Source organism: Heteronotia binoei, chromosome 9 (genome assembly GCF_032191835.1).
Source record: "Heteronotia binoei isolate CCM8104 ecotype False Entrance Well chromosome 9, APGP_CSIRO_Hbin_v1, whole genome shotgun sequence".
NCBI classification, from domain to species: Eukaryota; Metazoa; Chordata; class Lepidosauria; order Squamata; family Gekkonidae; genus Heteronotia; species Heteronotia binoei.
The window spans coordinates 5,273,315-5,417,493 of NC_083231.1; the positions used below are offsets into that span (position 1 = coordinate 5,273,315).

Sequence of the window (144,179 nt, forward strand, 5' to 3'; positions counted from 1 at the left end):
CCATTCATAGATTCATCCTCCCTGAATCTAATCCCCTTTTCAGGCTATCGATGCCTGTGGCCATCACTCCACATTTTAATCACAGAAGTATTTCCTTCTGTGATCCTTTTAAACAATTTTAAATAGGTCCTTATTTTTAAATTTTATAAAATCAGAATGGATTTTATTAATACTTTATACAATTCCTTGAAACGGGTGAAGCGACCTGTAGGAACCTCTAGCATTGCTTTCCTGTCCATTTCACTACAATGTTTCTGATTAGGAGCCTGTATCCATCAATTAAAATCCCTCCTTGTATCTTCTGTATGAGAGGCAGAAGCAGAGGCAAAAGCAAGGGGAGAAGCAGGCGCCAGAGATGACAGAAATAATATGTGAGTGAGAGATTACTTTGACACCTGCTGGCCAAATTGGGGTATAGCACAGTGAAATCTGCAGCCCAGCTAATGACTGTTCCAGGTTCTTGTGTACAGCCAGAAGCACGAAATAAATACTCTCTCTCCTCTTCTGGAAGCTGACGAATATACCCTGTGGAGTTGTGGGTTACACACATTAGCATGGAACTTGGGGAATTAGGAATTCTGGCTCAGGCATTATGCATTGGCAGGAGCAGAGCTTCACTAACTTACTGGTAACCAAAATTTTGAATGTTTCTTGTAAATAATTTTGTTAGAGTTAAGCGGAGAAAGGAGAGAGGAATGAAATGAAAATACCCATTTACAGGGAGGGGTGTGTGTCTGCTGCAGTGCATAAAGACTGTGGTAGTGTCAAATGTGCTCTGCATTTTTTTATGGGTTGTAACTGCTTTTTTCAGTTGTATAGATTGTGATCAATCTTATTCCTTGGATATGATGGCCAAGTGGTTCCTGTTTTACCCAACATGGTTACTGCAATGCACTTCCCATAGAATTGCCCATGGATGAGAAGATGTGAGCAGGTCAGAATGCAAGATCAGCTTTCTGTTGGGGTCAGCCACATGGAGTGTGTAACTTTTGCATTGGAACAGCTTCTCTGCCAGTTGGCAGTTTTTAGGTTTAGTCATACACAAATGGCAAACAGCTCATAGAATTTTCCCTTTGAAATCCATACCTCCAAGTGTAACAAAGACTTACCCGGCAGCTTGGACACTGGTTTCTCTGAAGATACAATGGAAACAATCTCTGGAGTACCACTTTTTCCATTTCTAATATAAGCAACTTTGATCTGGAGCCCATTGCAATAATGGAAATGCTGCAGGATAAAATTCTCCCCTTACTTGTTCCACTCGGATTTCACTGTTCATGCAGATGCTTACAAGGAACTCAAAAATGCTTCTGCAAGGCCACAGAATGTGTCTGGGCCCAAGACTATAATAAACCCATGAAACTCCTATGGAATTTCTATGCAGATGAAAAGGGAAATGGGTCATGTCTATGTCATGCCCTCCGTGGCCAACCCAAGAGCATTTAATTGAAGGAGGCTTCTACCATTCCTGGAATGGATGAAATAATGGGTGTGAACTAAGTGTACATGGCCTTGACCAGTCGTGAAGAACACCTAGTGATTATTTATTTGTTACGTGTAGTTCAGCTTTCTCAATGGGACTAAAGATGGCTTACACAGAACAAGCCAATATAATCAACAGGATGGGACATTCAGTGAACAATGAAAAAGGATTAGGATTGTAGATGTCTGGAACCAACCAGAAATCGAAAGGCAGGAAGGCAGGAAGTTCTGAAGTAAAGCATAAGTATTCAAATAACACATTCAATGATAGGAAAACTACACAGTGGGATTCTACTTGTGTGTGTGTGTGTTATGACCCATCAAGTTGCTTCCAACTTATGGTGACTCTATGAATCTTCCAAAACATCATATCATTAACAGCCTTGCTCAGGTCTTGCAAACTGGGGCCCTTGGCTTGCCTGATTTAGTCAATCCATGTCACGTTGGGTCTTCTTTTCCATTCCCTCCAACTTTTCCTAACATTATTGCCCTTTTCTTCTCATAACATGACTAATGTCTCATCAGATTGCTGGGAAGGGCTGGTACTTGGATGGGAGACCACCAGGGATGACTCTGCAGAGGAAGGCAATGACAAAACACCTCTGCTTCTGACTTGCCATGAAAGCCCCTTTCTGAGGTTGCCATAAATTGGTTATAACTTGATGGCACATATGTACATTTCTCACTGAGGGCTTCTCTGAATTTCCATTTTCCTGAGTTTTGCTGTTGCTTCTGGGTTTATTTTTTGGGTTTTTTCCCCTTGTCTGTGTGTCTTGTGCTCCCTCTAGTGGTTGATTCAATATTATATCACTTTATGTCCAGCATAAAACCCTGCAGTTTAAATCTGCAGGGAGATATCATGGAATCATAGAGCTGGAAGGGAAATTCACAAATATCTTCCTCCCCACACACACCCATTGGCCCCTGCTTCATGCCAAGAAGATGACAAAAACCCTCCAGGATGCAAACTGGCCTGGAGAAAAATTGTTCCCTGACCCCGAAGCGATGATTAGCATTTTCTTCGGCAAGTAAGAAAGGGAGACAAGAACTAAGCACTGATGCAGCCCTTCCTGCCCTCCTTCTCATGCTCTGCCTAAGTTCACAGAAATGGCATTGCTGTCAGCATTATCACTAGTCTTTTCAGAGATATTGGATGTCAACTTTTTTTAAAATAAGTTTTCACATGCTTTAAAAAAACCATCATTCATCTAGCCTCTGATAAAAACCTCCAAGGAAGTAAAGCCCACCACCTCCCAAAGAAGCCTGTTCCACTGAGGAACCGCCCTAATGGTCAGGACGTTCTTCCTAATGTGGAGCCAGAAACTCTTTTGATTCAATTTCAACCTGTTGATTCTGGGCCAACAGAAAACAATTCTGCACCATCCTCTATATGAAAACTCTTAAAGTACTTGAAAATCGTGATCATATTACCTCTGAATCATCTCCTCTCCTGGCTAAACATACCCAGTTCCTTTAACCTTTCCTCATAGGACTTGGTCTCCAGAACCCTCACCATCTTTATTGCTCCCCTCTGGACCCATTCCTTTTTAAATTGTGATGCCCAAAACTGAACACGATACTCTAGGTCAAGGGTGGCCAAACTGTGGCTCGGGAGCCACATGTGGCTCTTTCACACAAACTGTGTCACTCTCAAAGCCCCCACGACATCATTGGCTGGCTTGGAAAAGGCATTTCTCTCTTTAAATCACTTCTCCAAATCAAGCCAGCTGGTGGCATTTAAAGATAAGATTGTTTTCTTTCCACCTTTTTCTCCCCATCTCTATTCCTTCCTTCCTTCCTTCCTTCCTTCCTGTCTTGTGGCTCTCAAAATCTGACGTTCAAGTCTAGTGGCTCTCAAACATCCAACGTTTATTCTATGTGGCTCTTAAGTTAAGGACGTTTGGCCACCCCTGCTCCAGGTGAGACCTAACTAGAGCAGAGCAAAGCAAGATCATCACTTCACTATACTTCTGTTGATACAGCCCAAAATCAAATTTGCCTTTTTTAGCTACCACATCACACTGCTGACTCATGTTCAGTGTATGGTTCACTAAGATGCCTAGATCCTTTTTGCACATACTATTGTCAAGACAAATCTCCCCCATCCTATAATGATGCATTAGATTTTTCCTACCTAAATGCAGAACTTTACATTTATCCCAATTAAAATTCATTTTATTTGTTTCAGCCCAGTTTTTCAGCCTGTCAAGATCTTGCATCCTGCTTTGTCTTCTGCATTTGCTACCCCTCCCAATTTAATAACATCTGCAAATTTAGTAAGTATTCTCTCTATTCCTTCATCCAAATAATTGATAAAGATGTTGAACAAAACAGGCCTCAGGACAGGTCATTGTCCAAGAGGATGAGGAACCCTTCACAAGCACTCTTTGGACTAGGAATGCAAAAGTCAATGACAATGGGAACAGCCAACTGCCCAGGCTGGCAAAGTGTGAGCCGTGCAGGATGTGGGGTTACAAAGATGGAAAGCAATGCAGTATCCATTCCCCACTCTCAGATAAAGGTAGCATTCCATCCCACTACAGATCAATTCCACGGCAATAATGTATTTCTGAACTTTAGGGTGGGGAAGTCTGGTGCAGCGGTTCACAACCTTTTTGGTGCAGTGACACACAAGTACAAATTTACTTAGGATGCTGACCCCTCAAGGGACAGCCTAAGGCTTTGGGGTACCCAAGGCAAACATAACCCATCTAGTCCAGCACCGCATTTCCCGCAGAGGCCAACCAGATGTTGTTGAGAAACCCACAACACACAAGATCACACAAAGGGTGCAGCTGCCCCCAAGCAAGTGGCACTCCATTTCCCCCTTCTTCCAAGCTATTACCATCAAGTTGCTGAATGTCCGTCATTACAGAGGAGGTGGGAGGTGAGAATGTGAGATGTTGACAAGGAGGATGAGGTGAGAAAGAACGATGCCAAGCTCAATAGTGGCTGGCCCATGACCCACTTCCAGGAGCTTCGAGATCCCCTTTTGAGTCCTGACCCACTGGTTGGGAAACACTGCTCTAGCAGGACAAATGCTCCACTGCTGGAGGTGGAGCAGTGCCACGGGGTGGTTTCCCATTACCCTCTTGGTGGTGAATAGATGTTGCATTGCTAGCTAAGAGTTTCAAAACCTCTTCTGCTTTCTACTGGAAGTGTTGGAAGTAGCTTTTGCTGCCATTCCCCAGCACGTGTGCAGCCAAGCTGGGGGGCAGGGCCTTTGGCTTAGATTTGTGTTCAGCATCCAGCTGATATAAGTACTCTAGAAAATAATAATAAGCCACAACGATAGGAAACCCTTTGGAATCTCAGAAGTTGATAGAAAGTCAGTAACTTTTGAAACTAATTACTGCTGCACTTTAACTCAGGATAATTTCTGCAGGATATTATCTAAAAGCTGAGAAACAGACCCTCCTTACAGGGGATCATAAACTCGCCCTTTCACTGAAAGCTGACGAAAGTGATGTTTCTAATTGTTATAATGGCACATTTATTAATGACTCGTCTGGTTAGTATTCCTGACTTTGGACAGCTTTAATCAGGGCAATTATCTCTTTGACAGCCTAGACAGGCAGTTAGACAAGGAGAGGCCCTTGAACAAGATTTAACTCCTATGAGCCAATTAATCTTTCTATAAATTTGTGTGTTCTAACAGATGGACCATACTCGAAGCATGCTTTTGACTAAACCATAAATCCTCTTGTGACTCTTTTTTCTTTTCTTTCCTGGCAGTAGCCAGAGACATTCATACCTTTTTTTTTTTTTGCAAGTCAACCAGAATGATTATAAAAACTCTTAAGCTGTGATTTTAAAAACAGGGCAATTTGATGCAGAGTTAGTCTAGGCTGTGCCCATTGAGTTCACTGTAAGTGATCCATGGTTTTTAGAATCTTAACCACGCACATTGCTTATCTGTGGTTAAAAAGGGAATAGATATGTCTTTTTGGTTATCTTGGGATATAATAACACATAAAAGCAGTATTTGTTCTCACTAAAACTGGTGTGGCTTTACCCATGTAGCACTTAGGGTTTTCTCTAACTGAATGAAAATTGATTGATTTCTCTAACTGAATGGAAATTGATTGATTTCTCTAAGTGAATGGAAATTGATTGATTGAATACTGACAATGGTTTCCAAGTTGTAATATAAAAGCTATGTATGTGTGTAGTTACTTGGTAGCTGATGGTTTAAGGTAGTATGATGTTGTAGAACATTCACAAAGATTCCAATAACTCAAGGAACACAGCTGTCAACAGCAGTGTGTCTGTACTTCCACTTCTGTGAAAAGAGCTTTTTGTCAGTTTGGCTGTGGTTAAAATTTCAAGAAGGTCCTATGGAAAGAGAAGCTAAGAAAAGGCCAAAGGGTGGAAACCTACCTGGGATGATATCCCAGAACATAAAGATCCCAGAGGACAGAGCCCAGTGTCTGGAGACAGATGCTTCTAAATGGGTTCTCCCTCCCGCCTAAAGGCGGAACCTCTTCTGAAACACCTCCTGACCCCAGAGGAGTGGAAGAAAGTCAGGACTTTGCTTTGGAGAGCAAGTATTTGGGAGAAGGAGCAAGTGGGCTATATAACACCCACAGAGGCCACACTGGTAGGGTTGCCGGCCCCCAGGTGGCTAAGCCAAGAGTATCACAGTAAGAAGCAAATCCAACACACCCCAAAAAACTGTGGAATGATAAAGAAACAATATTCCAACAACAGTGATACGATATCAATTACACCATTTATAAATAGAAATACTTGTAGTCAATCATCAGTTAACAACGGATCGCGTCACATAGTGCTACACACGGAGAAGGTGTAATCAGAAACAGTAACACATGCTAGCATTGCTGTTGAGGCTGCTGTGCTGCCCACTGTTGAAGAAACCATTGTTTTGAATTTGCAAAGGTTTCAACCTTGTGACTTGAAGCACTTGAGACTGTAAGGAATTGCGATGCACAGAATCATTGGAGCACTAGCACTTTAATTTCCCCGCAGGAGCAGGTGAATCGTCTTTACAGTATCTAAAGTCAGAAACGGACATGCTTATTTGAAACTCTGAACTTCTTAGTATTCTTTACTGTGATTTCCTGTTATTATAGATTGACTACAAGTATTTCTATTTACAAATGGTGCAATTGATATAGTATCACTGTTGTTGGAATATTGTTTTGTTATCATTCCACAGTTTTTTTTTGGGGGGGGGGGGGTTAGATTAACCCCCAGGTGGTGTCTGGAGATACCAGGCAACAGAAATCAGTTCGCATGGAGAAAATGGCAGCTTTAGAAAATGAACTCTCCGGTATTACACCCCATTGAAGTCTCTCCCCTCCCCAAACCCTGCCCTCCCCAAATCTCCAGGTATCTCCCAAGCCAGAGCTGGCAACCCTAGACACTAGGGACCACTTAATTAGAATGAGGCTAGGCAGAGGCATTTAAGAACATAAGAGAAGCCATGTTGGATTAGACCAATGGCTCATCCAGTCCAATACTCTGTTGGCCAAAACTCAGGTGCCATCAGGAGGTCCACAAGCAGTGCCAAAACTTCAGAAGTCCTCCCACTGTTGCCTCCCAAACACCAAGAATACAGAACATCGCTGCCCCGGACGGAGTGCTCCAGCTATGATATGTGGCTAACAGCCACTGATGGAGCTCTGCTCCACATGTTTATCCATTTCCCTCTTGAAGTTGTCTATGCTTGTAGCCACCAAACTTGGGTTTCTTTCAATGTTAATTAAAGCTGCTTTGAACAGTCCACAGTTCTGAGTGTTCAATTGGGTAGTTCTATTGTTGCTCCCATGTTCAGAGATCAGTCAGTAGATAAAGGAATGTCACATTGCTTAAGTTCACTCTATGACTATGTATGGTTCCCAACCTCCAGGTGAGGGCTGGCATTCTCTCTGAATTATGACTAATCTCCAGGTATCAGTTCCCCCGGAGATAATGGCAACTTCTGGGGGTGGATTCTATTGGCACCCAGTGTGAGATGGGCAGACATGGATATGAGGGGCACCATTGCCATGATGATGTGGTCACTTCTGGGGTGGAAACCAAAAGTGACATCACGCTGCTCTAAGAAAAACTCTGTGGTGATTCCTAGAGCAGTGTGACATCATTTTGGGGGTTTCTCTGTAACTGACCTCATGCCATGGCACCTACAGTGATTTTTTCATTAATATTTCTCCCACCAGCTGACAGAATGGTGATGGGAAGTGGGGGGTCACCAGCAGCAGGCCTGGCAGTCTTGGCTCTACAGTGTCCCTGCTGAGTTCCCTCTCCAATGCTGCTCTGCCCCCCAACCTCTGCCCCCCAATCCTGTGACTTTCAGAGTGCAAGTGAGTATGACATAAGTCACTGAATATTTTCAGAGTTATTGTCAGGAGAAGTGGATTTGCTGGGAACAGCGGCCCTGCCACAATAAAACTATCCTACTTCCCAGGCTCTTTTCCTTTTTGCAAAAGTAGGCTGGAAAAAGAAACTATGTTGAACATATGAACATATGAAGCTGCCTTATACTGAATCAGACCTTTGGTCCATCAAAGTCAGTATTGTCTTCTCAGATTGGCAGCGGCTCTCCAGGGTCTTAAGCTGAGGTTCTTCACACCTATTTGCCTGGACTTTTTTTTGGAGATGCCAGAGATTGAACCTGGGACCGTCTGCTTCCCAAGCAGATGCTCTGCCACTGAGCCACCATCCCTCCCTTATGTTGATAATCTGATCAGTATGCAAAGCTCAGTCAGAATTAAGCAGCACTTAAAACCCAGAATTTTTTAGTCACAGCTTTTCATTAAAAAGAGCAAGAGAGCAAAAGCCCTTGCAAATGTCTGCCAAAAATAACTGAAGGTATTAGAAATCCACAATAGACTTCAGTCTCTCTCTTTAGCTACCTTGACCTCACTTGATTTCCCCCTCTCTCCTGAAAATACTGTCTACTTCTTGCCACCAGCTTTTAGCACTTTCATTTCACCTTCTATAATAATGTCCAACACTTCTGCATCTTTCTTTTCTGGAGCAAGTTTGCTGTTGGGGGAGAAACTGCCTGAAAGCTGACCAGTGAAGCGGCATCAGGAAAGTTGGGGGAATCTGTGACCTGGTCCAAATGCCCTTTTCTCCTCAGGAAAGGAGGGAGTGGCTTTATGACAGCAGCAGCCATCGTTCCAATCCCTGTCTTCATCTCAGACCAATTTGTATTTCTAGCAATCATCATAATTTTCAGAAGAATGGGGGAACTGGCTGTCATTCATACAAGGCCCACATATGGGCACAATGAAATGATTTTATTAGCTGGAAAAAAAGGAAGAAACACCAATTTGGCAACCCAGGTTGAAACTATATGGATTTTGGCAGAATTGCCTGGGAGCCCAGGTCTAACCCAAATTTCTATCAAGTTATCAGGTGACAGGGCAGTTTCTTGAAGAGAAGCACATGTATGTTTTTGAGCCCAACCAGGTAATGCTTTTTTCAACTTTTTTTTTTAAAGCAGTATTGTTTCTTGATCCCATTTTATTATCTTTAAAGGGATGCTGGATCACAACTCAAATAGGAAAAAAAAGAGTAATTGAATGAGATATTTAAAGTAGTATTCTTGGAATCCACATCCATGCTGGACTCAGTTTCTGCGATCCACAAGAGTAAACCTTTTCTTACCAAAGTTTTTAGTGTTGTAAGCTGCTCTGAGCCCGCCTGCAGGACAGGGTGGGGTATAAATTGAAAATTAAATCAAATTAAATTAAAGTTGGTGGAAGCTCCAGTTGCACCCCCCACACACACACACACTTGGACAAAGATGGGAGGACTAATTTTGCACTACAGCTTTAATCCTGGTTTAACTCTGTCCCCAAACTGACATTCTACACTAGAATCAGAGAAACCAACTTTATGATTCTATGATTTTAGTGTAATGTCAGCTTGGGGACAAAGTTAAACCAGGATTAAAAGTCTAGTGCGAAACTGGTCGAGGTCAGGGGTGCCTGAATTTACCCAGATGCCACATGAAACTTTGCTTGCAGTGACTTAGGGTTTAGTGGCTTAGTATGAAAGGCTCACTTTGCATCACTGAAAGCTGCATTAGCTTAAAGACACTTGGCTAGTCTTCTCTTTGGTTCTGTGATGGAAGCAGTCATTGCGCAATAGGAAGCTGACCTAAGCAGCCAGGCATTCTATTGCTCCCTTACTTTGAGACACAGGGGTCATTTCCACACAGGTGATCTGCCCTGGGTTTAATGCTGTTGGGAAGTGTTCCCTGTCCCCCCCCCCCCCCCCCCAATCTCCATAGCATCATGGGTCTTCCCTGGCTTTTCTCTAGTCCTTCTCAAACCTGCTGTACTGTGATGTTTTTGGAACAGATAGTAGTAAAGCTGAGATGGCTGCCACATGGCTGGGACAATTTTCCAGCCAATATAGCAGGCAGTTTCCCCGCCCCTGTGCCCACAGAAGCCATTTCCTCTCACCACCACCTGAAAGGCTTTAAAAAAAAAAAGATTAATTCCCTATTGTTATATCATTATAACAATAAGGGGGTTCTGCAAATTCAGATTTTATTTTTTATGTAGCAATGTTCCCTCTAATTCCCACCCCCTACTGAGCTGAGCAGTTCACCTCCTGAGAAGAGAACTGCTGTAATAATCTTAAAATGGGCAATGGGCAGTGCAGGACTCTGCATGGCGCCAGACTGCTGCTGAGCAGGGCCTCCTGTGTTAATGAGCAGCTGCTCATGCAAACAGCTTAGAGGGAACACTGTTTACCTTCTTTCATTGCAGAGAAACAAGGGAAAGGGCATATTTCTGCAGCGGAATAGGCTAGAAACTTCATGTGTTAAGTGCTGTCAAGTCATTTCCAAATTATGAATTAATGTCCTCCAAAATGTTCTATCAATCAAGTTTATTATGGTCCAGCAAGGTTGAAAACAGATTTTAAAAGATAGTTTTTAAAACTGATACATAAAAAGTAGAAACACAAATAAAAAGAAGGTATTTGAAGCTCTGATTCATTTTTCAGCATTTAGCATTTCCTTAGAAAGTTTTGTATAAGATACAAATTTCTGACTATCTAGTCTATCTTCTTCTAAGAAGAATTTCAGGGTTAAAGTCAATATAATACTGTAGTGGCTTAAATCTGGAGAGTAATGGGATAAGTATTTGGAGTCTTTCTTCTTGATAATATTCACAGTGTAAGAGCATATGTGTAATAGACGCAACCACATTACTCGAACAAGAACAACAGCACCACTGTTGAGAAAATCTACCATGCAGAACAGTGGAGGGAAATGCATTGAACCGTGCTCTTGAAAAAGCCCATCTGTATCTCTCATAAGTAATATCTGAAAGGTATAAGGGTGCTCCTTTTTTTAAATCTCCTATAACTTAAAGGAAGTATTGCCTCATCATTTTGGTACTCTATATCAGTTAATCTTTGGGTGATTAGAGCTTTTGCTTTATTCAGCCCCATATCAAACAGGGCTTCCAGTTCCAAGCCAATCAGTTTAATTTTATCAACTATCTTTGAAGACCATATAGGATAAGGGTTGGGGGCTAACAACAAGAGAATTAGACCCTTTGGTTCAGAATGTATTCTTAACCAGTAATGTATTGCAATGTTCCCAAATTTTTAATTCAGCTTTGGACAGACCAGCTTCTGTCTAAGGATAACATTAGAAGTATATTTGGGTGCAGTAAAAGAGATCTGAGAAACTTGGACTGAACCAGTTCAAGGTTCTTGACATTAGAAGTCAGTTCCATTTGAGATCCATATAAGCGTAGAGTTAAAGATTTTGTTTGGGAGAATTCCAGTGCTGCAGTTATAAAACCTGCACCTTCTTTTCTGAAAAACCTAAAGATGGCATTAGCACGCTTTTCTGCATCATTTGCTGGTGAAATTGCATTAGCTTTGAAGTTAGCATTGTGTGTAAAACTGATTTCTAAATATTGAAAGTCCTTAACTTGGTCTACGATCTTCTCATTCATTTTCAAATTAGTTTTCTTGAAATGTCTACTTAAGTGTATAATTTTAGATTTCAAATAATTTATAATTAGAAGTTCAACATCACATTGGTCACTAAATTTTTTAATAGTGCACTTTAGGCCAATTTTAGTTTGTGATGTACATCAATTTTAGTTTGTAGTTTGGTGTTTAGGCCTATTTTAGTTTGTGATGTTCATCAAAATTGGAACCTTTTTTCCTGCAAGAGTGGGAGCACAAACATCTGTCATATGTAGGCATGGGATCAGTGTGTTTATATAGATGTTAAATTTAAAAAGTGCTAATAGACAACCTTGTCTGACACGCTTTTGCACAAAGTATTAAGAACTTTGCCAATGTTGTCTGCATCACTGATAAGCCTGGTAACCTATGCTTCTGTGTAGTTATGTTTTTGTACTGTTACGTCTTTACACTATTATGTCTTTGGAACGATATTATAAATACTCTCTATATACCCTGGCTACAGAAGGGCCTCTCTGTAAGCCAAGATATTCCTCAGCACAGCTGTGAAGTCATCTGTTATTTGTCCAGCCAGAGACACTAACTTTCGCTTTTGTAGAAAATGAGCTAGAACTGGAGGAAGGGAGGAGTACTTGGCTGGGAATACCTTTTACCTGCTGGCCTTAAAGTCAGTTTGCTGAATCAAAGTTAGCATTTCCTTGCTGATTTCAAGTGTCTTTTCCCGATTGTCTGAATGAATCAGGATGTCATCCACATAACTGAGGACATGGTCAGGTGCAGATGGTGATAGCATTTGCACAACGTGAGCATGACAAATGCTCGGGCTAGAGTGAAAACCCTGTGGTGTCCTTTTGAAGGCATACTGGCAACCTCTGAACGTGAAGGCAAACTTATACCAGCATGAATCATGGAGCTTGATAGAATAGAATGCATTGGCCAAATCAATCACGCTATAGTATTTAGCACTTGCTGCAATGGATGTTGGAATTTCATTGTATTTTGCAACCACAGGGGCTACAACTACAGTTACCAAGTTCAGCACTCTGAAGACTACCATCATATGTCATGTGACTCCATCTGTTTTTAGGACAGGCCACAGAGGCATGTTGCAGATGGACTTCATCGGTGTTATGATGTCCCACTTGAGAAGTCCCTCAATTGTTTTGCCTATTCCTGCCTCCGCTACTGCCAGATACTTTTTTTTAAGAGGGGATCTCATCTGTCTATGAGTTTCAAGAATGCCTCTTGCCATGAATTTCGTCTCAGGACTGTTATGTGATGATGTAACCTCACTGGGTCCAGCTTGGCTTATTATTATTGTATTTCTGCATGCTTGGTCAGTCATGTCTGCACCTGACAAAGTAACCACTTCTGCGCTGAGAAAGAGAACACAATGGTACTAAGGTCATTCTGTGTTATCTGACTCTCAGAGAATGTACTTTCATTTCTTTCTCATTGATGCTACTAGGAATGCTTATAAGGAGGATGGAGGGGTGCTGCAGTTGGTAGATTTTGGTGCTTAGCATTTTGAATGTATAATGGATGGACCCAAGCCTATATCCAGGGGAGCTGAGGCCTTGAGCTTCAGTTTCAGCAAAGGGAATTTTGCTCACTGTACCTGTCTATTATCATGTAATAAACTTACTATGAAAAATCCTGAGAAGTGTCTATTGGTGAGGACTGTGCAGAACTTGACAAATAGTACACAAAAAAATTTGACCTATCCACACTCTGCCTTGTCTTTTACCCAGACATCGGGAAACTCTGTGACTCATGGATTGGGTTCAACCGGTTTCAGAGGTAAAGGTATCTTAAGGATTACACAGCAATGGATTGCATTGATCTCCTTTGACCCTCCTTTGATTTGCCACAGAAGCCCATTAGCAAGGTCTATGATGGTACTGTGTTCTTGAAGGAATGGTGTTCCTAAAAGTCTCTGGTCTTCCTTCTGTTCCCCCCACCCCAGCTTGTACATGTGGACAAAGGGAACCCAATAGATATTGTTCATCTTTACTTCCAGAAAGCTTTTGATAAAGTTCCTCATCAAAGGCTCCTAAGTAAGCTCAATAGCCATGGGGTAAAAGGACCTCTTGTGGATCAAAAACTGGCTAATTAACAGGAAGCAGAGAGTGAGTATAAATGGGTGATTTTCGCAGTGGAAGATGGTAAGCAGTGAGGTGCCACAGGGCTCAGTACTGAGTCCCATGCTCTTTAACTTGTTCATTAATGATTTGGAGCTGGGAGTAAGCAGTGAAGTGGCTAAGTTTGCGAATGACACTAAATTGTTCAGGGTGGTGAGAACCAGAGAGGATAGTGAGGCACTCCAAAGGGTTAGGGTTGAGGCTGGGTGACTGGGTGTCAACATGGCAAATGAGGTTCAATGTGGCCAAGCGCAAGGTAATGCACTTTGGGGCCAAAAATCCTAACTATAAATACAAGTTGATGGGGTGTGAACTGGAGGAGACTGACAAGAGAGAGATCTTGAGGTCGTGGTAGATAACTCACTGAAAATGTCAAGACAGTGTGCGATTGCAATAAAAAAGGCCAACGCCATGCTGGGAATTATTAGGAAGGGAATTGAAAACATATCAGCCAGTATCATAATGCCCCTGTATAAATTGATGGTGCGGTCTCATTTGGAATACTGTGCACAATTCTGGTCACTGCACCTCAAAAAGGATATTATAGCATTGGAAAAAGTCCAGAAAAGGGCAACTAGAATGATTAAAGGGTTGGAACACTTTCCCTATGAAGAAAGGTTAAAACGCTTGGGGATCTTTAGCTTGGAGAAATGTCGACTGCGGGGTGACATGATAGAGGTTTACAAGATTATGCATGGGATGGAGAAAGGAGAGAAAGAAGTACTTTTCTCCCTTTCTCACAATACAAGAACTCGTGGGCATTCAATGAAATTGCTGAGCAGTCAGGTTAAAATGGATAAAAGGAAGTACTTCTTCACCCAAAGGGTGATTAACATGTTTCCTTGTTTAGAGGTCCAGGGGTGTCAGCAATGGCTTTGGAATCATGTGGTTTCCACAGTCCATGATTCCTTGAGTCATCAAGTGTGTTGACCAGTTTTGCATAAAATGGACTCATGGGCGCAGTCTGAGTTTCCCATTCTGGGCTTATGGGAGTTTGGGATTTTACTTCTTCTGGTACTGTTTCCTCCTCCAAAGCTTGGGGATTGGTGAGAGATTATTGGGATGCACCAAGGCGATAAGCGCCTCGCACATGCCTAGTTTCTGTCTCAACTCATTGATTTCCTTGTGGCAAGCATCATGGTTGGTATCCTGTTGCACAGTTTTATGCTTTTCAACTAAGAAAGTGGCCACTGTCTTGGTGTCAGCCAATTGAGACTTCAAGGCTGCAATTTGGTGCTTGGAGGCTTTGGCTTGCTTTAGAGATTCCTCCAGTTTTTGCTGATGAGCTAAGGCAGTGGCTGCTGTGGTTTGCTCGTCCACTAGATAGTTTATTCCTTCTGTCCTCAACCTTTCCACTTCCTTTTTCATAATATCTATCTTGGCTGTTGCCTCTTCATATTTTTCCAACATGTCAGATGCAAATGGAGAGGAGGCGGCTGAGAGGTGATATGATCACCGTCTTCAAGTACTTGAAGGGCTGCCACATAGAGGATGGTGCAGAATTGTTTTCTGTGGCCCCAGAAGGTAGGACCAGAACCAATGGGTTGAAATGAAATCAAAGGAGTTTTCAGCTCATCATTAGGAAGAACTTCCTGACTGTTAGAGCAATTCCTCGGTGGAACAGGTCCAGATCGCAAGTTGTGGATCGTGCAGTGCCAAGTATTCTGTCGACTTCCTCCAAGCTGAGCGGGACGAAGCAATCCAGAGTTAAATCAGAAGACACGCATTGGGCCTCGAGTTCGCTTACTGCATCTAAATTGGCAGGGCAGTCGTCCACTGAGGTACGGGCTTGGTTGTCATCAGTACGCTGATGATACCCAGCTCTATCTATTGATGGACGGCCGGACTGGCGATGTCCCTATAAATTTGGACCAGGCATTACAGGCCGTGGCTGACTGGCTCAGGCTGAGTGGGCTGAAGTTGAATCCGGCGAAGACTGAGGTCCTTTGCGTGGGCCGGGGCGGACCAGGAGGGGAGATCACCCTACCGGCTTTTGACGGTGCGCCACTGATACCAGTGCGCAGGGTCAAGAGCCTGGGAGTGCTACTGGAATCCTCTTTATCAATGGAGGCCCAGATAGCTGCCACGGCCAGATCTGCCTTCTTCCACCTCAAGAGGGCGAGGCAGTTGGCTCCCTTCTTGGAACGCAGCAACCTAGCAACTGTGATCCACACAACGGTCACCTCGAAACTAGACTACTGCAATGCCCTCTACATGGGGCTGCCCTTATGCCGAACACGGAAACTTCAGGTAGTGCAGAACGCGGTGGCCAGGCTGCTGCTGGGACTACCTCGGTGGGAACACGTGCAGTCTGGGCTGCGGGATCTGCACTGGCTGCCGGTTGTGTACCGTGTTCGCTATAAGGTGCTGGTTATCACCTTTAAAGCCCTATATGGCCGAGGACCTGCCTACCTCAGGGACTGCCTCTCCCCATATGTTCTCCAGAGAGCACTGAGATCTAGCTCCCAAAACCTCTTAAAAATCCCTGGGCCAAGAGAGGCTAGACTGAAGACAACCAGGGAGCAAGCCTTTTCAGCAATGGCCCCTCGATGGTGGAATCAACTTCCAGAGATGGTGCGAGCCCTGCGGGACCTGAACCAGTTCCGCAGGGCTTGCAAAACCTCTCTGTTTCAGCTTGCCTTTGGGACAGAACCTGGTTAAACGGATCTGTAGCCATCCCGCCATCCTGTACATGATCACGATCTATTGCACTTTATAGCACCGTTTTATCCATCTAACTAACTATGTGATTGAATTTGTAACTGAATTGTATTTTAAAATTGTTTGTTTTATATTGTATTTTATTTATATCACGGTGTTCCGTGTCTGTGAGCCGCCCTGAGCCCGCCATTGCCGGGGGAGAGCGGGATATAAAAATAAATTTATCTTATCTTATTTAGAATTCCACTGGTAATTGTTTTAGGGTCCTCCATAAAGCTAGCCTATGAAATATCATGGAGGACCAAGGTCTATTAACTCTGTTATTCTTTCCCCCTCCCACTTCTTGCTTTATTGCTTGCAAAGTAGAAGTACAGAGAAACGAAACTAACTTGAGAAAGAGTAATCAGCACCTTCCCATACATTCCTGTTAGGGAGTGTGGCACATCTGGGGAAAGCATTTATGATAGTTTATGTGTGAGAGCACATCCCTCGCCCCCACCTTTTGGAATCCTTTTGAAGTATGCCTTAAAAGTATTGTATCAATGTATCTTTAGCATCACTCTCAAGAATATGTTACACTGAAAGTATCGGTCTATCAATAAACGTAGTTTTGTATCAAACCTGACTCGTCATTGAAACCGCATGCTTGACACAGGCTTCCTCAGGAGGTGGTGGGCTCTCCTTTCTTGGAGGTTTTTAAACAGAGGCTAGATGGTCATCTGACAACAAAGCGGATCCTGTGAATTTGGGGGGGCGGTATTTGTGAATTTGTGCAGGGGGTTGGACTAGATGACCCTGGAGGTCCCTTCCAATGCTATGATTCTATGAAATGACACTGAGTCTTTCAGGGCTATGTACAAGCCCCATATAGGCAGTAATTGTTTCTTGGTTCTGCTGGGTTTAGTTTTCTCACATATGTCATCAAAGGCATCTGTGAGAATGCTCAGGGAATCAGGAAGTGACCAAATTCCCAGAACTTCCCCCTTGTTTTGACAGCCATTAGATCAACTTATCCAAGTTGGACTCCTGTCGCAGCATGAACATGGCTGCAGTGATGTAAGTCGCAAGCTGGTTGTTACTGGAGTGAAGGGGGGTGCTTGGCAGAGTGCCTTCTTTGGCAGTCTCATGCAAAGGTGTACCTCACAGAGATCCTTCTATGGAGCACTCCTGCCAATCGAGGTAAAGTGTATCCAACGGAGGTCCTTCTATGAAGCACTCCTGATTCATTCTGCCACAAGGAATTCTTCAGCTGGGAGGGGTACCTAGCTCCTCAGTCCAGGGACAAATTTCTAAACCTAAAAGGGGAGCCTCTTACTAAAAAAAATTTTTTTTTGCCACCTGTGGGAGTGGCCCGAGGGAGCTAAAGAAGAAACTTTCCTCGTCTCTTGTTAGATGTGACATGCAAGGCAGTGCCCTTCCCTACCATTTTGCTGAAGCTGTGTAGGAGCTCCTACAGGACGAGTTTTCTCTGGTCGTGGAGGTGCTGGCTTTGTTTACAGGGCTCATTCGCTCCACCTCAAGCCAGAGAGGAAAAGGGAAATGACCTATAGGGGATTTTATATGTGCCCTACATGTGTGTAGGTGCAATGTTTCCTAGCTGGAGACCCTGGCCTTGGATCCCAACCACATAGTTCCAAAAACAGGGATGGTTTCCGAGTGAAACAGGATTCCCAGGAACTTCATGGATCGGCCACTGGCAATCAGACTATACTCAGGGATCGGGATGAGCCCAATCTGGTGGAATAGCTGGGGTGGCTAGCCCGGGGTTATCAAACTCATTCATTATGAGGGCCAGATCTGACTTAAATGAGACCTTGTCGGGCCAGGCCATGTGTGTCATAATATGTAATGCCAGGTAGCAGAGATATAAACTTTATAAAGGACAGAGACAAACACATTTAAAAAAAACCCCTTAAAATAAAGCATGCTTAAAACATTAGCACTCATTGATCTTAAAAGGTGCTTTCTTTGTATCTCTCCTGTGTGATCCAGGCAACTGGAAAAAGGAAACTCTGGCTTTTTCCTTCCTTCCCTCCCCAGGGGACCAGGATGGGGGAGAAGCCCTGGCCAATAGAAGAAAAAGTAGTGCTGCTGTGCAATTGAGAGAGCCTAGCAAAACCAGCTGTGATGCAGAAGGAAGGGAGAGGGAGACGGAAGCAGATGCCCTGATAGGAACCAAATCAGGCCCCCGGGCCACCATGTTTGACACCCCTGCTCTAGAATGTTTCTATTTAGTGGCTTAAAGCATCACCTCATCATCTTTTTTTTATAAAATAGATCTGGAAATTGCACTACCTCCCCAAATCCCACCAAGATGACCCAGTATGTCAGGGCATTGATCCAGACAATACAAATGAAGACATGGTGTGTTTTAATCTGTGGTCTGGTATTCAATCTCCGTGCATTTGGCTTACCCAAATTGGCTTGACTTATCTCTCCTTCATTGCTTCATGATGGGGTCACCATCATGTCACAGCTGACCTATGGTGACCCTGTGGAGTTTTCAAGGCAAGAGACATTCAGAAGCGGTTTGCCGTTGCCTGCCTTCCTATGTTCCTTGGTGGTTTCCCATCTGCATACTAGCCAGGGCCGACTCTGCTTAGATTCTGAGATCTGATGAGATTGGGCTGTCTTCATCAGGGTAGGTTAATGAGGACTGTTTAACAACCTTATGTTCTTATAATAATATCAAGACCCCATGCCAGGCAATAATGCAGAGCTCTCAATATGATAACTACTCTGTTTAAGGGTACGTCCACTGTAGGGAGTGGGGGAAGGAAGAGGAGAAGAAAAGAGCTTTTGTGTTCTCATCTTTGAGCTGAAGGAACTTTGCCGATGGCACATATACAACCTGTGCTGTATCAGCTGTACTGGCTTCCCAGTGGAATGTTGAGTCAAGTTCAAGTTTTTGGTATTGACCTATAAGGCCTTAACCAACATATCTATAGCGACCAACATATCTACAGAACCATCTCTTCCATTACGATTCCAGAAGGGCATTGTGCTCTCAGGTTAACAACTTGCTAGTGGTCCCCGGAGCAATTAAGACTGGAAAGAAGAAACAGATAGCAAGACACAGCGTAGATAAATGTAAAATTTACTTCTGTGGCTCCTAATAAAGATTCAAGTCATTATAAAATGCTGAGAAAGTTGTACCGAAACTGCCTGTTACCAGAAGGCATGATGTTCGTTTGCTGTAGATTTCAGTCTTCATCTGTACTTGTGGAAGTGACTTCCCTGTTGAGTGAATTTTATCAGTTCTTATGGACTGTTTGACTGCTTGAAAAAGTTCACCATGGGAGCAAGAAAGAGTGGGTGCTAAAAGCTCCAAAAGTGGTTAAGTGTGCGGACTCTTACCTGGGAGAACTGGGTTGATTCCCCACTCCTCCAGTTGCACCTGCTGGAATGGCCTTGGGTCGGCCATAGCTCTGGCAGAGGTTGCCCTTGAAAGGGCAGTTGCTGTGAGAGTCCTCTCAGCCCCACCCACCTCACACGGTGTCTGTTGTGGGGGAGGAAAATAAAGGAGATTGTGAGGCGCTCTGAGACTCTTGAGATTCAGAGTGGAGGACGGGATATAAATCCAATACCACCTTCTTTCACTCTTTTTCACGAAGAGGAAGGGAGGATTTCTCATGGGACTGTGTTCTATTATTGTATGGATGTAAATAATGGTCAAATAAACATTGTTACTATATGTTATAGATTAAAGTGTGTGTAAAATGTTTATATAATATTTGGGGACTCACTGCGCTCCTATATTTCAGCTGTTGTGTTTATTAGTCGCAATTGCTGCTGAAACCCTATTCTGTATTGGTCCCTGAGTCTACAGCAGGCTCATTGAGAGGGAGAGGGTGGCATGCATGTGACTTGGCCACCGCAGCTAGCAGGAACTTCCAGCAGGCCCTTGGGGTAAGAGGAGGGAGGGGGCGAGTAGCCACAGGAGCCCACCATCCAAGAGTCTCTTGGCTCTCCAACAACCTTATTTGTTGGACACCCAGGGGAGGAAGGAGGGTGTGTGTGGCATGAGCCCACAGTCCAAGGGCCTCCAACAGGGCCAAATTATAGCTCATCTCAAGAAATCAATTCCCCTGGATGCAAAGGATGCTTTGGAGGGTAGACTGGATTCTCGCATTCTACTCTACTGAGATCCCTGTCCTCCCCCAGGCGCCATCCACAAATCTCCTGGATTTTCCCAACCTGGATTTTGCAACCTATTCCTCCATCTCCCCCACCCCCGAGGCCAGCGGGACATGGAAACCCTAACCTGGTGAAGGAGGGGCAAAGGATTCAGCCCATGTGAGGGGGATGGAGAAAGGGACTTTCTTTGTGACTCCTCCAAATTAGAGGTCTATTTTCTAGTGATCCATCAGGCCCCCTCCCCACCCCCAGTCTCCCTTCCAAACAAAGAGGCCAGGTCTCTTGTCATTGGAGGCATGCAGACACTCAGAGACATCAGGCTGGGTCCTGGTTTTATTTGTACAACTTCAGTCTTCTAAAGTCTGTCATTGTGGAGAGAGCTTTCCTGTCTTTCAGCTGCCAGTTTTCCTTGGGACTCTGAAAGACTTTTTGTCACTTGGTGGTTTGCATTTGAGTAGTATGGATTTATTGTTTATTAGTGTATTTCTGTAATTTTGCCATACGCGTTCAATGGTTTATGAGTCTTCCTGTATTTTCATAAGCTACGCAGCATTCTGGATTATATATAGCTATTACTAGCCTTATTAATTTTTCTTGTGTTTCCTGCTATTTCTCTGGATATTGGTCTGCCACCCCACCCCCCTGCCCTCTGCAGCGGCTTTGTAATGCCAGCTTCTCTTGAATTGACCAGCCCAGCTTACTTATCTGCTGCCTGCCTCACAAAGCAACCTGCAGTTTTGCCATCCTTGGGCACAATGAGTTCTTCTCTCTCTCTCCAACGCTGGTTGTCATCTGCCCTTCTATCATTAAGTTTTTCATAAACACGTGCACCATTTTGGGAAATCCCAACCGCCTCTCCTCTCTTTCTGTCCATTTTTAAAGTGTGTAGGACCGACTAGCCAGATTCTGGTGGCCTTGTTCAGTGTGAAAGGGAATGGCTCAATTAGGAGTGGAAATTAGTGTTTCAAGGCTGGTAATTCAGTGAACTAAATCTTCTCCTAGATTAAGCCTCCAGTGCTGACTGTGAGAGAGGTTTCAGCTTGAGGAGTGCCATCAAAACTAAGATTAGAAATAGGCTAAGTACAGATCACCTGAAAAACTTAATGAGGATTAAACTGCACATGTCTAGTGGGAATAATATTGACAGTGTTTTCAAGTTCTGGAAAACAGAAAGGAAGAAGAGAGAGGTTGCATTAAAATATGTTCTGTAATTTGACTTGATTCTGTTTCCACTTGTGATATTTACTGATTTCAATAGATTCAGCAAGTAGTCATGTTGGTCTGAAACAATAAAACAAAGTTTGATTCTAGTGGCACCTCTCATACCAACAGAGTTTGTCTTAACAAAATTAAACTTTGTTGGTCTTAAAGGTGCCACTGAACTCAAACTGATTTCAATAAAGAGCAAGAACAAAAAACGGAAAAACATCAAGCATGAAAACAACAAACAATAGTTTAACTTCACTGGTTTATTTTAAGCATTGCCTTTCATGTCATATAATTTATACTTTTTCTCTGAAATATTCTAGCAATATCTGTAAAAGGACATCTGTATACATAGTTGCACTAGTTTACGGAAATATACCATTCACAAGAATATAGGCATCTAGTAGATCTCTATCTTAATTTTTGCAAAGTGTGTGGTCTCAGACATCCAGACCTTGGCTAGCCAAGGAAACTGCCCGCTGCTTGTTGACTCACAAATGGGTAGTAAGTGGTCAGAATCTCTAACTGCATGAGAGAAACGTTCACAAAACAACACACCTATGGAAAGGCAGAATAACTGCCAAAGGAGATAAATACAAAAAATGGGGGGGGGGGATTCATTGAATTGTACACATTGAGCTTCTAGGAGAGGTAACTTTTCTCGACATGGGCTCCTGGCTGTAGTTTACAATATCTGCCTTCACCACCCTCTGTCATAAAGAGAGAGAGAAAGAGAACAGGTTATAGTGAGAGAATCCAAAGGAAACACCGTTCCAAAGTGCTGGTAAAGCATTTCATATGCTAATGGCTCGCTCTGGAAGATAGAGACCTGACTATGAAATATGGAGCATTCAAAAGAAAGAGCTAGTCAGAAGGAGTGCATGAGTCTGTCCTCTTTTCCTGGAAATCATGCATAAAGATTACGGTATGTCTTGATACTAATTCTAAATAAATCCCTTGATTCTAAATGAGGGGGAAAGTGTTCTTGTAACATATCCTGTTGGATTCTTTAGGGCAGTGTGCTAAAATCTTGAAATTTGATTTCTGATGCAAAGAGCGGGGTCTGAGGAGTAAAAAAACCCACCCTTTTTAAAATATCGCTTTTAATTGGCCTTTGGCTTTTTTTGGGGGGGGGGGGGGTTGCACATGTTCACAGTCCCAGGAGTGCAGCTATTTCAACACAGTTTCTTCCTCTTTCAAATACCAGTCAGCCAGCAAGCAACGTGCAAGCAAGAGAATCCCACTTAGCAAGCAGCCTGAGCTGGCTCCATGACTGCACTCCATGGTCCACGCTTTCAAACAGAAGAGGGAACGGCTCTATCGCCACTTGCCTTGCCGTGCGGCACCGCCAGTTACACTGCCTGCCAGCACTGTGGGGCACACATTTCTCCCAGTCTCACTTTTGCTAAATGCTAGTTCTGCTTCAGCTGAAGCAAAATATGGACAAGGAAGCATATTCCAATGTGCCCTCAAATGAGGAGCCCCATCTACACTCTGCCCCATTTAGTCAAATATGCATGACTGGACAGGAAGAGCTAAGCGTTGCCCTGGCAACACCAGAACCCCCCCTCCTTACACCCCCAGTGACACCTCCTCCATGAGCCTGCTCCGGCGGGGAGGGCGGGATACAAATAAAAAATTGTTGTTGTTGTTGTTGAAGGTGGCAAAAATAAATAAATAAACTCTCCAGGATCCTTGGCCAAACTGGCCTGGAGAAAAATTGATGCCTGACCCCGAAGAGGTGAACAGCATTCCCTGGGCATGTAAGAAAGGGGCATGAGAACTAAGCCCTGATGCAGCCCTTCCTCTCCTCCTTCTCATGATCTGCCTAAGTTCACAGGATCAAGTTCACAGATGTTAGTTGTAACATGGGTACACAAGAAGAAAGGCTTAATACACTGCCTTGTCTATTTATGAAGCATTTTGACCTAATTCATATGAAGGATGCTGACAAGATTCCGGGATCTGTGAATGTTATTTGTACCTTGGAACCCTGCCTATCCCGGCATCTAAAATCACTCAAGGGCCACATTAACTAACCCTTCCAATCTAGGGACTATGGCATACTACTGTGCATAGCTTGCTGTAAGTAGGATCCTACTACGTAACTTCTGAATCGTTTAATGTGTCTTGTTAATACTTGCGCTTTGCTTCAATTCTGGGTTTTTTTAGATTTAAAGTTTGCTCCAGACGTCTCCAATCCTAATCCTGTTTCATTGTTTACTGCATGTCCCATCCTGGCAATTGTACTGACTCACTTGGTGAATCCACCTTGAGTGAGAAAGCTGAACTATAATGCAAATAAATGAAGCAATGCAGAAAGCTTCACACATACGGGTGTTCCCCTATGCCATCCTAGGAGTCATCCCTGAAATTTGGCAATTAATTTAATTCATATATTAAGAAGCACTTCCCAGTTAACCACAAAGAGGGAACAGAGTGGGGAGAATCCCTGAGTAGCTCACGGGAAGGCCTAAGAGTTTCAGCCCAGCTGTCCTGCCTTTAAGTCTATAAACACAGGTCTTTCACCCCATGTTAATCTCATGTAAACCCTCGCAAAATCAGGTGGAAATTATAGGTAACTGAAGCCTCAGTGAATTCAGTGGGACTTTGGTCTAGTTTTCCTTCCAGATCAAGGAGAGAACATTTGATTGCATTATTCTCTATCCCTTGCAAAAGCAAAAATCCAAACGACATACAGTACAACAGTTACTATTTCATATACATAAAACAGTAACACTGAATCGTTTTACTGTACCACCTGACCTACTGCACTGAACAGATTTTACTCTGACAGTTGGGCAAGTTGGCCTGTTGGTTATCATCTTCAGGATACTTCACTAGTTCTGCCCTGACAACATGCTTGCAGCCATTTGCCAAACAGACGACCGACAGCAAGGTGGTGAGTTGGAAAACAAAACAAAAAAGACAAAAAGAGAGAGAGAGATGAACAGTTAGGAAAGGAAAAGTGATCCACACAAATGAACAGGAACAACAAACAGAAGCCACCATGTTCCAGATACCACACAGAGTGGACACATATCCTAGTATACCTCCCATGCACCACCCTCGGTAGGTTGAACAAGGCATGCTAAACATTCCATCCTGCAAGTGAGAGCTGTGACTATCTGCTCTACAACCTTTTTAGTGGTGTCCCCTATGGTGGAATGGCATCCCAGTCGATATCAAAAAGGCTTACTTGTTGGTGCTTTCTAAAAGGTAGTCAAAGGCACACCTATTCAGGCACCCGCTCCTTGATTTTAATGGGAAAGTTGGAACATCTGAGTCAAGTGGCACTTTTAAGACCAACAAAGTTTGTTTCTAGGTGTGAGCACACATGAAAGAATTAAACTTTGTTGGTCTTAAAGGTGCCACTGACGCAAACTTTGTTCTATTGCTTCAGACCAACATGGCTACCTACCTCAATCTATCTTAACTGGAAAATTAGTTAACCATGTTCTGAAATCTCCCCAGCTGAAATCCAAGTGAAATCCAAGTGGAGAGCCAGTTTGGTGTAGTGGTGAAGTGTGCGGACTCTTATCTGGGAGAACCGGGTTTGATTCCCCACTCCTCCACTTGCACCTGCTGGAATGGCCTTGGGTCAGCCATAGCTCTGGCAGAGGTTGTCCTTGAAAGGGCAGCTGCTGAGAGAGCCTCTCAGCCCCACCCACCTCACAGGGTGTCTGTTGTGGGGGAGGAAGGGAAAGGAGATTGTGAGCCGCTCTGAGACTCTTCGGAGTGGAGGGCGGGATATAAATCCAATATCTTCATCTACCTCACAGGGTGTCTGTTGTGGGGGAGGAAGGGAAAGGAGATTGTGAGCCGCTCTGAGACTCTTCGGAGTGGAGGGCGGGATATAAATCCAATATCTTCTTCTTCTTAATTTTGGCTGGCTTGTGCCTTATATATGTAAATTGTTCATTAATTTAAGCATATTTCTATTGCTAGCTGTATCAGTGTTGCATTATACCACCCCTGGCAAATGGTGTTCTCAATGTGTGAAACATGTACATGTTTTAAGGCATATACAGCTTAAATTTATATATGCAGCTAATATTTTTAAGATGTTCATGGTTATTTTTTTTCCCTTTCTTCTAATTTAATGGGCAAAATGAAAACACACTAGAGGTATGATCCAGTCCTAGGGCTTAAATTCCACTGACTTTAATCAAATCTCAATGAAACCACAGGGGCTGGTCTAGATCATGCCTTAATTTCTTTTAAAGACAAACACAGAACCTTTTACAGGTTCTCTAGCTATATAAATATTTTTAGCTGAAGATAACCTCAGTACATATTAAACAAAAAGAGGTAATGGAAATAGATGGCAGGGGAGGGGGAGTGTCTAAATTTATGAGCTGCTCATGTTCTCCATTTGAGTTCTTAGTGACCAATATCATATTCTCTTATCAGGGAGGCAAGAGTCATAATTCACAGGCTTCCAGGCCTCATGGTGTCCTCAGAAGCTCAATCCTATGAGAATCTTTGCAGAAGAGCAACAGTAAACAGCGTTATCTCAACACAGCAGACCCAACTTCAGTGCAGTATGCCACATTCAACAGTTAAGAAAATTACTAAGGGAAATCCTAGTTTAAACCCTATCGTGTATACAACAATGAGGTTACTGAACCCATGTTTCATGGATTGCATGGCAGAAGATTAACAAATGATTTGGAAATCTTAAAATAATTTCAAATGCAATTAACAGAGCACTGTCATAACTTGCCAAACATTTATACTCATGTTGAAAATCTGCACAAAAACGCTCTCCAAAGCTTCAGTTTCTGTTACAGATCAACTGGATCTGAGTCCAGGAGCACTTCAGAGACCAACAAGATTTTTGAGAAATGAGCTTTCAAGAGTCAAAGCTTCCTTTCTCAGATACAAGTAGAAACAAAGATCCTTGAGTCCTTCTATCCCAGTCTGAAGGCAGGAAGGGTGTTGCAGAGAAAAGAGTCAGGATGCAGAGGTAGAATGCAAAATGTAATCAACTAGATCAGAGCAGGGGAGAAATGCTTGGGGGCAGAAAACTGGCATCTGTCTTGAGATAAGATGCTAATTTCCCACCCTCCCACAGTCTTTTGCACTTCACAGTTATGTGTCGTATGTAGAATTGTTTGCTTGCTTTTGGTCTGGGCACAGGGTCAGATGCAGTTTTGGGGGGAGGTGGAGCTAATATTACACACACACTTCACACATGTAGCAGCCCACTTTAAATGAAATGCTGGTGCATACAATGTCATGTGTGGGGGCGGGGAGATTGCTCTCTTGAAGTATTTGAAAGGCTGTAATTGGTTGATGTTATATGCAGAAAGATACCAGCTGGATATTAGGGGGGGAAATTACAGTAAGAGCTGTTCAACAGTGGCATGGGCTTCCTAGGGCATCGCTGGCAGCCTTCAAGCAGTAGCCGGGTGGATGGTTGTCAGGGATGCTGTAGGATGATCCTGCCCTGAACGGGGGTTAGATTACATGGCCTATGAGGCCTCGTGCATCCCTGTGATTCTAGTTGCCAGCCAGCATCACGTTTAAACTGCACCCCACTCTCAGAAATTCTTATTCATGTCATAAAGCTATGACACTTGCACAGTCAGACAGCATGTGTATCCGACTGGGCCATTTTGGTGCCACCGCTGATGCGCTTTTTCAACACAGCCATCCTCCGGAGAAGGCAAGGTAAGAAAAGAAAGGACAATATTTTGAAAGTCAACTCGCAACTTCTAGAAGAACAGGTCCTCTCCAAGTGATGGCAAAGAGGAGACTGAGGGAAGATCATTCCCTTCTCCCAATCAAGCGATGGTTTGGGCGGGAAACCTTCAATCCGGATAAGGGGGAGTGCTCTTGGCTGGGAGAAAGCTCTAAAAACTTGGACGTTTTTCTCCACAGCAGGCCTGAGCATGTGCAGTCCACGCAGGATTGCACAGAAGCCACGAAGACAGAAAGGCCCTTCCTTGCTTCGACAGAGCACGTATGAGGAGAGTATGCAAGAACACAAAGGGAAGCATGGCACTCAGAGGCACTGTCAAGGTGGAGGACAAACCACTCTCCAGCTGTGGCAGTTGGGATCTCTCCGCTTAGCAAGGGCCCCTATGACTGTGTGCATGTGGGGGGGGGGTACTGCACAGGCATTCACCAACTTACCTGTTGACAGTTTAAATGATATCCAAAATATTGTTCTGCCAGCAAAGGGCAAAATCAGCTCCCTAGTAAGGGGAAAGAATTTCAGGGGGTTTCACGACAGCAGCTTCAGATATGGCCCAGGGAGCCACTGAGTTGACAAAAAAAAAGCACAGAAGGCCCCATATGTACCAGGGAGCTGAAGGCTTGTACTGATGTGCAAGAACTTTGAGGAAAAGTTAAAGCCAAAGACTTAATTTTATGATGGCAAAAGTGTAACATTTTGCTTCAGAATGCCCAAAGCTGCCACACCTTGCAGTAAAACAGATTCTTAATTGACAGCTGTAAAGTAAATAAATCAGCTGGCAAAAGCCACAAGCTCAGGAGTATCACCTGCGATTGCTCTATTTCCGCTCTGTTTAATTTGATGTCAAGGATGTCAGCAGCGATTCTTTGAAAACACAGGAAGACCTATTAAAAAAAAGAAAGAAAAGAAAAGGCTTAAGTGATTAGAAACAGACATCCTGAAGTTGCTTCAAATACAGTAAACATTTCCTGAACTATAAACAGTGAGATAGGGGGAAAAATTCAATCTGTGGAAAAGATCTCCGAACAACTCCATTGGTAAATCTCATGCCAGTAACCATGGCAATATTCTACAACAGGACTGGGTGCCACAGCACCCACCGACACCTCTTCTGGTGCCCACCAAGTGTTTTTAGAAAATAGGTGGCGTTTCTGCCCAGGAAGGCTTCTGATTGGCTATGCAGATTTTTCAATATGTTGCTTTGGCAGCAGCTGCCATCACCACAGCACAAGGATCTTTAGTATGACTGACATTAGCTGTGGCAGCCATTTTGTGGCTGGCCCCACCCCTGCAGCAGCTATTTTGTGACATTAATTTTGTGGCTGTGCCCATCAGTTGTGTCTCAAAAATCCAATGGGGCCCACAGGCTTAAAAAGGTTGGGGGTCCTGTTCTAAAACAACTGAATTGTGATATGAAAGGCTATTATTCTGGGCTCCTAATGGGATTCTAGAAAATTAAATGCAGAAGACACTCTTGCATACATAATGCAGAATTGCTTTTTAAAAGACATACAGAAAAAAATATTTATACAGATACAAATAAAAATTTTACATTTTTACAAAACCTCCACAGAACTTCCGAAAAACATCATGTTAAGTATCTGTGATAACTAAGTCAATTCACAAAAGCAATGCTTATAATTTAACTTCTTTAACTCTCCCCACATGTTCCCCAGAGAGTACTGAGATCGGGAACTCAAAACCTCCTCGTTGTCCCCAGGCCAAAGGAAGCCCGTTTGAAATCTACTAGGGATAGGGCCTTCTCCGTAATGGCCCCTTCCTGGTGGAACCAGCTGCCAGAAGAGGTAAGGGCCCTGCGGGATCTTGCTCAATTCCGCAGGGCCTGTAAGACAGTCCTCTTCCGGCTGGCTTACAACTAACCGGCACTTGAAACTTGAAACTGAGTGTAGCTTTTATAAGACTGCTGTATGTTTTTAATGTTTTAACTGTGTAAAATGTTTAAATTTTTATATTTTTATGTTAGATTTTATATGATGTAAGCTGCCCTGAGCCACCTGGTAGGAAGGGCGGGTAAACTAAACTAAGCAAACTTCTTTTCACTCAGCTCTGGAGACTGGTGCACTACATGTAACATTATTCTTAACATTACTCAACTTTACTGAATATACCGGGTTCGTTACAAAGTGCTGATCATTACCTTTAAAGCCCTATATGGTCGAGGACCTGCCTACCTGAAGGACCGTCTCTCCCCATATGAACCCCAGAGAGCACTGAGGTCAGCCGGGAAGAACCAGCTGACTATCCCCTGGGCCGAAGGAGGCAAAACTAAAGAACACCTGTACACGAGCCTTCTCCATTGCAGCTCCGCACCTATGGAACCAGCTCCCGGAAGAAGTGCGGGCCTTGTGGAGCCTCGAACAATTCCGCAAGGCCTGCAAGACCTTCCTTTTTGGGATAGTCTTCACCTAACTGAACGATTGATAATTCGCCTTAAGTGATTCCGCCATAGTATTTACACCTAATAGAGTAGCACTAGGATTGTTAATTTTAATTGGAATGTTTTAAATGAATGTGATTTTAAAACCTGTTGTATAATTTATTGTATGCATCGATGCTGTTAGCTGCCCTGAGCCTGCTCCGGCGGGGAGGGCGGGATATAAATAAAATATATTATTATTATTATTATTACTTACAGAATCACCTGTCTTGGCTGACACAAAATGGCTGCTGCAGTGGTTTTCCTGACAGAAGCGATGGTGCCGATCAGCCTTGACTGTCCGAAGGTGCTCCAAATCAACTGTGAAAAGTTTCATAGGCAAGGAAAACATTAGTGTTTTGTTATTTCCTTAGATACATTCAGACTCCAGTTAAGTCATTTAGCTTTTTTTGTAAGAAGTTGTTATATCAATTTTGTATTAGAATGTTCATTGACTTTTGAGGATTATTATGTACCTTTAAACTATCTGCCGGTCTCTTGGAGGCTAACTGATGGTCAACAAAATGGACCCTCTGTGCTCTTACTGTAGCTAAAAGACTGGTATTACAACACTGGAAAGATAAAAGCCCACCTCACGTAAATCAATGAACTGAGGACCTTAGAACTGAGTATGGACTTATTTTTAGATATTTGGAAACCATTTATAGAAACTTACATATAGATCTGCCACAACAGTTGTTATATTTTACCTAAGAATAACAGAATCATGGAGTTGGAAGGGACCTTCAGAACCATCAACTCCAACTCCCTGCACAATGCAGAAAATTCACAAATACCACTGTGAACCCTAAGTTCACAGAATTCAGCATTGCTGTCAGATGTCCATCTAGCCTCTGTTTAAAAGCCTCCAAAGGAGAGCCCACCACCTCCCAAGGAAGCCTGTTCTACTGAGGAACCACTCTGTCAGGAAGTTCTTCCTGATGTTTAGCCAAAAACTCTTTTGTTTTAATTTCAGCCCACTGAAACAGAAAACAATTCTGCACCATCCTCTATATGAAAGCCCTTCAAGTACTTGAAGATGGTGATCATATCACTTCTCAGTCATCTCCTCTCCAGGTTAAACATACCCAGTTCCTTCAGCCTTTTACATTCATCCCCGTTAAAATTCATTTCATTTGTTTTAGATCAGTTTTCCAGCTTGTCAAGATCATTCTGTATCTTGACCCTGTCTCCTACTGTATTTGTTAGTCCTAGGTTAGTCTGATATGACTTGTTCTTGAGAAACCCATGCTGGCTCTTAGTAATCACAGCCATGCTTTCTAAATGTTCCATGACTGACTGACTGATTTGTTCTAAAACTTTTCCAGGTATACATGTCAAGCTGATGGGTGGGTAGTTACACAGATCCTCCTTTTCCCCCTTCTTGAAGATGAGGACAATATTTGCCCTCCTCCAATCTTCTGGCACCTCACCTGTTCTCCAAGAAGTCTCAAAAATAATGGGCAGAGGCTCAGAAATTATGTCCACAAGTTTAATACTCTTAAGATGCAGTTCATCTGGCCCTAAGGGCTTAGTTTCATTTAAAGAAACCAGGTGTTTGTGTACTACCCAATCTAGGACGCAACTCCCTTCTCTCATCATGTGTTCCGTTTCTACCATGTTGAGCACTGTTTCCCTCACAAGGGAAGACTGAGGAGAAGTAGGAATTGAATAGTTCTGCCCTTTCTTCATCACCTGTTACAACTTCACTTTCCTGTCCTTGCAATAGACCTACCATGTCCTTGCTCTTTTTCTTACTTTGAACATAAGAAAAGAAACCTGTTGTTTGCTTTTAGCATCTCTCACTCGTCTAAACACATACTGAGGTTTAGCCTTCCTAACTTTCTCTCTATAAGCACTGGTTATTTGTTTATAGTCATCCTTGGTTATAACGCCCTCCTTCCATTTCCTAAATGAGTCTTTTTTATTTCTCAAGTCTTTAGAGAGCTGTCTATGGAGACATCTTGGCTTCTTTAGGCTCCTCCCATTTTTCCTTCTCACCGGAATCATTTGTGATTGGGCCCAATATTTTGCTTTTAATAAACTCCCACCCTTCTTGAACGCCCTTCTCCTTAAGTATTTCTGATCACAAGATTTTATCCAGCGTAACTTTAAGTTTGTAAAAATTGTCTTTAAGTAATGTCTTTTGTTTAAATCTTTTTTAGTTGCTGGATTTTAAAATTTCCCTCTTCTTTTCTTCTTTTTTTATATAAATAATTGTTAATAGATTTCCATAGACACATTCCTTAAATTAAAAAAAAAATGAGCAGTTCATACTGGTTTCTTTGTATGACCTCTTTGTATATGGGCTCTGCATCAATACAGAAACAAATCTGGAAAGTTCTGAAACTGTAGTCAAGAAATTGGCACTGCAAACTTTTCTGCTAAGGGTGAGTTTTGCCTCTCTGCTCACAGCTCAAGAGAAGAGGTCAGCATCTGCCATACTCAGTTCTTCAGAATCCTGTATTCAGCTCCCTCAAAGTAGCAAGATAAGAGAGGATTCAGCAGTAGCAAAGGAGCGCAGTTTATGCAACAACACCAAGTGCCAATTAAAAAGGTCCAGTTACAGTTAAGCAATCTGTCTATCTTTCTGGTCTTTCTGCAGTTCCACATATGGTTACCTAGATAAGAAACTGATGTGCTTGGACATAGGTAGTGGCAACATCTCAGAAGCCAAAAGATTCATCTTCCTTCACACCAACAATGATTTGGAAGAGGAAAATTGAAGGAATTGTCATGATGCTGCTCTATATCTGGAAAATAGGTGGATCAAAGAGTCCACTTGGTCTGAAATAAAGCGCTGCTCTTTATAACTGTTGTCACAGTGAAGAGACAGGGACATGATCTGTGGGATTCATTGCAGTCCTGATCAAATGCAAAGAAATATTTTCCCATCGTTCCTTCAAAAACTAGGCAAAATGCATTCTGTACTGTGGTTGCCATTACTTAAGATCAAAGGAATGATGCCAGTTCCTCCCATCATAGCCACAAAGAGAGCTTGTCTAATCTTTGTAGCATCACAGATATTCTCTCTGACATAGTGAGGAAGCATAGTCCAGCATCCTGTTTTACAAAGCAGCCAAACAGCTGCCTTGGAAGGCCAAATAAACGGAGATAGAGGTTCTCTCCAATACTGCCCCCCTGGCACTTGTACCCAAAGGTTTACTGCCTCTGTATATGGAGACTCCCTCTGGTGACCATACCATACCTAGATGTGGGGAATATGTGGGGAAGTCTTGAAATCTTTCAGGAACCTTCTTAAACATCTGTGTTGATGTCATTGCAGGGAACACACATGAACACAAGAAGCTGCCTTATACTGAATCAGACTCTTGGTCCATCAGTCAATATTGTGTCTACTTTGACTGGCAGCAGCTCTCCAGAGTCTCAGGAATGGATCTGGGGGTCAGAATGTAGGGCTATAGTTATCACCATAGGTAAGATGACCAGACCAGGCTGAAGGGCTGGCACACTTGAGATGACCCCATAGAGTCCGAGTTATGTCGCCTTGAGCTCAGCGGGGGTCCACAAACCCCCTGAATCAGGCGGTTGGAGGGGTGCCACAGAAGGGGTTTTCTTTTGGCATGGGACTTTTGCAAGAAGGCAGGGGCGTAGCGGTGGCTGTTCCTGTCTTTCTTGTATGCCCCGAAGCTCCACCACCATGATCGCTACCACAGCAGTAAGAGGTGAACACCCGACCGCTTGCTTTTTTTCTTTTAATAAGCTTCTGATGTATCGCATCCCTACCTCAAGCATGGCAATTCTACTTGGCAAGTAAGTTTGCTTTCAATACCACTGGCTAATGGGTCGTTTTACATAACAACGTGGGACAGTTCAAAGGAAGGGAAAGAGGTGGATTCCCCCCCACACACTTTCCTGTGAATGAGGCTTCAAAAAGATAAAGAACTATTTTGAGCATTGACAACAATTTTAATTAGACTGACTACAGATACCTAAATCAACCCAGATTATAATTGTATATGTTTTAAAGAGTGTATTATCTGGCTGCAATATGGTCTGAACAAAAATGAGATATATTCTAGAGAGATCTGTCTTTGTCATCTGATTGCAACTGAAATGGTAACATCCAAAATCACAGCTGGAGGAGATTTGGAGAGGCAGACTAACTGGGTCTCTGAGCTACTTTTCAACTTGGATTAATAGACTGAGTTTGTTGACAGAGAAAAATGGCATTACCAAGCGAAATGTTTTATTAAAAAGATATATTACGAAGCATAATTTCTCTGAAGCAGGATCTTGGTTCATTAGCAGAGTTGATTAAAAAACAAATGGGAGCTTTTATGACGAAAGCTAGTGAAATCTCAAATCTACATGAGCAGAATGTTAAAGAGATCTTGGTGACGTCTGCAGAATTGGAAATGGAGAGCGATCCGCTGGGAAACAAACAAAAGAAAACCAAAATGGAACCTTATGGCGCAGTTAAAAAGAAGGACTGAAAATCAAGACTGATTGAAGTTTTTTCGAGAGGAACAAATGGCATGGAATCCTTCCTACTTTTACCGAGGATGACTGCATTGAGAAAGAAAGTGCATCTCAGCCAAAAAATCAAGATGTGGAAATTTTACAGAAAGAAGGGTCTTTGAATTATCTCTCTGTGGGTAGTCGGATATGGAACTCTCAATAAGAACTGACATGCGATCTTAAAAGGCTAAGTGAGATTTTTGGGTTATATTAAGTTGTTTCTTTTAGAGTAATATGGATATAAGAGCTAAAGAATTGAAAAGTTTTCATAAGAATTTTATGTAAATAAATAGTTAACTTGGATTAACTTTTAAGAATGCAGACAACATAATTATCTTGTAATCAGGTAGATTTGCTCTTAACAGATAAAGATATTTATTTCTTATGCTCATTTTAATGACGATATTGCTAAATTAACAAGCTAGTCTGTATTTTCAATATGGTTGAGTTAAGCAGCAAAAAATCAAGACGTGGAAATCTTACAGGATGAAGGGTCTTTGAAATGTTGTTCCCTCTGTGGGTAATAAGATATGGAATTTTTAATAAGAACTGATATGTGATTTTAAAAGGTCAAGTGAGATCTTAAAGATTGAAAAGTTTTGCAGAAATGTTATATAAATAAGTAGTTAATTTGGATCAATTGTTAAGAAGGCAGACAGCACAATTATTTTGTAATCTGGTAGATCTGCTCTTAGTATGTTTGTTTGGAGAAATTGTTTATACTGAGACAGATAAACTATTATGTTTTATCTTTAGCTTGTTATTTTTCTTTCTCCTTATGTTCTATGACATTTTAAATCTGGTTTTTTTCTCTCTGCTTGAATTAAGTTAGTTAGAAGGATAAAGATATTTGTTTCATATGCTTATTTTAATGACGATATTGTTAAACTAACTAGTCTGTTCTTTCAATATGGTTAAGCTTAGCCAGCGAGTTCTGTGTTGAGACTGCTCTGACTCTTTTATACTTATATGTGCTGAAAAATTGTTTAGACTTGTATTTTAAGTAATAGTTTAGTAAAAAATCTATAATGAAAGATAACGATGGTAAAATATAAGGAGAGAACTTCATACTTGCAGGTAGAAAGAATTGGGTATTTCATTTGGAGGTAGAATTGTAACTGAAATATTTGCATTTTCCTTTGTTTCTGTTTTTCCCACTTTGTATCTACCCCTTCCCCTCTTTAATGTATCTATGCTTGTGCCTCTTCTTTTTGTAGTTAAAATCAATAAAAATTATAAAACTGGGATTTTTTTGCTTTTTCTTCTTTTGTCCTTATTGTTCAGGTTTTGATACAATAGATTCTTTGCAGCACTGAGTGGGTTTGTACCATTCAGGATGCGGGCACAGATGTGAGTGCCTGTGATTCAGCTGCATGACTGGAAACCCAAAATGAGGGCATGGAAGCTCACAACAAAACCTAGCACTGGGGGTTGATATAAAGGGCAGCCATGCAAGGCCAGCTGTAAACACCCCAAACATTCTCTTCCCATCTTGCCTGAGCTGGGCCTAAGGTATCACCACCAGGTTGTAGCAGAAGGGAGGAGATCACCATCAGAAGCAACATCCATCACATCCTCTCACAGCACCACTTGCTGCCAATTGGGTGCCCCAAGCAGTCATATATGGATTGCTTGACTGGGGAACCAGCACTATGGCCGCAGTCCCAAAACAGGATTGGTGGAAGGAACTAAGCCATCATCAACCACTTTTCCCCCAGAGATGTGGGCAGGTGAGAGATGGTTTCTGGAAAGCAAACCAGAGGTACAGTGAATGGAATGGAATGGAAACTAACTTGTGGTTGTCTCCAAGACAAAGTATAATTCGTGACATTCAGACATGGGAAATTTACTTCCACAACTGCGCAAATTTACTCTCACAAGAAAAGGTAGATTGTTATGCTGTAAGCATACAACTGGTATAAGGGAGGAAAAACCCCACAAATCTGATATGCAAAATTATAATAAGATATACTCTTCCAGATATATGCATTCCTTTGTGTGTATTTCAGAACTTTCAGAAGCACTGCAGTTCATCAAGAAGTGAGTTTTGAATCTTCTGATTTAAATCCTGCCTTGCCGCCAACTTGCAAGAGAAACTATGACAAAGAACTCCCTCAGCCATCTCCATCTACAGCCCAGAGCCAACCACAATACTGTCGGTTGCTGAGATACTGAATGGGAAATGACTCTGTTAATGATAAACATAAGCAAAGTTAATAATATCTTAAAGTACATAGTCATGGATCGAAGGCTCTCCAACTCTGAGGGGATCTGAGGATTCACCCTCAGCATTCATTTACCAAGTCAGTCACACATGTGGCAACTTTCAGGCAAAGCCACTCAGCACTGCCTGACCCTTTAACAGCAGGCTGCCTGACAATCAGCTGGGAAGCAACCTGGAGCCAGGATTGAGGAAATGAGTCGTAGCTGAGGTTTGGGGGGCTGAGGCTGGCCTCAGAACATGCCAGGCCCTCGAAGAGAGGTGAGGCCTACGGGAGGGTACATGTTGCTCGCTGCTGGTAAGGATTTGCCGGAGCCAGGCAGTGTTTCTACACAGATACATCTTTGAAGCCTTTTAAAGGGACTACAAGTCCTACCTCTACAAAGAGAGCATTTAGAAGCCTTTTTTCCAAGATTAGGTACAAGAAATTGCTGCTGCTAACCTGGAAGTTGTTGGTATTTATAAGAATTTAAAATCTTTAACGTAGTAGTTTTATAAACTACTTTTGCAAACTACTTGTAACATAGTTTACAAAAGTAAAGTAATTTTGTAAACTACTTTGAGCACAGAAAGATGGGATTTTTGTTGTTGTTAATGAATCGAATTCCCCTCTATATTCAGTTGCTTTTACCAGGGGTGGCCAATGGTAGCTCTCCAGATGTTTTTTGCCTACAACTCCCATCAGCCTCAGCCAGCACGGCCAATGGCTGGGGCTGATGGGAGTTGTAGGCAAAAAACATCTGGAGAGCTACCATTGGCCACCCCTGGCTTATACAATGTCCTTCAGTCAAATCAACAACAACAACAACCTATATTGGCATAACAGCACAATCAGCAAGGGAGAAAACATATATTACCCCAACATTTGAAACATTTCTCTCCTCTTAGAAGCACAGCACAGATATTTTGCCACAGTCTCAATAATCTCATGACTATGAGAGGACAATAGGAAGAGAGTCTTACCACCATCAGATTGTCCCTCATGATTTCACAGAAGAGGATCTAAGTAAATGGCATGAATATCACAGTCAAATGTACAATGCAGGAGAACATGTTCAGTACTTTCTATATCCCTTGAACCACAACCACAAAACCTGTTGGAATATGAAATTTTCTTAAACCTCCCATACAGCACAGCAGAAGGAAGGACACCAAAGTGAACTAACATGAAGGCTCTACGAAGGTTAGAGGAGGTCAAACAAGAAAGATACGTTGCCAAGGTTCCACTAGAGGCTCTGCGGGTATATGGATCACTCAGGGAGAAAGGGTACATTGCTATCGCCCCTACAGGAGGAATCCCTAATCTCAGAGGAGAACCTCTACCAGAGGCATGGCTACGCAGTTCATGCAACTCAATATCCAGGAGTCTTTGTTTAAGTAAAACAAAAGCAGCTTTTTCTGACAGGGAAAGCAGCTCATCAAAGCTTATCCCTATAATAGCTATCTTCTTTTCTATAGATGTCAGCCAAGAAGACTGACGAAACTCTGTTAAGACTAGACAAACAAGACAGTTGGGATAAGCAGTGGTTTTAAAATGCAATTTTAACCAGAATTTAAATGTTATTAGCCATGCTCTAGTCTCTAGCAGTCTTTGGTTGGTTTCAAGACACACTGCAGTGTAGGAAACACACATTAGGAGGCCTAAGATTTTTCTGAAGGAAGATAGGTTGAATTTTTTCTACTTCCTTATTGAACATATGAACATATTAACAGCACCAATCCAGATTGGTACCCCATAGAGCATTTTAGCAGTTAATTTGTGATTAAAAACTCGTAGGACTGCTGGGACATATTGGCTGCCCTTAGAGTAATAACTGCTAATATGTCATTATTCATAGATTTCATCACTCCATTTTTATGAGCAGCCCATCTAGCGTTACAGTCAAATCAGATAAGCTTACTCAGGGCTTTTTTTTGAGCAGTAATGCACAGGAACACAGTTCCGGCTGGCTTGGCTTCAAGGGGTGTGACCTAATATGCAAATAAGTTCCTGCTGGGCTTTTTCTACCAATTTTTTTTTTAAAGCCCTGAACTTACTTCTACTTGGTGATTCGTCGCATAGGCATAAATATCTTCTGTTTCACCAACGACCATCTCAGAATGTGATGTTATTAAATAAAATAAATGAATGCCTACAGTTTTCATTTTGGACTATTATATGCCTACCGAGTGTACAGAAAAGCTTTTAACAGCACCACATTTCACAAGTCCAAGCCTGTACAGCATAACATGGAGCTCAAAGTTTGTATGGGCTTGACTGCACACATTCCAGTCTTTTGAAATCTAACCCTATAGTAACTGGAAGCGATAGTGAACAACTTCTCTTTTTATTGCATTGCAGTCCCCGTAAGGGTGTTGATTCAATGCTGTCAAATTAAAAAGGCAAACACATTCACAAGGCTTTAAGGACAACCGAGTTCTTTATGTCAATACAGGAGAGGAAAAAAATTCAAGTGATTTCCTGAGGAAGGGACCCAGCCGACTTGTGAAAACTTTGTCAATTTGCAAATCTAGTATTGCTGCATAATGGTGTCATTTGATTATCAGCAGGAAAAAAAAATGTCAAATAAAATGCTTTCTTTAAAATTGATACTGGAGGGTCTTTAATTCATAGACTCTGGAGATTCAGTCTGAAAGAGTGTTGGAAGGGACCCCAGGGTTATCTAGTCCAACCCCCTGCACAATGCAGGAAACTCACAAATACCTCCCCCTAAATTCATTGCTGTCAGATGGCCATCAAGCCTCTGTTCAAAAACCTCTAAGGAAGTAGAGCCCACAACCTCCCAAGGAAGCCTGTTCCACTGAGGAACTGCTCTAACTGGCAGAAAATTCTTCCTAATGTTGATCCAGAAACTCTTCTGATTTAATTTCAACCCACTGGTTCTGGTCCTACCTTCCGGGGCAACAGAAAACAATTCTGCACCATGTCAAGGGCTCTTGCCATTTTGCTATTTCTGTATGCCGAATGTATGAAGAATGGGGGAGGGTGGGCTGTGCCTCCTTTGCCGGTACTTTGCCTTTCACTTTGTAACAGTCATAAGTATTCATTTATGCCCTACAAAAGGGAGTGAAGCTGCCCTTTCAAGGCCATATTATCTTTTTGCAGAGACAGCTCCGCTGCCCACTGTCTGGAATGAGAGAGGTGTTGGTGGGAACCGATATGTATTTGCTTCAATGCGGGCTTTTTGCACTGCAGTTTTCGTGGGCTGTTTAACAGCCCAAGATAAGGTATATAAGACTAGTCACCTCACAGGTGAACCAGTTCTAACATCATTGTGTATTGCTACTGTTAGCCCAGTTTTCCACCCTGTCATCCTGTTTCTGTCTTCTACTGTATTTGCGACCCCTCCCAATTTAGCATCATCTGTAAATTTAGTAAACATTCCCTCTATTCCTTCATCCAAATCATTTATAAAGATGTTGAACAAAACAGGTCCCAAGACAGATCCTTGAGGCACTCCACTTGTCACTCCTCTCCAAAAGGATGAGGAACCATTCACAAGCACTCTTTGGGTGCAATCTATCAGCCAGTGACAGATACTCCTAACAATAACAGGTTCCAAAGTTGTTAACAAGGATAGTATCATAGAATCATAGAGTTGGAAGGGCCCTCTAGGGTCATCTAGTCCAACCCCCTGCACAATGCAGGAAACTCACAAACACTTCCCCCTAAAGTATATAGGACCTTATCAAAAGCCTTACTGGAATTAAGATGAATTCAGTCTACAACATTCCTCTGGTCCAGCATTCCCCTGATCCAGCAAGGTAGTAACTTTCTCAAAAAAAGAGAGATATGGTTAATCTGACATGACTTATTTTTGAGAAACCCATGCTCTTAGTAATTACAGCCAGCCATCCTTTCTAAATGCTCAAGAACGGACTTTGATTTTTTTGTTCTAAAACTTTTCCAGGCATAGAAGTCAAGTTGACAGGTCAGTAGTTACCCAGATCCTCCTTTCTCTCCTTCTTGAAGATAGGGACATTTGTCTGCTTCCAGTACCTCACCTGTTCTCCAATAATTCTCAAAACCAATGGACAGAGAGGTTCAGAAATTACATCCACAAGTTTTTTCAGTACCCTTGGCTGCAGTTCATCTGGCCCTGAGGACTTAGTTTTGTTTGAAGAAACCAGGTGTTTATGTACTACTGCTATGCTGATCCTAGGCTTCAACTCCCTTCCCTCATCATATGTTCTGTTTTTGCCATGCTGAACACCATTTCCCTCACAAGAGAAAACTGAGGAAAAGTAGGAATTGAGCAGTTTTGCCCTCTCTTCATCACCAGTTACAATTTCACTTTCCTGTCCCTGCAACGAGCCCACCATGTCCTTGCTCTTTTTCTTACTCTGAACATAAGATGTTTTTATTATCTATTGCTAGCCTAAGTTCATACTGAGCTTTACCTTTCCTAACTCTTTCGCTACAAGCACTGGTTATTTGTTTATATTCATCCTTGGTTATAAGACCCTCCTTCCATTTCCTAAATGACTCTTTATTTCTCAAGTCTTAAGAAAGCTCTTTATGAGCAAGGAGATACTTGCTTTCTTTGTTTCTTTGTTTCTCTTTCTCCTCCCTTCCTGAAGAATATTAATTTGGGCTGCCAACTTCCAGGTGGGATTTCCAGGTTTCAGAGATCAGTTGCCCTGGACTGGAGGAAATGGCTGCTTTGGAGGGTGGATTCTACAGCCTTATGCCTTCTGAGGTCCCGCCTCAAGCACCACCATTGACACCTCCTCTTGAGGAATTTGGAGTTGGCAATTCTAGCATATAAAACAGAGAACTGCAGAGGATTGGGGGCGGGATGAGAGATGTTGGGTGAAACAACAGAGAAAGCTGTGCATAACCTGATTGTGGAAACTGGCTCTCTCAAGGGCTGGGGGGCACTGACAGGTAACTTTGAAAGAGGCTTATATTTTTATTTATGTTTAGATATTTATACCCCGCTTTTCTCACAGGTGGGAGCCCCAGGCAACTAACAATGTCACTCTTTCTTCTCCCACTTCCTCCAGTCTGCAAATCTGGTTAATTAATGTATTAGTATCCACCATCTGTGTTTATAATATATTTCTATGTTGTTCTTTGTTTTATTTGGCAAATATTTTTAATGCTTCTATACAGACATCAACCCAGGCCCAAATCCCCACTCTTCCATGGGAGTTTGCCAGCCGCCCTCGAGCCACTCACATACTCATGGCCTAACCCACCCTGCAGGATTGTTGTGAGGATAAAATGGAAGCGAGAGAAGGATGTCAGCCATTTCAGGTTCCCTTTGGGAAGAAAGGTGTGCAGTAAGAACAAAGTAAATAAAAGTCTTCCTTTTTAGATTAAAAATTTGATGACATAAGCAATTCAATATCTGGGAATGCTGCATATATAGAAGACATCATTTCTAGATGGTAACTGCATACAACTAGAATATTTCAAATCCTTTCTCTATAAAAGGCCTTCTCTATAAAAGCACCCCAATGGTGGAACCAGCTGCCGGAAGAGGTGCGGGCCCTACGGAACCTTAGTCAATTCCGTAGGGCAAAACCGCCCTCTTCCAGCTAGCCTTTCAAGATGGAGCTTGAAATAAACATCACGCCATCACAAATACTAATAACTGAGACAACAGCGAGTAGAGATTATTTTAGACTGTTTTTAGATTGTTTTAGATTATGTAAAAATTTAACAGTAAATTGTAATTTTATTGAATTGTATAACTGTTTTATTGTTCAATGGCTTTGCCATACCTGTAAGCCGCCCTGAGCCTGCCTTGGCGGGGAGGGCAGGGTATAAATAAAATATTATTATTATTATTATTATTATTATTATTATTATTATTATTATTATTATTATTATTATTATATTTTTTATCAGATTTGTATCCGTTTTTATAATGTTGTGTCATGTGACTGACCCACATTTTCTTTTTCTCCTAGTTCCTGGTTTCTCCTCCACAGTTATACTACTGCCCGTGCGTATGTTCATTCGCAGGAGGGTTTCCTGGGAAGGATCAGTAAACACAAGCATTACACAGCTTGCTTTCAGTATCTTCTCTGAAGGGCATACTTTCTCTCTTCTCTGGAGAGCATTCAATATGTATTGTTCAATTCAGCCATTTTGCTTAACTTTCACTTGCCAGCCGCTATATTGTTTCACAGGCACTGCATGTACAGAACACACCAAGCGTGTTCTTCTAGCACACTTAGAATTGGTCAGGGAACGGGTTTAATATTTGCCTGCAACCACCGGCATTCTCCGTTGTATACATCTACATTAGTCGACATAGCACCATGTAAAAGCACACACTTTTCTAAAGCATGTTGAGCAAAACTAAAAAAAAAAAAAAACCTCTCGAAAAAAGCATTTGCAGCTGTTCATACAAGTTATAAAATTACATAATGTCGAAATAATGTGCTATTACGATTAGCCCACACCTATCTGACAAGTAAAATGCTCTCAACATGTATTAAATTGATTTACATGTGCTTAAAATTATACACATATTAGTCTTATAAAAACATGCCTAGGTCGTAATAAAAAAAATCATATAACCATATTTCTTTTAACTTGTTGATCTGCTGTGGTGTCATAAGCTAGGCACTTGGCCGAAGGCAGGCCTCAACAACCTGTGAGCCAAACACAGGTCACTGGCCATAGTGCATAAGCCACCAGGTGCTCAATAAACCTCCCTGCTTTTGCTGCCTGCCTGGGACCAGGAAGATGGGGGTACTGCCAAGCCCTTGGCAGGCTGCAGCCCCAGTCTAGCAAACTGGTTAAACCTAGCAGCCTAGCAGCCAGGTTAAAACGGATAGAAGGAAGTACTTCTTCACCCAAAGGGTGATTAACATGTGGAATTCACTGCCACAGGAGGTGGTGGCGGCCACAAGCATAGCCACCTTCAAGAGGGGGTTAGATAAAAATATGGAGCAGAGGTCCATCAGTGGCTATTAGCCACAGTGTGTGTATGTATAAAATTTTTTGCCACTGTGTGACACAGAGTGTTGGACTGGATGGGCCATTGGCCTGATCCAACATGGCTTCTCTTATGTTCTTATGTTCTTAACTGCATTTGGCTTGGAAGGGCATGTGTTATTCAGGCCTAGCAAGTGCCTAAAAACATGGTGCATGAGCGATGACTAGCACAAAATAAAAAGACAAAAAAGCACAATGAACTGTCATCTCTGGGATTTCCTTTGTTTAGCACATAAGGTACTCTCCCTATCTGTTGGCTGCCTTGTTGCATGTTGCTGGAGAGCCTCTCTAGGCCTCACAACAAGGCTGGAGGGGGATACTCCATCTGGCTCCTTCCTTCCACTGGCAGTCCTGCAGCCTGGAGCTGAGTCTGGCCAGGAGCAGCCTCTGTCCTCAGCAGCTGTGGCAACAGTGGTAGAGCGAATTCCCTCATTGGGGATGCCAGGGAAAGCTGATGTTGTGGGGACAGTGAGACAGACTGCTCCAGGCTCAGCATCCTCATTCCACCCAGGCTGCCGCTATTAGAGCTCAAAGCACCCCAGTCAGAAGCACCTGCAGCACCATTGCCGGGGGGAAAGCACTTCAGTGGTGCTGGTGGGGGAATTCCCTGGAGTCTGGTGTAATTCCCAGACTGCAAAGAAAAACAGAAATGGTAAGCTACCATAGTGACTTATGTCTGAGGAATACAGTACTTCCACCTGCCCCCAACCCAGCTGGAAAAGTAGAAGAGAAGATATTGAATTTATATCCCATCCTTCACTCAGAGTCTCAGAGCAGCTTCCCTTCTTCACAACTGACTCTGTGAGATAGGTGGGGCTGAGAGAGCTCTGAGAGAACTGCTCTTGAGAAAACAGCAAATAACTGTGATTGACCCAAGGTCACCCAGCTGCCTGAATGTGGCAGAATGGGGAATCCAACCCAGTTCTCCCAGATTAAAATCCACCGCTTTTAACCACTGCACCAAACTTGCTCTGTAGCACCAGAAGTAGCAGAAATATTGCCCATCAATCTCCTTGCTGAGAGGCTGGGCGGCACTGTGAAAAGTAAAGTTTATTTCTGAGCCAGTGGGTTCAGTGTTGTGTCGTGGGCTCAAATGGGAGAACTGTCACTTTTGGAGGGAAGCCGAACTAGCCAGAGCTTGAACACCGCACCAGGGTTTCAGAGAAGTCCTAAGCGTGCCCAATCAGAGGAAGGATTGAAACATACGCAGCCTATCAACATCCAGGCTCATACTGTCCCCTGATAGGCCCTTAGGGCCCTGTAAATAGCCAATCCGTGTAAATAGTTAAGGACCAATCAGAAGGGGGCAAGAACTGTATAAAAGAGAGCGGGAAGTTTGAACAGAGTTTAGTTCAGTGTGTGTTCCTGAAGTAAAGCTTGCTGAAATCACTCTCCGACTCTGGTCTCTTACTGCGCTGACCCCAGCACTTTACATTCAGGCTGACTAGCTTCTTTTAAATGTATACTTTGCTGATCTCTGTTAGAAATCCAGGGCGATGCTTCTCATGCCGAATGCTGGGTTTTGCAGAGTGATCTTAAACATTGTGCTGGGCCAAAAAAGTGTCAAGATAACTCTGAAGCAACTTAGAATGCTGTCCTTGCTGCATATGCAGTTATTTCACTAGTGACACATACTGTCTGTCATTAGCCCACATAAAAGAAAAACTCCTCAACAGATTTCCAGAAGTCTCTGATAGAAAGAACATCAGAGGTGAAGGATTTTAAATTGAAAGCAGAACGGTACAAAATAAATAAAATGCAAGTCTCACTATTCTGCAGAACGTTTTCTTAATCCCAGTTGTTTCAGTGGTGGTTTAATCTGGGGCACAGGCACACATGACTGTCAAGACCTGAACCTAACACTTCTTGAACCCAAATAGTGCCAAGTAGAAACTGAGCCTGAACCACTACCTGATTCTGCCCAGAGGAGGCAGCAACAGCCAGACCTGCAGAAAACACTGGCCGGAGCTGCATTCCCTGGTCCCATGAAAGCATCACACTTAGTCTGGACTCTGAAGCACAAGATGATTCTGCTGCTGTGGTTCCTTGCCTCATCATACCATCACCTTGCTTTTGCACTAACTTTTACTTCTGCATATGAACATATGAAGCTGCCTTATACTGAATCAGACCTTTGGTCCATCAAAGTCAGTACTGTCTTCTCAGACTGGCAGCGGCTCTCCAGGGTCTCAAGCAGAGGCTTTTCACACCTATTTGCCTGGACCCTTTTTTGGAGATGCCAGGGATTGAATCTGGGACCTTCTGCTTCCCAAGCAGATGCTCTACCACTGAGCCACCGTCCCTCCCACCTGCATGCCAACTTGACTGGCTTTGGGACAGAGAGAGGGCAGAGGGACAGAGAGCATCCCTTTCCTGTGTTTGCAAGTTAGGACTATAGAGCAGGGGTGTCGAACTCATTTGTTATGAGGGCCAGATCTGACATAAATGAGGCCATGTCAGGCTAGGCCTTGTGTGTACCTATTTAAAATTAGGTAGCGGAGATATAAATTTTATACAGAACACAGACAAACACAAATGTATTTTTTTTAAAAAAAAATTAAAACATGCTTAAAACATTAGCACTAGTTGGTCTTAAAGATGTTTTCTTTGTATTTTTCCCGCGGGATCCAGGGAATTGGGCAAAGGAAGCTCTGTCTCTTTCCTTCCTTCCCCAGGGGACCAGGAGGAGGAGGAGCCTCAGACAATAGAAGGAAAAGAGGCTTGGCTCAGTAGTTCTACTGTGTGATTGAGAGAGCAAAGCAAGCTATTCCTCCCCCCTTCCTCCCCAAGAGAGAAGCCTCAGCCAATGGAGAAAATAGAGGTTTTGCTCTGTAGCTCCTGTGCAATTGAGCAAGCCTTGCAAAGCAAGCTGTGATGCAGAAGGAAACAAGACAGAGGGAGAAGGAAGCAGCTGACAGCCAGTTGCTCAGGGGTCAGATAGGAGCCCTCTGGGGGCCTGATTTGGCCCCCGAACTGCATGTTTGACACCCTTGCTATAGAGTGTTCTCTCTCTCTCTCTCTCTCTCTCTCTCTCTCTCTCTCTCTCTCTCTCTCTCTCTCTCTCTCTATATATATATATATATATATATATATATATATATATATATATATATATATATATATATATATAAAATCACCTACATGAATCTTGTATGTACTTCTTTTCTCACATATCTTTCAGCAGTCCTGATGCCACTATTTAGGTGTAATAAAACTGACAATCAGAAATAAGTTGCAAATCAAATTTACACCGTAATTTTTAGGAAATCAGGAAAGCATCTACAGTGATGATCTAGTTATATTCATGTCCCCAAACTCTGTGTCACATTAACAGCCTCCAGAAAGTTATTTCAAATACAAAATAAACTGTATATGCTCCCTCTCAGGCAGACAAAATGACAGACAGTTATTAGTAAGGGCAGTCAGACTTAATATAATTACAATTGCATGTTTCTTACATTCATATGCTAATACCCATGCTGCCCCATACATAATATTAGAGAAAAAATAGCTCTTCTACACTAAATGAAAAAAAAAAAATCCTCAGCAGTATCTTTCAAAAAATCAGTAGCCAATAAAAGATAGAAGCCAATAGGACTGCAAGAAAACCACAAGAGAGACAACTTTACTGGCAAATAGTTCAATATTTGCAGGTTAGAATAATTACTAAAATTAACCATCTGGAACCAGCCTAGGCACTTGCTAAATGAAAGAAGATTTTATGTATTGTTCTTTATGAGATGTACCCAAAACAGTGAGCATCAAGAACCCAACCTTGGGTTACATTCCTTTTGCAGGAGAGCAGTATCCTGCCCTGTAGGACCTCGAGGTTAAATGCGCAAAAATAAAGCAGACCCTTGTAAAAAAAAACTATAAAGGTTTATTAAATAGACTAAAAAACCAGAATATTACTATGCAACACAGTCTCCACCTTTTAGCAGCAAAGAAATAAGAAAGCTAACTTTCTGAGTTTTGCCATAGTTGTATAGAGTGTGGAGGCCTTCTTTTATCTATTGTATTATGTCTGCATTTGCTTTGCACTACCTTTTCTTGCCGAAGGTAATGGCAAACCACCCCATAAAAAGTCTGCCGTGAAAACGTTGTGAAAGCAAGGTCACCCCAGAGTCGGAAATGACTGGTGCTTGCACAGGGGACTACCTTTACCTTTCTACCTTTTCTTGCACTTTTGTAACAGAATATAAATAACCATTCTACCCCAGCGGGCAACACACAATTCTTCTGAAAGATGTGAAGGAAAGGAAAAAGGAAAGGTCCCCTGTGCAAGTACCAGTCGTTTCTGACTCTGGGGTGACACTGCTTTCACAATGTTTTCACGGGAGACTTTTTACGGGGTGAAGGCCACCTCTTAGCTCTCCAGCTGGAGCTTCCAACTTCCGTTTTAGGGGAAAGACTCTGAACTGCGGGGGGGTGGGGGTGGGGAGAGGAATTGCTAAGATGTCTGCCTTTAAATGTTAAGCCTGCCAGAATTTATATGCCTAAGTAAAAAAGGTAAAGGTGTAAGCACCAGTAGTTTCCGACTCTGGGGTGACATTGCTTTCACAACGTTTTCAGGACAGACTTTTTTACAGGGTGGTTTGCCATTGCCTTCCGCAGTCATCTACACTTTCCCCCCAGCAAGCTGAGTACTTACTGCGTAATTAACACCTTGTTGTAATCTTTGCTGTGACTTTGCTGCATACATGCATATCATTCAGAAACAAAGCCTGATTTGATTCACATCAAGGAGGTGGAATTGATGAGTGCTGCACAGTACCTGGTATTAGATGGCACACCTTAGAATATAAGAAGTCCAAGCTACAACTTTAAGCATTCTCCATGCAACTGCCCATCATGATGTAACCTAACAGCAAAAGAGCACTAGCATGGCAGAATCACAACATGAGCCTGGCTTCCCTCTGTCCTATAGCCTTATTACAGTCTTTTGCCCTCTGGCACCAAGTAGTCTCTCCAATCAGGGAGCTCACTTGATAGAACTCTCCAGAAGATGCTAACATCCACTCCCAATTCCCTCTCCCATCTAGTTACACAACTGGTGCAGGCCCCCATGATTAGACAATTACCACATTCTTGATTCTGCCCACCATTCCTGAAGCTCCCCTGCTCACTCAGGCTTGCCTCCTGGCACACCCATCAGGGTTTCCCCTCAACGCCCTGGGCTATTTGAAACGGCAAAGCCCCCACAAGCTATGTAAAATGTTATTGCAAAAATACTCCGTGAGCAGGAGGAGGTCTACCCAATCGCTTTGCTGGAAATGTACGTGTGCGTAACAGTGCAAGAATTGCACTAAAATCTGATTCGTCCTCTAGGACTGTCCAGCGTTTCTGGATGGTATGCCGAACTTCACCCCTGCTCAGTGCCTGTCAGCTTTAAAAACTCCCTCCAAAACTTGGCAATAAACTGTGGGCCCCGATCCAATATTACTTTATCCAGAAAAAAAATACAGCCTTATGACATGCTGCACAAACAGCTTAGCCAGTTTTTTGGCTGTCGGGACCTTAAAGCGGGGAATGAAATGTGCTTGCTTGGAAAATGTATCCACAACCACAAGGATAGTCATCTCCCCCTTGCTTGGGGGGCAAATCAGTAATGAAATCCATCAAAATTGTAGCCCTCCGATTTTCTAGTTTTTCTCGAAATTTTCTAGGGTCATTACTGCTCCCCTGAGCTGGGCTTCAGTGAACAATGACTTCCTCCTGCTTACCTTCATGCTGTGGCAAGCAGAAGAGATCATCAGCTACAAAGTTTGATTTCCTTGGAAGGTGTTTCAGGGTAAAGCTCAACCAGGAGAAAAATTCCACCCAGAGAATCTGCTTAGCCAGTTTGGTGTAGTGTGTAGCCCCTTATCTAGGAGAACCAGGTTTGATTCCCCACTCCTCCATTTAGAATCATAGAGTTGGAAGGGACCTCCAGGGTCATCTAGTCCAACCCTCTGCACAATGCAGGAAACTCACAAATATCTCCCCCTAAATTCACAGGATCCACGTTGCTGTCTAATGGCCATCCAGCCTCTCTTTAAAAACCTCCAAGGAAGGAGAGCTCACCACCTCCCGAGGAAGCCTGTTCCACTGAGGAACCGCTCTAACGGTCAGGAAGTTCTTCCTAATGTTGAGCCGGAAACTCTTTTGATTTAATTTCAACCCATTGGTTCTGGTCCTACATTCTGGGGCCACAGAAAACAATTCCTCGCCATCCTCTACATGACAGCCCTTCAAGTACTTGAAAATGGCGATTCTATCACCTCTCAGCCGCCTCCTCTCCAGGCTAAACATGCCCAGCTCCTTCAACCTTTTTTCATAGGACTTGGTCTCCAGACCCCTCACCATCTTTGTTGCCCTCCTCTGAACCCGTTCCAGCTTGTCTATATCAGGGGTGTCATACTCATTTGTTATGAGGGCCGGATCTGACAAAAATGAGGCCTAGTTGGGCCAGGCCGTGTCAGGTTGGGCTGAGCCATGTCAGGCTAGGCCTTGTGTGTACCTATTTAAGATAAGGTAGAGGAGATATAAATTTTATACAGAATACAAACACAAATGTATTTTAAAAAAATAAAAATAAAACATGCTTAAAACATTAGCACTCATTGGTCAAAGATGCTTTCTTTGTATTTCTCCCATGGGATTCAGGGAATTGGGCAAAGGAAGCTCTGTCTCTTTCCTTCCTTCCCCAGGGGACCAGGAGGAGGAGGAGCCTCAGACAATAGAAAGAAAAGAGGCTTGGCTCAGTAGCTCTACTGTGAGATTGACAGAGCAAAGCAAGCTATTTCTCCCCCCTTCCTCCCCAAGAGAGAAGCCTCAGCCAGTGGAGAAAATAGAGGTTTTGCTCTGTAGTTCCTGCGCAATTGAGCAAGCCTTGCAAAGCAAGCTGTGATGCAGAAGGAAACAAGACAGAGGAAGAAGGAAGCTGATGACAGCCAGTTGCTCAGGGGCCAGATAGGAGCCCTCTGGGGGCCTGATTCAGCCTCCGAAATGCATGTTTGACACCCCTGGTATATATCCTTCTTAAAATGTGGTGCCCAAAACTGAACACAATACTTCAGGTGAGGTCTTAACAGAGCAGAGTAAAGCGATACCACCACTTCACGTGATCTGGACACCATATTTCTGTTGATACAGCCCAAAATTGCATTTGCCTTTTTAGCCACCACATCACACTGTTGACTCATGTTCAGCATATGATCCACTAAGACCCTAGATCCTTTTCGCACATACTACTGCTACGACAAGTCTCCCCCATCCTATAACTATGCATTGGATTTTTCCTACTTAAATGCAGAACTTTACATTTATTCCTGTCAAAATTCATTTTATTGGTTTTAGCCCAGTTTTCCAGCCTGTCAAGGTCATCCTGTATCCTGTTTGTCTTCTACTGTATTTGCAACTGCTCCCAATTTAGTATCACCTGAAAATTTAATAAGCATTCCCTCCATTCCTTCATTCAAATCATTTATAAAGATGTTGAACAAAAGAGGTCCCAGGACAGATCCTTGGGGCACTCCACTTGTCACTCCTCTCCAAGAGGTTGAGGACCCATTCACAAACACTCTTTGGGTGCGACCTGTCAACCAGTTACAGATTCACCTAATGGTAATAGGATCCAAACCACATTTTACCAACTTGTCAACAAGGACAGTATGCAGAACCTTATCAAATGCCTTACTGAAATCAAGATAAACGATGTCTACAGCATCCCCCTGATCCAGCAAGGTAGCCACTTTCTCAAAAAAAGAGAGGTTAGTCTGACATGCCTTGTTCTTGAGAAACCCATGCTGGCTCTTAGTAATCACAGCCATCCTTTCTAAACGTTTTAGGACTGATTGTTGATTTGTTCTAAAACTTTTCCAGGTATAGATGTCAAGCTGACGGGTCGGTAGTTACCTGGATCCTCCTTTTTCCCCTTACTGAAGGTGATCATATCACCTCTCAGCCGCTGCCTCTCCAGACTAAACATGCCCATCTTCACACTTGCAGCTGCTGGAATGGCCTTGGGTCAGCCATAGCTCTCACAGAGCTGTCCTTGAAAGGGATATTGTTTGCAGTAATAATCACCGGTAAGTAATAACACCTTCATACATAAAGTGGCTATATCCGTTCTTATTTAATGTGATATAAAATAGACATCAAAGTAAAGGAACACAGGATGCTTTAATTTCCCCCAAACAATCACTACTACAATTTCTTAAGGCAACAGCCTCTCCAGAATAAATAGGACTGTGAGATTTCGGGTGGAGTCCTTGGTGTTCCACTCATGAATAATGGTGGAGAGAATAAGGAACCGTATTTTCAGGAGTCCTCATGGTTTTGCTTGTTTGGCTGTTCCTCAGCATTTTCTCCCGATGTTTCACGGAGCCACAGTAATTTTGTTTCAAATACGGATCAACGCATGCTCTAACTTTCTGCTACCGGCAGAAAGTGAAGGGTGGGGTATAAATCCAATATTATCATCTTCTTTAACTTTACAGCAAGAGCATAGTGCCTCCAGGTTTTTTGTGATCAGTCCAAATTTCAAATGATAACCTTGCTCCTTCCAGCCAATGATGCCATGTCTCTAGAACAAGTTTCACTGCCCCTGCCTCCTTATCCCACAATGACCAGTTCTGCTCAGTCTCTGAAAATTTCCGGGAGCCATACGCACAGGGGTGGAGCTTGCCATCTGGCCCCTCTTGCAACAAGACTCCGCCCATTGCTGCTTCACTAGCATCAACTTGTATGGTAAATCTTTTGGCTTCATCTGGGTGCAACAGGATGAGTTCTGAAGTAAACAGTTCCTTCAGTTTTTGGAATGTCTGCTGGCATTCTTGTGATCATGCTAGCTCAGCCCCTGGCTTTTTCCCTTCTTCACCATTCCCTTAGTTTTTAGGTCTGTAAGCGGCAGGATTACCTGGGTGAAGTTTTGGATGAAGGGACAATAGATGTTGGCGAATCCTAGGCAGGAATGCAACTGGCACCAGATCTTAAAGGGCTCCCAGCATGACTCAAATCTTGGCAGGGTCCATCCCCAGTCCTGCTCAGGACACCCTGTAGCTCAAAAGGTCCAACTCCTCATGACAGAACTTGCATTTTGACAGTTTAGTGAATAACTTGTGCTTGTAAAATGTCTTTAAGACTTCTCAGACCAGCTTTACATGAGAAGGGAGGTTGTCTGAGTAAATTAACAATCATCTAAATACACAACCACTTCCTTTTATAAGAATTTCTGTAATGCCTCGTTAATTAAGTTCATGAACACTCCCGGAGCACCCTGTGGCATGACCAAATACTCACACTGTCTGAGAGGGGTGTTGAATGCCATTTTCCACTCATCCTCTTCCTCAATACAGATTCTGAAATACGTTTCTTGCAGGTCCAACTTGGTAAAGATCTTCCCTTTGGCCACCTCCCCCAACAGGTCTCAGATGAGTGGGATTGGATATGCATTCGAGGTGAAACAGATGTTTATTCCACAGTAATCAGTACATGGTAATCAGAAGAAATCAACCCCAGAACACTACCCGGGTTTTCTCATTGGCATACAGAATATATACACCTCATTTCTCAAAAGAAATCAGAGAGAGAGAAAAAGATGCTGAATACAGGCACAGCATTCGAAGTAAACCCCAACTGACTCGACTTCAGTGAAATCAGAAGTAAGCTGTGTATGCAGAATGGACCATTGTTGGACTTTAACACCCTGCTTATCTATCCACCCTGCAAAGCAGCCATTTTCTCCAGGGGAAGTGATCTCTGCCATCTGAAGATTAGTTGTAATTCTAAGTGTAATTCTCCAGCCTTCACTTGGAAGTTGGCAACAATGGTTCCCCAGGAGGAAATTGTTGGTTTGGAGTCTATAGTATTCCATCTGTCTGAGGTCCCTCCCCTTCTCAAATGCCACCCTCTCCATGCCCCATCCCTTAAATCTCTACGAATTTCCTAACCTGGAGTTGGCAACCCTATCTCCTTCCCCTTTACTTGCCTCTCTGATTTAGGTTTCTATCCCCTCCCCCCTCCCTGCAGCTTCTACATAGGAAAAGGGTAATCTTTCTCCACAGTAGGGGGAACCAAAGCAGCTTACATCATTCTCCTCTCCCCCCATGTGATCTGAACAACAGCCCTGTGAAGCAGGTTAAGCTGAAAGTCTGTGACTGGTCCAAAATCACCCAGTTAGCTTCTACAGCAAGAACCTGTGTCTGGCAAATCCAACTCTGAAACTCTAACTTCTATGCCGTACTCAAATTCTACCACAGAATCTCCAGAGATTTCCCACCAACCTGGAACTGGTAGCCATAGTCAGCACTGGGCCCAATGTGTTCTGCCTCAGAGGCCATTAATGATACCTTTCAGATCAACAGTCTGTCTCTGACTTTCTCTGCTGTTTCCATGCTCCTTCCTCCCTCAGCCAATCAAAGGAAGGTTTTCTTTTTCTCCTCTGTGAATCAGTGCGACAGGTGGGGACAATGGGGGAAGAGTAGGGAGAGCCAGTAACTGCCAGATCTAAGGCTGGTAGCATTTTACTGACAGAATCAGATTTGCTGGGTAGCAACAGTCACTTGGGTGGGAGAGAGGAGCAGAGGCAACCAATGGCATGCAAGTACTATTGATTGATAGTCTGAGGGGCCAAAGGTTGATGAAGTGCAGTCCCACCCAGTCCCAACGAATCAGGATGCTGGGATTTGCCAACATGAAACCAATTTTATGTCTATAGATAGGCATGCAGCTTGGGATGATGAATCAGACAACACAGAGAGATGGTTACACACGACTCCCCACTGAACAGTTATCACAAAACTTCAATTACACTTTACCTCATTGACTTCATTATATTCATATGACATTTCATACATGCAGCTCCCATTGGTCTGCCCTTAGACACTTTGGCTACAGCAGTGTTAGCAATGACCATCATTGGCCATTGTAGAGGCCAGTAGAGGCTTTATTAGCTGAATTGGTAGAAATCACTGCAGAATATTAAGTTGGGTGCGGGGGATTAATGTGTTCCCCAAAGAAGCAATTGTCTGAAAGTACTATAATACGAACAAATTTTCACGAACACTGACTTCTTTATGAGCACAGATGGAAGACTGATTATCATGAGCCAGAAGAAGCCATTAAAATATTTCCAACACCCACCCACCCTTTGTCTGGGGCCCACGGTGTTCAATGGTTAGCAAGCTTCCAAGTTTATGCAAACCTTTCCTTCAAACAAGAGCTAAAAGAAAGCTGAACAGGGCATACACAGAAAAAAATGGCCTCCAAGAGTAGCAGAAAAACAAATTGATCCTGTAGAACACAACTGAAAAAGAGCCTGACAGGTTTGCATTCCTCTAGTAAACTTGCCACTCGGAAAAGCTGTAAAATTCCACATTCCAATTTAGTCACTCAGGAAAACCTCTAGGATTGCCTCAGTGATTGAAATTTTCACATAAATTCACACATACGCATACATACACATTAGGGTTGTCAATCCCCAGGTGGGGGCAGGGGATCCCCTGGTTTGGAAGCCCTCCCCCCGCTTCAGGGTTGTCAGAAAGCGGGGGGAGGGGAGGGAAATGTCTGCTGGGAACTCTGTTATTCCCTATGGAGATTTATTCCCATAGAAAATCATGGAGGATTGATCCGTGGGTATCTGGGGCTCTGGGGGGGCTGTTTTTTGAGGTAGAGGAACCAAATTTTCAGTACAGCATCTAGTGCCTCTTCCCAAAGTATCTCCCAAGTTTCAAAACGATTGGACCAGGGGGTCCAATTCTATGAGCCCAAAAAGAAGGTGCCCCTATCCATTATTTCCTATGGAAGGAAGGCATTGAAAAGGTGCCGTGCCTTAAAATGTGATGGCCAGAACTCCCTTTGGAGTTCAATTATGCTTGTCACAGCCTTGATCTTGGCTCCACCCCTAATGTCTCCTAGATCCACCCCCAAAGTCCCCAGATATTTCTTGAATTGGACTTGGCAACCCTAATACACATGTTGTCAGAGAAAACGCAGCTAATCAAATCTCCAGGGTAGTTGCTGTCAAAAACGCCACCAGCAGCAATTAGCCAAAATGGTGAAGGTTCTGAAGTTTCAACTGACAGAAATTCCAGCATCCCAAGACGGAGATAGCTTCCATTGAACCAGTATGGGAGAAAAGACCATTTTAAGCTTTGGAATAGTTTCTATGGATATCCATATACAGAACTTCTTTTCAATATCCCCAACAGCATGTCTGAGAATGTGCTGGCCTACTGGAGCTTTCTCTCCACTCAGCCATAGACTTCTGAGGGTGCCAACACAAATCCCATTTCTGGAACATTCCACAGGTCATTTCATCACCATCTCTAGAAGAGGTAATAAAGATTCAGATATACTTTGCATTTCTCTCCTCTGTATATCTTGGCTAGTTTAAAAAAAAAAAAAGAACCACCAAAATGCTCTCCTACGCAGTAACATCTTTAAAAATTCAAGCCTACTATTATTGTTGCTATTACAGAACTTCCAGCACTAAGTAATTCCAAACTTAATCAGAGATCTTCTTCCCACTATTTTCAAGGGGCTATAAGCAACACTGGGCATACATAAATGCAGTTAGTCTTTGCTGCTTTGAAAAGTATTGCCACGTATCTACATTATCAATATCCATTTCTACTTTTCTCAACAGTTGCCTGAGGCAGTACCCTTTTCCTGGAGGCCCACAGAAACAGCAGGGTGTGTAGGGAAAGAAGAGATTTAATATGTAGGCTTCAGCTGCCTAGAGAGGCCTTGTACTAAACACAGTGACATTGGGGGGGGGGGGGGGTTCATATAGCACTAAGAAGCCTTACTGCTACTCACATGGGCTTTCTGGGGGAAAATATTCATCTAAAGTTTTTTGGATAGCCAAGACAGAGCATGATCTACTTTACCATCTGCACTGCGATATTGCAAGCTTTTGCCCAAGTGCAATGATATATCACGGATGTGATTGTACACTTCTGTTTCAACAGAATTTAACTCTTTTCCACAGAACTCTCAGCATCACCTGAACGACTTGCTTGTTTGTTTGATTTCTGACTTGCCTTTCCCTGCTAGTACAGGCCTCAGCGTGAGTAACAACATATAACAATAATCATAAATTGATTAAAATAATTTAACATATTCAACTTTAAATTACTAATTGTAGCAAAACACATACATTTATGATAAACACACACAATTTTCACATTGGGGAAAGACTTTGTTGTGCTGAAAGGGGCCAAAGGAGAGAGTTTTTCTTCTTCTCTGTCAGGAGCCTTGGTCATAGGCCTGGTGAAACAGCTGTTTTACACGTCCTGTGGAACTGTGACGGGTCTTGCAGGGCCTACGTCTGAGCTGGAAGAGCATTCCAACATCTCAGGGCCAGAGTAGTGGAAGCTAATCGAACAGTTCTTGGCCCAGGAACCATCAGTAAGTCTTTGTTCTGTGGGGGGGGGGGGGAGTTATACCAGGGAACCATCAGTACGTCTTTGTTCTGTGAGTTTATACCAGGAGAGGCAGTTCCAAAGGTATGCAGGTCCCAGACTGTGTAGGGCTTTACTGATAGATTACTGATTTGTACTAATTGATTAAATGTTGTGCTTTACTGATTGATTAAACTTTGTGTAACCTACCTTTCCTCTTGGCTCAAGGCAGCTTACAGGCAGCAACAAAACATCAAGAATTAATAAAATTTAACAAAACCCAAATACCTCCATCCCCTTCCCACAAAAGATGGCTGTCCTAGCAAACTTTTTGGTAGTGCTTCCTGAAGATCTGTGGTAGGGGCTCCCCTCATTTCTTCAGTAAGCCTGCTTCACCAAGTGGGGGCTGTGATGGAGAAGGCCTAGACTCTGGACAATGCCAGGCATGGTCATCCTAAGTGGGGGAACATCCATTAGGTGGCAGCCTGAGGACAACAACTGGCACACAGGAACAGAGGGGGCGGGCAGTCTTTAGTAGCACTTGTTAGTTTCATAGCAGATTATGATATCCCTTCTACCACATGAAAACAGACATATAAGTAAGAATTTTAGCTTTGGCTATGCAACTCAGATCAAAAATAATCAAGTTAATCCGGAACTTGGTATTTTTAAGGGGGGGGGCACTCTCTCTGACACACGATGCATACACACGCACACACCAGCCAACTTACAAACTAATAAAACATACATGTACTCTCTTGTACAAATGCCAGCTGAAAAAAAAATAATTGTAACTGAAACTGCCAAATTGTCACATTCTCGGGGTGCAGGCAGGCAGGAGTTCAAAGTCAGTCCAAGGTCAAAGTCCAGGAAGTCAAGCAGGAGCCAAGTCACCAAAGCAAAATCGCAAATCGGAATCAGAAGTCAGTGTCCAAAAGTCAAAAGGTCAGGGTGCCAAGGAATTCAAGCAGGTCAGGATCAGGAAGGAGCGTGAATGCAAGCCAGAGCATAGACTTGTTGCTTCCACAAGGTTACCAGGTCCTGGGTGGGAGTTATATGGTAGCCTCAATCAGCCTGCTCCCTGGGTGGCAGCAACTCTGCTAGAACTCAGGGCTGACAGATCTGAAGCATCGGCATGCCTCATGTCTTCGCTCTGAAAGTTCTTTCCGGAGCTGCTTCGAACACTTGAGATGGGAGGGGGAGAGCTTGGAGGAGACTTACTATCAACAACTGACACTGGTGCATGGAATGTGGGGAGAGTGATTGTTGGGCCAGCTGCTGGTTGTTCAGCTGAGGAACTGGCTGGCAACTCTTCCAAGTCTGTTAACCCTTCCAGCTCCCCCTCATCAGGGCTCATGAAACAAACTCACCTAATCTCTCGGCTTGGCTTCGCGAACGAAGATTTAAGAAGGGTGCAGTAGTCCACGTCTGCTGCAGGCTCGCTGGTGGCTGACAAGACCAATGCGGGACAGGCAGATCCGGCCACAATGGCTGCAGGGAAATGTCTGATTTGGGGTTGGTGCTGTAGCAGTGCGATTCTTCCTCAATCTCCTTTTGTCCTCAAGACCAGCTATGCGTGCATTCTCAAAGGAAGAGACAGCCTGGTGGATGATGTGCCTCCATGCTTTGCAATCTGAGGCTAGGTCAGACCACTGGTGATGGTTGATGCGACAGGTGCCAAGGGATTTCTTCAAGGAGTCCTTGTACCACCTCTTTGGTGCCCCTCTATTTCGATGGCCGGTGGAGAGTTCGCCATACAGGGCAATCTTGGGAAGGCGGTGGTTTTCCATCCTAGAAATATGCCCTGCCCAGCGCAGCTGCGTCTTCAGCAGCAGTGCCTTGATGCTTGTAACCTCCGCCCGCTTGAGGACTTCAGTGTTGGTCACAAAGTCACTCCAGTGGATGTTGAGGATGGTGCGAAGGCAGCGCTGATGAAAGCGCTTGAGGAGTCGCAGGTGATGACGGTATAAAACCCACAATTCGGAGCCGTAGATGAGGGTTGTCATCACAACCGCTTTGTAAACATTGATCTTTGTGCCTTTTTTCAGATGCTTGTTGCTCCACACTCTTTTGTGCAGTCGGCCAAATGCACGGTTTGCCTTTGCCAGCCTGTTGTCAATCTCCTTGTCGATCTTGGCATCTGAGGAGATGATGCATCCCAGGTAGCTGAACTGCTGGACTGTCTTCAGAACTGATTCACCCACAGTGATGCAGGGAGGGTGATAATCTTCCTGGGGTGCAGGCTGGTGGAGAACTTTTGTCTTCTTCAGACTAACTTCTAGGCCGAATAGCTTGGCAGCCTCTGCAAAGCAGGACGTCATATGCTGCAGAGCTGATACCGAGTGGGAGACGAGTGCAGCATCATCAGCAAACAGTAGCTCTCGGATGAGTTTTTCCATTGTCTTGGAGTGGGCCTTTAGTCGCCTCAGGTTGAACAGGCTGCCATCGGTGCGATAGCGGATGTAGACACCATCGTCATCATCTAGATCTACTGCGGCTCTTTGAAGCATCATGCTAAAGAAGATCATAAAGAGAGTTGGCGCGAGAACGCAGCCTTGCTTTACACCTGTGCCTATTGGGAAGGGCTCCGAGAGGTCGTTGCAGTGTCTGACTTGGCCTCGCTGGTCTTCGTGTAGCTGGATGATCATGCTGAGGAACCTTGGGGGACATCCTAAACGTTCCAAGATTTGCCACAGGCCTTTCCTGCTAACGGTATCGAAGGCTTTGGTAAGGTCGACAAAAGTCACATACAGAGCCTTGTTCTGTTCCCTGCATTTTTCTTGGAGCTGCCTGAGAACAAATACCATGTCGGTGGTGCTCCTGTTAGCTCTGGAGCCGCACTGGCTCTCTGGGAGGAGTTCTTCTGCAATGGTGGGCACCAGTCTGTTCAGGAGTATTCTGGCAAGGATTTTGCCTGCGATGGAGAGCAGGGTTATCCCCCGGTAGTTGGAGCAGTCTGACTTTTCCCCTTTGTTCTTGTATAGGGTGATGATGATTGCATCGCGAAAGTCCTGTGGTAATTTGCCTTGTTCCCAGCAGGTGACAAGTACTTTGTGAAGTGAGCTATGTAGTACTGTGCCCCCATGCTTCCAGATCTCTGGTGGAATTCCATCAACTCCTGCTGCCTTGCCACTTTTCAGTTGCTTGATGGCTTTAACAGTCTCTTCTAGGGTGGGGATCTCATCCAACTCTGTTTTCACTGGATGAAGTGGGGTGAGGTGGATTGCTGAATCTTGAACTACGCGGTTGGCACCGCGGATTCTTGAACTACTAGAATCTTGAACTACGCGGATTATTAATATCATTCAATATTATTAATTTTATGAAGCAATGAATCTTTAAAATGGAAAAATAAAGCACTGCCCTACATCTCTGCTTACAGAAATGGAGGATAAAGACATAGGCCTAATAGAAAGGAAAAATTCACGTACACCGGAAAGCATATATGATATTCACAAAATGGGATTTTTTTCCATGATCACTTCCCACTGCAGCCCACTGACCACCCAACCCCAATTCTGCTCCTGGGTGTCAGCGACCTGAAGAACATTTTGTGGAGGGAAGCAGGGGTTCTGCAGTGGGAAGACAAAATCAGCAAAATCACCTTCCCTCTTTTCACCAACTGAAGTTCCATTCCATTGGCCTCAGTGGTCTTACGCCCAAGGAAAGTCACCCTTGGATCCAACCTCATATACATGAAATTGTTAAAATACGGCATAACGTAAACTCAGAATACAAGATAGATGTTTTCTTAATCAATTGTATGCAGTTTTACAGAACTACATTATTTCCTTAAATGTTTTAAAGATTTTTCTCTACAAAAAAGTTTCAAGAGCTCAAAAGCCTTTGTCTGAGCTACTATCATGTTACTTCAAAAAAATGTAAAACAGAACATAAATGCTCGTTTCTTTCTCCCTTGGAAAGTAAATAAATGAAAACTGAAGGTGAAAAGAAGCTGGCCAAAGCGAAAGTGCTTTGGATAGGGGAAGCCTTGGACATTTTTCCTTTTTAAAATCTTTTTTTTAAAAAAAATGAGTAAGTTTTTAGCCTGTCACTCTTAAACAGCTGTTCACCTACCTCTGGGCAAGATTTGAAGTTTTATTTTCCTGCTGCTAAGCTAGAAGCTTTAAAAATAATTTGATTTAAGGTTTTCTTAATTAAAAGTAGAGGTTAAAAGGCAAATGGCAATGGCTGATGCAGCTGTGCTGATGCCAGCAGAGAGGCGCCCAGAGAAAGAAGTGAGGTAAAACACACACAATAAGAGTTCCACAAAAGCTAAGTGGGTGCCTTAAATAGCTGTTTTGTTTTAATTAATGGAAAGTGAACCTTGTGAAAATATGCCTTATAGCTATTTCAATAGCAACATTCCCAGAACATTTTCCTACATCCCAGCCTGTACCAATTCACCAAAGTCAGCTCAAGTGTTTTTGTTCCCATCACAGATTACTGATGTACTGTACCAACCTCAAATGTGAGTTCTTAGAAGTGGTGAAATCAATCATGTCCAGCCTTGTCATTAAACAAGCGTGTGTGACTAAAGTCATATTCCTTGTCCAGTGAGGTCAGTTGGGGAGGAAACAATTCTTTGCTTCAGTTTTCACTGAAGTGAGAATATGTTGGAAAGGGACCCAACATATGAATTACGAGGTTTTAGGCAGGACAGTGCCATTGTTGAGACTGTGGCTAAACAAAGTGTGGTTCCTGGGGACAATGAATAAAATATCTTTGCACAGGTATATGGGGACTTAGAAAGGGTGGTCATCAGTTGCTGCTTATTTAACTGTATACTGGAATAACCAAAAGTGCTTACAGATTTGTTTAGAGATTGTTAAAGCATTTATTCTAGTTAAGATTAAGGTTAAGGATTAGGAATTTGGTGCTTAATGTTCATGCTTAAGTAAGAACATAAGAACATAAGAGAAGCCATGTTGGATCAGGCCAATGGCCCATCCAGTCCAACACTCTGTGTCAAACAGTGGCAAAAATTTTTATATATACACACACACTGTGGCTAATAGCCACTGATGGACCTCTGCTCCATATTTTTATCTAAACCCCTCTTGAAGGTGGCTATGCTTGTGGCCGCCACCACCTCCTGTGGCAGTGAATTCCACACGTTAATCACCCTTTGGGTGAAGAAGTACTTCCTTTTATCCGTTTTAACCTGTAGGGTTTAGATTTATGGTTATTGAATCTATTGTGGTTGGTAGTGGTTGTTAACATTTGGTTTTAATTAATGGATGATTCAAATAGAAAAGGCAAGAGATAACATTCTAGACCTAATTGAACGAAAAATGAGCACACGGATGACTGACAGAATTCTCCCAAGATAATCAACTTTATACTTAACAATATGTTTCCTTATTAAAGGATCTGAGGGAACCTAATATAAACTGATATTTAAAAACAGATCGGCGGGGGGGGGGGGCCTAGAAAATTACAGTCTACTCATCTTAGCGAATATGCCACGCAAACTGCTATAAAACATTGTCAAGCACATAGAAGAACAAGGCTTGCTGATGAAGAATCAGCATGGCTTCTGCAAAAAGAAGATTGTATCCACCCAGATTTTTCTCATCTTTGGCTTCCAAATGGCAGCTTTTTTGGAGGTGGGGGGGAAGCATCCATGCAACATAGTTCCAGCTTTTCCTGTCCTCGGTGCATTTTCTCTTTAGCCTGATATAGTGATTTATTCCCTTCAGAAAGAATACAATACAATCACATTAGCAAGCCATCAATGCAAGAAGATGCACTTTTGCAAAGTTCCACCGTTTTGAGGGTTGACACTATTTTCCTTCCATCAGCCCCTCACAGCTGTTCTTTTTTCCACTAGATTACCAGGATTTTGATAAGGTTCTGCATAATGTTCTTCTTGACAAATTGATGTGTTTTGGATGCTATTACTGTTAGGTGGATCTGTAACTGGTTGACAGATCGCACCCAAAGAGTGCTTGTGAATGGTTCCTCATCCTCTTGGAAAGAAATGACAAGTGAATTGCCTCAAGGATCTGTCCTGAGACTCTGTGTGTTGTTGCCAGACCAAAAGAGAGTACTGTGTATTGGTATACTGTATCATCCAACTCAAAACGTAAGTACTTCACATCCTGAGTGTTAATGGAAGTTATGAAAATAAGCATCCTGGAGGTCCAGAACCATAAACCAGGAATGCTGTTCAATGGCGGGGAAAAAAAACTCTTCAAGTTTGATCATATGGAACTCGTGAATGTACAGACACTTATTGAGCTCACATAAGTCCAAAATAGGACAGAGACCACCAGCTTTTTTCTTAATGAGAAAGTTGTTAGAATAAAAACCAGAATCCCCAATGGGGGGGGGGGACTTTCTGAATTGCAGAAAGAATTGCAGAGTGGGAAAGCTGCAGTACTGCACTCCTAAGCTCTGCTTACGACCTGAGTTCGATCCCGGCGGAAGCTTGGTTCAGGTAGCCAGCTCAGCCTTCATTTGACTCAGTCTTCCATCCTTCTGAGGTCGGTAAAATGAGTACCCAGCTTGCTGGGGGAAAGTATAGATGACTGGGGAAGGCAATGGCAAACCACCCCGTGAAAAAGTCTGCTGTGAAAACGTGATGCGACGTCACCCAGAGTCGGAAACAACGGGTGCTTGCACAGGGGACTACGTTTACCTTTCACTTTTTTTTTTTTAGAGATCTCTTGATACAGTAAGGCACTTGAAGGAACAGAAACCATGCCTGGGACACAGGGAGGAGGACAAACTGCTAACTCCAAACTGTAACCTTCAGAAACAATTATTAGAACCCAAGAATCATTCATTATAACAGCCCAACATTCCTTAAAGACAGGCAATTGGGGAGTCGAGTCATTGCTGTTGCTGCTGGGGAGGCTTATTCGAAGGCCCCTTGGGGCATTCCCATCACATCCTCTGCGTCTAAAATTGGACTTCTTGTTGATGGTTGTATGGAGTACAGTAGAAAGGAGGGTTAGACCTTCCATCCTCCAAGAAGCCAGTTGAGAGTGACGGGGAAACACCTGGGTTTGTAGGTGGCCTGCTGCTGAGGGGGGACCCCAAAAGATTTAGCAGTCAGCTTTTGCTTCTTCATCTTTTCCCAAGTATCATCAGTTTGTAGGCAGAAAAGAGTTTTCCATCAAAGAGGAGATCCTCAATCCTAGCCCTAGCTTCTAGGGCCAATGTGGATGCTCTCAGCCATGCATGGCGATGGAAGGTGATTCTAGGCCATAGAGCAGGCACTAATGTCAGCAGCATGGCAAGATGCATTGAACACTAGCTTGGCAAGCCTTATACCTTCAATCTGGAGTGAAAGAGCTTGAGTTGTCTTGTCCTCTGGTATAGTAGCAATATATTAGGCCATCTCCTGCCAAATGTGCATGTGGCATCCTGTCATTATGGCCTTGAAGTTGGCTATCCTGATACTCAAAAGCTAATGAACTGTATAGCTTCCTTCCAAGTAACTCAAGCTTATGGCCCTCTCTGTCACTGGGAGAGGATGGGATCCCACCCTGTAGTCTGGCCAGGGGAACTTCAGCTACCAGTGGATTCAGCGTGGGATGATGGTACAATTCACAGCCTATTTCTTGCACTTTATAAAGGTTCTCTACTTTCTTGGCAGAGGGTTGACTTGAGGCAAGCCTTGCCCATGCATTTTGGATAAGGTCATGTATACCCTTCACTATAGGAATGGCAATGGAGTCCTGGATCTGTGGAGTAGAGAATGTCCGTGAGTGGATCTTCCTCTCTATGCTCAGAAGGTATATAACTGATCTTCAGTGCCTTCACCATTGTCACAAGTTCCTCAGAGTATAGTTTAAAGTCTTCCGTGGGGCAGATCAGAGCAGGATCACCCACCACATCATTGAGGAAGGGCAGTAAGGCAGCCACTGACTCTCCCTCCAAAAGATGGTCTTTTGGCAAGTCCGATGGCAAGAGAGGCTCGGGAGGCAACTGGAGTGTGTCTACCATTTCTGGAAGCTAAACGCAAGCATGATCTTTCTTACAGGAGGAGGAGCATCATTCTTGGATCTTTCCCACTGTAACCAAGGAGGGACAAACCAAAAAGTTTGTTCCAGTTTGGGGGGTACAACAAGTCTGATGTCTGCTAGGGTGAAGGACACACAGGACGGGATGACGTGAAATCACCAGAGGTGGAGTGGAGATCAACCACCTAATCGTTAGAAAAATCAGTATGCTGCAGGCAGGGCAACAGCGAAGGCAAATGCCTGATGTTGGAGGCAGCCATCCCCTCTGACGTCAATGGAACCAGGCTTGAGCAGCTGGTATGGTGCCAAAGTGACCATGAGGGGTGTTCGGCATTGGTGGTGCAAGCCTTGCCATCAGGACACCAGCATCGAGGGGGTGATGGGGAGCACTGGCAGTGACATCAAGATGAAGTCAAAGAGCCCCAAGAACAGTGCCTAGGAGACTTGGACTCCACACAGCATTGTGTCTCTGTCAATGAGTATGCTTTCGATGGAGCAGGAGGTGTCGCAACATGAGGCTGGTCAGTCAAATAGGTAGTCTTAGGTTTATTTTGACTCTTTAGCCGGTGACTCAGAAGTAGGTGGGAGGGCCTGGGTTCATGTGACTGAACAGGATCCCAAGGATTGGGATCGAGCCCCCTCAGAAACAGAGGATTTATGCCACTTGGAAGGGGAAATCCAGTCTCTGAGGCCCAAGTGATTTCTCTCACAGGGCTGCTTTCAGGTGCAAGGTCTTTGGTGTAAAGAGGATCCTCATAGGATGCAGGATTGGGCCCCTTGTTCAAACAAATTAAGCACTTGGTATGTTCATCATTAATGGCCACAGTCCACAAATTTCTTGAACAAGGCCATTGTTAGTGACTTGGAGAACAGAGAATAAATTTCTCAACGAAGAAACTCAACAAATTCTAAACAAAGAAACTGTTCACCACAGGGGAAAGGTTTACTAAAAATACAGAAGAAGAAAAAAGAAATGTTGGTGATGATAGAAGAAATGGAAGAGGTAGGTCAAAGACCAAAATAAATAAAAAGTTCTTGACAGGAATTTTTCACTTCAGGAATCAATCACTCTCTGAGATAATAATGAAGTCAAAACGGATGCTTCTCCTACAGTGGCAGAAAAAGGAATGAGGAAATGCTGCCCCCTTCCCTTCATCAGGTGACTGTTTTGGTGGGAAAATAGGCCACTCCTCTGACAAAGGGAGGGGGAGCACATAGTTACTGAATAATAGAAGCTTTGGGAAACTTCTCCACAGCAGACCTGTCCTCAGGCAGTCCCATGTGGGACTGCACAGAAGACAAATGGAACCAGCGGCTCTAGAGTGGCACACAGTGGAAATATCTGCCCTCACAGTCTGCTTCAAAACTTCCATAAAGTCAAAAGGAAAAGAACTGAAGCTAGGTTCATTACCAGACTGTTGTTTCAGGTTTAGGGCAGATGAAGAGGCTTGCCCCGACAGAAGCTGCTCTAGACTTTGGTCTCCCACCATAAGGCTGGCATCTGACATCACCAGAGAGTTCCAGAAGTTAGGTTGCCATCTGGAGTCTTTTCATGCTGAAATCTAGTCCCCAACACGGCTGCCACTCCTAGCTGATAAGCAAGGGAAGAGCAGGTCATCAGTTGTCAGGGAAGAGCTGTAATGCTTTCTCCCATGCTTATGCACATCATCCAATAAGGACACGTTGCTGGTAGCTGCAACAATCTGGAAGGTCATGTTGGCTGCGACTGGGTGTCGAAGTCCATCTTTTCATCAAGGAAATTGACCCTCCAATCTCTGGCCATAGCATGCCATCTTCACTCCACAGCAATTTCCCAAGGCCAGCAGCCACCACAAAACCTGTCGCCCATGAGAGGGAGGGAGGAACTGGGAATGAGGAAGGAGGAAAATAGGTTAGAGGGACAAGAAAGGTAGAAAGAGCAAGCTGGGTAAGGCTAAGGTACAGATAGGCAAGGATAAAGGTGGAAGAAGAAGATGAGAAACAATAAGTTCACAAAAAACTAGAAGGCCAAGCCTACAACATTGCTCTCCCTATCAAGACAGGAAATGAACTGAGGAATGGGTGTTTCCTCACCACACAGAAAGAGGAAGAAATTGTATTTCCTGTCTCCCTTACTGGATGGTGGGAAACACCCAAAATGTTCTCCACCTCTGTGGAAGAATGAACTGTCCCAGTAATTAAGGCATTTAACATACGACTGTATTATTGCTGATCAGAGTCCTGTAGCACCTTAAAGACCACAGAACTTATTGAGGCATAAGATTTCATGAACTAGATGGACTTCCGGGCTCCGTCATCTTGGCTTCAGAGGTGTCCGCAGATCGTCCTCCTGTGGCACCTCTGAGTCTGGCTGTTGGAGGGGAGTCACAGAAGTGATGCCTCCATAGAGAAGTTCTGAAGGGGCTTTTTCTTTGGCATGGGACTTTTACAGGGAGAGAGGGGTTCAGCGGCGGCTGCCCCTGTGCTTCCTGTATGTCCTGAGGCTCCGCAGCCATGAAAAGCTGGCACACCAGCAGAAAAAGAAGAATGCCCGAATGCTTTCTTGCTTTCGTTTTCTCCAGTACGCCTTTGATGTAGCGTCTTTCTACTCCTAATGTGACGATTCTACTTGACAAGTAGGTGTTTTTCTAATTCCGTTGCCTGATGGGTCACTTTACATAACAACGAGAAACTAGCTCAAAAGAAGAGAAATGAGGCCTCGGAAAGACATGAGCAGTTTTAACTATTTAAATTGGATTGAATACAACTACTAAAATCGACCCAGATTATAATTGGACATATACTAAAGAGATTATTATTAGGTTGCAATATGATCTGAACATAAAGGAGATATATTCTAGAGAGATCTGTCTCTATCGCCTGACTGTATTTGAAATCTCAGCTGGAGCTGTTGTGGAATGTGGATTAGCAGGAGCTCGAAGCTATTTTACAATTTGAACTAAGAGACTGAGTTTGCTGTCAGATAAAAATGGCACTGCCTAGCGAAATGTCTTATAAAAAAATATCTTTTTAAATATCATTTCTCTGAAACAGGATCTTGGCTCATTTATGCAGCTTATTAAAAACCAAATGAGTTGTTTTATGCTGAAAGCTAACGAAATTGCAAACCTACAGGAGTTGAGTGCTAAAGAGAGTCTGCTGTGGAATTGGAATGGGAAAGTGATATGCTCCGAAACAAACAAAGGAAAATCAAAATGGTCTGCTATGTCGCAATATTAAAACAAGACCGGAAATTAAGATCCAGTAAAGTCATGCTGAGAGGGAAAAATGGTGTTGAATTCTTCTTCTCACTGTTGAGGGGGCAGGCCACATTGAGAAAAGGTACGCTCCAATCAACAAATTAAGATGTGGAAAGCTTTCCGGAAGAAGGATCTTGATTTTTTTTTCCATTTTTGTGAATGGTTGGATATGGAACCCTGATTAAGAAGTGGTATGCGATTTTAAAATGCAAACTGTGATTAAATGGGCTGTCTCTGATGTAATATGGATGCAGAAATTAAAGGAACTTAAAAGCTTTTAATCTATGGGAAGAAGGATTCCTGAATTTTGGTGGTTTTTTGTTGTGGATAAACAAACATGCAACTATTAATAATGAACAGATATCCGATTTTAAAAGAATAAGGGAGATTCTGGAGAAGTAAGAAAGTTGGTAAAATTGTATTTAAATATATAGTCAATTTGGATTAATGCTAAAGAGTATAGATAACCTATTTCTTTATATAGCAGATGTATCTACAGTATGCTTATTTAGTTAAATTGCTCATACTGATGTAAGAGCTGGATTAACGGTTGAAAAGGAAGATAGCATAATTGCTTTGTAACTTGGTAGATTTGTTTCTAACATGCTCCTTTGGAGAAACTGCTTAGACTGAGATAGACAAACTATTAAGTTGTATCTTATGTAATTTGTTAAGGATAAAGATATGATTTTTATGTGCTTGTTTTAATAAGGATTTTGTTAAACCAACAATCTAATTTGTGCCTATAATAGGGTTAAGTTAAATTAGACAAAATTGGCGTTGAGATAGTTTTGAAAAAAAAATTACTTGCTATATTTATTTGCGTTTAAGAATAATTGTTTAGATTCATATTACTATTACTAGTTTATTAAAAAAAATTGGTAATGAAAGGAAGGAAGGTAAAATATATGGAGATTTTTATACTTGCAGGTAGAATGATTTGAGTATTTTATTGGGAGGTAGAATTATAATTGATATATTTGTACTGCTTTTTGTTTTTGTTTTCCCCATTCTGTCAATGCCCCTCCCCCCCTTTTATGTATTCTCTGCACTGCTTTTCTCTTCTGTAGTTTAAATCAATAAAAAATTATAAAATGAAAAAAAAAAGATTTCATGAACTAGAGGCCCACTTTCATGAATACGTGCATGGTATTCATGAAAAGAGTATCACCACCAACACTACCAATCACCACTAACACTTAGTGGATTTCAGCTCAGGAAAACCTGTGCCTCATTAAATTTGTTAATCCTCAAAGTGCCAACAGATTCCTTTTTATTCTGGATGCATCCAGCTAACACTGCTACTCTCTGAAATTCGCTAAGCAGAATAACTGGGTACCAAGACACCTCAGCTTCCACAAGATGAAAAGTTCATTCTACAGTCTGCAGAATGTACAGGATTTCTTATTTCCATAATATACTTTACAATTTGTTTTCACTTTGTATAATGTATTCATTTTCACATAGAATAGCAAAGAATTATGCTCTGAAGCCCACCATATCAAGATCCACTAAAGTATTACCCATCCCAGTTTCAGGATTTCAGCAGGCCTTGCTCACATGTGATCAAGCCTAAACTCACACAAAAATTCAAGATTCTTGGAAGCTAAATTCTGCAGCCAATGCTCTTCCCTGAAACCTGAGTAGTTTTCTGAAAATAGCATACTCACAACTCCATCAATGACCAATCTCAGTTTTTTCATGGGGTGAAGAAAAAAGACATAAAAGTTCAGGTACTGCTCAGGACGTTAACTTTTTGAAATAAGTAGATTTAATCATCCCACCTCCAGCCCAAATCACCAGTGATACATATGCACTTTTTTCTTTTCTTTTAAGTAAACAGAGTAATTATGTGAAGAAGTGTGTAAATGGAGGGGGGGGGAACCACACATGTGAGGTCAAATAAGAGGTTTATGAACTGCAGAAAAGAATGATTAATATGAAAGGGCAGTAAGGGAGACATACATTTCACACTTCCACTGTAAAGGAGCATGAGTATTGCATAGAAACTGCCAAAACAGATGTTCGTAAATTTGGCCCTTAATCTAGAACACTTTCCAGGTTTTAAAGTATATCCCCTGCTCTGCAGAAATTATGCCTTGCTTTAATATAATTCTTCTGTTTAGATTTTTAATAAATAAGTTTATTACTTTAGTAGTGATGCCAGCTGGGCAACTGTGATTTATTGTCTGGGCCTGCTTTAATATTGAGTGGCTTTTGTGGCTAACCCAGGCAGATTACATTTTAAGCTTCAAGATATCACTCACTATAAAGCAGCTGGAAAAAGGACTGGCTGGGCTCAGAAACCAACATTATTGCCGAAGTCATCCATGTCCTGAAACATGCAGCCCTCTGAAAATTGTTGGCTTCGCTTTGTTCTCACTGTGGAAGTTATAAACACCAAAGGGAGTCTCCACTGATTCTGCTGGTTAGACTTTTTACCAGAAGGACAGCTTAAGAAAATTATTAATTTTGTAATGAGAAAACTACCTGGTCATTTAAAAGTTCCACTTACAAAGAATTTTTTAAAACTACATCTAATTTCCTCTTTTAAAAGAGAAGTCTAATTTCCTCTTTCAAAAGAGAAATTTCTACCCAGGCTGCTATTCCCAATACTCATCAAGATCTAATATGGATACTTGTTTGGATAGCATATCCAGATTTCAGCCTGGGACCTGCTGCATGCAAAGCAGATGTTTTACCACTGAGCCACAGCCCCTGCACGTAATCTGGGATAGCAGCCATTGGATTAATGTCCACTTGCCATTTCCACTAGAAAGGCATGTCTGGATTATATCAATTACCTATTTACTTACTTCATGTATACCTTACCTTTCTCATCAAAGGGGGCCCAAAGTGGCTTACATTGTCTTCCTCTTCTCCATTTTATTCTCACAACAATCCTGTGAGGTAGGTTAGGCTGAAAAAATGTGACTGGTCACTCAGCGAGCTTCCATAACAGAGCAGATCAAACTTCAGATTCCAACACGCTGACTACTCTACCACACTGGCTACCACTGGATTGAACATATGAACATAGGAAGCTGCCTTATACTGAATCAGACCTTCGGTCCATCAAAGTCAGTATTGCCTTCTCAGACTGGCAGTGGCTCTCCAGGGTCTCAAGCTGAGGTTTTTCACACCTATTTGCCTGGACCCTGGATTATGTCATACACACACAAGTGCTGTCCATGCTAAAGTGAATGAATGCACAGCCACACATACCCTTTCAAATTCGGATAGCAGGGATGAGAAAAGGAACAGCATAGGTCAAACTGGTAAAAGCGTAAAGACCAAATGAGGGTTAATGAATATCTAGGTCCACTCATTACAACTTCATGCCCCAGCCAAGAAATACAGGGAATAATCAAAGCCAAGGGCACGGGTGGGAATTTCATCTGGTTTGCTCTTCGCTGACATGGAACAATTTCACCTTCAAGGGCAAAGTAAAATGGAAGGAAGCCCCACAAGAGAAAAAGTATAAAGAAAGGGCTCTGCCAACAGAATAGGCTTCCTACTTCAAGTTGGTCTCTTCAGCAAACAGCAAGATATATAAATCACTCAATACTCTGAAGTTTCATAGCAAAGTAAAAGCTTGCCCACAAAAGGGGACAATAGTGCTTTTCATTAATATATTTGTTTTCAGGCTAACTCTGAAAATGATCACATAAATGCAGAGCAGAGATTCCTGGAAAATTTGCAAACATGGAAGGAAAAGCAGAAATGCTGGAGAACACAGAAATGCATGCAATACTTAGTTTCTTATCAAACCCAAACTTACTCAGGTGGGTAGCTGTGTTGGTCTGAAGCCACAGAAGAAGGTTGAGTCCAGTAGCACCTTTAAGACCAACAAAGTTTTATTCAAGGTGTAAGCTTTCATGTGAAAGCACACTTCTTCAGATACATCCAGGTGTGGTATGAAGCTGTGCCATTAATTCGAGGTATGAAGCTGTGCCATTCTATTTCTTCAGATATAGAAGGAGTGGACTTGTACACAAAAGCTTATACCTCGAATTAAACTTTGTTGGTCTTAAAGGTACTCCTGGACTCAAACTTTGTTCTAAATGTACATTACTGATTTAACAACATAAAATGGATAATTTGTTAACAGCTGAGTTAGCAGTTAGCACTCTACCATATTTCAGTAATTTAAAAATATACATGAAATAAAAGCAGACCACAATCTCAATCCTAGGAGAAAATACAACATAAAAATGGATGAACGATTAATTTCTCAGGCATCGTTTTTTCCAACTGTGAGATACCTTCCTCAAGAAAGAGACAGATGTGGCTGTGACAGAAGTGCTGAAGCAAAGCAAATAGAGCAGGGGTGTCATACCTGTGGCCCAAAGGCTGGATCAAGCCGCTGGAGGACTCTTATCAGGCCCACAAGCAGCTCACTGTCATCTGCTTCCTTTTCTCTCTCTCAATCCCTTGAGCATCACAGCTTGCTTTACCAAGCTTGCTCAATCGCACAAGAGCTACAGAGCAAAGCCTCTGTTTTCTCCATTGGCTGATCAGCACATGAAGCAACTTATGTACAAAAGCTTACAATGCCAAGCCATTTCATGTTTCCCCCTGGGTCCTTGGCTCAAAGCATTGACCATGAGATTTCTGTAATGAATGTAAAGAAATCAAAAGTAATTTTGCAACTTATACACACACACTTGAACAACACCTGAACAGCATACTCAAGATTGCTACAGCACAGAAACTATCTCCAGATTTTGAAGCAATAATTCAGAGCAAGAGGTGTCAGTTATCAGAGACTGTTAAATAAACAAAAATATTTCAAGTGTGCAAATCTCTTAAGTATATTTTAAGTTCTTAAAGTATTTTTTGTGTTTATCTGTGTCCTTTATATAGCTTATATCTCTGTTACCTGGCGTTATATTTTATGACACATGGCCTGGCCCAACAAGGTCTCATTCATGTCAAATCCAGCCCTCAGAACAAATGAGTTCGACACCCCTGATAGAGGTTTGCTCACTGTATGGATAGGAGATCTGGTTGAGCAGAGTGTTGGACTCAATCACCTCCAAGGTCCCTTCCACCTCTAATACTCTATATGACTACTTGTACCAACGGCTCCAATACAGAAACTATGCACATACTGTGGAGAAGCGGAAATGTATGCAGCACTTCTGTAAAATGTCTAATTGAAAATTAATTCCAAATGCCAATGCTTAAATTGGAGCACAACAGGAACACAATTATTTTTTTCTGAAACAATGGGGGCTGGAAACACTTCCTCCAAGGGAAGAAACTTAGCGGGAGGAAGAAGATTCAACTTGGAAGAAAGTCACTGGACCAAATCTAACAGAATGGTGAAATTGTCAGGTTATCAGATAATTCTTCAAATATTTTCTCCTTCCGATCCTGCATGGCGTGCCGATACGATTGCTACCAAAAAAGCAGTCTTCCAAGAAAGAAGATGTAAAGAACATGTGGCCATTGGCTCGAAGGGACGCCGAGTCAACCTGTCCAAAACTAAAGTCAAATCCCAAAGCTGTGGGGGTGACCTCAATAGAAGATGCAACCTGAGCAGACCCTTCAAAAACCTCTTAGAATGAGGGTGTGCAAAAACTGAATGCCCCTTAACTGATTCATGGAACGCAGATATTGCTGCCAAATAAACTTTAACCAATGAAAAGGCAAGGCCAGCATCCACCAGAAATAACAAAAATTCAAAAATCACCGATAGTCCCACCCGTTGGTGTGAGACTGCAGGATCAACTAAAAACTGAAGAAACTTCCACCACTTCCTGTCATAGGAAGCACGGGTAGATAACTTCCTGCTGTTTAGGAAGACATGTTGTACTCTGCTGGAGAACTCACAGGGTCGATGAACCACGTTGTCAGCTTCAGGTGAGGCACGTTGTGATGGAATACATTACTGTCCTGAGCCGACAGAAGGTCCGGTTCCGCCGGAAACTGGTAGAAGACCCCCCTCACCACTGTTTTGGTTTATGCCACTGTTTTGGTTTAGCAGCCCTAGAAGAAGCCGGGACACCCAGGTTCCTCGAGGTCTTTATGCTCTTATCCATCTCCTGGAGAGCATTGTCAGTGGTAGAGCTGAAGAGGCCTTCACCCTCGAAGGGCAGATCTTCAACAAAGGTCCTGGTGTCCTGCTGAAGAGCCGTCGATCGGAGCCAGGAGTGGCGGCGAAGGCAGACAGCAGATGTGATGGTTTTTGCTGACACATCTACCATATGCTTTGCTGCAACCAGTTGTTGCTTGGCTACAGCAACGCCTTCCTTCTGCAGTTTCTTAGCAGCAGACCTCTTCTCCTCACTCAGGGAAGACCTACTTCAGTGCATGTACTTCATTTTCCCATTGAAATAATCAGAACTCAAACCTGCTCACCTTTTTGCTAGGTGGTTCCAATAATCAGTCAGTCAGTCAATCAATCACTTTTCATACTCAGGAAGCTTGGAGGGGAGTGAAATGGACTAGAAGTGGCAGCTCTGCTCTTTCCAGACCCCTGCCTTCTGGTCAGCTTCCAATAATTCTGATTAGAAGTTGCAGGAAGCTGGGGAAAGCGGAGCTGTGGCTTCTAGTCAGTTTCACTGGAAACTGACCAGAAGCACAGGGGGCTTGGGAATCATGCCAGGCTGTCTGGAAAAATGAACCAAACACAGACCAAACAACATGCCAAGAAAAAAGGCAGGTTCGTTTTTTTGTTTGGGTGCAGTGGGATCAGACAACCCAGTTCAGAAGAAACCACAAATCGGCCATTTTTATCATGGTTCAGTTCGTGCATATCCCTACTTCCTAGTTATCAGTTGTTATGCAAGCTGGAACATAAAACAACTGCAGAAGCAGCATGATAAAATCCTTAATACTTTTTTTCCTCCAGTCAAAACTGAACTTCTTTCTCAAGTATATGGTCATACTCCTTCTCTTCTTCCCCCCGCCCCGCAATGTGCGTGTGTGAGCGCGCACACACACACAAAACTATCCCATCAGAGCTGAAAAGAAATATTGCATTTGATGAATACAGAAAATGCAGATGAATCTGCAGCATAAGCAGCAACATTGTACGCAGGTTGTGAATTTTTATTACAGCTCCTAATTTGACTCACTTGTCAGCGAAAGAAGCAATTTTGAAAAAAAATTACTTTAATGGCACATACAGAAAAAGATTTATAGAAATCCTTAAACATATTTGCCCCTCCTTTCAAACCCTATCGAAAAGTCCAGTATTAATGTCCTCCTTACAATTGAACATTCGTTATCCTCTATCATCAGCTTCCTTAGGTGAGGATATATTTCCACAGTAGCTAATGGAGACATTCCTCCAAATCAATGTGCTGCAGTGATAGAGAAATAAAAGCTCATTTCACTGTAATGATGCTTCCAGACTTCCCCCAAGTCAGGTGGTTGCTTGCCGTTAATGATCTGTGACATACCACACAAGTAGTCCTAAAAAGACTTATTATCCACTGCATGTGCAACAATATTTGCTTTATGGATGGCTAAATGAATGAAGACATTCAATGTAACTGTAAAAGTAAAAATCAAAAGAAAACTTACAAGTAACATGTTTTCTTTGAGTAAAAGAGCTGTGAACATTTTCCATTAATACTTAACCTTTTGCTGGAGCAGCACAACCACATATAATGCTTGAATCCATAAAGCCAAAACATGGCATGTGGATTATCTACCAGGTTGTGGCTTTTTTAAAAAATACCATTTATGCACAATTGTTAACTATTAGAACTCTTATTCTCAAGGATGGCCTAGATGACAAACTTGAGTAGCAGGACATTTTTCTTGGGTTAATGGGCACAGTTCCTCATAAACTGTACTACTGTTAATTTATCAACACGGGGAAATTTATCTTAAATAAGATACAGTGCAGTCAGGCATGACAATACATTTCCCAGTCCAAGGGAAATTTTCTGCTCACCATTTTATTGCATTTATACTAGACACCAATTAAACTATTGTAAGTTGGAGTAATCATGTTTCTGCTTTTTCTTTGATACTTAAACCTCTCCACCTCCCAGTGGTATGGCTGGGTTTAGTTGTAAATGTTAGTTGTTTGTATGTAGATGTTTTGATGTGATTTGCTAAGAATGTATGATTCTGTATAATTTTTCCTTTTCTTTCTTTTTTTGTTTGTTTTGTTTTGTATGTTATGTCTTTTTATTTATTTTTCTATGTATGCTTATACTTTCTTAATAAAAAATTCTTTCTATAAAAAAAAAAAAACTATTGTAAGTTAATTATTCTGAGTGCAATTTTTAAAAATCTCCATTTTTTAATCAGAAAGATACAGCCAGAAAAAAAACTTCCAGTTAAAAAAGGTTTATCCTAAATTTATCCTAAACTATGGTCCATGAAGCATCTTTTGTTTACCAAATCATGGCCATGCTGTCAAAGAGGCAACCCACTGGGCAATTCTCCTGTGCAAATGCCATTCACTTCAATGACCCTTGCAAAGAAACATTTTCCAAGTTATTGTGCAATTAATTGTGCAGATTTTTTTAAAAAACCTGGTTATTGCACCTTCAATCGTTTCTGTGACTCACATGGCACTGCACAAAATATGGTATGGCATTAATAATGCCATCCATGTTATGTTTTTCAAGTTCAGATGTCACTTCAGAATATTTCATCATTGTGGGAAGCCCCTGTTTTCCAGTAACTTGACTAAGCAAATCTAGGTACTCACTGCAAATACTGCCATGCAGATAAACAAAAGCAAACCTTGATCAACACTGTTAATTGCTCCTGCCATACAAAGGGTGGGGAGATGAGAGGGCCACAGGACATTTGCCAATGGAGGTCCTCCAATCCCATGCTCCCTACACGTCATTTAAAAGGAAGGTAGAGAAATTTCCAGGCAAAAGTGAATGTGCACATATTTCAAAGGCAGGTAAGGGTGCTAATAAGAAGAGGGATTTTTAAAATTTGTTTTTATGTACGTTATTTATAGGGGCCCCATGGTGCAGAGTGGTAAAGCTGCAGTACTGCAGTCCAAGCTCTCTGCTTATGACCTGAGTTTGATCCCAGCGGAAGCTGAGTTCAGGTAGCCAGCTCAAGGTTGACTCAGCCTTCCATCCTTCCAAAGTTGGTTAGATGAGTACCCAGCTTGCTGGGGGAAAAGTGTAGATGACTGGGGAAGGCAAGGGCAAACCATCCCAACGAAAGTCTGCCATGAAAACGTCATAATGCGACGTCACCCCAGAGTCAGAAACAACTGGTGCTTGCACGGGGGACTATCTTTACCTTTTTTGTGTTATTTATAGTCTTTCATTCTCACTGAGACTTAAAGTGGATTACATAATGTTAGTCAATGCAATCAGTGGAATGAGATATCTAACGAAATCATTCATCTTCCATTCCCTCTTCACCCTTAACACACAATTTCCACAGATAAAGAAGGTGGGGGGGGAGTGGGGGGGGGCAGCAGCCAGCAAAGAGGTTCACAAATAGGAAGACAGCAGTCAGAGGCCGCTAGCTCATCAGCAACCTCACATGGTGTTGGCTGCCACACCTCTGCCTCCAGCACTTACAGGTGATGGTGAAAACTCCTTCTGTCTTTGATAGTCACAATGTGGTTGCATTTCACTGGCCATGGATACTCAAGTGCATCACATGAAAAGGGTTGTCAACTCTGAGTTGGGGAATACCTGGAGGTTTTGGGGGTGAAGCCTGGGGGGGGGGGAGACTTTAGCAGGGCATGATGTCATACAGCCCACCCTCCAAAGTAGCCGTTTTTTCCAGAGGAATATATCTTGGTAATCTGGAGATCAATTGGAATAGGGAGATCTCCAGGTGCCACCAGGAGGTTAGCAACCCTACAACATGTATGACTAATATAGGTAGCTGTGGGGCTAATCAAAAACCTGTCGCAGGCTTTGTTTGAAAGCCAGTTTGGCTTCTAAAAGCAATTAAGTTATGACTGAATGGAAAACCATTTAACTATGCTTGTACTAGCAATCATCGCGCTGAAGTTTTTGTTAGACTATGAACAAGCTGCGGTAAACCTTCAAGGAATACTTTTCCAAGGAACAAATCTTCCAATGCACGCCCAAGCTAAAACCGCTTATAACAATTTCCTTGTCACTGTCAAGAAAGTAATAACAGCCAGAATGGCAGGAAAACAGTCAACTATATGTGGCTTTCTGATGTATTCATAGCAATTTAATCTAAATGGAAATGTAGCAGTGTTAGACAAACAGCTGCCTCAATGGATAATTTAGAAGCACAGGATACTTTTCCTGTATCATGCAGCAATCAGGTTGCCACCTTTTCCTGTTGCTGCTGAGCCTTTGACAGAAGCCCAAGATGGAGATGTTTCTCCCAGCGTAAGAATGCAGGCCCGTGGCCCATGCGGTCCAACACTCTGTGTCACATAGTGGCTGAAAACCTAGCACGGAATAAGCAGTGCAGAAAGCTTCATATGCTCAGTCTTTGGCATGCTTGATTACTGTTATAAACAGTGGGAGCAAGAACATTTTAAAAAAGGAAACTTCCTGCTATACAACAGAGCCTGCTGGGTAGACCAGTTAAGGCCAAAAATGGTCTACAATATCCTATCATAACCCAATCCTTTATGATCTCCAGCAACTCTGTGAAATGTGGTACAACTCAGCATCAACCTCCTCTCAAAATATATTGTTGGATCCAGACACAACTGGCCATTTCCATCATTTTCCTCTTCCTACTGCAGACTGCCCATATGTAACTCCTCAGGATCCCCTGTTCCAAACAGTGTTTGTTGGAGAACAGAAGGCTGCATTGGGGGGTGGGGGGTGGGGGGGTGAGGCAGGAAACTTCCACTCTGCTGATGGAAAATTTAGTCTGGATACAGCCCACAATTTGGAATGAGTTTCTCCTGTGAAGGAAGGCAAGATACTGCTTAATCTCCCAACGCATAGCCTGAAACATTACATCATGAAATGTCTACCAAAGCAGGGGAATAAGTGAATCTAGCTCATGATCAGTTTTAAGCTCAGCATTCTGAATATGCAACAAGATCCTTCAAGAGTTTTTTCTCCATACTGCTTTTCTAAGGGAGTTCGGGCATTGGAAGGGTGCTCTTGTTCATTAACGTTTCTGGCTTCCTCCTTTTAGAGGATACATAGGCAAATATAAATTGTACTTTACTACAGAAAACCCTGTTGTAATACTTTCTTGGGATTTGGTATTCCCGCCTAACTTAAGGAAACTCTGTAGTGCTTCTCTGCTCCACAAGGTAAGAATGCATTTCTCGGCCAAAATAAAAAGCAGCACTTACAAGCCGGTTTATTTTGAAATTGTCAAGCATCCATGAGTAAAAATTATTTCTAAATACTCAGATTTATAACTAAAATCTATAGTTTCAAGTGCAATTATGTTGTCCCAATAGATCATCAGACAGTTCAATGCATTAACCTTACAATTTACATTAGAAGTTAACCTTTACACTTCACACTACAACAGTGAAACATTTCCTGCTCAGAGACAGCACTTCAGCATCCATTAATCATCACTCAGGCAAATATACCATCAACATTTTTAATTAGCATGGATGCACTCTCTTCTCAGCCCCATCTGTCACAATGGTTGTTTAAAAAGCTGACTTATTGGACTCTGTTTTGGGAAGGGCTCTGGTTAATATCTAGGAGAAGAGAGAGAGTTCATCCATCCAACCTACACTGCAGCCTGATAATTCCTACCCCTTCTGTAAGTTGCTGATAACCACTGCCCTCAGGCCAAGAAGCACACTGCAAATCAAGTAACAGCAGCTCCTACACAGTTCGGGTTAATTTTGGGTCACAATTTATCCTCTAGGAATGTTGACTTGACACTTAGGGATTTTGCTTATAAATGTCATAAAGGAGGGGAGCTGGCCACAAAGAAGGAAAATAGAGTAGAATCGTGTGCATTTTTTGAAAAGAAATTATGCTTATAGTACAAAGTTTGAGTCTAACTTGATAATAAGTCTTTCTGAATCAAACTTTGGGCACAAACTTATTCTATTGCTTCAGACCAACATGCTACCCACCTGAATCTATGTGCTGTGGTAAACATAAAAATGGATTTTAAAACTGAAATAAACACACTTCTGCTCTGCTGCCTCAGCCCCTGCTCAAAATAAAAAGACTAGAGGAGGGAATTCTCCAGTAGGCCATAGATACAGGCTGCTATCCTGTGCACACTTTTTAGAAAGTAAGCCACCTTGTATTCAGTAACTAAAAGAGAAGCAAAATGTTAATTTAGATCAGGGGTGTCAAACATGCAGTCAGGGGGCCGAATGAGGCCTCCGGAGGGCTCCTATCAGGTCCCCGAGCAACTGGCTGTCATTTACTTTCTTCTCTCTATATCTCGCTTCCTTCTGCAACACAGCTTGCTTTGCCAGGTTTGCTCAATCGCACAGGAGCTACAGAGCAAAACCTCTATTTTCTCCATTGGCTTAGGCTCCTCCCTTGGGGAGGAAGGGGGAAAGCAGAGCTTGTTTTTCCAGGCTCTCACAATTGCATAGCAGAACTACTGAGCCCAGCCTCTCTTCCTTTTATTAGCTGAGCTCCACCCACCCAGTTCCCTGGAGAAGAAAGGAAAGAGCCAGAACTTCCTTTGCCCAGTTCCCTGGATCCCATGGGAGAAATACAAAGAAAGCACCTTTAAGACCAATGAGTGCTAACACTTTAAGCATGTTTAAGTTTTTAAAAATATATATATTTGTGTTTGTCTGTGTTCCTTATAAAGTTTACATCTCTGCTACCTAATCTTAAATAGGTACACACATGGCACGGACCAACATGGCTCGACACAACCCAACATGGTCCGCCCCGATAAGGTCTCATTTATGTCAGATCTGGCCCTCATAACAAATGAGTTCGACCCCCCTGATTTAGATCCAAATATAACCTTATTGGTTGCTAAATTCCTGCCTATCATATTTTCCTTCAGGAACTGAGTACTCTTTTGGTCATTGCTTAAGAGCTATTGACCAGAGAGGCTCTGAAAAGGAAAAGAAAGGAAATATTTTAAATGAGACAGGTAACAATTATGACACGTTGATTCAAGATAGATCCAAGCGGGCGGCCTTGTTGGTCTGAAGTAGTTGAACAAAGCAGGAGTAAAGTTGCACCTTTAAGACCAACCAAGTCTTATTCAGAACATAAGCTTGTAAGCTTAGAGAGCACACGAAAGCTTATGTTCTGAATAAAACTTGGTTGGTCTTAAAGGTGCAACTTGACTTCTGTTGTGTTGATTCAAGGGTACACATCATAATAAGCAGAACAAAATGCAAAATACCCACTTCCCCTTTCTGCCGGACCTCAATCCAAAGTAGGACTGGAGGAGGGTAGAAAGGCAGGAGAATACACCCATTCCTTTTTAATTAAATCCGTAATAAGAAGTTTTATATCAAGAACTTCTAAGCACTTAGCAAAGACTTGGGCAAACCTCTCCGATGATCCACAGGAGCCCTTTCCATATGGTGAACTCCAGTGAGTTGCTCTGCTAGGATTGGAACTTCTTGGGTGAAAAATCTGACTACTGATTACACTTCCAAGTATATAAATGGCACTGTTCTTAACCAAAGGAACAGCACCATTAAAGAAGTTGAGTGGCAAACACTGAAGAAATGATCGCTGAGCTGACAAACACTTCTAAACAAATGTGTAGATTTCTAGATATTCTAAAATAGATCTTCAATCAAGACCAGGACCAAAAAGAAGAACAAGAAGAACATGAACAAGAAGAAGAAGAAGAACAAGAAGACGACAACGACCTTAATGGACTGATCAGTTGCCTACTTTCTCTTTACATAATGTTAGTGCCAAGAGTGGCTCTTATGGAAGAACTTGCAAAGACAGCTCCATCTACTACACAGTTACAGAAAATGTTACCATTGTTCCCTTTTGTAACAGTACACCATTTTAAAAAACCCCTAAATATATTACAGTGGAAATTGTATGTACTTTAGTACAAGTGGCAGGAAGTTTTTTTCCAAATCCATGGAGTGATGCAATGAAGATGCGTTTTGATGAAGACAAAAGAAACTGATGTGAAGCACAGTGTTCCAAAGCCCATGAACAGGTAGGGATTAAAGGTACAAACACAGTTATAATATTCATATTTTTCAAACAACCAAGTCAAGAAATTGAAAACTGAAAAGCTGTCTCTGCCTATGTGGGCTAGTCTGCACCAAGAAAGGGCTGAGATAACCAGCCGCTATGTCCTTTCAGTGGCCTCATGCAGTTGATGCGCAGAGTTGAAGGGAGGAAACCTAAAACAAACAGTGCTTTCAAAAATATTCCCAACTCCGAATTCAGAGAGCATTCCTTTTCCAATATGTGAATGTGAAGACAACACGAAGAGCTGGCTGTAGAGAAACTGGACCCCCCAAGGGTATTGTGACTGACGGACACATATTCATTTTGTTATGTCCTCCTCTTGCAGCCGCCCCTTACTCTCCTTCCCTCAGCTCCCCCACATTGTCAAAATTCAGACTTTAGGGTCCTCTCAACTGGAACCAACATTTTTTCCCTTTTATGTATGAACACCATTTTCACACGTGCAAGGAACTTTGCCTGTGGAACACAACTTTCACAGCTGCCCCCTCTCAAAATGCCATCCCTAGGAATAGAATTTCAGGAGGCATTTGGAGCTGCTGTGGGAACCACAAACAATCTCACTTCGTGGGTGGATGCATCTGCAGAAGCACTGTGCTAGATCCAGCTTTATGTATTATGCCCTACCACGTTCCACCAACGAAAGCAAAATCTTTTCCTGCCAGCCTACTGTGACCCCTGAAAGGCCCTGGCTTTTGTCCTCACAAACAAAAACACTACACAGGTTAAGGGTTGCCATGAGAAAGAAAATCAAGTCAGATTATCCCTGAACCTTCTTTCATTAGTGGAATGGTGGAAGAATGTCACCCATTTCACTGGAACGATGTTATCAACCAAGAAGTCTCTCTCAACAGATAGTGACCAACAGAAGCCTTTTATTTTTAAGGAGTAAGACAGAAGTATCAGGTTATGTGCTGCTGATCAAACATGGTTTTTGAAGGGGGAACAAAAACAATAATGCAGCCATTTTATATAAGAAAAATAAGAAAAACAAACTAGCAGAGCTTCCCAAGTTTTACAGGCAGCATCATGCTGCTAATCACTGAAGCAGGTTATTTCCATGAAGTGATATCTCCCAGCAGACTAAACACTGTGATTACTGTCACAATATAGCACCCCCCCCCCATTCAGTGCAATGCATGAAATATTACATTCTGGAGTCCAGAGCTTGCCAAAATCAATGCACAATGGTGCCAGTTAAGCGAAAGGACCACACATAGACCAGTGTCTACAAGACTGAAGCCCACATAGCTGTAGTACTGAGCTGAGGATATGGAATATAAATGCTGATCTGCATTTTAGTACATCACCCAAACATTCCAACGAAATAATTATTTAACAACTTACTTTTATTGCCTACCAGTGCCACATGTGGCTGAGTTTCTGACTCTTCATTGACCTTCTTTATAACATTGTACCAATCTTCCAAGTTTTCAAAGCTCTGCTGATTAGTGATATCATACACCAGAAGGACAGCCTGAAGAGGAAAAGTACAATTTATTTTTAAAAGTGTGTTAATTTATCCTACCATCTAAAGCAGGGGTCCTCAAACTTTTTAAATAGGGGGCCAGTTCACTGTCCCTCAGACTGTTGGAGGGCCGGACTGCCATTACTGTACAAGGCCGTGGGCCATCAGTTCTCCGTCTTCTGCATCTCTCTCCCTTCCCCACACCACACACCCGAGCCTGAGAACTCACCTCACCTCGGTATCACCTCACACTCTGTCTCCGCCGCCTCAGCCCAGTGCCGGAAGTGTGCGTTGCTAACGCAAGTTTAGGTTGAACGTCACTTCCAGTCTGATTTTGCCATAACCCAGCGGGCCGCATAAACGTCCTCAGCAGGCCGCATCTGGCCCGCGGGCCGTAGTTTGAGGACCCCTGATCTAAAGTCTTCAAGAATGGAGTCCATCCCAGTTAAGAATGACCTGCAAGACCAAATTGAGGAGGTTCCTACTGTAGGCTACAGCAGGGACCACATGTGGCAGGGTGGGTGCTCTGACTGAGATAAGTTGCAATGGAGCCCCCAAGATTTTGACTACCTAGGGGCCTTCAAAGGGTTTAATCTTGCACTGCCTGGACTTGATCTTCATCAACAAGAAAGAACTAGTTGACAAGGTGAAACTAATGGGCACCCTCACAAGAGAAGGCCGAGGAAAAGTGGGTGACCATGTAATTGTAGAATTTCCCCCTTTGGGAAAGGGGGAAAACTATGCATAATCAGACATATAAGTGGACTTCAGGAAAGCTAATTTTGACAAACTTAAACTTATGCTGGGTAGAATCCTATGGCCAGAAATACTTAAGGAGAAAGGGAATTGAAGAGAGGTGGGAGTTTCTTAAAAGTGAAATATGGAAGGGCACAATCACAAATGATTCCTATGAGAAGGAAAAATTGGAGGAGCCTAAAGAAGCCAAGGCAGCACCATAAACAGCTTTCTAAGGACTTGAGAAATAAAAAGACTCATTTAGGAAATGGAAAGGGCCTTATAACCAAAGATTAATATAAACAAATAACCAGTGCTTGTAAAGAGAAAGCTAGGAAAGCTAAAGCTCAGTATAAGCCGAGGCTAGTGAGAGATGCTTAAAAAAAAAAAGGTTCTTATGTACAAAGTAAGAAAAAGAGCAAGGACATGGTGGGCCCCTGGCAGGGACTGGAAAAAGAAATTGTAACAGGTATTCCACTTCTCCTCAGCCTTCTCTTGTGAGAGAAACAGTGCTCAACATGGCAAAAACAGAACACCTGATGAGGGAAGGGAGTTGCAGCCTAGAATCAGCATAGGAGTATTAAATAAACTAGTTTCTTTAAATGAAACAAAGTCCTTGGGGCCAGATGAACTGCATCCAAAGGTATTAAAAGAACTCATGGACGTAATTTCTGAGCCTCTGTCCATGATTTTTGAGAGTTCTTGGAGAACAGGTGAAGTGCCAGAAGATTGAAGGAGGGCAAGTTTTCCCCATCTTCAAGAAAGTGAAAAAGGAGGATCCAGGTAACAACTGACCCATCAGCTTGAAGTCTATACTTGGAAAGGTTTTGAACAAATCATCCAACAGGCAGTCCTTGATAATATAGGATGTCTGTGATTACTAAGAGCCGCTATGGGTTTCTCAGGAACAAGTCATGTCAGACTAACCTATTGGCCTTTTTTGAGAAAGTTACTACCTTGCTGGATCATGGGAATGCTGTAGACATACTTTATCTTGATTTCAGCAAGGCTTTTGATAAGGTTCCACATCATACTCTTGTTGACAAGTTGGTAAAATGTGGTCTGGATCCTGTTACCATTAGGTGGAGCTGTAACTGGTTGACAGATCACACCCAAAGTGTGCTTGTGAATGGTTCCTCATCCTCTTGGAGAAGAGTGACAAGTGAAGTGCCTCAAAGATCTATACTGGGACCTGTTTTGTTTAATATCTTTGTAAATGATTTGGATGAAGAAATAGACTGAATGCTTATTAACTTTTCAGATGATACTAAATTGGGAAGGATAGCAAATACAGTAGATGACAGAGTCAAGATTCAGGATGATTTTGACAGGGTGGAAAACTGGGCTAAAACAAATAAAATAAATTTTAACAGGGATAAATTTAAATTTAGGCAGGAAAAATCAAATGCATCATTATAGGATGGGGGAGACTTTCCATAATAGTAGTCTGTGTGAAAAGGATCTAGAGGTCTTAGTGAACCATACGCTGAACATGAGTCAGCAGTGTGACTCAGTAACTAAAAAGGCAAATGAGATTTGGGCCTGTATCAACAGTAGTATAATGTCCAGATCACACGAATGATGGTATCAATTTACTCTACTCTGGTTAGACCTTACCTAGAGTACTGGGTTCAGTTTTGGGCACCATAATTTATGAAGGATATAGACTAGTGGAAGCATGTCCATAGGAGGGCAATGAGGATGGTGAGGGATCTGGAGACCAAGTCCTATGAGGAAAGGTTGAAGGAGCTGAGTACATTTAGCCTGGAGAGGAGATGAATGAAAGGTGATATGATCACCATCTTCAAATGCTTGAAGGGCTGTTATATAGAGGATGGTGCAGATTGTTTTCTATAGCCTGAGAAGAACCAACGGGTTGAAATTAAAACAGAAGAGTTTTTGATTAAACATTAGGAAGAACTTCCTGACAGTCAGAGCAGTTCCTCAGTGGAACAGGCTTCCTCAGCAGGTGATGGGCTCTCCTTCTTTGAAGGTTTTTAAATGGAGGCTAGACAGCCATCTGACAGCAATGCTGATTCTGTTAACTTAGGCAGATCATGAGAATGAAGGCAGGATGAGTTGCATCAGTGCTTAGTTCTCATGACCCCTTCTTACATGCTCAGGGAATGCTGTTCACCACTCTGGGGTCAGACAGCAATTTTTCTCCAGACCAGTTTGGCCAGGAATCCTGGGGGAGGGGGGGGGGTTGTTATCTTCTGGGCATGGAGCAGGTGTCACTGGGGGTGCATTGCGGGAGGAATTTGTCAATTTCCTGCATTGTGCAGGGGTTGGACTAGATGACCCTGGAGGTCCCTTCCAACTCTATGATTCTATATAATGAATCAGAATGGTGTTGTGATGAAAAGTGAGCTAGTAACCCCAGGGTTCAAATCTTACTACTATCATAAACACACTGGGTGTCCTTAATCAAGTTGCCACTTTCTCTGCCCAAGCTCATTTACAACACACCTCATCCATATTGGTTGTACAGATTAATGAAATAATACTTAATGAGGTGCTCTTTAGTTCTCCAAAAGCTTCAATTAAATATGAACTGATAGTAAGAGCAACAGTAACATCCTATTAGCCTTCCCTTCTCTTAATTCTGATTAAAGATCCTTGACTAAAAGTTTTGAGCAGTCAAAAATCCATCTATTAAGCAGCAGCATCTGGACATAGCACTAAACCAATGGAAAAATCTCACAACAGCAAGGGTAAGGTTTGGAAATCTGTCAGATAAAAGGAGTAAAACTAGATTGTGATGAGATGAAAATGAAAAATCATCTAAGTATTGTGTTTAAAACCTATTTCTATGACTAATATAAAGAGGACACTCCAACAAAATACATATTGAGGTACCAATTTTCCCCGAGAACAATCACAAAGGCAGTCTGAGTAAGGAATCTTTCTTAATCTTCCTTTCATAACAGGAGACAGATGCACATTCAATCAAGTTAATAAAAAAGCTCTAAAGTAATTTGGGATCGTTAGATAAAAAGCATAGGAAACGTACTATTATTAATGAGTGCTCAGAATGAAATTCCATCAAAATAGATGGGAGTTATTTCCTAAATGGTTTAGGACTGATTGTGTGGGAATCATTTCTGTTACTTCTCATGTCCCCAAACATTTTAAACTTTGCCCATGGAGGTCATTGCCGTATAAGGAAAGCCCCATATTATAGGGAGCTTTAACTTAATCTCACTTTACAACACTTCCGCTTCATATGTAGGAAAACATGATTTGGCAACACAGATGTGGCAAAGTTGATTTGGGATTGGGTTATGTTATGTTAAACATCTGTTAACTACATTTTTGAAAATGACTAGCTTTAAAATTTAACAACTTGGCCCCTTTTTCATCTCCTAACGTGCAATTTCCAGGCTTTCCTCTGTTAACAGTTCTTCCTCAGTTTTTACATACTAACACACAATATTTACATGTTGCCAAAACCAGCAAACAGTGTTAAACTTTTTTATAAATATACAGCCTTTTTATTCATTTCTCTAATTTTATTCAAGCAGTCCAAAAGATGAAATTCCAAAATCAAATGTTATTTTGTGGCTCCTTTCCAAAATAACAGAGAGTTCATTGTCTAAAACATTCCTTATTTTTAAAAATCTAGAAATTTTATTTTAAAATGGGCTGATTTCTAAAGCAATTTAACCATTCTGCAAAAAAATAGTTTGCTACTTTGTTGACTTCTTTTGTTTGGCCTCCTCGAACCTCAGCTGGTTGAGTAAGTTTAATGGCATAGAATTGGTCTTAATTTCCTCCTCTGCCTTTACTCCCCAGGAAGCATCTGCACTCAAAACAGCCACTATACCTACCATACCGTGGGGATATCTAAATAACCTCAGTGAAGATGGCTATTTTCAACTTAACCCACAATGCAGGGCAATGAACATCTGTTTCAGAGAGCTGTTGGGGATATACAAACTAGCACCTTTGCTTCATAAAAGAAAATACTGTAGAGCAATCCTGTATAAAAAAATTTAAGCTAGTTTAACAAAACCAAAGATCAAAATGGTTTCACTTAAGCAGATGTTTACATTTCACTAGTCGCTTAACATTCTCTCCTAAACTTTTTTCTTTAATGTAAACGTGTTAGAAAGGCCAACAATAAAATAACTGCAGTAATTTGTAAAACTGTACCTGCGCACCATAGACATATTTATCCAACATCTTGCCTCCTATTGTTTGACCACCGATATCCCATACTTGAAGAGTAACATTTACATTTCCTGTAACAAGAGAAAAACACTTTTTTTTAATATTTGAATATCTAACTTACAGAAAACAAGTACAAATAGGATTTCAGTGCACATATCAACTATGCTGGATGAGTCATATTATATCTGTTTCTAGGTTTTTTGTGCATGAGGACATCTATAGTGGACTGTGCCAACAGGAAACTATATTTGATCAGGATCCAAAAATACACACAACTTGTATGGCTGGGTGCAAGGGGTGTTATGTCTGGGTTTCTCAAAGCAGCAGTCCCCCCCCTTTTTTTTTTTAACTGAGGACAATTTTTAAGAGTTGCATTGACAGGCAACTGTAGCATGCACTTGTTTAAATAATGCCAGTCAAAGTTATAAGGGGAGAAATGGCAGCACAAAGATAAACAGCCAGAAATCTCACACCTGAATAGCTGCCTTGGGCACCACTCAAAAGCTGTCTGGAGTTGTCTTTGGGAAACATATAGAGCACAACTCAGATCCAAAGGCTTTTTGGGCCCAAAGGTTTGCTTCAACCCAGCAAACCCATCCCCAACAGCATACCATAATCTGCTTTCAAGCCCCCTGCCCGCCCCCTCACATTTACAGGAATCGCCTGAGGAACTCATGCTCAAGAAATGCAAAACCTATCCACGCAGATCCTGGCCTGCAATACAATGCAATAATTTTGTGTGCCAATTATGCATTTGACAATATAGATGCCATTGGTGCCTATTTCAGCCAGAAAAAAAAAACATTTCTAATCTCTTTGTGTCCTGATCTGAATAGCCCAGGCTATTTACAGTAAGGTCTGTCTATTAACATCTCCAATATTGTTCAGCTTCCAAAACAGTTGAGGTCAGTGGTTCAAGTGTTTTGTGCATGCTGGTCACCATAACTAATACATTAATATGTTGTGAATACTGAACCGCTAACGCTGCTGTATTCCTTTAGTAAATATCCCATCATTTTAGAGTTCTTGTGTGTGGGAATTCCACTTTTAAATAGAAAAAGATCTTGTTTTCTTTTCCAGCTGAATATGCAGACATTCTAATTTCAGTTTTGTATAATATTTAAAAATCTAAGAGGCACAATTCAATCAAATGTAAGCACCTTCAAGCTCCTCTGATTTCAGAGAGAGAGTTAAGCATGCATGAAAAACAGATACTCGAAATTTAACTGAACTAACTTTAGTCAGATTATACACCATTTTTTTTAAACAGCAAGATGGGGGTAGCGGAATCAGTTAAAGACAAAGTTACTGCTGTGGAGTGTCTGATCAGACTAGAAAATACACATATTAATATGAAACTATTTTATCATATCAATACAAAACTATTTTATCAAAGTATAATACGATTAATGGTGGGAGGGTGCAAAGGCTGACACATGAGCCTACCTTGCAAAATATTTTATAGACACGCACAACAGGAGCCACACAATTTGTTATAACTAGCAATGACATCTCTACGACAACATACACTGTCAGGAAATACCTTTTAATGCAATGAAATTTTAACAGCATAACTTTCAAAGTTTTGTATCCAAGGGCTGTGAGCTGTTTGCTGTCCCTATGCAAAAAGCTGACAAAGGGACGTATTATATCAAGACCAAGTATCTTAGGGTTACCAATTTTTCCTGCCTAGAAGTACTGTACATTTAAACAGGCACACACGCAGGAATCCAGGGGCTTCCATTTCACATGAATCCCACAAGTTTTCAAATATACAAAGCCAAAGAGTTTTGATTTTTTTTAAAATTAGCACTAAAATTATTAGAGTTCTTCATATCAAGGATTTAAGTAACTGTCCGACTTCTACATTGTTTACAAGACAAAAAGACACTGGGCGGATGCAGCCAGCTTTTGCACTCTCTCACCTAATTCCCCTTCTTACTACAGCTCCCACTGCACATGGCTTTTGTACATAAAGGTCCCGAGACATTAAGCACAGCATTTTGGGTTGGTTAAAGGGGATCCTTTTCTACCAGCAGAAAAGCTTTTCAGCAGCAGAAAAGCTGGTTGGGTCCAGCTTATGCTGCTCTGTACCATTTAAAAGATGTAAATATTGTTATGATTCCATTGATCCTTCTTCACAGGATAAAACACTACATATGGTTGCAATCTCTTACATGTTTACAGTCCCACTGTTATGATATGTAACTGGGAGAAATATCTGGTTCTTTTACAATGGACAATCAATACAAGTACAAAATGTAGAATTCCTTATTTAATTTTTTTTAACTCTCCCAAAATTGCCACATTGTAGTGGCAGATTTCAGTAATTGAGTACATTGTATCAAGCACACAATAAAATCAAGAAGAGTAACTGCACCAAGAACAACAATAAAGAGATGCTAAGAGGGAAGCCGATAAGGTGCAATAGTTATTAGTAGTAAATGCCTGATGAGTTTTAGTTCTCTTCATCAGTGCAATTTATTCAACAGTTGAACACACACATATCGCACCGGCTTCTGGTAAGACACAGAAACTGTTTTAAGACACAGCTCCTCTGTGTGTCTCGCCAGAAGACAACACAATATGTGTCTGATTAACTGATGAGAAAACTGCTCTGACAAGGAGCAAAGAAACGTCAGAACTTTTCATTAACTATAGCACCTTATTAACTTTGCTTTCCATATTCCTTCAAGTACATACACACTTTCCCTTGCTTGAGAATGTTAACTGATTTTCACTATGTTTTTACCTATTTTGAAGAGATACCTGTAACAACTATACTCAGATGCAACTTTGCATCTTCAGCAGGAAGATACATATACACATCTGTTAAGTGTACAGTCCACTGGGAAATTATCTTGCACAAACCATAGCAAAATGAACAGAAATTCCTATCCTTTGCAGTACAGCCCATGAAAAAAACTTCTCAGTGGACACTACCACAAGTGACCAAGCAGATCTGCTGAGGTGGAGGAATAATTTACATTCAAGACACAGCAACCAAATTATGTGCAAAACTATTATATTAAGATTATAAGCTTGCAGAACAATATGTTTCCAAGCACGGGTTGGTCCCCACCATATGCCCATATTGATCCAACTATAATTTTCTGGGTTGCTATGGCTATATATTTGGTAAATAAATACCTACTTTCAATTGGAATCAGGAAAACTTAGCTCTATCTCTTAGGTGCTGAATGTCAATCAATTACATACAGAAATGCACATTTTCCAGATAAAGCCTCAGTCTTTCAGTAATACTAAAGTGATTTAATTATATCTGGTAAACTGGAAAGTTTACAGATATATATTCACACAACGTTATGTGTTTTAGCAAGGCTGTATTATTTGAGGTTTTGCAGATGTATAACTTTCATGGTCAATGATGGGGGAAAGTTCTCTTTAAAAGTCAAAGGTTTTTAGGAGTCATATTAAGATTGCGTCAGAAATTTTGTTGGAACTTTTTTTTGTACTCTACAGGAAATAGTGTTCAATTGAAAGCAAAGTTGATCTTATTAGGGAATATAAGGCAGTTATCCAAGCTCTTTTGGTCTGAATCGAAGCCACTAGTAGAATTCAACAGCAACCTTCTAAAAGTATACTTGGGGCACTGGTTAACCTAACTTAAAGTTCTACAGTCAAGATGGAACTAAAAACACATGTCTGTCCACCTCTTCACCAAGATTTTTAAAAACTCTTTTCACAGTGAAACCCTGTTTACTGGACTAAACCCACAACCTTCCTGTAAGTATTTTGACTATGACTCTTAAGGAGCTCTATCTGCAAAACCTCTAACAGATGCGCTATTTTAAGCATTAAAATCTGCACAGTGGTTGCATCCAGACTATACAGCACTCTGGATCATGAAATATAATGAAATGGGCTACTGTTTTGAATATAATTTCCCTCTCAAACAGAGAGAGTTACGTCAGTTTGACATTTTAAAACATTTTCAGGTAAAGCATTCAACTACAGTTGATGCTATGTGCTGAAAAGGGAATTCCCTAGTTCAAAAGACAATGACCACAATGAGGAGATCCTTGCATAAAGCAAGGATCTGAGTGTGAGAAACAGCCCTCCTGCCAAAAAGATGCCAAGCACTATCAGTTTTGGTACCACACACCAGCTGTTTAGGGAGAGACAGGAAGTGAAGGGTATGTAGAACTAGCCCCCTTCCTGATGCCAAACAAATCATCAGTGCTGTTAAAGCTACCACAGCTGTCACGTAGTCAACAAGGTGTGTGTAGTTAGGAGTACCACGTAAGTAGTGCAACATACTGAATGTCAGGTTCCCCAAACATACAGGCCAATCAAGAACTGCATAGAAGTTATACTGCATGAACTGTAATTCACTTCATGAACTACAAGTCTTACTAACTTCAACAGGGCTCAACGCACAAATCTTATTTTCTTTATTTACTTCATTTATACCCCTTTCTTTCTACCCACTGAGAAGCCAGAGCAGTTTACATTTTATCCATTTTATCTTCACAACGACTCTGTGAGGTAGGTTTGTAGGTGTGTGACTAGTCCAAAGTCACCCAGCAAGATTTGATGGCAGAGCAAGGATTCAAACCTGGGTCTCCTAGGTTCTAGCCTGATGCTCTAACCACAGTCCTAAGCAGTCTATTACTTAAATTTTAAGCAGCATGTATTCTGAAAATACCTGACGCAAGTCTGCTGAATGTAAGGCTACCGACTCTAAATAACTGAAATCAATATGAACCAGGTGGCATTTTTGAAAGAGGAAGCAGATGAGCACTGAACTTAAAATAATAATGTCAGATTAAGGCACCGTCACCCCAGTATATGAACATGAACCTTCCCTAAAACATACACCTCTGAGGAAGATAAAATGTATTATCTACTCCTCTGAATGTAAACAGAAAAAATAATTTTTGCACAGAGCATCTACAGCACTTATTTGACCACTTAACAGTTTAACTTTTAAGAACAAGCAACACTGCTATTCAAATTGAATGGAAGTCTATACCTGTGGTTTCCATGGACCGTATGCTGCAACTTATTCAGCAAAAAAAATTATGTTTAGGACATACTGGACACCACAGAGTCATTTCATTAAAGGACTAAGAAAAGTGTCTGATTGTTGGAGCTGTAACTTTGCAAGATGTATCTCTTGAACATATGCTTTAGGCCTGTCCAGTCATTCAATCTTTGGGGGAGGAAGTAACTACTCATATCAATTTTGTATTAGAATATTAATTGATGCTTAAGGATGCTCATTTATCTAAGGGACCATCTTCTCCATTATGTCCCTGGAAGGGCGTTGTGCTCTGCTGATAACAACCTGCTGGTAATCCCTGGCCCTTAAAAAAGCCTGGCTGTCCTCAACTAGGGTTAAGGTTTTTCAGTCCTGGACCCTACCTGGTGAAACTCTCTGCTGAATGACATCCAGGCTCTTCGAGGTGTCTTGCAATTCTGCAGGGCCTGTAAGGCAGAGATATTCTGCCTGGCTTTAGAGTGAGGACAGTGATGGCTGGCACCCTTTTTTCTATCCACACCCCTCCAGAAGTCCCCCCCTCCCCTATGCTCCAACAGTCTGGGAGAATGAACACAATTAGCAGGAAGCCATCAGGAATTTTTTATTGTTTTAAAACCATCTACTGTTTTTAATCTATGTTTTATTTTCTACTTGATGTACATTGCTCATAGCCTGGCCTTGGCTGGGATGGAGCAATCATTCAAATCTAATAAATAATAATAATGGTGGATTGAGGACCTTACAACTGTATTGTCATGTTATATTTTTATTTCTTTTTGGAATAATTAAAAATTAATACAATTTTAAAAACTGAATTAAAGCCTATAAGCGAAGCAAATTTTAAAACGTTTTAGTCCTAAGACGCTACCATTCTCTTTTTTTTTTAAAAAAAAAATCCAAATCTGAAAACAGTATTTTACCCTAGTAAATTCATGGGAGGGGACCCACAATTGGTTTTTGTTCTTCAAAAACCATGAACAATTCTGGGACAACATTTAGTCTACATTAGTAGATAAATAATTTAACATCTGCCTATAAATATAGATAGCAAAAATATACACATATCCTCAACACACAAGCCTTGGTACTAGTTGAAGGTAAAATTGTCTAATTGTTGGAGCTATAGACATATCTCTTGAGCATATGCTTTGGGCCTGCCAAGTTATTCAGTCTTTGGGGGAGGAAGTAACTATTCATATCGTAATGTCATTTGAATATTAGTGGCAGAATCCTGAGAATGTGGTCAAATGAATGTTGGCACTGACAAATTTGAACTATTTTTCATCTCCATATAAGAACTGTCACCCATAAATTTGATACTGGCTCTCCCAAATTTAACACTGGCTTCTCAAAGCTAAATATTTCCGAGATCTAATTGTTGATATTATAATTAAGTATGCAGCAGAATGGGGGGGGGGGGGAGGGTTAGAAAATGCCCTGAACACAGTTCAACTGAAGTATGTCCTATTTATGTTTTCCTGAAACATCTCAGAATATTTTTAAAAGGTTAATCTTGCAACTACATTATCATTTTTCCATCTAGTCTCATGGCGAAAGTGCTCTCTCTAGCTTTGGTTTGTTAAGCACAATGGGGAAAACACATTTAATGGAATATTTTTATGCTTACAAAATGAATTTCACTAAAATGAACAAATGGTTCATTTTGGATTTAGAAACAAACTTTTAAGATCCTGCAATTCTTTCTTCATTCTTTCTTTATGTTTTCCATGCAGCGTGCCACAACTGGCATCTAAATAGTTGCTTTGCATCATGAAGTGAAACATCTTGAATGCTCAAACTGTATTTTTATGAGTGCCTGGGGACCCTGCATTTTAGTGGTCTATTAAATGCCAGCAATTTCATGCTGCCTTGCATAAGACAGCATTCACAAATCGCAGACTAGCAACTCCATAGTTACACTGCATGTACTCCATCAACTTAAGCAAAATGGGGACTACTTCTTTCCAAAAATCATATTTATTTTGATATAAACATTTTTCCCAGTTCTTTTTCTTACCTACTTAGAATCTACACATTTAAAAAGCTCAGACTAACACATTCCTGAGAGCCTCATCTCTAAATTAAAACAATGCAGCCACAAATACACAACTCTTTATAGAGGTGTACACCTGAAACATTATTAAAGTCCAATATTAAATCTTGTCTATTTCAGAATGCAGCCTGTTCTCAGCTTTCCCCACTGTTTGTATTCATGCATGTTAATTCACTTCTTACCTGGCAGTGTGATTCTTTTCAAAAAGAAGTCAAGTCCTACGGTTTGTTTGTACTGCTTCCCAAAAGCTTCTTGAGCAAAGCGTGTGGCTAAAGAGGTCTAAAAACAGAATCACATCAAATACACTTGGTATCTTAAAAGCCACAACTTAATAATATCATAATAAATAAAACAAAGCACATTTTTTTTAAAAAAAAATCAGTGACTGCTAATGTAGAAAATAATCCCAATTTAAACAGATAATAAAATAATTAAAAACTTAGCAGGTAAAAACAAAGACAAATAACAGTCATATAGTCCAACCTATGCATGATTATTGAGGAGTAAACTCCCTGCTAAGTGAGCTTATTAATTCCATCTTAGCGTATATTAATAAATATGTATTTCATCAACTTTTTCTGAATGCCAAATTTACAAATATATTACCATATTAATGGTAACAGTAGTCAAAACTGACAACTTTTGCAAGACAGTTTTTTGGATGACTGGCAGATTTGAATGTTTTACAATAAATAACATTAAGAAAATATCTACTATATACAAATGTTGTAAGAAAATCCTAAGCTGCTCCAGCACACAGAAAAAGAAGAAAGAAAAAGTAGACAGGAAAAATCCAAAGCATGGTTATAGAATAGGGGAGATTTGTCTTAGCAGCAGTATGTGCGAAAAGTATCTAGGGGTCTTAGTGGATCATACGCTGAACATGAGTCGACAGTGTGATGTGGTGGCTAAAAAGGCAAATGCAATTTTGGGCTGTATCAACAGAAGTATAGTGTCCAGATCACATAATGCGATGGTATCACTTTACTCTGCTCTGGTAAGACCTCATCTGGAGTATTGTGTTCAGTTTTGGGCACCACATTTTAAGAAGGATATAGACAAGCTGGAACGGGTCCAGAGGAGGGCGACGAGATGGTGAGGAAAGGTTGAAGAAACTGGGCATGTTTAGCCTGGAGAAGAGGCGGCTGAGAGGTGATATGATCACCACCTTCAAGTACTTGAAGGGCTGTCATATAGAGGATAGTGTGGAATTGTTTTCTGTGGCCCTGGAAGGCAGGACCAGAACCAATGGGTTGAAATTAAATCAAAAGAGTTTCCGGCTCAACATTAGGAAGAACTTCCTGACCATTAGAGCAATTCCTCAGTGGAACAGACTTTCTCGGGAGGTGGTGGGCTCTCCTTCCTTGGAGGTCTTTAAACATAGGCTAGATGGCCATCTGACAGCAATGCTGATCCTGTGAATTTAGGGGGAGGGGTTTGTGAGTTTCCTTCATTGTGCAGGGGGTTAGACTAGATGACCCTGGAGGTCCCTTCCAACTCTATGATTCTATCACGTATTGATTACTTACTGCAGGAACATGAAGAATATTTCTGAAAAATGTGTGCTCACAATGTTTATTTATTTATTTAGTAAAATGTCCCTCCTCTGCAATTTTCCTCCTACATCGTTAATACTGGCCAGGAGCCAAAGAGCCACATGAAGCCTTCATATGTCCAAGGGTTTGTATACTTGTGTTTCTGGAGCAGCCCTGCCCACCCCTAACTGCACCTTGATACGTTTTGAAGCTGAGGGGCTCTGACAACAATCAGCAGCATGGCCCAGAGATGTGCAGGTTAAAGGGGGAAATGCCTAAAATATCTTACAAAGCAAAGATGTTAGGATCCCAGTGGCTAACGATAATTGTTCAGCTAAATAACTGAGGCAAATTCATTTTTACATGTGTGTCTTCATGAGGCCTAACCTACTTGTCAAATGTGAGGGTCCTTAAGCATATGCTCTTTTAGAGGACACTCCTAGAAACTAAAAAGCAATTTTCTTAATATTATATTGATTTTGAGTCTTCAATGTACTACTAAGAAACTTGCAGCATTTTAAACTAGCACCTGTTGCATTGCCTAACATACATGCTTGGGACCGGAGCCTCAATTAAAAAAAGTGTAACACAAAGGCTGTTTTCTGGAAAGATATTACTTTCAGATTGCAACAACATAGCAAACAAGCTGTATTATGTTAGTGTATCAGTAATTGCAGTTACTCCATTCATTACAATAAAAAGGATATGCAGACCAAAAATTCTTCTGAAGGTTTGATTTAAAAACTGCATATTAAGAAACATTTCAGCGTTGTAATTTCAAATGTGTTCACAAGAAGGATATAAATACATACATATAAATACATCGATGAAAATTCTAAAATGAAAACAATAACATGAAAAAAATCAATGGAGGAAACAACCAATGTTTCTGTTTCAGCAAACTGATCTCAACTTTAAATATGCCATCCTCCTGATAGCAAATTGAACTTCAGGGGCAAAAATATGCACACTATAGATGTAAATTTAGAAAACACAGAAACATCCAGTAAGGTTAAGAAATAGAACTTCAGGGGCAAAAATATGTACAAATATAGATGTAAATTTAGAAAACACAGAGACATCCTGTAAAATTAAGAAATTGAACTTCAGGGGCAAAAATATATACAAATATAGATGTAAATTTAGAAAACACAGAAACATCCAGTAAGGTTAAGAAATTGAACTTCAGGGGCAAAAATATGTACAAATATAGATGTAGATTTAGAAAACACAGAAACATCCAGTAGATTCTCTACTTTATTCCTCCCCCTTTGATATAAGGACATTGCAAATATTAATTTTATCCCTCTCCAACACTTGATATTCTCCAGAGGTTTTTAAAGGTGTTAATGAAAACACACACTGGGTTAACAACTGCCAGTGAGAGCAAGAAGTTATCAGCAGCAAAGGAAAATTCTCTTAAAGCAGCTTTCTTACATCCTCTCCTTAATGAGAAAAAATGTAGGGCAGCAAATCAGCGACTGTCTGGGACCCCCTATATTTTTGCTGTTAATGAATGTGCTACATTGGAGGTCCTGCTCTAACAGCCCTGGAAAAACATGACTTCTAGTTCAAGCACAAATATTTATCCTCCAAGTACAACAGTATCAGCAGTTCACGTTCTTCTATTCAGCAACAGGCTTCCAGAAAACTAATTCTAACATTTGCCTTTATATATTTTTCTAAACTTAAAATACACTCTCAGACAGACATTTCGTCTTCAAGACACTGGAGTCCTGAAAACAAAACCTTGACACCAGTCCGCACCTTCTTCCAGTAACATATTCACACACAAAAACAGGCAGTGAAGAATACAGAACAAAACTTTGGCATTCAACTTAATTTGACAACTTCAACTTCTAAGGGGCACTGCCTTATGGGTCAAAAAAGCACTTGGAATTAATGCCCAGAATGCTGTGGGATACCAGAAATGCCCAGATCAGTGTTCCCATCAGGAACAACCAGTTGCTGGGTTCTCACCAAAGCTGTCAAATGCAACACATGGGAACTTTATCAAACCTTTGGGGTATCCATTCTAGTTCAATACCAACCCCAGTTTCCTTCCCTGAACTGCCGTTCCTAATGTTCAGGATGATAGGGAGGGGAGACTGAGAGTGATATTTAACAGTTTTAAAATATTCCAGCATTATTCCTATAGCTACTTCATCTCATTAACAGTTGATTTAATGAGGTAGCAATTCTCTAGCTTTTTTTTTTTTTGGCCAGGTCATTTATTTATACTTTTCCTAGCTGGACTTTGAGTCTACTGCCTATTAGGGAACAATGCCAAGCAATCTACTCAGAAGTAAACTTCATTTTATTCAACATGACTTATGCCCAGGAAAGCGTCCTTTGGAGTTGAGGCCTTAAGTCTTCCCTTCAGTTTCTTTGCGCTCCCGCAAGCCTTCCATTCTTGACTCCACAAACCAACCTGGATACATATGCCCCATTCACCAGCCATCCATTTATCCATCTCCACAGATCACCTTAACTCTACTTTCCCTGGCCTTGGGGCTGTTACAGTGGCCATATATTTTCTAATATGACTGTGTTGAATTTTTGCTCTTGTCTCGAACACTTTCAAAGTGAAAAGGGGACGACAGCTACACAAGAAAAACTTCCCACTTAACCTTTTTATCGGTTGGTACCTGTTTAAAATCTCGGCGGGGAGGGCGGGATATAAATAAAACATTATTATTATTATTAATATTATTTAAAGCAGCTTCTTTTGATATTTTGGTGCTTCAGTTATCTTCAAAAAAAAAAAAAAGAAGGCTCCATCTTGAAGCAATCCTAACCAATCGGAGACTGCACAGGTAACACGATGATGGCAAAATCAGAAGTGGCCAGGACGCACTGATTTCAGTCCACTACCATAGCCCAGTACTTCAGGCCACATGCATATGTGAGCTACAGACTTATCGAGACACTAATAGAATTCTAAACAGACTTTGGACTTCAGTGGTCTTAGAAAGATATAGCTCTGCTTAGGATTGCCCTGACAGTGTCCCCTGCTAGCAAAGGCACAAACAGAGCTCCTTGCTCCCATGTTCTGCAGCACCCAGGGTGCACATTCCTACTGCCATTAGGTGTGGGAACCCTCTTCCTGGAAGTATTTAAAAACTTACTTTTGTCTTTACAACTGCTATACTGTTTTATTTAACTTCATTTTCAACAAAGGTTTCAACTATCTGAGCTATCCCTAAGAGTCCAAATGAAAACAAAAAACTGTTCAAACTCTTAAATGCTATTGACATGCATTCATATTTTATATAACATCGCTAATTACCAATTCCATTCAATGTATTAATTCCCACAGATCATTTGGTCATAAGCAAATAAAGACTGACAATAATAACTGCACTCACTCAGAACAGAGGTCCCCAGCGTACAGCTCGTGGGTACAATAGTACCCATTGACACTTTTCCAACACCTTTGCCAACTGATTTTATAAAGTGGGTGGGAGCAGTTGGGGTTTTTGCCCAGCAAGAACATTGGCCATTGGAGATTTGATTGGCTATGCAGATTTTTAAAAACGTTTCTTTGGCAGCAGCTGCCACCACAGCACAAAGTAAGCTGAAGCAGCCATTTGGTGGCAGGCTCCACCTTCTGCAGCAACCATTTTGGGGCTGCAACCACCACACTGTATCAGAATTCAAAAGATGCTCGAAGACTCACAAAGGTTAGGGACCCCAGACTTACACTTAGAATTTTAATTTAATAACTTGGTTTTTATAATTAGCATAGAGCTAACACTTTCTTTCGCCATTTCAATTTTACCCAAATATGCTGTGCTTTAAATACTTCATTGCTGTTTGACAATATTTGAGCAATTTTTCCCTACATTTCTCCACACAAAATGTTTGTATGTGTTGCTGGCAATAAAGAGTTTTTTTCCCTTCTGGCTAGATATCCAAGTGTGGATTCAGACATTCATTGCATCACTCCATGACATCAACAAGTGGTGATTTGCATGTGAGAAGCAGCCATCATGGATCAAGCTCCAGAAAAAGAACCATCACCTGATTTCACCTTGCACAAAATTACTTTTCCATATGGAAACAACCTACCAATGAAATATCAAGTGATTAACACACCTTGGTAAACTGGCTCACAGAAATTCAATTCAGATACCCATGGTTTACTCTAACTGCAGTTTAAGCCAAGGTTTGTGCTTCCAAACATACAACCTATGATTTAGAGCATGGGTGTCAAACTCATTTGTAATGATGGCCAAATCTGAAATAAATGGGACTTTGTCAGGCCAGGCCCTGTGTGTCATAAAATGTAACACTCTTGCAATATTTTGAAGTTGACCCCAGATTTATACCCCGCTCTTCTTTCTGAATCAGAGTGGCTTACAATCTCTTTTATCTTCTTCCCCCACAACATACATCCTATGAGGTGGGTGGGGCTGAGAGAGCTCTCCCAGAAGCTGCCCTTTCAAGGACAACCTTTGCCAGAGATATGGCTGACCCAAGGCCATTCCAGCAGTTGCAAGTGGAGGAGTGGGGAATCAAACCTGGTTCTCCCAGATAAGAGTCCACACACTTAACCACTACACTAAACTGGCCCTGTTTAAGTCTTTCACACCTGACACCTCCCAAACTCTTCCCCCACACATACACACCCTTAAAAGATGCCTGCCTAAAATGGAAAGGTGGGGGGATAGTGGGATTTGGCAATACAATTAAAAAAAATAAAACATCAAGAAAAAGTAAAAGGATCACAGCAGAAACTAAAAATGTAAACCCTTGGGAAACATGAAATGGCTGGGCATTGCAAGCTTCTCCCCCACAGTCTACTCAGAGTGGCAATGGCTTTCCATTTCCCTTTGGCTGTAGGTTCCCAGGTTCCTGTACTTACTCAAGCATCCATTCTCAGGTTCATTCAGCAGAGACAAGGTGGCTCAAAATATCAACTGTTTATTTGCAACCATCTCACAACCGACAACTACAGCTAACATACAAAACTGGAAACGGAAACAAGCTCCATCCAATATGACCAAACTAAATCACACAAATATTAGGGGGTGGGGGAGCAGACTGTTCCATCACATATATACATATCTACAATAAATAAACCACATTCCAAAGTCTCAGGTTTTTTTACAGGGTGGTTTGAGATGGGAGAGGCTTGAAGGTCCAATATAGATAACAGAATCCAAGAATGCCAATTGACTTCCATGGGCTCCATAGAGTGTTCAGATGTAAAACCTTTTTCCAGCCCTCATGCAAAAAGGCTATGATGTCACTATTAGTTGGTTTCATAGCGTCCATGCTCTGGCGAACCACCCAGCTGTTGAAGGTGGCCAAGGTCTCATGGCTGGAACTGCTTGGAAATTTTGTCCCTAGGCAAGACTGATAGTTTTAGGTCCCACCTTTCATCCTCCATGCCATCAATTGGAGCCATCCTGGGTCTGGATGGAGGATATGCCCCTGATGAAACAAGTCCCATTGGACTGGAAGCCTCCAAGGTTCTACCACCAATAGTTGAATCAGCACTGAGAACCAGATTCTCCTTGGCCATAGGGGGCCAGCAGGTTCATGTTGGCTTTTTCCTGCCTGATCTTTCTTAGCACCTTGCTAAGGATTGAGAGTGGAGGAAAAATATACAACAGATCTCTTGGCCATTTGATTTGAAGGACATCCAGACCCTCTGCTTCCCTCTCGATGAATCTGGAGAAAAACTTGACACCTTCTGATTTTTTTATTGAAGCAAACTGACCCAACAGAGGAGTCCCAAAGCATGAGGTCAATTCCACAAAAACCTGGCTGTTCCAAGGACCATGCTGCAGGGTCCACATCCTCCCAACTCAACTAATCCCCTTGAGTGCTAAGTACTCCTTGAATGTGTTGAGTTTTCAGTCCTTTCAGCTGTTTTTTGGCCCACAAGAAAATCCCCACTGACTCCTGATGTACTAGAATTGCTCGTTTCACCTTGACAATTTATGTGAGCCTTTATGTGACAATTTATTGTGTTTGTGTGGATCATCAGGAAATTTTTCTTTTAAGATAGCTAGGAAAGCCAGAAGTGCCAAACATACCACTCGAAGAGATTTATGCTATTCTTTTTCTCGTCATGGCTTCACTTGCCTTGTACTGTCTTGTTCAGGCAATCAGGCCCCCAACCCTTCAGGCTGGTGTCCATGGTTACCATAATATAGGGGTTCTGGAAGAGGGGAACACCCTGACCCAGGTTCACAGGGGAAGTCCACCATCTCAGTGACTTCTTCACTTTGGCCATAAGAGGAAGGAATCTATGTTTTCTCCTCCTGATGTTGTTTTGATACGAGATGAGTACCCATTGCAGAGTTCTCCCATGGAATCTTGCCTCTGGCACCAATTATATTGCTGAAATCATCATCCTCTTCCGTTGTCACAAAATGGTGATCAGAGATTTGATTGTCATCTGCTTTTCTTTTTTTCTATAAATCAAAATTTTATTATAGACTCATTATAATTCATACCTAATCCAACAGAAAAGTGTACAACAATAACAAATCAAAAACAACACAACTTAATAACATCTCACCTAAGTTAACATACACTAAAGTTGATCTATCTCTTTGGAGATTACTTCATGTGTTACCATTCCACACTTCTTAATATGTATATATGTGTGTCTATTTATATTTTTTATTATTTTTTTCCTTTTTTAGTAGAGGAATAATTAAGCTTAACAATACTATCTTCCCTAACACATTTTTAAAGTTTAATACCACAATCATTCAATATTTCCTTCTTCTTCTATAACTTCATTATTTCTTCTACTCTCAAGAAAAAATCAATAAAATTAAATTCTAACAAAATATCTCTGTCCCTGGAGACCTCAAGGGTTAATGTCTAGAAGAGATACTTCCCTCCTTCCACCTGGACTGAATTAGCTATGGAGGGAAATTACCCAAATGCTCGCGCCAGCTGACCCCACCCAACCATAAATTCCGAAAGAAAAGTCTTTAGATATAAATTATAAATTTCGTCAACTTTTCCATTTTCTTGTTGCTTCAGTTTCTTTTTAGAGAGAGTCCATACTTTCTTCCAAGTTTACATGATCTTCCTCAGTACAAGCATGGGTTGTCCTTAAAGAGACAAGAGGAGAGCATTCCTTTCTCTTGTTTACTCTCGATGCAGGGGAGGAGGGAGTTAACTTGGAGAGTAATAATTCACCCGAGGCTGCGTCATATGCTGTATATGAAGTGGAGCCTTTTTGGACGTATAATTTGCCTGATTGTAACCATTTATATTTAATTTTTAAGTCCCGCAGTTTGGCAGTTGTATCCTTGAGGTATTTTCTGATTCTTAAAAATTCAGGAGGGAGATCCGGAAAGACCTGAATCTTTAACCCCTGATAGTCTAAGCCCCCCCTCTCTCTGGCCTTGTCGGAGCGGGAGTAGCAGAGTGAGGGAGATGACTTGCCCGACACAGGGCTTCAGGAAAGAAAATCAGGCAGACGCGTGCAACTAGTGCCAAAAGGTGTATTAACATATATACACGACAAGTGCTCTCTTGTGCAGTCTATACAATATCACCTCCACGGACAAAGTGCTTCGCCTAACCACCATCTCACAGGGAGAGACCTGTGTGATGCACACACAGATCATATATAGTCCAAGCAGCCAATCCTGGCCGTGCTGACTCAGCAGATTGCATCACTTGGCTTCTGCCGGCTCAAGCCGGTCTGCTGATCAGGTCACTGTGACCTAGCCTGGCAGCTAGATCACCAGCTGTCATACTGTGGCTGTCAGACTGGGTTTATGTAGATTCTTGCTCCAACACACCTCCTAATCTATTTAAACCCAGTGCACCAAAACACTTTACACAGTTTACATACATGTCCACCAGCAACATTACAGTTCATATTTACGTAGCTCGGAACCCTTTCCGGAATTCGTTCAGGAACTCATCATGATTGTAAAACACATCATCGTGTTCCTGTTCAGCCAGCTCTTTCAGACGCTTGGCTTCAGCCTCCTTCTCCCTTGCCTCGCACTCTGCCACCCAGGCTTTCCATTTCTTAGCCTTTTCTTTTAACATTTCCTCAAATCCGGGTGGGTCTGGATTGACAGTCAGAGTGACATAGGGACACTTGTACCTAGCGGGACGTTGGCCTTTGGTGGACCTGGCAGACACCCGTGGCCCTGTGCTTGGACCAGCTTTGTCTTCTTCGGGTTGCTCTGTTCCCACCTCCTGGGCTGGGTGCTCTGCCCCTGTAATTGGGTGTTGAACCTCCTGACTCTCACACTTTACCTCCAGTTCCTGCATTTGAGGCTCTGCCTCCTGACTCTGCTCGTCAGGCTCTGTGCCAGCATTCGGCTCACCTTCTCCAGCCCCACTGGGTGCCACCTCCTGGGCTGGAGTTCTGGGCTGCGCTCCAACATCGTTATCGCTACTTGGCAGCAGGACAAATTGTTTCTGCAAGGAGTGCAACCTTGGCCAGCTGCTTTCTTCATTGAACTGGGCACTCTTACTAAGTGTTATCTTGCTTTTGCTATTGCAGAAACGATAACACCTGGCCCTTGGCTTGTAGCCCAGAAAAATTAGGCTCTCTGCCCGGACATCCCCCTCCCCGCTACTCGTGGAGTGGATGCCAACCCGAGCCCGTGACCCAAAGACTTTTAAAGAACTCAAATCTGGGGTCTTGTTCAACAGTAACCTGTAAGGCACATTTTTCACAGTATTACACCAAACCCTATTTTGTAAAAAAACAGCTGCATGTATGGTTTCTGCCCAATAGGTCATTGGCAGTTGTGCATCCTCTAACATGCAATACATCACATTCTGCAATACAGCCCCATGCCCATTTTCTCGGGGCGTTGCCGGGTTCGTCAGACGGTGGGCAATGCCCTTGTTCTCCAGCCAACGTTTCATCTGGTTAGATAAGAATTCCCCCCCTCTGTCGGTTTGTACAGCCAGGAGATTAACCCCTAATTGTCTCTCCACTGCTTTGACCCACTTGGTGAATGTCTTATACACCTCAGACTTATGCACCATGGTGAAAACCCACGCGTACCTCGTGTGGTCGTCGGTGGCCACCAAGCAGTATCTCCTCCCCGACAGACTCTTTGGCAATGGGCCAATAACGTCTAAATGGACTAGTTCCAGGGCTCGTGTGCTTTCCCTTGAGCTTTCTTTAGCAACAGCACACGCCTTGCTTTTGGTCTTCTTGCAGACCTGGCAATCCAAGTAACATTTGCAAGGATTTACTTTCAAACTAGGCACAAGCTCCAGGGTTTTCTTTAACGCCCTAAATCCGCAGTGCCCAAGTCTCCTATGGAGCAAATGTATACAATTATTGTGCACAGGCTCATTCGACACCTGAGCCACCTGGGCACAATCACTCTGGACCACATACAGTTTACCTTCCCTCTTTCCTGTCACAAGCAACTTTCCCCCACCTCCCAGGATTTTGCAGCAGGTTTTCTCAAATCTCACCTGGTATCCCTGGTCAAACAGTGTGCTAACACTCAACAGGTTAGACTGCAGTGAGGGTACATACAACACATTTTGCAACATACATTTCAGTGCAGGAAATTCCACATTGCCTGAGCAAACAGAATTGGCAGTGGTCCCATCAGCCAATCTCACATACTTATGCTCAGGACTGTCAATGTTTTTCAACAACTCCTTCTCGCAGCAGAGATGGCTCGTTGCCCCGGAGTCTAAAATCCAAGCAGACCCTGTGCTCTCTACTGCAGACGTGACCAGCCGGGTTGCTTCCTCACACGGGCTGGCGGTCCTCCGCTCTCGCCGCACACGCCCCCGCCTCTTCTCCCTCTCAGGGCAAGCTCGGAGCAGGTGCTGCGACGACCCGCATCCATAGCAGCGACGGACTGCAAACGCAGTCGGCTCCACTTCCTCCACCTTCGGACGCCTGCCAGCAGCAAAAGCTGGCTCATTCTTGGCTGTCTTCCCGGACACACCGATAACAGCACGCTGCCCGGCCGACACCCCCGGACAGCTCACGGCCGCAATTCTCTCTTGGAAGTCAAGCAGGTGGGCACAGACGTATTCCATGGTCAGGGTCGCTACGTCCACCGTCTCCAGAGAAGTTATCAGGGGAGTGTACTCAGGTGGCAACGACGACAGCAAAATGTACACTCTGTCGTCTGGAGCTACAGTCTTGCCTCTTGCCTCCAGCTCAACGAAACAGTCCGTTAGCCGTTTGATGTGATCTTTCACACACCCTCCAGCCGGCATAACGGTGCGGAACATCCTCCTTGTCAAGGCCATGAGGGAACCAGCAGTGGTGCTAACATGCACCGCACTCAACGCGTCCCAGGCAGCCTTGGGAGTGTCCTTCCCTCGCACGTAAACCAGCTGGTCATCTCCTATAGATAGCACTATGTTGGCCAGTGCCTTATCCGATAACACAGTCTCGGCAGGAGATAAGTCAGCAGGGGGGTTACTCACGAACAGCCATTGCCCTTCACGCTTGAGGTAGTGTTGCATTCTCAGGCTCCACACCGCGTAGTTGGCTGAGGTGAGCTTCTCAACGGCTACTCCAAGCTGTTGCTGAGCCATCGTGCCGACTCCTCCTCACAGCTGGCTGCCGACGTCCCTCTGGCTCTCAAACAGAGAACGGTGGTGCTTCTGTGTCCTTCACCGGCGTTCCTCGCCTCCGGCTCTTTCCAAACTCACAGTCAGCTCAACTCTCAACTCTCTCCTCCGCGCAGCGGAAGCGTGCTGGGCCCATAACCCTGTCGGAGCGGGAGTAGCAGAGTGAGGGAGATGACTTGCCCGACACAGGGCTTCAGGAAAGAAAATCAGGCAGACGCGTGCAACTAGTGCCAAAAGGTGTATTAACATATATACACGACAAGTGCTCTCTTGTGCAGTCTATACAATATCACCTCCACGGACAAAGTGCTTCGCCTAACCACCATCTCACAGGGAGAGACCTGTGTGATGCACACACAGATCATATATAGTCCAAGCAGCCAATCCTGGCCGTGCTGACTCAGCAGATTGCATCACTTGGCTTCTGCCGGCTCAAGCCGGTCTGCTGATCAGGTCACTGTGACCTAGCCTGGCAGCTAGATCACCAGCTGTCATACTGTGGCTGTCAGACTGGGTTTATGTAGATTCTTGCTCCAACAGGCCTCTGCAAAGACTCTTTGCCTCATTCGATAGTCCTTAAACTGCACCAAAATATCTCTGGTATAAGACAAATTGTTTTCACATACCTTGCCAACACGATATACTTTTTGAATGAGTGGGAGAACTTCGGCCTCCAGGTTAGTTGCTTCAGCAAGCCAATTTGCCATAAATACATATAAGTCCATTTCAGCTTCCACATCAGATTTAAAACCTCTAAACTTTAAACACAGCTCCCGGTTACGAAAGTCCATTGTTAAAACCCGTTCCCTCGTCCATGCATCTGATGTTATTTCAGATATTCTCCCTTCACACTCTTGAGCTCTTTTTAAAGCTTCTTGTGCTGTCTGGGTAACTTGTTTATGAGAATCCTCTAGTTCATGCAGACGCTGACACAACGGTTGTAACATAGAGATTATGTCCTCTCGTATTTCTTGTCTTAACTTAGACATTGCCTGCGTCAATAAATTCAATGTGAGAGGACATTCTCCTGCTGGTTCCTCATACCTCTCCAACCTTGTGTGGGAGGTGGATGGCAATTCCAAGAAGTCAGTTAAAAGCTGAACACTTTTTTTCATTCTGTTTACCCTTCTTCACCCCCTTTGGAGACATCACTCAAAGATTCAAAAAATATAGTTGAAGGGGTAAAAAGAATATAACTTTGGAGCCAGCTGGGCGAGCGTTAGGCAAAGGCTCTTGACCGGATGTTGGTCAAAGCCACTCCCCCCATCTGTTTTTCTAATGGTAGGAAAACTCTCACCAATCTGGGCATCCAGGTGGATGAGGGTTTAAGATGGAACTTCTGTACATTTATGAGGAACCTGTGTGCTTGGAGGAAGTGGATCACAAAGTTTATGTTATTTTGACACTTCCTCTGATCCTGGGCCCAGACCAAGATATTGTCAAGATAGGGGTATGTGCACATCCCCTCCCTCCTCAGAGTTGCTAGGACCTTGGTGAACACACGAGATGAAGAAGACAGATCAAACAGCAGTGCCCTATACTGGTAGTGTTGCCCTTGGAAAGCAAAACAAAGGTATTTTCAGAGTGCCAGATATATTAATATATGTAAATAGGCCTCCCTAAGGTCCAGGAAGTCAAGAAGTTGCTGTGGTGCAGGGATTGGAGGATGGACCTCAAAAGACTCCATGCAGAACTTCCCTTCCAACTCTATGATTCTATGATTCCTAATCTGGAGCTGGCAATCCTAGTTCTCAATTAGTGTTAGACTGCTTAAGACCTGGAACACCTAACAGAGACAGAGATGAGGAGGTGTATACAGAGATCCAAGGCAGCTTTAGCCAGCTGGGGCCCTGCAACTCAGGGTAGGGGAGAGGTATTTATGAATTTCCTGCATTATGCAGGGGATTGGAGTAGATGACCCTGGAGGTCCCTTCCAACTCTATGATTCTATTATTCTAACTTCTACTGGACAACACAGATGTTGAGAACCCTCAGGTTCAGTATGGCACATCTTTTGCCTGATTTCTTGGGGACAATAAAGAATATAGAGTACGCCCCCTGGAAAGGCTGTTGAGTTGGTACTGTCTCTATGGCACAAATTTTGAGAAGGCACTGGCCCTCCTTCAGTGTGGAAGGAGTAACAAAAACTGCATTTTGTATCTTGACTCCACAATGGAGAGGACCCAAAGGTCTTGAGTGATCCTTCGCAATTGTTAGGCAAAATCCTGCAGCCTCCCACCAATCCTGGAATCACGCAAAGGGATTTTTTTTTCGGTTGTTTGAGTTCTTGAGCCCCATCCTCCATTCAGACTCAGGATGGCTCCAATAGATGGCACAGAGGCTGAAAGGTGAGACCTAAAGCCGTCAGGGACATCACAGATATGTTACTTGAGTCTGGAGAACTGCTTCCCATGGAATCTTGACTGGTAGGCAGAAAGTTCTTGTACTGTGGAAGGTCCTTCTACTGTCCTTGTAATCTCTGCCCCTGTTGAGAGTACAATCAAAAGGACCGGAAAGATTTTGACTTATAGGCCCTTCTCCTTGGTGTTAGATGTAGAGGGCGTAGCTCGTTTTTCTTCAGTTTTGACCAACACTTTATCCTGTGGTCCCTCATAAAAAAATAGCCGCCCTGAGAACTCTTCTGTGGAGAGGTCTGATTCTGAAAGGGGGTTCACATTCCACTGCTTAAGCCAGAAGTTCCAACTCACCACCATGTTGGCTGCCTGAAACCTGGCATAGTATTGTATGCTGTCCTGGGAGGCATCCAATGCAAATTGAGCTGCACACTTTTCAACAATGACCTCTTCAGGGCAAGTGGATCTGGTTCAGGATGCTGAAGAGGGTCATCTGCCCAAATGACTATGGTGTGTGTAAAGTTTGAAAAAACTGCAGAGGCTCTGATGGCTAGGGATGCTGCTTCATGGACTCTCTCAGGAACAGTCTCATTTTTTCTGTCCATTGTCCCCATCCTTAGGCAAAACTGTGCCTGAATTAGTGCCACAACCAGGGCATCAACCAGAGGCACTTTCAGATCCTCCATCGTCTCATCTGGCAGGACATAAAATCTCTTGGCTATAGTTTGCAAGGTAGCTGCTCATTCAGATCTGATAATTCCAGGAACTGCCCATTCAGATTTGATCACTTCCTCAAAATTCTCAGAGAAGGAGCAGCCCGTCAATCTTTCTTGAAACCTCTGACAACCAGGCTGGCTGTAGTCTTGGAGGTTTTCTGTTCGCCCATGTCTATGGAGTAGTTAAGGGAAGAAACTACCTTATTGAGCAATTTCTGGAAATGCTCAGGTTGGAATAATCTGGCAGAGCTCTCTTTGGTATCAGACTCTTCTCCAGACCATTCACCCTCCTCTTTCTCTGAGCATTGGTTGTATAAGAAATGACAGAGGGGTTGCCTTCCACATCTGATTTGACTCTGTGTGATGGTTGTTTCCTTCTACGTCCCAGCTTGGGCTTCTTTGTAAGATGGGGGGGGGGGGGTCTGGAATCCATTTCCCTCTGATCTTGATCTCCTTAAGGACCTTTTCCTACATCTTTTCCTAGGTGCTTCTCCTTCTGAAGATGAAACTTATTACCCAGATGAGGCTGAATTGATGAAAGGTGACAGACTGTGCTTCCCAGTTTGTTGGAGCCCACAAGTTTTCACTGGGGGATCATCCCCACCACCACCAAATCTGTCATCAGTAGGCTCCCTCTCCTTCCCTGACTAGCCTTCTGCTGCAGGGTTGTGGGAACCAGGCCATTCTCCATGTATTCATCATCCAGTCAGTAGGGGGTTGTCAATAGAAGGTGGAGGAAACTGGCACAGCTACCATGTCTGAGCAAACCACAGCCATCATCCATGTCATAATTGGATGAAGCCAGCATGAAAGAAGAAATAACCAGAGAGCCTGGAGTCTTGTCCCACTGGAGGTGGGTTGAAAGATCTGGGCACCACCAAAGCAGCCAGAAACTCACCACCTGCTGCAGACGGGAAGCCGGCAGCAGCATTCACCCTTCACTCTAAAACTCAGAGTCTCAGAGCAGTCACAATCTCCTTTACCTGCCTGAGCAGGAAAGATTCAGGAGTTCTTTGGAGGAACAGCAGGAGATAGATGTACTAGTGACATATTCAGTTACAGGAAACTAAGGCAGGCCATTGCCTGGCAGGGCTTGTAACTGGCAGATGTTTCACATCATGAAACAGCCACCACTGGAGAGAGTGGAGAATAGGTAAACAGCTTACTTTCCTGACCTGCAGGCATTATGCCTCAGTGGAAAGCAAAGGTCCAATCTTCTCCAGTAGCGTTGTTAACCTTCAGGAGATGGCTGGAGATCACCTGGGATTACAACTGATCTCCAGATAACAGAGATCACCTAGACAAAATGACCATTTTGGAAGATGGACTGTATGGCATTATACTCCATTGAAATCCCTCCCTTCCCCAAACCTTCCTCAGGCTCTGCCCACAAAATCTCCAGGTATTTCCCAACCCAGACCTGGCAACCCTACTCTCCAGCCACTCCACCTCCTACCCTTTTCCACAGCCTTGGGGAATAGGTATACATTTAATATTAACAGTTACATAATTGTATCTAAACTTACTAGTTTCAGCCTGAGAAATTCCTGGAGATTTGGGGGTGGGGGAGAGTGGTATCTATGGAGGGGGAGTCTGGGGAGGGATTTCTGTTGTATATTATCGAGCAGGGGTGGCCAGACTTGCTTAATGTAAGAGCCACATAGAATAAACATCACCAGATGCTTGAAAGCCACAAGACATGAACATCCAAGGTTTGAGAGCTGCAAGAAAAGGAAGGAAGGAAAATAGATGAGGGAAGGAAGAAGTGGAAAGAAAGCAACTTTAACTTTAAATGCGTTCTCCAAGCTGTCAGCTGGTTTGGCTGGGAGAAGTGATTTAAAGAGACAAATGCCTTTTCCACGCCTGCTGATAGGGTGGTGGGGACTTCGAGAGCCACACAATATGTGTGAAAAAGCCACATGTGGCTCCCGAGCCACAATTTGGCCACTCCTGTTATAGAGTCTGTCCCCCAGAGTTATTTTCTCCTGGGGAACTGATCTCTGTTCTTTTGAGACAAGTGATAATTATGGGAGGTTGGCAACCCCATTTTAATGTTTGGCAGGCAGGCAGTAGTCATGTGGCTCTTTTGATGGATGGTAATTGTGACTGTGGCTCTCGATGAGACACCAAGCTAGCTCTACTGTGTTTAGGGTTGCCAATCTGGGACTTTTCAGTTTAAAAATGAGACAACTAAAGGGCAATAGAGGATTATCAAATTATAAATGCTGTAGAGAGAGCTAACAAAGTGGAATTTTTCTCCCTCTCCCAAATTACTAAAACTTGAGTCAAGGCAGGTTTCAGACGGGCAAAAGGAAATACTACTTTACACAGAGAGTGATTAAAATGTGGAATTTGCTGCCATGATGGCCAGAGGAATAAATAGCTTTAAGAGGGGATTAGATAGATTCATGGAGGATAAGTCTCTCAGCAGCTACTATCCATGGTGACTGAGGGGAACTTCCACAAAGGCACTAATCCTCTGAAATCCCAGAGCCCGGAGGCCACATCAGGGGAAGGCCTCAGCCTCTGTGCCCTGTTGTTGGTGCCCAGAGGACCTGGAGGCTGGGCTAGAGGCACCCTCACTGGTCTGATCCAAATGGGCTCTTCTGAGATTCTTAAATTTTAATCTCCAGGTGGTGGCTGGAAATCTCCTGGGATAATCTCCAGGCACCAGTTTACTGTTTGTCTAGAGAAAATGGCCGCTTTGGAAGTAGGGTTGCCAAGTCCAATTCAAGAAATATCTGGGGACTTTGGGGGTGGAGCCAGGAGACATTGGGGGTGGAGCCAGGAGACATTAGGGGTGGAGCCAAGATCAAGGCTGTGACAAGCATCATTGAACTCCAAAGGGAGTTCCGGCCATCACATTTAAAGGGACCGCACACCTTTCTAAATGCTTTCTTTCCATTGGAAATAACGAAGGATATGGGCATCTTCTTTGGGGGTTCATAGAATTAGACCCCCTGGTCCAATCCTTTTGAAACTCAGAGGGTGTTTTGAAGAGAGGCGTCAGATGCTATGCTGAAAATTTTGTGCCACTGCTTCCAAAAACAGCCTCCCCCAGAGCCCCAGATACCCACAAATCAATTCTCCATTATACCCTATGGGGATGGGTCTCCTTAGGCAATAATGGAACGTCCAACAGACACCCCCCCGCCCCCGCTTTCTGATGACCCTGAAGGGGGGGAAGGGCCTCCAAACCGGGGGATCTCCTGCCCCCACCTGGGGATTGGCAACCCTATTTGTAAGGCCCCACTGAAGCCCCTCCAAAATCTCCCCACCCGGGCCAGTGGGGCGCACTGAGCTAGCCGGCCGCTAGTTTGCCCTGGGCACGGGCATGACCGCGCGAGGCCGGCTAAACGAGGGCATCGCTAGGAACAAATAACGGGGGGATGCAGCCAGCCCCGCTGCACCAACTCTCGCGCCGCCCGGCTCGGCGGAGCCGCTGATCTCGCGATACGCCGCGATATTCTCGGCCCGACTGGCTGGCTGACCTTGCCGGAGGTGCCGTCGCCCAAAACCACGAACTTGAGCTGCCGGTCGGGGCACTCCTCCTCAGAGTCCGACATCGCCCGGCGGCCAGGAGGAGCCCCGCGCTCATTCACTCCTCCTCACGGCGGCAACGGAAACAAAGTCGTCGCCGCCGCCATCTTGCTTCCCCTTCGACCGCTCGTCGCTATGGCAGCCGCTGGACGAGACCATGAGGCAGAACGGGGGGGGGGGAGAGAGACAGAAAAGGAAGGTGCCCAGGCCGACTCGGGGAGGGGGGAGCGGTACTGAGCGGACCAGGAACGGGGGTGTAGCCGGTGAAAGACTGAAATAGCGCGGCGGAGAAAAAGCGGGAACGAGATTCGGCTCCTTCGGAGAGATTGATCGGGAGCGGCGGCCCCGCTTTTGCAAATTAATGGTTTGGCCCAAAGCGGTCACCGGCAAGTTTCGGGCTGCTAGCGACGCCCTGCGTGGTAACTAAGGCCCTGGAAAGGTGAATGACGAAAGGGAACGCCCCTTTTGCCTTATATGGTGAATAAGGGGCACCGGAAAGCTCTGTCAAGGACGGAGGGGAAAGATCGGCGCATGCGTGCTGTTTTGCTTGGTCCTGGTTATGCGGAGGGGGCGGCTTCTGGTCGGAAAAACTGCGAGGTGGCGAATGTGAGATCCCAAGGGACTTTCTTTCTTTTCTTTTTACTATGAACACCTTTCGATTTTTAAAACGGCAGACTGTTGATTTTCTTTATTAATGAAGATTACAAATAATTTAATTTATGCAAATAAGGGAATAATTTAAATAAATAATAATTTGAATTATTTGAATAAATACTTTACTTCTTACTGTTTTGACAACTTAAGTCAGAAACAGCAAACCCTCATCCCACAGGAGGAGAACCTAAAAGTGAGTTATCATGTAACTGAACAACAGCTGCCAAAAAATTTTGCCACATACAGAGTAGTTTGTTTACCTTTGTCTCTGAGTAGCTAGTGAAATAAAGTGAGTTTAGCCGGCTCTGAATCAACCAAGAACACTTTATTGCAAGAAGAAACAGTCACAGAGGAACACAGGCAAAACTGCAACTATATACTATCTGGCCATGGTTAACCCCACACACACACACACCCCAAGCAGGCAACAGTTACTCCTATTGGCTCACTCCAGAATCTTTCATTTGCATCTCTTTGCTACAAGTTGTTACATTCCTAGCATCCTGATTGGTCAGGCTGCAGGATCCTGGTTTGCAAGGAGTGCTTGTCTCATGCTCAGGCATCGAGAACCCAGTGAAATGCAATACATCACAGCCAGGATGATTTCACTTCTAGAGAAAGAGAGTTCTGATTAAATAATGGGGAGAGCAATTTAGCTCTTAGTTCTGACATTTCAGGACAATTGAAGACGATGTGGTCTCCAGAGCCAATTTTGCTGCTACCACAATTGCAGAATCTAAGTGTGGAACCCTGGATGGAGGGTTCTGGTTTGTGACTGGTCTATTCAACTGTGCCTAGGGTTGCCAACTCCAGGCTGGAAAATTCCTGGAGATTTGGACTTGGAGCCTCGGGAGGGAAGGTGCCTTAACAGGGTATAATGCCCTGGTGCCCCCTCTTTAAAGCAGCCATTTTCCCCAGGGGAACTGATTTCTGTAGTTTGGAGATCAGTTTGTAATTCCAGGAGATTTCCAGGCCCCACCTGGAGGCTGACAGCCCTAACTGTACCTCTTTGACTTCTGCCAAAGAGCTTCAGTTTCCATGCATTATTTTAATTCTTCGAAACATATCTACACTATAAACAGTGAAAAATCAGTATTTGGTTTCAAGCTGGATTCTTTGCTTTTACCACTGGGCTACATGTTCCCTGCCAAGTCATTTCAAAAAGCATGCTAGAGGGCTGGGATAGTCACATGGATAGTCACTTCTTGGGATATGAGTTCTTAAAAACTTAGAAAATGGTGAGTGCAAGAATGTTCTTGCCAATAACTCCCAATAGGACAGTCCCTTCAAGCTTTAAGATCATTGCATGTACTAACTAGAAAGGAAATGTTATATGTTTGCAGATGCCTCAGAGCTCAAAGGATCAGAAAATTCTTACCATCAAATATCTGTGCAATATCAAGGAACATTTTTTTCCAAACCACCCACAACTGGGGATAGCTTTTTCAAAGAAATCTTTCCTTTAGACATCCTTTGAATTCTGCCACATTTTTTTCTCTCTTGTCAAGTTTTGGAAAGGCAGCAATGGTGGAGTTTTTAACTGAATAGCAGGACTAGCAGAAAATGCCAATTCATGGTGAACCAGGAAGCCAGGAAAGGTTCCTGTATGTTTCATCTTCCACCATGCTCAGCCACAGACATTTTCTTTCATTGCTCAGTATAAAACTCCAAAAGAGAGTGTGCCACCCTGATGGACTTGGCGCATGCATGGACTATTCCCACTGTGTGTCATGTGCTCTCAGGCAGGTGCACCCATCCCCTCAGCTCCATTTTCAGTGCCACAAAGAATAGACATTTTCAGAGTAGGTCCATTGCTTGAAAAGATTTGCCGTTCCTCCGTTGCTCTTGTCCTTCGTATTATATGCAGCCCTCGGACTTGGGGAAATGGGAGTCCCACCATTCACAAGTTTTTCAGGATCAAGACCCTGATGCTGGGGAATACTTGGACTGTCATCATACACACCATTACTGACAATCGTACCGTGCAGGGCTGCAGCAAGAATTTTAAGATGGGGGGGGGGGGGCCACAGACACAATTTTTGTTTTAGGGGGCCACCTGAGGTGCACACAGCTGCAACTATTATTAGGAAGGGAATTGAAAACAAATCAGCCAGTATCATAATGCCCCTGTATAAATCGATGGTGCGGTCTCATTTGGAGTACTGTGTGCAGTTCTGGTCGCCGCACCTCAAAAAGGATATTATAGCATTGGAGAAAGTTCAGAAAAGGGCAACTAGAATGATTAAAGGGCTGGAACACCTTCCCTATGAAGAAAGGTTGAAACGCTTAGGGCTCTTTAGCTTGGAGAAACGTCGACTGAGGGGTGACATGATAGAGGTTTACAAGATGCATGGGATGGAGAAAGTAGAGAAAGAAGTACTTTTCTCCCTTTCTCACAATACGAGAACTCGTGGGCATTCGATGAAATTGCTGAGCAGACAGGTTAAAACGGATAAAAGGAAGTACTTCTTCACCCAAAGGGTGATTAACATGTGGAATTCACTGCCACAGGAGGTGGTGGCGGCCACAAGCATGGCCACCTTCAAGAGGGGGTTAGATAAAAATATGGAGCAGAGGTCCATCAGTGGCTATTAGCCACAGTGTGTGTGTGTGTGTGTGTATATATATATATATATATATTTGGCCGCTGTGTGACACAGAATGTTGGACTGGATGGGCCATTGGCCTGATCTAACATGGCTTCTCTTATGTTCTTATGTATATGTGAACTAAAATGTGACTGGAGTTCTTGCCTGGCTCATTGGAGCCTGTAGGACTGAGCTTGGAAACACAGAAACAATAGGCGGCAGAATCCAAATCCCTGCTGCCCTGCTGCAATCACGAGCCCCCTGCTGGTTGAATGGTCCAATAGCACGCTAGCGCAGGAACTTTGAGTGTATATATAGCCGGCCTTGTCGGCCCAGTCTTCAATCTTTGAGTGCAGTGCTATACTATGCTGTATCTAATAAAAGAGCTATGATCACACTACCACCTCACCTCATCATTGCGTGGAATCCTCCTGGGAAACAACCAGGAGGAACTGGGAGTCCTAATACAGGAAGGGGACTATGACCTCAAAGGCCTTACTGAAACTTGGCGAGGTGACAATGACAATTGGAATATTGAGACTGAGGGATGCAACTTATTTAAATGAGACAGACAAATAAGGAAGGGTGGAGGCATAGCATTATGCCTGAAGAAGGTATATACTTGTGAGGAAATACATGAATCTGAACATGGCAGTTCAGTTGAGAGTCTTAGGGTAAAAATAAAAGGAGTAATAAATAACAGTGATATTATGGTGGGGGTCTTCTATAGACCACCAAGCCAAGCAGAGGACTTAGAGTATATACTCCTACAACAGATTGGAAAGTTCTCAAAGAGAAGGGACACAGTGATCATGATAGATTTCAATTATCCAGACATCTGTTGGAAGTCCAACTCTGCTAAAAATGAAAGGTCAAATTCCTGACTTGTCTTGCTGACAACTTCATTTTCCAGAAAGTGGCGAAGGAGACAAGGGGATCTGCTATCTTGGACTTGATTCTCACTAACAGGGAAGAACTGGTTGAAGAGGTGGAAGTAAGTGGGCAGCCTGTGTAGTAGTGACCATGTGATTTTGGAATTTACAGTCTTGGGGAGGGGAAAATCTGTACACAGTCAGACGTGTATGTTGGACTTCAGGAATGCACATTTTGGCACAATTAGAGTGATGCTGGGTAAAATCCCATGATCAAAAATACTTAACGGGAACAGAGTTGAAGAGTGGTGGGAGTTTCTAAAAAGCAAATGTTGAAGGCACAATCACAAAAAATTCCTAAGAGAAGGGAAATTGGGAGGAGCCTCAGAAGCCAAGGTGGTTCCATAACCAGCTCTCTAAAGGCTTGAGAAATAAGAAAAGACTCATTTGGGAAATGGAAGGAGGGTCTTATAACCAAGGATGAATATAAACAAATAACCAACACTTGTAGAGAAAAGAGTTAGGAAAGCTAAAGCTCAGTATGAGCTTAGCCTAGCCAAAGATGCTAAAAACAACAAAGAAGGGTTCATTTCTTTGTATAAAGTAAGAAAAATAGCAAGGATATAGTAGGCCCATTGCGAGGACAGGAAAGTGAAAATGATACAGGTGGTGAAGAGAGGGCAGAACTGCTCAGTTCCTACCTTTCCTCACTCTTCTCTTGTGAGGGAAATAGTGCTCAACATGGCAAAACCAGAACATACGATGAGGGAAGGGAGTTGCAGCCTAGGATCAGCATAGGATTAGTACATAAACAGCTAGTTTCTTTAAATTAAACTAAGTCCTCTAGGCCAGATGAACTGCATCCAAGGGTACTAAAAGAACATGGGTGTAATTTCTGAGCCCCTGGCCACAGCGGCGTCACTAGGGCGGGGCCAAGGGGGCCATCGGCCCTCCCCCAGAGCATTCTCATTGGCCCCAGGCACTGACCCATGCCCCCCCCCAACAGGAAGGGGCTGGAAGGGGGATCCATTCCTTTACATGCGAGGGCAAAGGCTGCAGAGAACTCTCCTTAGCGCCTGCTCGCGTTTGTTCCCCGCCCTCTTTGCCCGACGCTAAAATGCTGCAATCCTCATAGCTTATCAGGAAAGGCAAACCCTTCCTTTGGAATTCCTGTTTGCTTAGAAATAAACTGCAAGTGCTGCGGCTTGCCACGGGACTTTGCAACCTCTTTTGCAGCACGCGGTAAGCAAACCTCGGCCTTCTTCTAAGGCTTGCACGGTGAACAAACCTCGGCCTTCTCCTAAAGTTTGCACTCACTCGTCCCAAAAAAGCCTCCACGCGCAAACTCCGAGAAACTAACTAGGCCGTGAGCAATGTGCATTCCAGAGCCCAGCCTTCCCTGTGTGTCTGCGCGTCTCTTGATTGGCAACGCCACGTTCCCAGCGGATTGGTCGGATCTCCCGGAGTTGGAGATGAACCACCAATGGGAAATGGGCACGGAGAGAAGGAGGGTGGGCTCGGAATGTTCCCCGGGAGGACCCGTCGCTGGAGGATCCCAGGAAGCCGATCTTCCAAACTGGGGTTTTTGCAAACTCGCTTTTTTTCTCTGCAATCGTCTTTTTCCGCCGCCGCGGGTGCTTTGAGAGCAGGTAAAGGGAAGCGGTGGGCGGGCCGAGGCGCTTTTCCTCTGGGAGGAAAGCCTTGTTGAGATGCCGAACTCGGGTCCTTGGTTCACCCGGCTGGGCTGGGTGCGAGGAGAGGGGAGATTCCCTTCTTTGCCCCGTGTGTGCAGAGGGGGTGACGCAGCCCTCCAAAAGAGGTGATGCCCAATGGGGGGGGTGACTTGAATCAGTTACACCCCAGGGTGCAACCCACCCTAGTGACGCCTCTGTCTGGCCATTATTTCTGAGAATTCTTGGAGAACAGGTGAGGTGAGGTGCCAGAAAATTGGAATTAGGCAAATGATGTCCCCATCTTCAAGAAGGAGAAAAGAGGGGTCCCAGTAACTACCAACCTGTCAGCTTGACGTGTATACCTGGAAAAGTTTTCAATTTTAAAAGTTTTATTAGTTTCAGAAAATTAGGGGTAGGGAATAGAGAGAATAGAAAACAAAAATACATAGGCCGTTTTCCCACAGAGCTTACCGCAGAGCGACGTCCCTCTTCACCGTGCAGCGTCTGCGCGGATTTCTCACCAACTGCTCCACAGAACCAGGAAGTGCCAGACCTTTTGCGTCGCAGATGTAAACCGCTAAAAACCAGTTTACGTTAGCGACGCGGCTCTTCCTGGTTATGTGGAGCAGTTGGTGGGAAATCCGCGCAGACACTGCGCGGTGAAGAGGGACGTCGCTCCGCGGTAAGCTCTGTGGGAAAACGGCCATATTAATCTTATTCTGCATAAAAAATACTTTCAAAGAATACAAGTCTACATCTGCAATACTTTCTTAAAATACTTAAATTGTCACATATTATTATCTCTAAACTATGCATCCTCAACATTTTAATATTTTATGTTATGAATCTTTTTGTTAAGATATCTATTGGTTTTGACAATTCCAATAAAGGCAATTTTGGAATACAAAATACAGGGGAAAAGGAGATATAAGTTCACACCAGAGAATCTTAAGAGTCTTGAGTGTCTAGCCAGCCATAAAATTTCATCCAATGTTTTCTTGCTTCTTCCTTAGATTTCCCAGCCAACAGCTGGGACAAGAAGTCCAGCTCTGCTATTTCCAGAATTTTTCCCACCAAGTCCATTCTCGTGGGAATTTCCTGAGATTTCCATTTCTGCACCAAGAGAATCCTGGCTGCTGTATTGAAATGTGCCAACAAATGTCTCATTTCTTTGGATTAGTCCTCAGGGAATATATTCAATAAAAGCAATTCTGGTCTGAATTGAATCTGTGTCTTCATAATCTTCTGCAGTAGTTCATGAACCATTTTCCAATAGTCCTTCACCATCTCACATGTCCACCACATATGATAAAAGGAAACAACCTGTTTAGTACATTTCCAACATTTGTTAGACATATTAGTATAGATCTTGCACAATTTCTGTGGGGTCAAGTACCATCTATAAAACATCTTATACAAATTTTCTTTAAAAGTTACTGACCTAGTTAATTTAACATTGAACTTCCACAATCTCTCCCATTCTAATGTAATATTGTGAGCAAAGTTTTTCACCCATTGAACCATACAATCTTTTACAACTTCGTCTTGCATCTTCATCTGCAGTAGATATGCATATAGTTTAGAGATTAACTTTTCCTGTGGACCTAAAAATATTTTATCAAATGGGTATTGTTCTGTAATGAAACCTGTAATCTTGTCTTTGACATACCTAGATTCAACTTGCAGTCTCAACCACCAGTTCATTTTAATGTCCATATTTTCCAACTCCTCTCTAGTTTTCAGCTGATTATCTTTTCCCAACAAGTCATCATATCTATAACTCTGATTTGGTTTTAAAAGATTTGGATGAGTAAATGCTTCCACTGAGGGGACCCATCTTGGAATTTTTTGATAAATTCTCATTTTTAACCATGCCCACGTATGATACAAGGATGTCCGAAGCCAATGGTTCTTAAAATAGGAATGGCCTTCAAGTCTTTGTTACCATAGATACGCATGCTACCCCATAGTGAGATCATGTCCCTCTAACAACAATTGTCTCTTGTCATTCAGTAATGTCCTGTCTCTTACCCACAAAAGCACAGGAACTTTGTAATACAATTGCCAGTCTGGAAGGCCCATACCTGTTCTTAATTTGGAGTCTTGCAGTGTCTTTAGTTTGACTCTAGGGTTTTTGCCTTGCCAAACATATTTAAAGACCATCTTATTAAATTCTTGAAAAAATCCACTATTTAAAAATACTGGAATAGTTTGAAACAAAAATAATAGCCTTGGAAGGATATTCATCTTTATTAAGGTTATTCTTCCCATTAAGGATAAGTTCAAATCATGCGATTTTTCCAAATCTTTTTTAATTTCTTTAAATAGTTTATAATAATTTTCTGTTTTTAAATTACTGCACTTATTTGAAATAAGCACACGTAGATATTTGATTCTTTTCTCATTCAAAAACCCTGATTTTTACTGAAGAGATTGGATTTGTTCCATCGTCATATTCTTTGTCAAAAATTTTGTTTTGTGGTAATTGATCTTCAATCCTGCCCAGTAACCAAATTGTGTGATCCTGTTTATAAGACAGTCTACTGAATCTATTGGTTGCTGTAGTATAAAAACTAGGTCGTCTGCAAAAGCTCTGTTTGTATTGTTTACCTTTTATCACTGCTCCCTTGATACTTGTATCTACTCTTATTTGGTTATTCAGTATCTCCAGAGATAGAATAAAAAGTAGTGGTGACAGTGGACAGCCTTGTCTTGTACCTTTTTGAATATTAATTGCATCTGTTAGTTCACCGTTCACCTTGCTCTTTGAAAAGAGTATATTGCTTCTACTGCTCTCAAAAAATTTTCACCACATTCCATACCTTTCAGTTGCTGTAACATAAATTGCCAAAGAACATTATCGAAGGCCTTCTCAGCGTCCAAGCAAATTAGAGCCAGCTGTTTCTCTGGATGAGTTTCATAATATTCCAAAATATTACAAACTGTTCTAACATTATCTTTCAAGTATCTTCTAGGAAGGAACCCTGCCTGATCTTGATGTATTGTAGACTGTAGAACTTTCTTCAAATGTTGTGCCAATATTGCAGCAAAAATTTTATAATCCACATTTAAAAGAGAGATTGGATGATAGTATTTATTATCTTTCAAATCTGCATCTTCTTTTGGAATCAAGGATATTGTAGCTTCTTGCCATGAAGCTGGTATTTGGCCTTCATCTTGAATCTTTTCAATTAGATTCTTAAATGGTAACAATAAAGACTCCTCATAGGCTTTGTAGAATTCAGCAGGCAGTCCATCTGGACCCGGAACTTTGCCATTCTTTTGGGATGCCATTACGTCTCCAAATTCTCTTATTGTTATTGGTTCATTTAAGATTTTTTGCTCTTCCTCTGTAAATTTGCTAAGATTGTTTTGGTTAATGTAATCTTCTAGATCTATTTTGTGAACTTGCTTATCTTCATATAATTTTTTTATAGAACTGTTCCACGATTTGACATATCTCTTGTTTTAGAGCTTTATCTTTGTTATTCTCATCGTTCAGGATCGAAATTATTCTTTTGGCCTTTTCTTTGTTATTCTCATCGTTCAGGATCGAAATTATTCTTTTGGCCTTTTCTTTTCTCATCCTATAGGCCAACCACCTTCCAGACTTATTGGCATGCTCAAAAAAATTTTGTCCAGCATACCTCAGTTTTATCTCCGTCTCCTCCATAAGTAACAAGTTCAATTGGTGTTGTATTTCTTTCACCTTATTTTGGAATTCATATTTTGTCAGGGGTTTTTTAGATTCTTTTCAGCTTCTCCAGCTTGTGACATTAATTTTTGAAAATATTCAGTTCTTTCTTTCTTTTTCTTGATACTGTATCTAATTGCAAGGCCCCTGAAATAAGCTTTAGCTGTGTCCCAAACTACTTGCATCTTTATATCTTGCGTTGTATTCTGTTTAAAAAAGGATTCCATTTCAACCTTAGATTCTTTAAGAAAATCTTTATCTTTCAAAATTGGTATTTAATCTCCATGATCTTCTCATTCGTGTACCTTTCAACTTTATCATTACAGGACTATGGTCTGAAATAACTCTTGTTTGAATTTCTGTCTCAACTAGATCTTTGAACAGATTTGTAGAAAGCCAACACATATCGATTCTTGACCATGTTTGGTGGCTAGAAGAATAGTAGGTGAAATCTTTAGAATTTGGATATCTTGTTCTTCATACATCAATCCAATTCTTCTGCTAATTTCCAAAAACTTATTGGCAATTGGAGACTTTTACTTTTAGTCTGTTGATGCAATTTTTTTGTCTAGTTGTCTGTCAGAAACTGCATTAAAATCTCCTATTAGACAGTATTCTACATATTCCAAATTTGATAGTTTAAGATGTAAATCTTGAAAGAATTTCTCTTGTTGGTCATTTGGGGCATAAATATTTGCCAATAATTTATTTTTATTGTCCACTGTAATTTCCACTAATAGAATTCTTCCATCTTCAGAGGCATACTGCAATTGTGGGTTGAATTTGCCCTTAATATATATTGCCACTCCCCTTTTCTTTTTGTTCATATCTGTTGCTGTAAATAAACTACCAAGTTTTTTGTTTTTCAGAAGATGTTGGTCATTAGTTAAAATATGGGTTTCTTGCAAACTATGTCCATTTCCATTTTTGTCAAATATCTAAAAGTCTTCCTCCTTTTGGCAGGAGAGTTGAGTCCATTCACATTAATAGAAACTATTATAGATTTTGTTTATCACTATTTTTTAAATCTTTTTTGGTCTGCTGTCTTGTCAGATATCTCCACGATTCATTTGGATTCTCTTCACCAGAACGTTCTTCCTCTTCTTCATCATCCTTCTTTTCCTTGCCTTCTTTTTCCTTCACTCTATCCAGAAAATTCTGAGCTTTGAAGATGGAATTTATCCTGTACCTGTTCTCCTGGTAAGTGAAAAGAAGGCCTTCCGGCATTAACCATGTATAGGGTATTTCTCTTCTCAGAAAATCTGTTAACGCTTGGTATTCTCTCCTCTTTTGTCTCATTGGCCAAGGTACCTCTCTTAGAATTTTCACCATGTTTCCAGCTATCATCATAGATTTATCTCTTGCTTACGTCAAAATGTCATCTCTGATTCTCTTTCTTGTAAGCTTCAAATGGACTTAGCTGGGCAGTTTGTTTCATCTTGTATAAATTGATGGCACTCGTCTAACTTGATCAAACTCTTCTTCCATCCTTTGAGGAGTCACCTGTAAAATTTCAGCCAAGGCTTCACTTAATATTTTCTGCAAATCTTCAGTTTTCTCTTCTGGCATGTTTTGAAACCTCAACATATAGTCAGCTTTATCTACTTCCAACTGAAAAAGTCTAGATTCATATATGTTCTGTTCTTTTTCCAGTTGTTCCACCTTTTGCGTATTATCTGTCACTTGGCCATCTAGTACTTTTAAGGCTTTATTGTTCTCTGCTGTCTGTCTGCTGTTCTCCAGAAGCTCTTGTTTAATCTCTGCCATCTGTTCACCAATATTGTCTACTTTACTAGTCAGCTGTGCTATAGCAGTCAATAGAGTGCTTTGCATTTCTTTCATATCTCCCTGCATAGTCGTAAATTTTCCTAGCCCAGATGGAGCGCTGGGTGAAGATATTGGTGGTTTTCCTTCTTGATTTTCTTATTTTTTAACTTTTTCTTTAAAACCAATCACAGCTTTATTTTCCATTCTTATTAGAATAAGTACACTCACAGCCACCAAGTCTATATGATGCCTCTTCAGAGTTTGTTTTGGAACTCTATGTTACTGTTTATAACAGATAAGCTAATCTCCACCAGGCAATGCCATTGTTATGAAGTGGTTTTAAAAGGAAAACCTTCTAGCTTCTATCAACAATTTGTCATACCCAAAACAATAGTAGGAGTAATAATAAACAAAGACTTTTTGGCAAAACCTGCTTAATAGTATGTAGGCAAAACCATTCAGTTCACAGCAACAAAAACAATTCACTATAACACGTCCTCTGGCAACAATGGTTCAGTTATCCAAGTCACTATGGGGTTTTTCAACTACTTCAAGATATAAATTTGTAATCCAGGGCTGAATGCCCTATTTATAATCCAAAAGTGAGATCAAAAATTAAAAATTAAACAAATAATCCAAGAGAAAAATAAAACCAGGCACCCTCGAAGAGAAAAGTAAAAATTAATAAAAATAAGGAAAAAACTCCAAATTTGATAAACCAAGAGAGGAAGGGTGAAAAATAAATGAATCCAAAGCCAAAAATATTTAAACCATATCAAAAATATTCCAACCGCAGGTAGAAAGAAAAAAAAATGTAAAAGCAAAATTAAAGGGTTATATCCATAACATCCAACAACAAGGTATGTTAATCCACTTTAAAAATTTGCACATATATTCTTCTTCCAACCAAAGATCCTGTTATGTCTTATAGGTCAGTATATAATGCCCACCAGCATTTAAAAGTCAAGTTAGAGCTCTTAAAAAATTTATTCAGAGCACTTCAATTTACATTTCAAATTGCTTTTAAGCCAGTTGTCCTTCAAATCCATATATACTTACAAACAACTTTCCCAAAGTCAAAACTTTTTCCCCAGAGGGGGGTTTAAAACAAATCAATTAAATTCAGCCATCAAGTCTCTTCTACATAAAGATTGGTGTGGTTCTCTTCATGTAGGTATTGTAGATATCACCAAGGTAGGCAGAAACTTTTAGAAGCCTTGAAGAAGAAGGAGAGTTCCGGCCCCCTTCTCAGTCTTTTGCCTCCACTTAAATTGCACTTCAGCCCTGGTTCTCCATTTCCCTGCTTGTCCAGAATAATGCCTTACAAGTCAATAATAAAAAGAAAGAACACTTACAATGATGATAATGAAGATGCAGCTTGTCTTGATGTTGCAGATCAAGAAAGAAGAAGGAAAAGGGAAAAGCCGGCAGTCAACCCTCATGCCATTTAAAACTGGCGATCGGAATGGTGAGGCTAGAAGCAAGTGGGATTGGAGGGCAGCCGCCTCCGCTGACACCCCTGTTCTACCACTGGAGCTCCCTGCCTTCTGGGACCCTTCCTGGGTCCCAGAGTCGAGTCACCCTTCGTGGGAGACCCCTCGATCAATCCAATTTAGAAGCTGCTCTGGACACTCCAGTCCGAGCTGCTCCTAATAGCGCATCGCCGAACCGGAACTACCTGGAAAAGTTTTGAACAAATCATCAAACAGTCAGTCCTGGAACATTTAGAAAGGATGACTGTGATTACTAAAAGTTAGCATGGGTTTCTCAAGAACAAGTCATGTCAGACTAATCTTATCTCCTTTTTTGAGAAAGTTACTACCATGCTGGATCATGGGAATGCTGTAGACATAATTTATCTTGATTTCAGAAAGGCCCTTGATAAGGTTCCACATACTATTCTTGTTGACAAGTTGGTAAAATGTGGTTTGGATCCTGTTACTGTTAAGTGGATTTGTAAGTGGTTGATAGATCGCACCCAAAAAGTGCCTGTAAATGCTTCCCCATTCTCTTGGAGAGGAGTAACAAGTGGAGTGCCTCAAGGATCTGTCCTGGGGCCTGTTTTGTTCAACATCTTTATAAATGATTTGGATGAAGAAATAGAGGGAATGCTTATTAAATTTGCAGATGATACTAAATTGAGAGGGATGGCAAATAGAGTAGAAGACAAAGTCAAGATACAAGATGATCTCGACAAATGGAAAACTGGGCTAAAACAAAATAAATGTTAACGGTTAAATGTAAAGTTCTCCATGTAAGTAGGAGAAATCCAATCCATCATTATAGAATGGGGGAGACTTTTCTTGGCAGTAGTATGAGCAAAAAAGATCTAGGGGTCTTAGTGGACTATACACTGAACATGTGTCATCAGTGTAAAGCAGTAGCTAAAAAAGCAAATTTAATTTTGGGCTGTATTAACAGAATATACAGAACATGTGAAGTAATAGTATTGTTTTTCTGGTTAGACCTCACCTAGAATATTGTGTTCATTTGGGGGCAACACATTTTAAGAGGGATATAATAGACAACCTGGAATGTGTCCAGAAGAGGGCAATGAAGATGGTGAGGGGTCTGGAGACCACGTCCTATGAGGAAAGGTTGAAGAAGCTGGGCATGGTTAGTCTGGAGAGGTGATATGATCACCATCTTCAAGTTCTTTTTGTGTTTTAAAACAATTTTATTTAGTAACATATGGTAATAAATTTCAATTTCTTACAACATTAATAACTACTTTTTTTCTATCCCATATATTACTTTCTACCCACCCCACCCCCCGTTACTTGACCCCCACTGGTGTTCTATACTTACAATACTAATATTAAAGGTACCCTTAATTAATAAGAACCAAAATTAATATCCTCCTCCCCCTTATACTTAATCATTATCAAAAATTGTCCCATGTCCTTTTATTTTCCTCTCTTTTTCTACGTATCTTCTGAACTTTTTCCACTCCATCTTAAATACATCTAAATCATAGTCTCTTAAGGTTCTTGTTAACTTGTCCATTTCACTCCATGTCATAACTTTTACAATCCAATCCCATTTCTCTGGTATTTTTTCTTGCTTCCACAACTGTGCATACAGTGTCCTAGCAGCCGAGAGCAAGTACCAGATTAAAGTTCTATCTTCTTTTGGAAATTTTTCCATTTGTAATCCCAACAGAAAAGTCTCTGCAACTTTGTTAAATTCATATCCCAAGATCTTAGAAATCTCTTGTTGAATCATCTGCCAATAAAAAAAAATTACCATCAAGTTCTTGAAGGGCTGTCATATAGAGGATGGTGTGGAATTATTTTCTGTTGCCCCAGAATATCAGACCAGAACCAACAGCTTGTAATTAAATCAGAAGAGTTTCCAGCTCAACATTATGAAGAACTTCCTGACAGAGCAGTTTCTCAGTGGAACAGACTTCCTCAGGAGGTGGTGAGCTCTCCTTTGGAGGTTTTCAAGCAGAAGCTAAATGGCCATCTGAAAGCAATGCTGATTCTGTGAATTAGGCAAATCATAAGGAGGAGGGCAGGAAGGGTTGCATCAGTGCTTAGGCCCTGAAGTTTTTTGCCATCCCTGCTACAACAGGGATGGCCAAAGATGGTGACAAGACAGGAGCTCCGGTGCTAGGGCTCCTGAAACAAACAGAATTACAACTGTTCTAGCTCCACGGCATCAACAGGCAAAGTTGAGCTTGAAAACATGCTGCTGGGGGAAGGCGAGGTACGACTTTTGAGAACTTTGCAGTCCCTTAGCCCCCCAAAATACACCGAAAACGCTGCTTACCAGCCAGGCCTGACACCAACGCGGAGGTTGGCACAACCGTGGGCTGGAGTGCGGGATGATTTAAACTGTGGGCAGAGTGCCAGGAGGTCGGGAAATGCCAGCAGCGGCCGGACTGCTGGGCGGAGTGCCAGGACGCCGGGAGACATCAGCAGTGGCTGGTCTGCCCAAGGAAGCGACTGGGAGCTGCTGACCCTCAGCGGAGGCGAAGTGTAGTACGGCGGCTTAGATATTGTCTGGCAGGGCAGTGGCTTCCCTCCTCTCTCCCGGAGTTTCATCCCCCACAGATACCTTTCCTCATATGTTGCTGGCGGCCATTAGAGTGCAGCCTACCAGCCCAGCCAACAACTGGGAGCCCCACGACTGAGAGGCCCAGCTGTGGGGCCGGGCGGCATGTGGAGGCCTGGTGTCCTCGATTGCGGGGGTTGTTGGACTACTAATACTACCCCGAGACAGCTGCGGAATCCACAGGCAGCTGCGAGGCGCCTGTTACCAGCTGAGTGCCTGAAGGGCTTAACTGCACGGCTAGGGGGATGCGAGGGAGGCTTCCACCCCGCCCCCCAGGTCTCCTAAGCTGTGCGGGGGGGCTGCCAGGGGTTCAGACAGCACTACCGCACTTTAAGAACACCTTGCACTTTAAGAACACCTTGCACCTTAAGCACTGCAATGTTTTTATCCAGCACCATTTTAACCTGTTCTTAACCGCCAATACACAAGGGGAATTTGAATTGCTGACTGCTAAATTGATTTGTTAAGTAATTGTCCTATTGGTTAATTAATTTTGAACTATTGGTTAATTGATTGGCTATCCGATGAATTTTATATTTCTGGCAAATTAATTGGGTGAGGGCAACTGGTTGGGAGGGCCTTTGAAATTAAGGAGCCATCAGAATCAATTAAATTATTTTTAGCTAATTAATTAATTAAGGGGAGATTGTGGGGCTGGAGTTTTAGATTAAATTAACTATTAGATTAAATTATTAGCAGGTTAGCTTAAATTAGGAAACTGACTGATTGGCGAGAGAGGAGAGGGTTGGGGAGCTAGCTTGTTGTTTAACACCCGGAGTAGGGTGATGAGCCAGGCCTATTCACAGCTGGTCTGTGGCTGTGGCAGAGACCAGCAGGGGATGACCGGCCTGGGGATTCCAGAACTCCTGGGGAGGGGAAGGTATGACGGTGGGAACAGACAGAATTATAAGGGAAGGAGGTCGAGACATGATAGCGCTCAGCTGCCTTCCAGTCTGCATCCCATCCCGACAGTGGCAGGTAGAGGGTCAGGTTGAATTACTCGCCTCCGTCATTTGTGTTATGTAATGCCAGGTCCATAAATAATGAGAACTCAATCCTTCAGGAGTTCTTGCTTGAGCAGGACGTGCACCTGGCTTGCATGATTGAGACCTGGGTGCGAGATGGGGAGACTGTAGCTCTCTCCCAGACGGCTCCCCCAGGATACTCAATCTTTCACCAATCACGGACTAGCAGGCAGGGGGGAGGGGTGGCTCTATTCATATGAGAGGCTTACTCCTTCCGGGCTCTCCTGGCCCCAAAGATTAATGGCATTGAATGTTCCGGTCTGGCATGGGACGTTGGGGAGGGGTTGGCGATCTGGCTGGTGTACTGTCCGCCTAACGAACCAGCTGGCGCCTTACCATCCCTGATGGAGGCTGTAACAGGCTGGGCATTGGAGTACCCAAGGCTTTTGATCCTGGGTGACTTCAATGCCAATGACGCGACCTCCAGTCAGGCGATGGACCTAGTGTCATCCATGGTGACACTGGGATTCTCCCAACTTGTTACAACGCCCACTCACCAGGCAGGGCACATTCTAGATTTGATCTTTGCGGTGGGAGTTTTAGTGGACGGTATTATTGCTGAAGCAGTGCCATGGTTGGACCACTATGCCCTCAAGGCTCGTGTGGATGTCCCACCCCAAGCCCTTTTAGGTGGTAAGCACATTTTAGCTCACCCACAGCACCAGATGGACCCGGAACGGTTCCAAAGGGATTCGTGGCCCCCTGGCGATTCCCTAGATGACCTGGTTGAGTCCTGGCATGACAGACTCTCCAGAGCCATCAATGAGATCACACCTCAGCATCCTCTGTGCCCTCGCTCTAAGCTAGCACCATGGTACAACCTGGAGTTGTGGCAGATGAAACGAGGACTCAGACGGCTAGAGAGGCAATGGCAGAATACTTGAGATGAAGCAACTAGAACATCTTATAGAGAGTTTATGAGGTCCTATGAGATGGCAGTCAAAGCCACAAAGAAGACTTACTTTGTGGCCAAGATTGCATCTGCAATTTCGCGCCTGGCAGAATTGCTTAACACAATTTGGACCCTTACAGCACTGCCACAAGGCAGGCCAAATTCTAGGGAATTGGAGATCAGCTGTGAGGCTTTTGCAAACTTTTTTGCAGATAAGATCTCATTGCTCCGCCACGACCTTCCCGCCACATTGGAGACAGTATGTGAACTTGAGGCCCCGTGCCTGTCTTCTGGTTCTGTTCTGGACCGCTTCAATACACTCACCCTAGAAGAAGTTGACAGGATCCTCTCTACTGTATGCCCAACAACTTGTGATCTGGACCCTTGCCCCTTCTGGCTAATTAAAGCTTGCCAGAGGGAGTTCAGATATCCTATACGGAATATCGTAAATAGATCTCTTGCGGAAGGGCGTTTTCCAACACCTTTAAAGAGGCTGTGGTCCGCCCTCTCCTGAAAAAAATCAACATTAGATCCGGCCAAATTGGTACATTACTGGCCGGTCTCAAATTTACCCTTTTGGGGTAAAATTATTGGGACGGCAGTAGCGCTACGGTTACAGAGCTTTCTGGATGATGCTTCCATCCTAGACCCTCACCAGTCCGGCTTCCGGAAGGAGACAGTGCTGGTCGCCCTGGTGGATGACCTCCAGCGGCATCTAGATCGAGGCGGCTCGGCAGTACTGATGTTGTTGGACCTATCAGCAGCATTCGATACAGTCAACCATCGGTTGTCTCACCAACGCGGGGATTCAGGGATTGACCTTGCAATGACTTTCCTCCTTCCTTGATGGTTGGGGGCAAAGGGTGGCGATTGGGGGTGAACTGTCCTGGAGGCACACGCTTGACTGCGGGGTGCCTCAGGGGGCGGTGCTCTCCCTGATGTTGTTCAACATCTACATGCGTGCCCTTGCCCAAATTGCCCAGAGATATGGGTTGCTACTGGAGCCTGCCTTGACAATGGAGGTCCAGATAGCAGCCACTGCTAAATCCACATTTTTCCATCTTAGGCAGGCAAGGCAGTTGGTCCCCTACCTGGAGCGCGGTGACCTGGCAACAGAGATCCATGCAACAGTCACCTCAAGGCTGGACTACTTTAATGCCCTCTACATGGGGCTGCCCTTGTGCTGAACCTGGAAGCTGCAGCTAGTGCAGAACGCAGCCACCCGGCTGTTATTGGGGCTCCCCAGGTGGGAGCACATTCAGCCAGGACTGCAGGAACTGCACTGGCTGCCAATAGTATACTGGATTCGTTACAAGGTGCTGGTTATTACCTTTAAAGCCCTATATGGCCTAGGACCAGCCTACCTTAGGGACCGTCTCTCCCCACATGTTCCCCAGAGAGTACTTAGACTGGGATCACAAAATCTATTAGTAATCCCCAGGCTGAAGGAGGCCCGATTGAAATCAGCCAGAGACAGGGCCTTCTCAATTGTAGCCCCTTGCTGGTGGAATCAACTGCCAGATGGCCTTGCGGAACCTTGTGCAGTTCCGCAGGGCCTGCAAGACTGTCCTCTTCCGGCTGGCATTCAATTGACTCGGCATCGGTATTTAAGAGAAGTGGAAGAAGGCCATCGCCACCAGAATAGCACCAACTCAGTATTCTGTTTTAACTGTTTTAATCATTGCATATTTATTTTAGTACTGAATGTGTAATTGTAATACTTATTAATTTAATTGTTTGTGGGATTTTATGTTGTGAGCCGCCCTGAGTCTGCTTCGGCAAGGAGGGCGGGATATAAATCAAATAAATAAATAAAAATCTTCTGGGTGGGGAGCAGGTGTCACTGAGGAAGGCATGTGGAGTGAAGGCATTTGTGAATTTCCTGCATTGTGCAGGGGGTTGGACTAAATGATGCTGGAGGTCCCTTCCAACTCTGTGATTCTAAGTTTATGGACTCTAATCAGAGAGAACCAGGTATGATTCCCCATTCCTCCACATGCACCTGCTGAATGACCTTGGGTCAGTCACAGTTCTTGAAGGAGCTGGTCTCTCAAGAGCAGTTCTCAAAAGAGCTCTCTCAGCCCCACCTACCACACTGGGTGTCTATTGTGGGGAAAGGAGAGGAAAGGAGTCTATAAGCTGCTCTGAGACTCCAAGTGAAGGGCATGGTATAAATGCAGCCTCTTCTTCTTCTTTGTCACTTATTTCAGAGGACATGCAGGCACAGCAGAGACTCAGACAACATTCGTCCCCAGCTGATGAGGGAGTCACCGTTTGGATGCCATTGGCAGAAAGCCTTGCCTTAAATTATAGAATCTCTAATTATCAAGTCATTATGGGTGGTTATCCATTTTTTTTAATTGGGAAAACATCTCGCAATGTCTAGATAAATTACCTGATGAAGTTAAATCACTTTCTAAACTTATCCAAGTGGAAGCCATAAAGGTTTCAAAACAAGAAATGAATGTGGCCATGCACGTAGCAGATGTGGCCCATAGGTCCGTGGCCTGAAGCATAATACTTTGTCACCATTCCTGGCTTCACAACATGCTGTAAAGTAGAGGACTTCCCATTCGAAGGGTCTGCCTTGTGTTCTCAATCTACAGGTGAATTTTTGTCTACAATGAAAAGACATCAGATTGCCAAGTCACTGAATGTGTTCGATGCCCTCCCCAGAAGCAACGATTCTCTACCTGCCAGCACACATTTGCCACTCCATTTTATAAGAATTAGAAACAATACACCAGCATCAATACCAGCAACTGATATATCCTCAGAGATCTTTTCAACCATCTCCTTTTCAGAGAAAGAGGATGTAGTGTATCGTGCTTCAGTTAAGCACCGCGCGACCAGGATTCCCCCTGGTCACTCGACTCAGTGTGCGAATGTACCCCGCCAACCAAGACCTATGGCGGGAAGTTTGACTGGCCAGGATTGGTCTGGGCCAGCTAAGGGGCCGTTCCGGGTTGTGTGTATATTAAGCGGGTCCCGGCCCGCGTTGCCCCATCTTGTTGTGATGTACCAGCTAATAAAGTATGCTGCCTTCAACACGTCTCGTCTCCGAGTACATTACAGAGGAACAACGTGTACCTCAGTGTCAGGTGCTGCACAATCCCCATCAATGATGACCTCTATGATGGGAAATCATATAACGTTTATTCAATTAAAGAAGACATTACAGTGCCAAGACTGTGTCTTGGTAGAACTGAGTCCCTCAGGTTCAGACAGCCAGTTATACTATAAGGTCCAGACAGTTACAAGTTTGAAACAATGAGTGCCTTTTTCTCTACCAATGAAACAACTCCCTCCCCCCTGTCAAGCATTGATATTTCAATCAAACGATTCAAAGTTGATACAATTGCTCATTTTATTAATAATCCAGTACTATCACAAGGTACAACACCTTGAGAGTGATACAAAGAGTCAGAAAGCATAGTGTTTTAAAGGATACTTCAAAGGTAACAGTTGAGATAGCTATAGGTCATAACATGTGCCTGTGCATTGCTACAAATATGCAAAGAATACTATCATGCGGTTAAGTCTTCCCTGGTTCCCAGACATTCCTTGACAAGCAGGATGAATGGGAACTAGTTGGGGGAGGCGCCTCCTTTCTTCTATCATCAAAGTTACTTGCAAGCCCTACAATTCTACCCTAAGGTGGGAAAGTATAGCCAGGCGCGAAAAGACAGAGGGGGGTGAAGGAACAGTACTCTTTGAAATGTAACTAAGGGAGAGGGGGGTGGTTTACAGTAAGAACAAAGGAAACTAACTTGAATAACTTTAATAACTGTATGGTTCAAGGCCCAGAAATAGCATGCTTGACACCACCCACCTTGTTATCATTTCCAGCGAAAGTCTCCGAGCATGGCTGATCTTGATGCCTCAGGGTGGGAAAAGGTTACTTGTAAATTTTGCAGACAAAACACATTTGATTAGTGAGCAAGCCAATATAGCAACATAGCAGTGAGGTTACAAAAGTCTGGACCAAAATGGAAGTACTCATGGCAAGAAGAATTCACTCCAGTTGCCCCAGAGGGAACAAGTCCAACAGTAGCAATAGCAAAAATTCTGACTAACCACCCTGGTGGCTGCTATCTGCCCTTGTTTTAACAATAGACTGGCACAATTTCCCCCTTCTTGATGTCAAGTTACTGGTGACACTTTGATTCTTTCTGTCAATAGAGATAGTTATAAGTTGGGGGTTTTGACATTACCTCCATGTTTCCCAGCCTCCAGGGCAGTGCACCAATGGACAGCCCATATCCCAAGCTCAAGGTCCACTTGGGAGAGGTCATTGCTAAGGGCACAGTAGAGGAGGTACCTGAAGGCCTTAATTCCCAAGGCTTCTGTCATGATCCTAAGCCTAGTGAAGCCTGCAGGCTCCAGGCAACTGTATTAGAGTACCAAACAGGCCTACTTCTCCCAGGATCCATTCTGTCCCTCTGATTCGGTGGGCAGAGAATTTTGGAGGGAAAACTTGCCCAGTGGATATGAGCTAGATGGGACCTGGAAGGAAATAAAAGGCCTTTCTAGAGAGGGAGGTGTGTTGTCTCTAGAAAGTTTGAGCTGGGAAGAGGTAGGAGCGTTCCCTCTTCCAAAGAGGGATGGTTTGAAATAAGAAACAGAGAATGTTTCATCAGTCTCATCAAGGCTTTTATTTTCTTTGTACCACCTTTAGTGTTTTTTCCCCCCTTTTATTGTTGCACTAATAATTAAAACTCATTTGTTTGTTCTTGAGCACTTACAATAAACTTATTGTTATACTGCCTGGGTCCTCACATTTCATCGGTCACAGATAAAGGGTAAGAAGGACGACTCAGGGGTTGAGTGGGTGCTCTGAGCCTTCCCAGAAAAACCCATGCCAGAGCAGTGGCAGCCTGTAGAGGCCCTCCCTGGTCCCCTGTTAATCACAGCTTCCATTCCAGTCTTTTCCTGGTAGATAAAAAAAAGCTTGCAGGCATAGACCTATTTTGGGCCTTGGAAAGGCAGCTGAGAGGTGATAGGATCACCATCTTCAAGTACTTGAAGGGCTGTCCATATAGATGGTTTGGAATTGTTTTCCGTGGTCCCGAAGGTAGGACCAGAACCATTGGGTTGAAATTAAATCAGAAGAGTTTCTGGCTCAACATTAGGAAGGACTTCCTGACCATTAGAGCGGTTCCTCAGTGGAACAGGCTTCCTCCTTGGGAGGTGGTGGGTTCTCCTTCCTTGGAGGTTTTTAAACAGAGGCTAGATGGTGATCTTACAGCAATGAGGATCCTGTGAATTTAGGGGGAGGTATTTGTGAAGTTTCTGCATTGTGTGGGAGGTTGTATTAGATGACCTGGGGGTCCCTTCCAACTCTTTGATTCTATTATTCTAAGCTGAATAAGTTTATTAAAGTTTGAAAGTGCAGAATAGTCTCCACCTCTTCTGTTTTTGTGTTCCTTGCACCTGGCATGTTGTTTTGGACCTGAAAGATGTTTATTTTCATATTTCTATTCACCACTCTCATAGGAAATTCTTCCATTTCAGGCAGGGCCCTCAGGTTTTCCAATATGCTGCTCTCCCTTTTGGATTGACCTCTGGTGTTTACTAAGTGTATAGCAATTATAGTAGCGGGCCTTAGGTTATTCCTCTAGCTCCCTAGTTACATGATTGGTTGATGGTTGCCTGCAATTGTGAGATACTATTCACTATGTCATTTCCACTTGTGATAAGAAGAAATCTAATTAGAAAGTATGATCCTTCCAATTAATTGGAAGAAATCCCACCTTGCACCAACTCATTGGGGCTGTTCTTGATTCTACCATGGGTAGAGTGCTCTTGCCTAATAGGGCTGCCAAGCCTCCCGTCCAGGCGGGGATTCCCCCCCCCCGGGAGGTTCCCAACCTCCCGGGGGAACCTCCCCTGATGCTGTCAGCGTGATGACGTCACCCGGAAGTGATGTCATTGCACTGGTGACATCATGCGGCGACCACTCTAGGCATTTCTGGGAAAACACTATGGTTTTCTCGGACCTCTAGCCACTTGGGAGGGAAAACTCTATGGTACAATAGGTCGCATTGTACAATAAGTCCCCCGCTGGGCAACGCTGGGGACTTGGTAACCCTGTTGCCTGAGGACAGAGCCAGAGCCATTAGAGCTATCGTGTTGCACTTCAGCAGGAAGCACTGGCAATCTTTGAATGCCATTCAAAGGCTCTTTGGTCTTACTACTACTACTGCCATCATTACATGTGATGGATTGCATATGAGACCATGACCTTGGAACCTGCCTTACTTGTGTGACCCTTGAACTGGCTTCTGACTACAGGTTTTGGCTCTGTTTGACCCCTGCTTGCAAGTAACCCTTGGACCGCTTGGCAAAGCCTCCTGGACAACCCCTTGGTAAAGACTGTCTCAGGGCAGGCCTCTGGCACCCTAGGCAAGGCCCTGCCCTGCTGCTGCCCACCGCCCTCCTCTGCAGTGCCTGCCCTACTGCCCACACCCTTCTGCCCCCCTGCAGGCCACAACCAAAGCCAGAGGAGGCTGTGAACCAGCTGACGAGGATAGTATTTGCATCGCACCTTTCATTCATTAAACTCAAGGCAACTTCCATAGGATCCCCAGGAGGTCTCTCAGCTGTTTACTACTGAGCCTGACTAGCTTCAGCAAAAGTTACTGAAGCGTATGCCTTCCCAGCCATACGTACAACTGTCTCTCATGATTGAAGGTGGATAAGCGCATCAGATTCCCTCCATCTTGTCCTGTCTGTTTAAAGTGTGCAGATCACACTCAGTAGTAAGATATGCTGTGAAGGCCAAATGCTAATGTGTGTTGTCACAACCAGAGCTGACCCATTTGCTGGGCAAATATAGGCAGTTGCCTAGCACATCAACGCTGGGGGAGTGTCAAAAGAGTTAGTGGGGGTGAATCAACACTCCTCCTCTGCATGTCCATGCCTACTCAGAAGGAGGCCCCACTAGATACAATGGAATGTATTTCCAGATAAGCATGCTCAAGATTGCAGCCCTTGGAATGAGTTGTCTCATCGTGTGTGTGTGTGTGTGTGTATGCTGAATAGAGGAAGGCACCAGAACTCTTGGACAGCCTGGAGCTCTACACCTAACAAACCAGGGCGTTTTTGCACTGACTTTAATCGGCAGCGACATCCCTCTTCACCGCGCAGGATCTGCGCGGATTTCGCACCAATTGCTGAGGAGCACCCGGAAGAGCTGCAAAGTCCCGTGGCTTTTGCGGCGCAAATGGAAACCGCCAAAAACCAGTTTCCATTTGCGCAGCAAAAGCCGCTGGACTTTGCGGCTCTTCCGGGTGCTCCGCAGCAATTGGTGCGAAATCCGCGCAGATCCTGCGCGGTGAAGAGGGACGTCGCTGCCGATTAAGGTCAGTGCGAAAACGCCCCAGGAAAAATGGTGCATAATGAGAAATGTGCTAAATGTTTTCGTATTTGAATTGTGTTATTAGGTAAATCTTCTAACATTATTATATATATGCTTATGTGCATACAAATGTACCCATGAAAGTCATTTTCTGGCATTAGTATGTTCAAGAAATTCTGGCATACAGCTATGTAGATAAAGAGGCAAAGCTGTGCAAATAGGAATTGGACTAGCTCTCAATGGCTGGGATGCTCAAGAGCAGGAAATAAACCTGGGCCCCACCCCAGAAGTATTCCCAAATCTACCACATTCTCCTTTCCATGGGCAAATGATTCTATTCACTTCTGTAGGAAAAGTCAAGTGCATGGCAAAGTTTGATCCTACTGAGGGGGGTGGGTGTTATACTGCCTGGGTATGGAAGCGTGCTGTGGGGTGGTGTAGTTAGATTGTCAAGCTAGAATCTGAGAGAGAGCCAGGTTCATATCCTGATCTGACTATTGTGGTAACTCGCTGGGTGACCTCGGGCCAATCACTCTCTCTCTCAGTCTAACCTGCTTCACAGGGTTCTTGTGAGGATAAAATGGAGGAGTGAAGAATTATGTATGCCACTTTAGGTCCCCATAAAGAAACTATCTTCCAGGAGACCTACAATGTACATGCCCCTTTTCCTTCCCCTTTCCTCTGTTTGGTCTGTCAGGATGGAGAGTGAAACAGGAGAGAGACCTACTGTATATTATACACAGTGTGAACAATCTATATCTATAGTGCAAACAATACCAGTAAAGTGTAACAATTTCTAAATGTCCTAATAGCAAATAAATGTCAATGTAGTATAACAATTTCTGGATGTCCTGATAAAGGAATCGACTTTACTGGGATTGTTTGCATTGTATATAACAGCAATTTGTCGTTACACAGTTAAGGACAATTGCTCTTATTCTTTACTTTTTGTGACCTGTCTTTATGACAAGTATTTTGCTAGTACCTTTTATATGATGGGATATGTATGTGGACCTAATTTATAATATGCTTGAAGTGCTTTTCATAGTAGAGAACTGTGACATTGTTTTGATTAATCGTGTAGCCTGGAGAGGAGGCAGCTGAGAGAAGAAGATATTGGATTTATATCCCGCCCTCCACTCCGAAGAGTCTCAGAGCAGCTCACAATCTCCTTTACCTTCCTCCCCTGCAACAGACACCCTGTGAGGTGGGTGGGGCTGGAGAGGGCTCTCACAGCAGCTGTCCTTTCAAGGACAACCTCTGCCAGAACTATGGCTGACCCAAGGCCATGCCAGCAGGTGCAAGCGGAGGAGTGGGGAATCAAACCCGGTTCTCCCAGATAAGAGTCTGCACACTTAACCACTACACCAAACTGGCTCTCCAGATCACCATCTTCAAGTAGTTGAAGGGCTGTCATATAGAGGATGGTGTTTTCTGTGGCCCCGGAAGGTAGGACCAGAACCAATGGGCTGAAATTAAATCAAAAGAGTTTCCGGCTCAACATTAGGAAGAACTTCCTGACCGTTAGAGCGATTCCTCAGTGGAACAGGCTTCCTCCTTGGGAGGTGGTGGGCTCATCTTCCTTGGAGGTTTTTAAACAGAGGCTAGATGGCCATCTGACAGCAATGAAGATCCTGTGAATTTAGGGGGAGGTGTTTGTGAGTTTCCTGCATTGTGCAGGGGGTTGGACTAGATGACCCTAGAGGTCCCTTCCAACTCTATGATTCTATGTGCATGTTGGAGATATTAACAGACACCTGCCTTGATGGTCTCTTTTGACTTTTCAATAGCTCTTTTTTGCCACTTCCTTCTCTATCAGCTGGGATGTCATGATGAATTTCTGTTAAGAGTTCTTCATCCCTCCTCTGCAATATTATGGCTCTCAAAGTTCTTTGGGAAGAGAGAATGAATATTAACCTAGTTGAAGGATGTGGCAGAGGTGTGCTCTAAGAGTTGTTCCCTCTTTGTACACACAGTGATATGCCAGTACCAAACAGGCATTGTTGGGGTCCATGATATGGTAAGGCTATGAAATACTTTATTGATTTCATCCTTCTAGGACCGCATAAGCCAAGTTTTATATGCTCACTACCATTTTTTTTGGGGGGGGGGGGAAATAAACAGAAAATACAAAACTGTCACCTTGGACTGTGACATGAGACATGTGTAGCTGGATCCTGCAAAGGATATTACATGAATGAGTGTAAATAATGAAGCTTTTAAAAGGCCCCAGCTTCAGAACGCTGCCTGGTTCTGTTCTTGAGCTTGTACAAGCTGTAATTTAAAAAGGCTTGAGCCACTAAAATTCAAAGTGACAGAAACCTACAAATTTTTATTGCCAGGCATTTAATAAAATTTACATTTACAAGCTGTCAGTTTGTAATGCTAAATAACTGGTAGTTTAGGAGGCCTGGGGTGTGCTCTGGGTTCATTCCTGCCCTCTTCTGATGTTTTTCAGATACACAGAATAATCCTTCAAGCTGAGGAGGGCGTTTTGGTATTTTTTTTATCTCTATTAAGTCAACACTGGCACAAAAACATCCATTGACATGGCAAAGAAGCCAGGAAAAGGTATTTATCATGCCTCCATAAAACAAGGCATAATTAAGAACCCCCCTTCTGCTGGTTTAACGTGCTAATATGAGAACATTAGGGCCAAAGTCCCACCTCGGGCTCGGTTTCTGCAGCTGTCTGGGTGTTTGTTAATTTACAGACTCAATTACGTGGAGTCCCTTAAATGCAGAGCGGTGGTGGGTGGTAAAGGTGGATGGCTAATGAAGAAACCCAGGGTAGAAAAACCACTTTAATGCCTGTTTTATAAGCATCTTGGGGACCAGTTTTTTGAGAACAAAGATCAAAGATCCTAACTGGGAGAATTCTCCAGACAGGCATAAATGTGCCTAGTCTTGAGACGCGCCTAAAAAGTGCAAGATGGCCAATATCCTTTGGATTCTGGGGTTTGTTCTGACACAAAATGTGAAGCCAAATATTTGGCTTTGTGTAATAAAAAACACAAGAGCACAATTCAGTTCCATCTAGCCTTTTTGAGACGTTTATTTCAATAGCAAAATTAAGCACATGCATCTATCTCCTTTATGCCGCTGAAATGCACAGGATTTAAAAGCAGTTATGCTCAGCCAAGACTTGCCTCCATCTCCTAATTGTTTCCAGAAGATATGCAAGGAAGACCCGTTGGGAAGGCTGCTGAATCATCATGCAATTGATCTGCCCAAAGTTAAGCTCCTTAAATCTCACTGATTTCATGGCCCATGTCATGCTTCATTCTCCTAGTGAAAGGAATGGAACTCAGAATTACCAGTATTTCATTCATGGTGCATCATGCATAGGGGTTAAAAAAAAATGTCTGCAACATGATGACATGTGCAAAACCAGGAGATGTACAGTCTGTGTCATTTTATGTACACTCAGTGTCACACCAGTTTTACATAATATCACTTGGCTATTCTCAGTGAGCAATCCCATGGAGTTCTTTCAGAAAGCCAATGGAGGAGATTCTGAATTCCATGAGACTTCCTCACCACTGAGCTTGCCATGCATGCGATAAACTGTGTTGAACGAAGCTGGGAGTTCCAACTGCTTTCTTCCAGTTCTGTCCCATATCTATGGAAGAATTTTTCTTTCAGCTTTAAGTAACTAAAAGTGACTAGGTTTGAATCCCCAGTCTGCCATGGGAGCTCACTTGGGTGACTGTGGGCCTGTTGTAATTTCTTAGCTTAACCCACCTCACAAGGTCATTGTTGTGAGTGGGTTGTGATAATTTCTCACTGGTCTTTTACAATGAAAGCCAGTGTGGTGTAGTGGTTAGAGGGTCAGACTAGGATCTGGAAAAAGCAGGTTTGAAACCCCACTCTTCCATGGAAGCTCACTGGGTGACCTTGGGTCAGTCACATGCTCTCAGCCTCACAGGGTTGTTATATGGATAAAACAAAGAAGAGAAGAATGGAGTAAGCTGGTTTGGGTCCCCATTTGGGAGAAAGGTGGGATAGAAACGAAGTAAATAAAAGCAAATAGGTCTGCTGCAATGGAGTCATAAGCTTCACAACCATGTGAGTGCTTCAAGTGGAGCCTGTGTTAGAGTTGTGCAAAAAAAAAATTCTGAATTAATCGGATTCGGAAACATATGGGACCAAAATATTTGGAATACTGTATATTTCTGAATACTGGTATTCAGAATAGCTGTATATACTGGAGATATATGGCTATTTCCGAATATATGGTCCCATTATATCCTATAGGCCATTGAAATCAATGGCAAAATAGGGTATGTTGGAAGCCGCCTGGAGGGGAGGGGGTTTGAGGAAGAGCCCCCAAATTTGCAGGGGACCTGCAGGGGACTCTCCCCTATGAACCTCCCAAGTCCCAAAAAGATTGGGCCAGAGGGTCCCATTCCAGGGGTGCCCCTATACCACCATTATACTCTATGGGCCATTGAACTTAATGGCAACATAGGGCATAATCAGAGGCTACTGGGGGGCAGGCAGCTTGAGGGAGAGCCCCCAAAACTGCATGGAACTCGCAGGGGACTCTCCCCTACAAAACCGCCAAGTCCCAAAAAGATTGGGACAGGGGGGTCCCTGTCTTTGGGCTCCCCAAAAGGCCCATTGCCACCAATGCTGGGGAAAGCCCAATTAGCCACTTCCTCCACTATAATTAACAGAGCCCCATGGCGCAGAGTGGTAAAGCTGCTGTACTGCAGTCAGAGCCCTCTGCTCATGACCTGAGTTCGATACCAGCGGAAGCTGGGTTCAGGTAGCCGGCTTGAGGTTGACTCAGCCTTCCATCCTTTCGAGGTCGGTAAAATGAGTACCCAGCTTGCTGGGGGGAAAGTGTAATGACCGGGGAAGGCAATGGCAAACCACCCTGTAAAAGGTGTGCCGTGAAAACGTTGTGAAAGCAGCATCACCCCAGAGTCAGAAACGACTGCTGCTTGCACAGGGGACCTTTCCTTTCCACTATAATTGCTGTGGGAAAAGTGGCTCTGGCCAGAGGAGGGTTTGAGGGAGAGGCCCCAAAACTGCAGGGCAGCTTCAGGGGATTGTGCCGTGGCCAGCGCAGCACAATCTCTCTCTCACACCAACACAGCAGCAATGGAATGGAGTCCAGTCAGACAGACTCCTTAAAAAGGGTCTCTGGTCCTACGCAGAGCAGTTTCAAAAAATACCACTGCTCTGTGATTGGCCAGAGAACAGTGCTTACTTGGATACCCGAGTAAACAAAAGAACAACAATGTTGCTGATGGCTGGGGGATTAGCCCAGCCATCAGCTTCACAACAGCCCTGCAAAGCATGCATTTGCAATGCATTTGCAACTGCATGCTTTGGATTGGCTGCTGGGGCTCCACTCCCCCTCCCCCTCCCTCCGTGATCCCAGGGAGGCTATGGAAGAGGCGGGAAAAGGCTTTCAAAGG

General features: G+C 42.8%; 1 protein-coding gene across 4 annotated transcripts; it reads right to left on the minus strand.

Moving 5' to 3' along the window:
* Window positions 1-21,803: 21,803 nt before the first annotated feature.
* RAB28 (RAB28, member RAS oncogene family) lies at window positions 21,804-114,391 on the minus strand. 4 transcript variants are annotated; one of them, XM_060246176.1, is made up of 8 exons: window positions 114,119-114,323; window positions 95,645-95,741; window positions 88,387-88,475; window positions 83,376-83,505; window positions 29,916-30,019; window positions 28,068-28,145; window positions 24,319-24,419; window positions 22,151-22,267 (listed from the first exon to the last, which is right to left on the minus strand). In XM_060246176.1, the coding sequence occupies exons 1-7, from the start codon at window positions 114,191-114,193 to the stop codon at window positions 24,324-24,326; spliced, it is 669 nt and encodes a 222-aa protein (XP_060102159.1). In that variant the 5' UTR covers window positions 114,194-114,323; the 3' UTR covers window positions 22,151-22,267; window positions 24,319-24,323. The 4 variants fall into 4 exon arrangements, with proteins under 4 accessions (XP_060102161.1, XP_060102159.1, XP_060102160.1 ...); XM_060246177.1 differs by having other exon boundaries at window positions 22,154-22,267; window positions 24,324-24,419; XM_060246178.1 differs by lacking the exon at window positions 24,319-24,419 and having other exon boundaries at window positions 21,804-22,267.
* Between the last annotated feature and the right edge of the window lie 29,788 nt (window positions 114,392-144,179).

Coding starts and splice junctions, on each gene's coding strand:
- RAB28 (XM_060246175.1), bottom strand. CDS start 114,193: ATGTCGGACTCTGAGGAGGAGTGCCCCGACCGGCAGCTCAAGTTCGTG. Junction 83,506..88,386: donor AATATGTCTATGGTGCGCAG/GTACAGTTTTAC, acceptor TTTCCTCTTCAG/GCTGTCCTTCTGGTGTATGA. Junction 30,020..83,375: donor GGCACTGGTAGGCAATAAAA/GTAAGTTGTTAA, acceptor AACTTTTCACAG/TTGATTTGGAGCACCTTCGG.